Source organism: Camellia sinensis, chromosome 4 (genome assembly GCF_055761805.1).
Source record: "Camellia sinensis isolate YWXY chromosome 4, ASM5576180v1, whole genome shotgun sequence".
NCBI lineage: Eukaryota > Viridiplantae > Streptophyta > Magnoliopsida > Ericales > Theaceae > Camellia > Camellia sinensis.
This window is the reverse complement of record NC_138964.1, coordinates 75,752,198-75,896,376: the sequence shown is the minus strand read 5'-3', so window position 1 is coordinate 75,896,376 and position 144,179 is coordinate 75,752,198. Positions and strand designations below refer to the sequence as shown.

Below are 144,179 nucleotides of genomic sequence, written 5' to 3'. Positions count from 1 at the left end.
ATTTTTAATTCTTTATATATTGTAATTGTTTGATTTCCTTGAAAAAATTTACAACTAACAGACTAAACAAATAAATTAAACTAAATACGTATGCAAAAACATTTAACTATACCACATAGGCCTAAGTTTTTTATTGTCTACTTGATTGGAAATGTCTGTTACAAAATTTTACTGAAAATCACATAGTTCTTCTACCATTTAAAATTTTATTATTTATGAATAAATTTAATATTTTCGAATGCTGCAAGCAATTTTTTACATTTACAATTTATGAATCAGATCTACATAATTTACAAATTTTATACTTTATTAAAACTTTTACCATTACAAAATCAATATTTAAGTGTTGTCAAATATGCCATAAATGTAATTAGCAACCTATTATTGAAAAAAAATTTCTCATTCAAGTTTTTCGCAAATATTTATGTAGGAAAACTATCCACATGTTACTGGTTATTATTAAGCTTATGTAACTGAGACCCTAAAATTATTTTGTAAAAGATTTCTATATTAGTTATAGCATAGATAACGGTATGTTCTGTTGAATTGTTTATCATATTTAATGGCACATAAATTGATAATTTTAGATTTTAGTAGATTGCTTCCATGTTAGTGGCACACAAATTGATAATTTTAAAATAATCGACCACATTTGTTTTTCAAGTCCTCATATATGGAATAATTAGAGTTTAATTGTTATAGTTAAATTACATGCTCACCAATAGAGTTTTTTGAAATAAAAATTAATTACATTTTAGTGAATTGCTTCCATATATGGTGTCACACAAATATAAATTTGTTAATAGTTGAGCATGCTTTTCTTTTACAAATCGTAATGTATGGAATAATTACAGTTTTCCTATTATGATTAAATGAGACTTTTATTGTTATGATCTAGTATTTCACTTGTACAGGCTTCATGGCACATCCACCTAATGAGGTCCCATTTTTCAATCATCCACATCGGGCTGACAGTATATGGGAGGATCCGGTATGCAATAACATTTGTTGGACTTTACGCTTACAATGAAAATACCCTGCATTTTGTTTTATATTACGTGATAAAGCTATAATTTAAACTAGTCATTCTGTTATGCAAGACGAGGCACGCACCGTGTTGACATGCCGGCGGGGAGATTCCGGCCTGTAGGAGCATCCATTGGACCATAGAGTCTGGCAGTATATACTACGCGCCGGATTCTATGGTGTCTATCGTATAGGCCATATTAGTCTGGACCACCCACTCATCACTGCTCTCGTCGAGAGGTGGCGCACAGAGACTCATACATTTCATTTCCCGATTGGGGAGGCCACCGCCACATTGCAGGACGTATCTGTCCTATATGGTCTACGGATTAATGGGCGAGCAGTTACTGGAGTTAACCCATCATTGACGAGGGAGCAGTGGATAGCCTTATGTGCTGAGCTATTGGGAGTAGCACCTACACCTGCTATAGCGATCCCGGGTTTACCCTTGTTGTACAGTGATCCAGACATGTGTCCGTGGATGTTGGTAGTTGTTTATTATCCTGTTTGCATCCTCTTTACTTTGTATATTGAGTTATAGGATGTGTTGGGCAGGTTTGTTACAGGTTGGTTGTGTTTGGGAGCCTAGTGCTGCTGCCCAGATTTTTGGACCTTCACTCGAGCGAGGAGTTGGTCGCTCGAGCGAGAGTTGAGTTTGTGTTTGGTGGATCGAGCCAGAGTGGCTTCGCTCGAGCGAGCGATTGCATCTGGTTCTGGACCTGAGAGTTGCATCTCTTGGCTCGAGCGAGTTTTTCTTGGCTCGAGCGGTCTGGTTTGTTCTTCGCTCGAGCGAGAGGTCTGTCGCTCGAGCGTGCTTCTGGTTGCAGACTTGAGGGTTTGAGTTGTTGGCTCGAGCGAGCATTCTTTCGCTCGAGCGCACTTCTGAGCTTTCGGCTCGAGCGAGAACTTCTTGGCTCGAGCGAGAGTTTTCTGTGTCTGGTCGCTCGAGCGACAAAGGCTTCGCTCGAGCGAGCGTGTTTTATATCAGCGGACAGTAGCGATTTTGAACTTCAGTTTTTCACTTTCTTTTTTGATCAAACCCTAGATCCAAGACTCTCTCTCTCTACACTTACACTCTCTCTAAGATTTGATCTCCCTAGAGTGTGAATCTAGCCTAGGGCCTTTGTTAAAAAGATAGAGGGCGTTGAGAGCTTCGACTTAATCTGAAAAAGTTTGGATTTGGAGCACGTTGATCTTCGAGTCTTCATCTCCTTTTTGGCTCAAACTTCGAGGTAGGGATATCCTACTCCTCTCTATGGGTTTTGTCTTTAAATTTTAGTATTTTGAGATGTTGGGGTTGGTTTGGTAATTTGGTGAAAGTTTGGGGCTTTTGTGTTATTTTACAAAAGTTGGGGTTTTATTCATAATAAACCTAGATGCATGTTTGGCATAGAGAAATGGAATAAATGTTGAATCACTGATGAAAATGGGACCTAAGGGTTGAAATGGTAATTATGGATAACGACTTAATTACATTGTTTGATTAATTGGGATAATTAATTGTGAGAAATGAGGAAATGAAATGTTGATTGAATATCCATTGTGCATTTATTTTCTGTTTAGAGATAACTGCTTTGGGCTATCGGTGGAGGATAGTCGTGATTGTTGTAGACAATGCATGATGATTAGGCAAACGGAAACTAATCAATGGAATGTGTCATGGAATTTGACGGTTGATAGAATACATTAATTATATGTATTGAGTGATTGTATATAGAACCAATGTGTTTGTATACGTTATGTGTAGAGGAGGAGATGGGGGATGTACTCCGCGGTTTAGGGGAAGATGGGGGATGTACCTTTAAACCGGATAGTGTTGGGAGAAGATAGGGGATGAACTCCGTAGATACAGCTCATATGCTTGTCTAGAGAAGTGAAGATAGAGCTTATATGCTTATCTTTGTGAAGTGTGGATATAGCTCATATGCTTATCTGTGAATATGGGATATTGTTGTTATACATATCTGTTGAGAATGTGGGTATAGCTTATATGCTTATCTGTGAATGTGGGATATAGTTTTTATACATATCTGTTGAGAATGTGGATAGAGCTTATATGCCTATCTGTTGAAAAAGGGAAAATGAAAGGTAACTTGGACTCATGAGTCGTATGACATAAATATGTGATTTATGTGAATGTATCAGTGTTGGCCATCTATCAATTGCTAGTCTTTTAGTCATTGTTCATGGTTGGTTTAGTGTATTTCTACTGGGCTATGGCTCACCCTATATGGGAATATCATTTTCAGGTACAGGTAGCATGCCACCTCCAAGGACATAGCTTGGGAGGCTAGAGGCGGACTTACTTTTGTCGTTTTACTTTTGATGTATTACATGTAAATTCAAGCCAAGGGCTTAATGTGTAATGAGTTAGTACTCTTTGTTGTAACCAAGTGTTAACTTGGAAAGCTGTAAGCCCAGAGGGCATTTGCTTTTGTTGTCAACATGTAATACTTATGTAATGGAATTCTGATAAATGGAAGAATGCGGAACTTTTACATATCAATGCATGTCTTATTTGATGGGTTTAATGTTATTATTTTGAGGGCGTTACACCTGCAGACTTACAGGCAGTAGACTGAGGGTGATGTGGCTGGCCGAGCAGTTTGGTCCTCTTCCAGATCAGGCTCCAGATGAGTTAGTACAGCAGCATGCCCGAGCATATATTTTGTGGCTTATTGGAGGGGTACTTCTCCCTGATAAGTCACAGAACTTGCTCAAGCTGATGTACTTGCCACTGTTGAGAGACATTGACGCGATCGGCCAGTACAGTTGGGGTGGCGCGGCTTTGGCATGCTTGTATAGGATGCTATGTCGAGCAACTTAGGTGGGTGCGAAGGAGATCAGAGGACTCCTTGTCTTGCTACAGGTTAGTAAGAATTTTATTACATGTCAATTCGTATTGTATGGCATATATCAGTATTGTATTTGCGTTCAAACTATTGCAGATTTGGGCGTGGGAGAGATTGATTCGCATTGCCCCGTCTAGGCGGCAAATGGTTGCTCCTGGTGAGCTTCCTATCGGCCAGGGAGCCATGCAGTTGCCAGCCGGACCTCGAGGTAGCCGGTGGAGGGTTAACATGGGCCACGAGGTCGTATCGACCCATGTAGTCATTGTGTATAGAGACCAACTTGACGGGATGATAGAGGGCAAGGTATGAAATTTAAATACCTAAATTTTAGTTGTCTTGTTCGTTGTATATGTTCATGAGGGATTTTTAATATACTCATCGTTATTGTAGTTTATCTAGCAGCCTTATGCTGGGGTCCTCAGTACGCTCCCAGACTATTGCTGACTAAGTGAGGAGATATGGATGGCGAGAGTGCTACTCATTTGTTTTGACGTGGTTAAGTGGCATCTCCCTGATCGTGTCCTCTGACAGTTTGGTCGGGTCCAGTCCGTGCCGGAACCGTGCGACAACGAGTGGCGGTTGCATGCGACTAATAGACGTGGCCGAGCCGACTCTGACTGGAGTCTGTTTCATATGCGATATATACAGCTCTGGGATGCCCGTCGCAACAGTATTGTACAGGCTGACTGGAGCGATGAGGTGCTCCCTTCTTCCGGCCCTTACATGTTGTGGTATCGGCGACATACACACCTACTAGTCGGTAATCCAAGCCACCTGTCTGAGTCCGGATATCAGGGAGTTAGGCCTTCTCTTAAGACATTGGTGAGTATGATAGTATGCGTCAGATAATTGTTAAGATCATAATTGATTTACTTTCAGTCAACTATAGCCTAATACGTTTGAATTTTTGTTCTGGTGGTTCGAGCTGGAAGGTCATATCACTTGGCTGAGGACGCCCTTTCCAGACATGATGGACAACATGCCTTGCAGGCCGTTGCAGAGATCCGAGAGTTGTTGTACGAGGGGATCCAGCATGGCCATCGGGTAGATCGTCTGTATTTTGGCCACTGCGGTGTACACAGTGCAGCAACTACTCCAGACACATCAGTCCCATCCACTTCAGTGCCTTCCACTTCAGCACCAGCCACAGTAGGTCCTTGGACTTTAGTCACCCCACCGCATGGTACCCCATACATTTTTCTAGATTCCCTATACGTACATCCTACCAGCATGTTGACCCTGATTGGACACCGCCCCGATACATGCATGACGTTGTTACCCCATCCACCCAGTTACCTCCTGCTTTTGTAGAGACTAGTTTGATCGTGACCATGAGTACACATGATGCAGTACTCACTAACATCTCCCACGTTGAGGATGAGGCCCATATTAAGCCCCCTCAGAGCGTGAGGGAGAGGCCGAGGTTATGGTCGTAGCGGACGTCGCAGCTGAGGTCGGGGTACGGGCAGAGGCAGAGGTTGAGGTCGAGGTCCAGCTGCAGATCGTGATATAGTTGCACCAGATGAGAGAGTTTCACAACTCACAGTAGTATCCGATCTTCTGCCAGAGACAGGATCAGGGGCAGCACATGCAGGAGAGGAGGGGTTACACTCATAGGCTCCACAGGCAGTCAATGGAAGGCCACATGCAGGGGAGGGAGCGCCACTGGATATGCATTTACGATTGGGGGAGCCAGATATTTAGAGAGTCTACCGCAGGAGACCAAGAAGGGAGGTCTACGGTCGGGGTTGTGGGACTGGGGGCAGGTTAGGGCATTAGCGGGTGTGATATAGAGTGTATAGTTTTTTTTTATTTATAGTTTTTGTTATAGTTTTTATAAATCAAACTTGTACAAATGATGTAAATGTGTCATACATATTTATTCGAAAATATAATTTCACAATTTTTTATTCTTACTTATTTTGATGATTTCCAAAATCTCTTTCACATCTCTATCTCTCTCTCATTCTCCATAGTCTCTACATTTTTTCAATTTCAAAAGCCCTAATATATACATATATATATATATATACATACACAGAATATACAGAGAAAAGCTAGACTCAGAGAGAGAGAGAGAGAGAGAGAGATTAGTCTTCATTTGAGAGAGATTAATCTTCATTTAAACAATGACATTGGAAGCGCTCTTGTGCTAAACAAACAACAAGGCAGTGTTTGCTTAGATTTGATGAGCGAAATAAAAATGAAAAGGAAAACAGAAAGAAAAGGATAAGAATTGATAGAATTTTAAGTTATATTTAGGTTTCATTTGTTTGGAAAGAAACCAATGATAGAAAATAAAAATAGTAGGAAGTGAATTGAAAAAAAAGAAAAAGAAATGAATAGATGAAAAAATTTATATAAAAATTATTTGGGAAAAAAATATAAACATTGCATAATGGATAGTTGTGGAGAGAAATATGAGTAAAAAGGAAACAAAATAAATTTGTGAGAAAAAAAAAATTTCATATATATATATATATATATATATTTTTTCCCTTTCTTTCACTTTTGTTGTTCATCTAGCTTACGGATGTATTTCAACTATTTGTTATATGAGCCTGAAGTTTATGAAATCACTACATTTATCAGTACACATGTCAAGATTCGTTACGAATTTCTCTTCCTATTGATAACTCATGTATAAGCATTGCAAAGCCATTATACTGAATGAAAACGTTTGGTCATACATGCTTGTTTAGTTTATTCAGTATCATCATTATATTCTACATCAATAATGTATGAAATTATGAAAGTCTAGTTCAAGTAGCGTTCTTGAAAATAACAATAACGGAGAGAAAGCAAAGATATTTGTTATTTGTAGAATTATAAAAACTATTCAAAAACAATTGAAATATCCCTCTTCATTGATAAGTCATGGATAAGCATTACAAATCCATTACAAGATAAATGGTTTGGTCATTCATCCAAACAATTTCATTCATTATCATCATCATCATCATCTGACATCTCAATATCAGATTCATACATAACATCCATGCTCCAGGCGAAGCACCGGTGTGCATCATTCATTAACCCATCTTCAGCACGCTCATTTGCGGTCTTCATTAGTGAGAACCTTTGCAAACATTGGGTCATGCGATTAACTTCGTCGCGGATATGATGCAATTCCCTTTGCAACAACTGTGGAGTGTCAGTTGGCATACGCATGGTTAACCGGCGAGGAAATTTAATATTAACTTCACAACATAGCTCAACGAGAACGTTTGCTCGAGTTATACGAAATTCCCACTCAGCTCTCATGGTATTGATGGTAGCATGTAAGTAACGCAAATTTGGATTTAATGGGTATTGAAATTTATCTCCATTTGCAACCCAATAGCGACCCATTGTTGAATATAGATCAACCATCGTATATCTCATGATTATATCGCTCGAAATAGCAATAAAGCTTTTGTTATGGTATGATACGATATTTATACTACATATACACATAGTAGTTGTATGTATGAAATTATTGTAAACAACTATGCATCAAAGTTGTCACGTCAACTTTTATGACCTGAACAACTATAATTAATATTTTATAGAAGTTGTCAATTCGACTTTTATTTACTACTCAGTGCATATTTGAAAGTTTTAAGCAAAGTTCAAATCCGCTTAGAAATTTAATTTAATTTTTCCGCTTACAAATATAATTCAATTTATTTTGCCTTGACAATATATTTAATTTCACCTTTTACCTCACATATTTCATTTAATTTAATTGGACAAATTTGACCAATTTAATTTGAAGTTAATTATGTGTTGATTTAAGTTGGTGTTGTTCTTGTCTGCATACTAGGCTAGGTTTTATCTGTAATACTTTCAAGTTCTGTACATCGAAAAACCCATTCATTCTAACTCTACTACAAATTAATCTTCAATACATTCTAACTGTACAATATTTTATCTTCAACGTTTATGAATCTATTTGGGCTGCATAGGGTGGTTTTTTAAACACAAAGGGTCTAATTGTTTTGTTATTTTGTTCTGGCATCCCCTTATCTCATTATGAATTGCAGAATTCACATGGGCACAGTAGGTATGGTACGATAATAAATTCTAGCTCGGCGCAGTCACATGTCCAACATTTCTTAGTGATGCAGTGCAGTGACTTGAACAGACGTAATAATTTGTATGCTTTGTTTTTTCCTCATATGCTATGTGAATTTGCTTAGTGATGTAGTGATGCATGTGATGCATGTGACTTTGTGCAGTGATGCAGTGATGCATGTCACTTTATGCAGTGATGCAGTGATGCATGTGGCTTTTTGACTTTGTAAATTATATACTTTGTGACTTTTTTTTTTACATTACGTGATATATGTGACTTTGTACAGCGTAACTTAGATGCTTTGTTTTTTCCTCACATTTTAGAATTCATCTAAGTCACATTAATACGACTACATGGCAATAGTGTTGATAAACAATTATGTAAAGGACTGAAGGAGTGAAGTGTAATTTACCGAATATAAAAAGAAGCAGAAAATGCAAAGAGGAGAAAAGGGGGTGACTGTGAAGTTCATTAAGTGAAAATAAGATAAAATATAGGCTGCAGTGCCAATCTTGTTTACATATCAGGTGACCATTTTATTATTTTTGTGAAAAAATCAACGATAGTTTTGTAGGTCGAAGTGAGTTGGACGGTTGTGTATTTACTTGCACTCTGTTTCATAGTTGTTTATGAACAATATTACTTTAAAACAAAGAAAATTAAAGCCGCTGTTTCATTTTATGATTTCATTTATAATTTTTTGAAAACACCAATTTGTACTGAAATTGTCAATTCGAAGTGACTACTTATTGTATTAAAAAAGTAAGCATGAAAAAATAGTTTAATGTGGCGATGTGACAACTCACTGCGTTACTAATTATTTGACAACTCAATGTTCGAATATGAAGGGATTGCATTGTGAAAAAGACGGCCTACAATTACGATTTTATTTGACAACCACGTCCGTGACTACATCACAGGTATACAAAGTCAGGGGTACTCAGGATTGCAAGAAATGAATAAGATAAAATAATATCACGGGTATCACTTCTTCCATAGTGCCCCAACTCAATTATCGTCACCAGATCATCTCTAGTTAACCCCCAGTATGATGTCTATAAATAGCGCTACCCCCAGTATGATGTTTGTTCAAGTCATAACAATAGTAATATATCTATAATTACTATTATTATTAATTTTTTATTTTATTTTATGAACAATGTTTTCAAGAGGTGCAGGAAGTTCACGTCGGCAAAGAAATCCGAAAGTGTGGCTGCTACCTCCATTTACTTATGACTACAAGAGCAAAAAGTACTCGAGTCTGAAGGATTATTATGCTGGTATCTGAGTAGAATGGGCGTTCAGGGTAACGGAGCAAGAAGGATTGTTTAATGATCTACGTAACTTTGGGGCATCAGTACCTCATCATCGTTCATTAACCATGGCTAGACAAAATGTGAGTGACTATGAAAAAGCAGTTAGCAGAATTAAGAAGGAGAACAACAGAATATTGATGCGGAGATGTCGACATTTCATGCTTCAGCTAACCACTGAAATGGCAGAAGCAAGCAACAGAGATTTGATAGTGATTGAGCGAAATAATGTCTTAAATAATGAAAAATATCTCTCTGACTACTACATATCAGATGAGGAATGAGAAATCAAACACCTTTATCTTTCATATATGTTTTGTATGTTGTGTCGTATCTTCGTTACTGGAGTGTAAGACAATGTTGTTATTCATCTAACTTACGGATGTATTTCAAGTATTTGTTATATGAACTTGAAGTTTATGAAATAACTACATTTATTAGTTCATGACTTTCTTTATTGAATTGCAATGAGTTAATGAATGTTCTGGATTAATGAATGGATTAATGTATGTTGAATTATGTGAATACATAAGGTTTTTTTTTTTTTTTTTTTCAAACATGATATACAACTCCATTTTTTGTACCCACTTTATAGACTCAGTGATGTGTGAAGAAGATGATTGGTTAATAATCAGATAATATTTAATTATCAATCAATCCTCTTCTTGACATATCAGTAGACTAATAAAGTTTTTGATGTTGTACTTTATTTAGTTTTTTTGATTTTGTTTATGAAATTTTGAAGTATTTCAAAAAAATATTTACATGCTAGATGTTTATGAAAACAATTGAAAAAACTTAAACTTATTTTAAAAATTTGTGTTAATAATTTTTTTTATGATTTTTATGAGAGTATTACTAGGAGTGTCATGAAAATTTAATATCAAAGAGAGAGAGAGAGAGAGAGAGAGAGAGAGAGAGAGAGAAAACAAAATTAAGGTTTGTGCTTTCAAATTTGTAGACACTAGGAGTGTCAAGAAAATTTACCCCCACCAATTATCCCACTAAATGAAATTAAAATAGAAATATAATATCATGAATACAAGTAAACACAAAATCACAACAATGCAGCATTGCATAACAACAATATATTGTACAAGTTCACATTAGAAACATACAAAACTTAATGCACCATCTATTCAAATAGAACATGGAAAATGATAGGGAGAGGAAAACAAATGCATTTTGACAGATAAAACAGAATTTGTTAGTTGGAGAAACAATCTCAAAGCCAAGTGGTTGGTCCAACTAGAGGACTAATAAAGTTATGACAGACGAACTGCCGCCTTCAACAGCACAGAAAACAGAATAGGTAGCTCAGTCAAAAGCTTCCCTTAACTGGGGCTCCTTAAATACTGATCCTCTACGTAAAGAATTTCAATCTCCATTAGGAAAGAAGAAAGAGTCACCTTTTAATTTTTGGAAGTCCAGTCAAAACGATACTCTGGTAAGGAATGGGGGGTTGACAGAAAACTAAACTTGGGGACTGGACAAATAAGCTCAAAGCCAAGTGGTTGGTCTAGTTAGGGGACTAAGTTTAAAACCCAATTGGCTTTTATAGCGATCCCGGTTTTCTCTGGTGTTGTTGAACTATAATCCGGACTTGGTTCCGTAGATCTGTTGTTGTCTTATCCTCATTTCTATCCCTTACTCTTTGTTTTAGAGTTTTGGGTTGTGTTGGGCGTGTTTCGAATAGGTTGGTTGAGCCTTAGTCCCATTCCTTGTCGCCCAGATTTTTGGAGGTACGCTCGAGTAGGGTTTTCACAGTTCTAGTATTTCATGCCTCTGCAAAACTTCTGCAGGTGTGTTTTTCACGCTCGAGCGGGTTTCCTTACGCTCAAGCGGGTCGCGCTTGAGCGGGTTTGTTGGCGCTCGAGCGGGGTGAGCATTGTCGGTGAACATACTGAGAGAGGAGAGTCTACGCTCAAGCGGACTGGGTTTCGCGCTCGAGCGGGTGTGTTTCGTTCTTGTGTCTTGGAGCTCAAGCGGGACTTCTTGCACTCGGGCGGGTTCAGTTTTTGTACTTGACGCTCGAGCGTCCTTTTATCCGCTCGAGCGGGAGAGTCGTATATCAGTTGACAGCTAGGTCATTTTAGATCACTTTTTACATCCTCTCTCTCTCTCTTACTTTTCTAAAACTCCATTGGAGAGCCTCTCTCACTAGAAATCCACCTTCTCTCTAGGGATTGATCTAGTTAGAGTATTCTCCTACCCTTTGGCCTTTACAAAAAGTGTGTTGATCATTGAGGGCTACATTTTGATCCGAGAAATTTGGTATTTGGAGCACTTCAGAGTTTAGCTCTTCTTCTCCTTGGGTTCTACATTTGAGGTAGGGATTTCCTTGTTTTTTTTTTAATACTTTGCCTATAGATAGACATGTGGTAGTTTCGTATTGCATGAAAATCATATCCATGTTGGATTTGTTTGAAATAATGAGAAGGAACCTAGGATTGGTTGTTTGAAAATAGTTATTTTATTATTGATGGTTACTTTGGGCTAATTGGAGTGTAAATTAGCATGTTGTAGTTGAAAGAAGAAAAACCCCTAAATTATATTTTGATTTGGTAAAGTAAAATGGAGGGTAGTTAACTTATGTTATAAATCTCTATTGTTAATGTGAGTTATGGCTTTATTATCAATGGAATTGGTTTTGTAAAACAAAAGGAATGGAATTGGTTTTGTGAAAACAAAAGGAATGGAGTTGGTTTTGTGAAAACAAAAGGAAATGGAATTTGTTTTGTGAAACGAGAAAAGCATCTTTGATATAAGTATGAAAATCGGATTGTTGCTTCTTGAGTGTTAAATACACACACATGGGGGGTTGTATCTTTAACTACCATGTTAATGTTGTTGTTGGGTTTGTGGTCTCATAGTAATTGAGTCTTTGATAGATGTACTAAATATTTGCATCTAGAGGTTTTGTCCTTGGTCATCGGTGGATAATGACACGGTTGTGTTAAATTGTCGTGTTTGCATTATACCATTGTTGATTGAACATCGTATGTGATGAAGTGTCGAGATACATTATATATGTGTACTTGCTCGGGAGGAGGTAGTTATGTGTTCATATACTTTAACACATTGCTTGTATCTTGATGGTTTATGTATATGTGTTATACTTGTTAGTTATGCCCTGTTGTATTTTGGTTGGTGGTGTTATACCTTGCGCTCAAAATCAGAGGTACCGTGACCTTCCAACTAGCGCCTGGAGAACTGACTGCGCTAAAAATCGAAGGCACCATACCCTTCTAGCTAGCGCCTGATAAATTGGCAGGTCGTTGTGTGAGGTGTATCTTTGACTCACTATGCACATAGCTGGTTGAGCAAAGTTTTGTTGTTGTTCCATTGTATCTGAGGATGTCATGAATTTGGTTGATTATATACATGTTAGTGAGTTGTTATCTCCCTTTTTATATAAGGCATGCATGTATAGATTTGATTGTATCGGGAAGAAGCCAAAATGTCATTTTTGTCTTTTGAAAATTGTGAAGGAGAACGGATATTTTAAAGAAATATATGTTTTGAAAAGGCACATCTGTGTATGTTTGGAAAAAGGAAGAGAGTAGTGGGTTTAGTTCCTAAGGAATTGTTAATGTTATGAAAGATTGGGAACGGGGGTTAAAGAAAAGAAAAGAAAATTGAATCGCCTATGGCGTTGATTGAAATGGTTGTTTTCAAGAAAAGTTCATACTTACGTATATTTTGTATAAACTGCCATATTACTATCCTAGTATGAGATTAAGCATTTATGATCATAGCTATCTGTAAGTTGTTATTGTTGAGGGCCATGTTGAGATCCCTACTGGACTATATGTTCATCCCACGTTGTTGAATCTTTTTTTTCAGGCATTGAGCTGAATGTGCTGCAAGATTTGGATCTTCTTATTTGTTGGCCACGGGGCCTTTCTTGTATTGGCGGAATGCCATATGTGTAAAAGGGTTGCACCCTTCTTCTTGATTCATTAACGATGTAAGCCCAAGGGCAATTCATTTATTATACTCATGTTGTGCTTACTTGCATACGAATGAGAGCAATGTTATTCACTTCTATGAGTTGAATATACGAATTTATTTCCACATGTTATCTCTGAAATGGAATTAAGTAATTGAAATTGGTAATACTTCGAGTAATAAAAAGTGGGGCGTGACAGCTTTACTTGATTTGCTTGTCAAAATAACTATTTACAATTAATTATAGCCAAACAGATTGTTTTTTGCACCTCTTTAAAGAAATATTCTCTTAGTATAGAATAGAAATCAACGCAAGGCCAAAAATGTAAGAAATTAGACTTATAACCAGTTCTAATGACGCTGATTTGATATTTTTCGGATTTATACCAAAAGAGAACAACACTTCCGAAATTACTGTTTAACACTAGTTTTCTGGACAGATTTGAATAATATAGATTTTGACTCCCAAAAATTATGAGAAAATTCTTATATGCAATTCAATATGTAATTAATCAACTGTAAAAATTTTAGTTCAAAATTCATCCGTTTGATAAGGTTTCTTCATTTTTAAAGATTGTGGTTATGTGCAGAATTTCATACTCATAGATTGTACCCTCAACTTTATGTACCCATCTGATATTCCTCAAACTACATAAAATGCACATGATATTCACAAACATTGGTGGCCAAGTACTCCTACCTAACCCAGGTTTCACTCACAAGATCCACCATTACAAGCAAAAACACTCATGGAATATAACCCATACCATATAACTATATTCACAGAATATTGGTTTCAACCTTGGAGATGGAGTTATTAAAGCACCAAACTAGTTGTTCAATTTTCACCAAAAGTTACTCCTATCTCCTCTTCATGGCTGCTAGTTGAACAATATGAGAGTTTAGGGTTACCCACACACTTTAAAAAATCTGACTCCCTTATCCTTTTGCTTTTATGTATTTATTTATTTTGTTATTATTAAAATCTTATCTCTAAATTAGAGATTGCCACCATAAATTTATTTTAGGTTTAAAAATTAATTAAAAGACCTTCCAAATATTTAATTTGCACTTTAGGATTGAGCACAAAATATTTGAGATTGTAATATTATTATTATTTAATTATTTACTTAATTTTTATATTCGGGTTCTCACAGAACAGGTAGCTTAGTCAAAATTTTCCCTCAACAAGGGCTCCTCAAATAGTGACTTGTACGTAAAGAATTCCAATCTCCATCAGGAAAGAAGAAAAAGTCACCTTCCAATTCCTGGAAGTCTAGTGAAAATGATGACTTTGGTAAGGAATGGGGGGTTGACAAAAAACTAAACTTGGGGGCAGGACAAACAAACTCAAAGCCAAGTGGTTGGTCCAGTTGGGCGATTAAATAATTTCCAAAAAACTGTTCTTGGAAATTCGAAAACCAAGTAAGTCTTGGATTTAAAATTTATAACAATTATTTTAATATATACATTTTCATTCCAACAATATTTTCATACACTAGTCTTCCAATACTATTGGGTTAAGTGGTTGTCAGTGAGATTTGCAAAATTATTACGAGTGATTTCCAGAAAAATCAAAATAACAATTAATCTTCCATACCTATGGGGTTAAGTGGGCGTGCATGGGATTTACAAATTTGTTACGATTGATCTGCGGATGGGTACGTTACGACCAATGTTCAGTTGATTTTGTAAATGTTTCCCAAAATATTACAAATTGAATATTCAAAAGTTGATTTTAAAATAATTCCAAATGACAACAAAAATTCAAATAGTCATACTTTTCAATGAAATACAAATAGTTGGTTGTAACAATGAATGATGCATAGCTAAGTGAAACACAACATTGCCGACATAAGCTTCCTTTTTTCACATATTGAGTAGTCAAATCGTGGAGAGACTTGTTAGTATATGCAAATGGATTGTCAAGTCATGTGACTTGGTGCACAGGCTATGGTTTTCTCGATTTTTTGATTATAGTGACAACTTATCTCTTATTGATATATGTGGGATTCTTAATTCAGAAAGTCACATGGCAACAGTGAATTCACTGATTTACCTTACAGTAAGCATGCCCTAATTTTGTCGGTATATGCAGATGGATTGTCAAGTCATGTGACTTGGTGCACATGCATTGCTTTTCTCTGTTTTCTAATTACAGTGACAACTCATCTCTTATTGATATATGTGGGATTGTCAATTCAGAAAGTCACATGGCAATAGTGAATTCACTGATTTACCTTATAGTGAGCATGCCCTTATTTTGTCGGAATATGCAAATGGATTGTCAAGTCACGTGACTTGGTACACAGTATTTGCTTTTCTCTGTTTTTTCATTCTAGTGACAACTCATACCTTGTTCATATATGTGGGATTGTCATGTAGAGGCATTTATTTTCTATGGTTTTTCCTTCAATGTCTTTCTAAAGCCATTCATAACCAACTATATAAACGACTAAAGGTGAAGACACAACCTTACAACTCATTTCACCCTACGAAATTATCATTCATTTTTAAAAAAAAAAACTAGCATGGCTACACGATTCATGGGATGGAGTGGGAATCGCAAAGGTGGTAGGAACTTGCAAAGGGGTGACAGTTCACGACGAGGAGGGGGAAGGGGACCGGGTGATGCTGAAGACGAAACAACAATACCTGTTTTAGACTATGCTTGTGTTTATCGTGATAGGTTTGGGAAGCGACATTTTTTGATGCCCAAGTATTATCAAGTTCAAGGAGGTTCATATATGGAGCCATCTGACAATCAAACAAGATATGGTTTATCTGACGCTGCTCGTCTCAAGTGGCCCGCACTATTTATAGAGCAGGTACAGCTGGAAACCTTAAGTTGGGAAAATCAACTTAAGGTGCCAAAAGCACATTCTGTTGAGATCCAAAAGGAAGATTCTAATAATGTTGATCGACTATGTGAAAGACCACAACGTGAGATTTCTCAAATGCGCCGTAGGTTAGCCGGCGATATGCAACTATACATAGTTAAGAAGGATGCCCAAAAGAACAGAACAGAACAGAACCAAATGTTGCGGCTATCAAGGGTATCATGGAGGATCCTGAACTTGTCTCTGACGCTGAGCTTTTGGATTATTCAGACTCTGAGATTGCTGATTTAAGCGCGAACTAGGTGTTTATGTCTATACTTCGGCAATATTAGGTCATGCATTAATATGTAATGTCTGTGTTAGACTAAGTGTTTCCGTAATGAGTTTGTCAAATTGTCTGCCTAATATTTGTCTGTCCAACTGTTATGTTTATGTATTGTGTGTTTAGTTCAGGGTGTCCAGGATGTATGTATTGTGTGTTTAGTTCAGGGTGTCCAGGATGTATGTATTGTGTGTTTAGTTCATGGTGTCTAGAATGTATTTTTGTGGGAGACTTATGTCTGTACTACCTATGTAACTGAAAACTGTTACATTTGCAACTTCAGTTATGTTGTTTTCATGCCTATATGAGTATTTAGTAAATAAGTGACTTCGTATATTACAAAAATGTTGACAAAATTTATTTTAGGGGAAATACACATTCTCTTAACTTGTTCATCTTCTCAATCGTGACAACCCAAAAATGTAACCATTATTCATTGACTATAACAAATAACGTTCTCATTCTTACAAAAAATACACTACCAATTGAATAAAACAAATAACACTTCCATTCATTCATTCACTACATAACATTAGTCTTATGAAATAAGCGAAACCAATTGAATCACAATAACATCAACTCCAACCCAATATTTACATTACATAAGTTCATGTTCGTAATCAGAATTCAAATTACATACAAGTTACATTACATAGCAAAAAATGGAAAAAGTACCATTCGTATGTAAAAAATACATCACCAAAATTTGAGGTCTTTCTCTTCTTCCTTTTTGCTGCAGCTCTCGCGGTGGCCTTCGTCTTCTTGACCTACTCCGTGGTGCTCTTCACGTCTCACCCTTCGTCGTTGTTCGTCGAACTACACAGTGTGTGGGTGTGCTTCAGACTGTAGAGCATGTATATCACCTTCTAACCCAAAACAAAGACGAAAGAAAAAAAAAAATAATGAAACTGGCTAGAAAACGGTTTTACTAAATCGGTTTTCTGAATTACATTATCACCTTCTAATCCAAAACAAAGACAAAAGAAAAAATATATATATTTAAATGAAAACAAGTTTAGTAAAGCCAAAATAAATTTCTGAATAACACCTTCTAACCCAAAATAAAGACAAAAGAAAAAAAAGAAAATTTTACATAAAAACAGCTTTAGTAAAGCCAAAAGAAATTTCTGAATTACATTATCACCTTCTAACCCAAAACAAAGACAAAACAAAAAATAAAAAAAATTTACATGAAAACGGCTTTAGTAAAGCCAATTTTTTTTTTTTTTTGAATTACACCTTCTAACCCAAAACAAAGACAAAAAAAAAAAAATAAATAAAATATTTAACATGAGAACAGCTTTAGTAAAGCCAAAAAAAAATTATGAATTACATTATCACCAAAACAATGACAGCAGAAAAAAAATAAAAATAAAAAATAAAATAAAATAAAATTTAAATGAACAGTGAAAGCGTGATTGTGAATCACGTTTTCTTAAGAAAACAAATATGCACAGTGAAAGCGTGATTGTGAATCACGTTTTCTTAAGAAAACGATATGCATAATGAAAGCGTGGTTTGGAACCACGCTTTCTTCAGAAATCAAAATAAGCACAGTAAAATCATGGTTTGAAACCACGTTTTCAGAAGAAAACAAATTTTCCTTAAAAGCGTGGTTTGTAACCACGCTTTCTTAATTAAAAGTGTGGTTTATAACCATGCTTTTACTATTTCACAAATTTTCTGCCAGAAACAGTGAAAGCGTGGTTTGTAATAACGCTTTAGCCTAGTTTGGGAATTCCGTCCAAACTACTCCTAGTTTTGGAATTAAGTTGCTAATTTGGCTTAATTTAGGAAAAGCCTCTCTTTTCGGTTTTCGTTAGCTTATCAACTGTCTTGTCATATGAACATGTCCATATCAGAAGATGTACATGTGGATTTGGCCTAAAAACATGCACATAAAATGTCATTTAGATCATTTGGACGCATTTCCTTTTGTTTTCGTTTTTCTTGTTTTTGGTTTTTTCAAACGATTAATTTTATTCACTTTAAAAACTTGTTTAAAAGTTTGTAAGAAAAAAAATAAGAATATGACAAACAAATTAAATTTTTTTAACTACTAAAATGTTTTTTTAGTTAACTTTTAAATAAAACTTAACATGAAGGACCCAACAAACTGTTATTCATTTAACAAACTCCACGTGGATGTCTGCCATTTCCATCCGTGGTGTGGTCAGGTTACGATAATATAATTTAAGGTGCAGTGATTGATAGGTCTCATCTATCAAATTTAAAATTTATTTAGCCTTCTTTTCACATGTGAGGTTTTTTTTAGTTTTTTACATATTTTAATTACAAAAGCCAGAATATATTTATTAATCTAATAAGATAAAATATCATATCATATCTAAATCATAATCATTTTATTTTTTCTTTCATAAAAGTTAAAAAAGTCAAAAAACCTATCACAAACGAGACTTTTTAACCCCAGACTAGAATAGCCAAAAAGCCAACTCACATCCCAAACGAACCCGTAGTCTCAAAATAAAATATTTATACAAATTAGCTATGCACACACACACGCACGCTTATTACAACATTGCGCCCTCGCGAAGTAGGGTCCGAATGAATAAGCTAAGCTAGTCTAAGCTATGCTAATCTAACTAATCTAATTAAACTAATTAGATTAATTATTACAAACTAATCGAATAACTAGTAAACTACTTACTAATTATTACAACACTTAACTAATTAGCACACTAATTAATAAAATTACAAAACCAATGTACATAAAACATATAAAGTGCTAACTACACTGCCTCAGCTCTGCTTGGAAATTAGAAGATGCATGCTTCGGTTTTTGCCCCGAAAAGCCTTCCGGTTTGCTCTTGAGAGGCTCTGTTTGTGGGGTTACTCGAAGAACTTTCTGCTCCACCTTACCAACTCACTGCTAAGGAATGCACCAGTGGCCTGCCGGCCATGATTGGTTTCTGCGGGCATTTGCCGGCCAAAGAGAGGCACTGCCGACCAAAGATGAAGCATTGCCGGCCATCAATAATCCACTGCCGACCACTGGTGTGCTGAATCACCACACTGCAACAGAGCACAAATAGAGGAAAAAGAAAGGTTTTCCAAGAACATGTTTATACTGTGCCGCTCCTTATCATCTCAAAACATCAAAGGAGTGGCACTCTTGGATCCAAAACCACCAATCAAGCATTTTCAATGCATGATGGCCAAAGATCCAAGTTGTACACTTTCAATAAATGCACAAAACAAGACTCAAAGGACCACCACCCTATCATGCATGATCAAGGATGATGGAGACAAAGGAGATTGGCTCATTTCATCACTTTGAGTATGAAATGAACTAATTTACCTTGTGTTCAATATAACGTCCGATTGAACACATGCAATGCAAACACAGCATGCTTATCTTGGTCATGTTTTATTTGATCAATTTTATTTACTCATTTTAACATTACCAAGCCATTCTTTAGTCAATTTGTCCAAGGTGATTGTCCTCTAATGAGAGAGGAGTCAATCAAATGATGATTTAAGACATGAGAGAGATCATGCCTTTGGCTAGGAGGAACCCTCAAAAGAGAGTTAAAGCCATTGAGCACAAGCTCTATCCCAAGCTTAAACATAATCATAAGGTTAACCAACCCTCAAAACAAATAGAAAAATGAAGAAATAAGGGAGGTTGCAGACTTTTTTAGTGCTGAAATAGCATGCAAAAGACTCTAAATCATACAAGCAACACATGCAAGACATGCTCAAAAGCCAAAAGCATTAAAGCTAGTGAAGAGCACTATACTAGAGGCATGCAATATCAATCTCAAATGACCAAACCAGCTTAAAACAGAGCTACAACATGCTAAAACAATGGCTAAAACATGCTGAGATGAAAGCGTAAATGGCAAGAAAAACATGCTCACATGTTGGCTCACAAACAAGGCTCAAAGCACAACTCTCAAAAGCAATGAAAGAGTGAAATACGTGAGATCATGATAGAGATATGTGCACTAAAATCACATGTTAAATGATGCTACAACATGCAATCATCTCATGCAAGACATGTTAGAGGCCTTAAAACACAAAGCTAGTGAAGGCATTTGCACTATAGCTATGCAAGATGAAGCTCATATGACCAAGACCACCCAAAACAGATTTAAATCATGGAAAATTAGTAGCTAAAACATGCTGAGATCAAGTCACAAAAGGGTAAAAAAACTTGCTCACATGCTAAGCTAACTACCAATGCAAACAAGACACAAGGAGAGGAGGCGACCCCCTCCTATTTTGGACCTCAAAACATACATTTTACCACTAAAATTCCACTGAAATTCAGTGGTTAAGAGGCCAAAAAAGGTTGACTCAAAAGCTTTGAAAAATGGCACAAAAGGCTTCACAAGCAAAAGAACAAAGAGGGGAGACAACCTGCTAACTCAACAAGACTCAAACCACCATTTTAAAACCTTAAAAATAAAATTTTTTATGGTTGAAAAACCAGGTCAAAGCAGTTTAAAAAGATGGCCAAGCAATCAATTAAAACAAAGCTTAAAAGAAGTAAGGTTATACCTTTGAAGCATAGTAACAAAACAGCTACAACTTTGAGCTAAAATCAACCTTAGGAGCTCAAACAAGGCCTCCAAGAACCTCAACTCCAAGATGAAGGTGTTTGGCTAAGGGTCTTATTGCAAATATGTAGAGAATTCCCACTTTCAAGCACAAAATAGGAAGAGAGAGAGGATTCTGGAGAGAGAGGGAAAAATTTTGCTCACAAAATTTTGTAACCCCGTACATGCAAGAGGATGACTTCTATATATAGAAGATACAAAATCCTCTTGGAAAGATCCAACCATCCATGTGCAAGCAGATGCTTCAATTTGTGGAAACAGTTGGCACCAAAATATCAGTGATGGCTGGCCGGTCATCAGTGATGGCCAGCAGGGGATCATTAATGGCTGGCAGGGCACATCAATGGCCGGCAGGCCAAAGTCTATGGCTGGCAGTGCCCAAAAGTGGTCGGCAGTGCACCAAAAGCAACATGCTGAAAGGACCAAAACATGGTCCAAAAATGAGATAGAATTGATACAGGGTTTGGAAAGCTCAAATCTGTGGCGTTCCGCCGCGAAATTCGAGTGCTCGACGAGCAATCAAATTTGTCACTAGATGTACCTGCAAGAACATCCAAGTCTTGAGGACGGTCAAAAATGGGGTGTCTACAGTTTCTTTTTGAGGTTTAGAATCTCATTGACAACCAGACGATAACTCCACCCCAAGAACCCAATATTACCACCAATCCGCTTCCCATCCACAACCAAGTACTTCCTCTTCACCTTAACCTCATCTATACACTGTCACCTACCTTCAACAGCAGCATATTCATCACCCCAGCCCATCTGCCCAAGCCAAAAGTGTTCATTGTTGAAAGTACTGATTTGTACATGATAGATGCACCTAATTCGGTTCGGGTACGCCAAGAGCGCCAAATGGCCGAACCTATTGCTGCTGAGATGTTGGGAATGATTGAAGGCCTTTAAGAAATGGTAGCAGATTTAACATTTGGGGTTTCGATCCTGTCAAAAAGCTCCCCAACCTTGGGGCGAGCTGCAATTGAAAAGGTCCAACCGCGAAGCTATCTCAAGTCTGGGTGATGATAGATTAACAATAAATGGGCCTCGCTTCGATATAGCTAGCCAATCCCTTGGAGAAACTGAAACAAGTGGCAAGAAGAAGGCCGGGACAAGTATTGATCCTTATGCACATCTTTGGTGGGCTATTGAGACTTTGAAGGTCAAAGGGTTGAACAAGCAGCAAGTGCTCGCAGTTGTTGTGAAGACTGTGGATGACACTTTTATCGCTGAGGTTGAGAGCATTTTGAATCAGAGGGTAAGCCATAAAAAGAGATACTTTACTAGAAACACCCATCCTAATTCCAATCCCAAGCTCAGGAATACCCAATCGACACCCGCCAACCTATTTGCTAATATTTCCAAAACTAGTGCTTCTTGCTCCCAAAACCGAACCTTCACCCATCTCCATATGAGCCTAACCTGTGCATTGAAGGTACTAACAGAGAAAGTGTAATAACCCTCATACTGCTTACTGATTAATGACTGATTGATTACCGATAATCACCGATTACTGTTAAACGGAACTGATAATGACTGATAACTGACTGAGAATTGAACTGATTAAAGTACTGAACTGACTGACCGAAATTGAAACTGAATTGAGTGAATACATCTGTTTGAATTGCATTTTATCTGTGGACTGTTTGTTTGATCTGTTCGTGTTTTATGTTTAAACTATTAATTGAAGGCCTTATCGGCGGCCGAACCGGAAATGGGTTAGTGTATTATGATCGTCATATTTAATATGATTTTATGGTATAATTATCTGAAAACTGATTAGGTATGATTAAATTAGATTAAATATTGATCAATTGCAGAGTTGGCCTTATTTACCGAACTACCCCTAGTGGACCACTATCTCACACACACACTTGAGCCTTATACATTGAATCAAACATTTCTTTAGCCTATTTGTGAGACCATTAGCCGACCATAGAGAGAGAGAGAGAGACTTGAGGAGTTGAGTTCATCTCCATATTGCTTAGAATTTGAAGAGAATTGAAGTGTAGATTGCTAAATTGAGCTCCTAGTCTTCTAATTCAAGACCTAAGGTAGAGTAATTACCCTCTTTCTTATGAATTGAGCTTGTTCTTGCATGATTCATGTCAAATTAAGGAGCTAAGTCTTGTTTTAGTTCATACATGTTGAAATAGAACATAATTCATGCATGCATGTTTGAATTGTTGGATTTTGAGTTGAATTCATGGCAAATTGTCACATGCATGTCCATAATTTTGTAATGGTCCATGTTTTCATCTTGTTGTGAATCAATTGGCTCACTAGAGCATGTTTTGAAGCTTGAAAGTTATTTAAAGATCATGCATGTCATGTTTGAAGATTGTTCTTGAAAATGATTTGAAATTGAGCTTGAATTAAACACCCTTGGGTTTTGATTTCTCAAAATTGAGCTTTGAACCATGCTATACTATGTGTTTATAAATGTTTTCCAGAAAATGGGCCCAAGAGGATTGGTTTTGATGCATTTGAGTGTGAGTTGGAGCTTGGAGGTGCAATCTGGAATTCCCAGATTTTGCACTTACGCTCGAGCGGGGAAAGTGGCGCTCGAGCGTGGAATCCGAGCATCCAGCATCTCTCTGCACTGTTTTGCAGTCCGCTCGAGTGGAGTCATGTCTCACGCTCGAGCGGGCGTCGAGCGGAGATTTCACCCATCCAGTACTTTTACAGTACGCTCGAGAGGGAAAGTTTACGCTCGAGCGTGTACCTTTGTTGTATTACCGCTCGAGCGGGGAAACCTACGCTCGAGCGGAACTCTGTTTTTCTGAAAATGCTTTTAAACGTGCATCTTTGCATCCTCATCTCATTCTAGGCATTCTTAGGCCTAGTTGTAGACATCTTGTTGAGGATATAGATGTAGAACACACCGAGGCATTAGGGGTTAAGTTATTATCTTTCCCAGCTGTGTAGCTTAGTGTGTTCAATCTGTTAATTGTGTAGGGTTGGCGACTGGAGAGGCACGCTCTAGCATACTGTAGCCCGAACTCTGTGAGTAACGAATGTGTAAAGATATGTTCACAAATGATTATTCTCTGAACAACTGAACTGTACTGTTTTCTGAACTGACTACTGTTAACTGAATGAATGTATGTCCTATATTCTGAACTGTATTGTGGCATCCTTGGCACCTACTGCTTACTGTTACTGTGACAGAATTCTCTGTCGGTTCCCTCGTTGGAACCACTACTGTTTACTGACTGATGGCCATCATTACTGTTCGGTCTTTTAAGACCTACTGTTTCTGTTATGCTAATGGATGTACCACATATGACTGTTTACTGTACTGAGCAACTGAAATACTGATTGAAATGAACTGTTTTCATTACTGTAAGGACATTCATTCTAAACCCCTTTACGCTTTATGTTATTCACTGGGCTTTAGCTCACTGCTCATATATATATGTAGGTGTACAGGCACCAGATTGAAGCTAGAGGCGTCAGGGTTACTCCAGTTTTGTCAAGCCAGCCTTTGTGCCTCACTGCGAGGTTCCGAGCCTAACGTGTTAGGGCTTAGGGGTGTTTTACAATTCCCCCTTTTGTACTGTTTCACTGTTTTGTATAGACTGAATGTTTACCGTACTGTTATCTAGGGTTGAGTCCCTAGTCTGAATGATTGTAAATATTGTGCATACCGTTCTGTACTGTTTACGTATAAATGTATGAAAAATCTTTTCATATAGACTGTCGCAGCTCATTGGGCATTGTTTATTTAATGTTTTGGCTTCCGCCAGGCCCTGTACTCTGTTTTATTGTATTACTGTCCTGTAGGCCTTCGGTAATCTCGGATTACTGGCCGGTTACGGTGCTAAACCCATAGGGCCGGGTTTGGGTCGTGACAGAAAGGATATCTCAAACCTTTCATTACTCGACCTCTCCTTAACCCTCTCCCACCTAGACATGACCTTACCCAGTACTATACATTTCATCAATAGTACAGTCACCATACTAACCGTTGCCTTCGCTTTCATTATGAAATTCAAGACTTGATTGACAAAAAGGTCATCACCTCACCTGAAAAACCAAAAGTTGTCAATAAACCTCTCCCTCACTGCAATAGATTGCCACCCCATAACATGAATCCCGTCCATGGTTTGCCAACAACCAATCTTTGACCCTTGCCAACATGGTCAATCAGATGTGCGGGAACAACTGGGGTAATTGTGAGGCTCAATCTATGAGAAATCAGTCCTGTTGGGTGTGGATGTTAGTATTGCTGAATTGAAGGCATGTTTGGACCCTCCTGTGGGCTACTTGAAGTTGTTTTGGAAATCTGCAGATGGACTTGGATAGTGATTTGGTTTTGAGTTGTGTCTTATAAATAGTTGTTGTACGTTTTATTTGCTTTGTGTTTTCTTGTGTCGTTAAGTCAGTTGAGTCTTTTCCTTTGAGTCACTCTTGTGTACCCTCAGGTCTTCATCTTTATAAGAAAGTGGAAGTCAAGTTTTTGATCATTTTGTTGTGCCTACAGTAATGCATGTGTGACCTTTTCAAAATAGAAAACGCTTTGAATTTGTTCTTGAACGAGATTCCTTTAATAAGCTCGAGTGTTAAAAAGGATCCCCCAAATGATTTGAGTGGATTCTAAATTATCGACGCAAAGTCCTTCATGAGTTCAAAATTTTAAGTTGTTTCTTTTGTAAACTTGCGAAGATAGGTTTAGAATTGTGCGTGGTATTCTACATTGTCTTGGGGATTTTCTTCACCTTAGATATCATTTTGGCAAGCACAAGACTTCTTTTAGACCTCACAATCATAGAATTTCTCTCCCTAGTGTTTTCATTATTTTAAAAAGAAAGGGATAAAAGAAACCAAAAGAGAAAGAAAGAAACCAAAAAGAGAAACAGAAAAGAGAAAGAAAAAATAAAAGAAAAAGAAAAGAAAAAAAGAAGAGGAAAAGAAAAGAAAGGAAAAAAAAAAGAGAAAGAAGTCAACCAAGGTAGGGGTATTCATTGGAATGAAATCAAATCAACTGTGAAGAAAGGAATTTTTGTCTGAATTTGGGGAAGCCAATGCGAGGAGGTACCACATTGTAAGAAGAACCAACTCTGAAAATGGAGCGAAAGAAAGGAAGAAGACATGCATAAGAGAATGGAGAACCAAGCTCAAATCAAGGTGAAGCCAGTTCAAGTGTTAGGGCAAGGATGACTATTGATCAAATTCACAGCAAATGTTGTAATGCTATCCTTGAGAGGCTCGCAAGGCCGAAAACCCGAAAGAGCTACCTAGGCAAAAGTTAGAGCATGAAAAATAAGAAATCAAACAAATATAGCTTGCAAGGTTGAAAACCTTGAAGGGGCGACTTTGGCAAAAGTTAGAGCGCAAAAGGAGTGTCAACACCCCAGTGAACCTCAGCCATGAACTGCATTGACCTGATTCTCATCTTGGGATAAGTAGGAAACTTTATCCTAAAGTTCAGTTTCAACCATATCCATCTCATCCATCTCGACTCAATCATCTTGTTCAATTCACATCGACAGCTTCACAGCAATCCATAAGCTACACTGATTGCTGTACATGTAACCTACTAGCGTTAGGTAAGGAAGAACTAGCTTGAATCAACAAGTGGAGCAATTTTCAAAACTTGAACTTATTAGTGGAATCTCTATCTTGAGCCAAAAAAAAAGAAAAAAAAAAGAAAAAATAAATCAAAACTCGGGTTTTGCGAAATTGAGTTCCAAGGGAAACATAGGTAATACTAGAGGCACTATGAATGATCAGTCACCTTGAGTCTTTTTCTGCTTTTAGGTCAGTTGTGAGTTTTGTTGTGTCGTGTCTGGTGTTTGTGTTAGTTTACGATCTTCATCGAGTCACCATAGTGTGTCTGTTGCTAAAAAATGCTCTTCATCGAGTCACCATAGCGTATCTGTCACTCAAGTTCAACAGAGTGGCATGGTTACAATTCCATACATTAGTGTCCACTCCAACCTCAAAAACAAGTCCATGTGTGGAATTCATAAACAAACTGAGAGTGCCCATACAAGGAGCATCGCGTCCATGATCATTGCAAAATATTTGTGAAGAATCCATCACTACTTTGGAGAGGATTGGAGTAAGTTCTTAACATGTTGGGACAGAAGAGAAACATGAGTCTGATTGGTTAGCAGCTATTCCAAGATCTGATGATCCCCATTACATATGCCTGCATAATGTTAAAAAAGGTGACTAGTGACTGGACACTAGGGATAATTTTCAGTACATCAGATTGGGCCATCCATTGAACAAAAGGCATAAACCCAACCGGTGACCAATGACTGGACACTAGGGGCAATTTTTAGTGCATCTGGTCACCAATTGAACAAGCGGCATAGATCCAACCTTTCTCTTATTTCGCTCAAAGCCATCTGTTATGCACTTTTCCCTACATTAGGGTAGTTTACCCCCATGATGATTCTGATATAATTCAGCTTTCGAAAGTTGTCTCTGACCATTTCCAAACTCTCTTGGGATTGCCATCTTTCCTCTGATTAATGCATGTGCTCTGGATTATGCGTGGATGCTCATACACACTGGTTGATTTGAAATGCATGGTTGGTTGCTCTTGTTCTTGACTTTGTCTGTATTTGTAAAAACAGAGTTTCGTTGAGTTACCATCCACATTGTTTTTCAATTACATTTCAATAAACTGTGGCAAGATGCCCTACACTCATTTCATAAGGTACTTGATGCACTGCCATGTGCACTTTTATTGCACTGTTTTGTGTAGTCATTCTGTATAGCACTGTTTTATGCCTATATAGCACTGTCTTGTGCAAGCTTGTATAGCACTATCTTATGCATTACACCGCCCCATATTGCACCGTTTTGTGCATTCACCCCGCATCGCACTGCCTTGTGCAAGCATGTATCGCACTATTTGTGCACCTACATCACGCTGTTTTTGTGCACCTTGCATTGCTCTGTTTTATGCATTGACCTTGTATCGCACTGTTTTGTGCATTCAATCTACACAACACTATTTTGTGTATTCACCTTGTATCGCACTGTCTTATGCACCATGTATCGCACTATTTTGTACATTCACCTTGTATCGCACTATTTTGTGTACCTTGCATTACACTGTTTTGTGCGTCTTGTATCGTACTGTTTTGTGCATTTACCTTGTATCGCACTATTTTGCGCACCTTGTGTCTCACTATTTTGTGCATTCAACCTACACAGCATTGTTTTGTACATTCATCTTGTATCGCATTGTCTTGTGCATCTTGCATCTCACTATTTTGTGCATTCACCTTGCATCGCACTGTTTTTTGCTTTCATTTTTTGTCGCACTGTTTTGTGCATTCACCCTGTATCACACTATTTTGTGCATTCCCCCCTTCGCATTGTCTTGCGCATCCAAATAGCATTGTTTTGTGCATTCACCTCACCCGTACGGTCTTGTGCACTCCCAGGGTGTAAGAGGCCTTAAATCCTCTGAAAGTGTAATTCCTTTGGTGTTTGTCGTGCCCGAATGGCTTCAGGCGGTTTGGTATAGCCACTTGACTGTGTTTGTAGTGAGTTCCTAGGAGATCAATTGAGGCGATGGAAACTACAGTTCGAATAGCTAAGCCCTAGAACGCAAAGGTTCGGAATTTTTGAGACTAAAGTCTGGTTTAAATACCAAGGGTGTATCCTCGACTTGAAATCTGTATGGCAGCCCCATATGTTGAGGTAGCTTGTATACGTCTCAATTCTGGATACTGAACTAACCTAGTCTATCACCCTGTTGGAGAATGGGGAAAGTTGAGAACATAGATAGGGAGAAAAGTAGTACCTATGGTTTGGAAGCACAAGATGCAGGAAGAAGTCTTGAAAGCAATAAGAAGAGGTAAATCCCCAGTAGCATAAGGTAAGTCATTACCAATTGCCCCTGTAAGGTACTTTCACTTCCCAACTGTTGCATCATATCTATTATTATCTAGTACTTTTATCACATTGCATATAACATCTATCGCATGCATCTACTACACTACCCATTGTATCCATTACATCATACCATATTATCGCCTGCATCCTTTCAATGTTAAGCTTAGTCTGGCATAGGTTTATACCTTTCCCTCGTTGAAACATGGTTTTGTCATGTGTAAGTACCCATGCTGTGTTGAGGCCAATATTAAGGGTGTCAACACCTTTTCTATGTTAGACGTGGTTTGTTTTGTGTCTATGCCTTTTCTAGGTAAGATGTAGTTCGGCTTACGCCCTTTATTCACTTCATCCATTGCATCATACTTTTTCTTGTTATATTCAGTATTTAGGATCATTGTCTTTCCCTAGCAGATCATTCCCCACTTATATCATACCACCCAATTACTTGTACGCTTTCTGCGAAAAACATAGTTTTGCATGTACAGGCACCCCTTTCACGTTAAAACATGGTTTTGTTATGTGTAAGCACCCATGCTGCACTGAGGCCAGTATTGAGGGTGTAGGCACTTAGCCTATGTTAGGCGCCGTTTGACTGTGCCCACTTCTTTTCTATATAAAACATAGTTTGATTTTTCATTCCCATTTCTTTATGGTATTTGTGTGTTTTGCACTACTTGTGGTTTGACTATTTTCGTTACATTGTATATAGTTTGCATTGTTTTGTTACATTGTGTATCATTTGCATTTTGCTCCTAAACTATGCCCGTTTGATTCCTTACAAAGGGATACGTAGGTAACCCTCGGGTTCAACCAATTGTATCAAGTCTTACGGCCTTGTAAAAATGGGTTATCTTCAGGTTTTGACATTCAATCACATCATATCATGACTTCAAGCTCTATCAAAGAGGGGCAACTGTAGACGCCCCATTTTTGACCGCCCTTAAGACTTGGGCGACTTAGGTTGGACACTCAATGATGAAAGTTACACTGTACAATTGTTTAAGTTCTTCAGCTAAAGACTTTGATTTTTGAGCTTCTAATCCCAACCTTACACCCCATTTTGATCAAAATTATTTGGCCAAAACTATTTTAGACCTTGAAACCATCTTTTTTCAAAATATTTCTCCAAATGTTTGTACGATGTTCCGAGGCTTGCACTTAGTTTAAAATATTACACTTTTCGGTAAACCGAGTAAGGACAAAGTGGAAATAAATAAAAGGGAGGTGAACTCTTTAAAAAAATATTTAAAAACGTCTTATTTATAGGTTTGGAGTTGGAGGAAACAAGAGGGGTGAGAAGAAAGCCAGTTGGGAAAAAAGTTGGGCATTAATCCTTTAAGATAAAAATGAGCAGCCTTTACTAAATTAGGCATCTCTCTTTGCACACTTAGAATTTAGATGTGAGGCCACACCATTGGAAAGTGGACTTCCAGGGCTTCAATTTATACTTAAGAATCAACTAAAACCAAGTCTGGATGAGGGAGATATGCATGTTTGAAGTCGGGCTTGAAAAAAGATTGTTGTGGCCGACTGGCTACTTTTTGTGGATGGCCGTACAAGACATTGGCTGGCTGGCCAGGTGTCCTGAGAGGCAGATATTTACAGCCAAGTGTCCCTATAGACCAATTTTAGTGGCCAGCCGTCCCCCTAGTGGCCGACTGACCAGTTGTGCTGGTAGAACAGATATTTTGCTACCAGTTGTGCCAGCTATTCCCATAGGTGCATGCACTGCACCAGCTGTCTCTAGACTGATATTTCCGATAAAGGTACATGTCTTTCTATATATAGATGACCACCCCTCTTGAAATTAGTTTAGAAAAAATTCCAAAAGCTCTAATACTTGCATAGCACTCTCTCTCTCTCTATCTTGCAACATACACACTCTCTTTCTACAGTTCCTAAACCAAAAATTTGGCTCTTCTTGTTGAAGTTCTTGAGCTCAAATCTCAACCATTGAGAGTGAATACCTTGTGGTTTGTGAACAAAGGAGTTACTCCTCTTCAAGAGGTATAACTTTGACTATCTTTAGACTACTTCTTCATTCTCTTTTCTTGCTATTTTTAAACAGTTTTTGGACTATTTTTAAGGTTCAAAGAGGGGTTAACCACCATTCTTTGAACCTTGTTCTCTAAGCTTTTGCCCTTGCGCTTCCCATTTCTTTCTTAGATTTTTTCCAACTTTTTACCACTATTTTTCAGAGGTTTTCGGAGACTGAATGCTATTTTGAGGCCCCAAAAATGGAGGGGTTAGCCACCCCTCCTTATGCTTGTTTACTAGCTCAATTTCTATATTGTTTTAGGTAACTTTTTCAAGCTTTTCCATGTGATTGCCAGCACTATTTTTAGCTATTTTAGGACTGTTTTAGGTTGTCTATTTCATTTATGGTTTGCATAGCATGCTTGTAGTGTAGTGGTCCTCATAGGTTTGGTGGTTTAGGCCTTAGCTACCAACCTAATTGAGTTGATAGCATTTATTTCATGCTCTCTATACTTGTGATCATACATAATCATCTATGCAACCTCCCCCATTTCTTGGCTTTTTATTTCTTTGAGAATTGTTTCAACTAAGTGTTGTTTAAGCTTGAGAAATGGACCATTCAATGCTAAATGGTTTAATCTCTTCGGAGGTTTATTACCAGGGCATTACCTCCCTCTCATGCCCAACCCTTTCTTGTTTGATACTCTTCTCCATTTAGTATACTTAACTATCATTTTTGGACTCAAATGACTAAGGAATGGAAAGGTAATTAAAAAAAGCGATAAAATTAGGGCTAAAATGGAGCAAGATAATAAAATAAAGTTGAGTTTAATCGGATGTTAATTGAACGCATTGAGTCTTGAGTCATTTCATACTTGTTAGTGATGATAATGATTCAAGATTTAATGTCAACCACTTCGCTTGATCAATGTCATGATAGGGAGAGAGTTTTGTTGGTCTTTTAGCTTCATTTATTGAGCTGTTGTCCCTTGATCCATAAATCATCACACAATGAGTTTGTGTCGATTGATGGTTTGTAAATCAAGTCTACACCTCCTTTGATCTATTCGATGATAAGAAGAGGCGGGGTGGACAAACATCCCCTAAAAACACTGTGTATGTGCTTTGTTTCTTGTCTGTTGTAGCAGGGCATTAACAAAAACTAGTGGCCGGCTGGCCAACTTACTATACGGCACACCACTTCTTCTGGCCGGCCGGCCACCTCTTTTCAACTAGGCAGTGTCATTTTCCTTGCAAAACAGAGCCGAGACTAAGATAAAAATAGTTCAATTTCCTGACTGTGCAACCGAAGCATTCTGACAGTAGAACAGAGAGCATTTTCGGGTGAAAATCCGCATCCGTGCATGAACCATTCCTTGCTTCTCGGGGGCCATTACAATCATGTTTTAATAGTAGTATATCGTACTTAAAGTACTAAACTTGTAATTACTTAGCTAATTAAATTTGTGTTGTAATTAATTAGTTAGTTCCAATTTGTAAATCATTAGCTAGGCTAGTTAATTTAGTTAATTTGGTTTCTAATAGCTAGTTAATTTGGTAATTAGCTAGGATAGTTATTCAGACCCTCTTATATGAGGGCACACTTGTAATAATGTGTATGTCTTCCAATCCCCATTTCATGCTCCCTTTTATTTACTTGTTTATAATGGATAATGTACAACATCATGTTTCTTTTAGCATTTTTCATGATTTGCATTCATTTGTCTTGCATGCATAAAGGTTCGGTTCATCATTCTAACGGCATTGTCATTTTATACTTTCTTTTATATGTGCGCCACCGCATGCTATCAAAGTGATTCACATGACATATTAGACAACCGAACCTATTAGTTGCATTTTTGTATATGCTGCATTAGTCATTTGCATATTAGAGCATGCATTTTTCTAATTATTTTGTTTCTTTTGGCTTGCCTTGGAGTACTAGGTGAGAACTTATTGCTTTAGCATATCCCATGTGTGTGATCGTTGCCATATCAAGCATATTTTCCATGAGGCTAACTACTTAAGTAATACAGTTGTTTGAATGCCAGTGGGTGAAGGCTAATTGCTCAAATTGGGATGATTTGATTAATGTACATATGAGATTACTTTGTGATACATATTCAAAACAATTTTCAATCAAACTTAAGATCAAAGTGTTCCAACTTTTGCAAATTAGTCTATACTTGTGTGCAACACATAGTAAATTAGCCTAATAATTGGAATAAGAGCATATAATGTAAATAAGAACCACATCATGATTAGCAGAGGCCAATCTTTGATCGGGTGAGTGGAGTGCTCAATTCACGACCTTCCCCTTTCATACCTAAGTTCTTGAGTAGAGAAACTTTGGTGATAACGGATAAGTGGCATTTGGCACGAGTCTTAGGTTTCCTAAATTTTTCAAAAATATTTAGGTGGCAACTTTGTAATCTGGCAAAGTAGTCTATTTTTTGCATTTTGATTCAAAATCGATTTTACAAAAGATTTATCGAATTTGGACTCATTTTGTGTTTATCATATTTAACATTGCACTTCTGAAATCAGATTCAAAACCACGGGAGTCCGAACTGTAGGGCTATTGTATCCAAAAGGAGCACGAAAAACAGGCTACAAGAGGTGGTGAAAAAGGATTTGTTGGGAGTTTTTTCAAAATTTCATGAGTCGGGGGTTGTTAATTTGAGCTCAAATGCCACATTCATTTGTGTAATTCCTAAGAAAGTGAATGCTGTAAGAATTAGAGATTTTAGAACCATCAGTTTGGTCACATCACTTTATACGATTTTGGGGAAGGTTTTATCAAAGAGACTAAGGATTTAATTGGAAGAGACTGTGTCTATGGCAGATGGGGCTTTTGTGAAAGGAAGACAAATCCTAGATGTAGCCTTAGTGGCAAATGAAGTAGTTGAGGAATATAGAAGTCTAGGGAATTATTTTTAAGGTGGACTTCGAGAAGGCATATGACCATGTGGATTGGCAGTTTTTGGATTTTGTAATGGACAAGAAGGGATATGGTGGGCGATGGAGGTTTTGGATTAGCAGATATTCAATATGTCTGTTCTAGTTAATGGTAAACTAGGGGAGTGTGTTAGGGTTTTGTGAGGGTTGCGACAAGGGGACCCACTATCTCATTTTCTTTTTATTTTGGTGGCAGACGTACTGGGATGGATGGTTGATAGAGCTAGAGATGTAGGGCTTTTTACGGGATTGGAGGTGGGGAGGATAGAGTTAGTGTGACACATTTACAGTATGCGGATGATACCATACTTTCTCTACACGGGATGAAAGTCAGATAGTTAATCTTTATTCGATTTTGAGACTTTTCAGGGTAATCTCAAGGCTTAAGGTTAATTTCGTGAAAAGTAGTGTGGTGGGCATTAACATACAACAAGACATGCTTCGGAATAGGGCGACACTTTTAGTATGTGGTATAAAGGCACTTCCGTTTAAGTATTTAGGTCTTCCATTGCCGGGGTAATCCTAGAAGTGAAGCTTTTTGTAATCTAGTTATGGAGAAGATTGGCAAGAGGTTGGAAGGGTGGAGTAAGGCTTTAATCTCATGCGGGGGTAAATACACTTTGGTTAAGACGGTTTTGAGTGGTATTCCTATTTATTTCTTATCTTTGTTCAAGTTACAGGTTAAGGTGGCAAAGGCATTAGAAAATTTGACGAGGGATTTTCTTTGGGAAGGCAAGGACGAGGGGAAGATGGATTACCTAGTGAATTGGGATTTAGTTTTGTTGCCTAAGGAAAAGGGGGGTTTGGCCATTGGTAACATTTGGGCTAGGAACATGGCCCTTCTTAGGAAATGGTCAGGGAGATTTCCACTTGAGAGTGATTCACTATGGCATTTGGTTATTAGAAGCAAGTATGGGACTTAAGACAATGGTAGGGATTCATGGGTGGTTCTGAGGAGTAATTGTCATGCTCCTTGAAAATCAATTTCTCATATCTATACATGTTGGTCTCATCATTTTTCTGTAAGGGTGGGTAACGGGGAACTTGTTCGTTTTTTGAAGGATGTTTGGATGGGTCAATCTTTTTTTTACTTATGATTTTCCATATCTCCATACAGTGGCTCGATCTTATAATTCTTTTATTGCTTCCATGGCCTGTTCACTTTTGGCTCCAATTTCATGGAATTTTGATGTTTCTAGAAATCTTAATGATAGGGAGGCTTCACAGTTCGTGTCTTTGTTGTCCAGAATTGATAATTTCTCTTTGGCTCTTTTTTTGGAGGACAAGAGGGTTTGGGCTCGTCATTCATTTGGGATATTTTCTTGTAAATCTATTTTTGATAAACTCATAGATACTCCTCATGTTCCTCAATTTACTTTTTGAAAAATAATTTGGAAGGCTTGTGTTCCTCTTAAGGTGAAGGTGTTCGTGTGGGCCTTGGTTCATGGAGGCATTTTGACAAACGATACATTGCAGAAATGGAGACCTAATCACTTTTTAAATCCTTAGTGATGCATTATGTGTTGTAAGAATGGAGAATCCTCGGATCATTTATTTCTGTATTGCCCAATTGCATTGAATTTATGACACATTGTTTTTGTTGGGGAATGTTATGTGTGTAGCCCAAAAAGGAAGTGTGCATTCATAACTAAACACACAACCCAAAATTCTATTCAAAGCTCGTAAAAAATTTTAAAAAAATTTCAAAATATTTTTTATTTAAAATACAAAAATTAAAAAAAAATGAAAACACGAACACTGTTCTGGTCAACCGGCCAGACATCCGGGGGGACATCCAAGAAGATGACCAAGTGGACCCAAAATTCAAAAATCCTTTACTTTTCAGAATGGAGAACACGAAAGAGAGAAAGAGTAGCTAAATAGGAAAGAGAAATATGTTTTGAAATGTGTGGTAGAATCACAATTCTAAAACTCCATCCAAACAGAGTTTTGAAAGCTGCACCAAACACAACCTTAATTTCTTTTAGTGGCTTTTTTTTTTTGTTACAGGAAAATCCTTCCACTCTCCTGTAGGTCTAAGGCAGTGCCCCTTGTAGAGATCACCAGAGTGAGCTGTTGTCCGTTTTGAGTTAGGAAACTATAACCTGGGAACTTTCCCCGACCCCCCACGACAAGTTCCGCTTAAATCAAGACTCGCATAGCGCAGGAGCATTAAGCCCACACCAAGTGCGATGAAGCTACTTGTACTGGCTTTTAGATCCAAAAGAAAGTCCCCCCCTTCCCCCCCCCAAAAAAAAAACCAATTAAATAATAACGGTCTACCACTACTTTTAAGAATTTAATGCACAATAAATGCGGATAAGATGAAAAAGCTTTTATAAGAGAACAAAAATGTTAGAGACTTTAAAAATTATACCAAAAGTTTTATTAAATGTCTCATATGAATGTTGGACTCACATAAGACCTACGTTGTGTAGGTCCCACTCCTATGTAAGACATTTAGTAGAAATTTTGATAGAATTTTTAGAATCACTAACATTACTCAAAAGAGATTGAAAGTTTGGGTCCATACATGTGGGACCTATGTAAGACCTACTCTTATTTGAGAGTTTCTGTGCACAGATTTTTTGTGTAAATAATATTTCTCAACGCATAATGAGACACTCTTCTAATGGCAGTAGTAATGAAATTAAATGCAATTTACCATACTAATGTGTGAAAGAGAATGGAGAGACCCACAATTAAACCATATTAATTGAAATTAAATTAAATAGATGAAATGAATAATTTAAAGACGAAATAATTTTAAAAAAAAAATAGTTAGAAATTAAAAGAGAAAAATATAAGAGAAATGTTAAAGACATAATTCAAGTAGATAATTTTGTTTGTAACAAATCAAAAATTAACATGTAATCTGTTATGTCATTTAAGATAAATTAGAAAAGACTTTTTAATAGTATCAATCATTTTCTTATATAAAAATGTTATTTTTTTCATATGTTTTATGTAGAATATTTCATTTTAATAATATAGCGGTATTCGGATGAGCTCTTTGTTATAGGAATAATTATTCATCAGTAATCCTGGAGTATAGACATATGGTATTTCATAGCATTGTGATTGGTGGATAAGATGAGTAAATGGGATATTGTGTTCGATGATTGAGGAACATGAGGGGGCATATCGAATGATGATTGATTAAGGAGTACATACATGTGATATTCGGGAACATTGAATAATTTCCCTTGTTATAGAGCGATAGTCCAACAATTCAGTCGTATCCTGCCGTATAATTTTTTATATTAATTTTTACATTTGTATAGCATTATTCTATAACAATTAGTAAAAAAATATTACAGGACCACAAAATATTAGGATTTATCTCTTTGAAGTATAATTTAATACCACTATCCTATCTAGCCTTTATATAGTACACACATTTAGGGAATAAAGTGTGCATCACATCAAATCCTTTTACATAAGACCATCTCTAACTGTGTATCAAATTTATTATTAAATTTGACTTTGATAAAAAAATGTTTCTTTTTCAACTTCGACGGTTTCATCAAATCGGTATCAAATTCAGGATTTTATTTTTTCTTTCATCAAACTGCTGACCAATATACATTTCATTAAATAACTGTTCATAATCGTTGGATTTTCACTACCAAATGTCGGCCCAGATGTCCTCCCAGATGACCACCTCAAGGTAAAATTTTGTGAAAAAATTATACTGGTCGGTCAACCCTCCGGGTGACCATCACAAGAAGAAAAATTGTGAAAAATTTGTACTTGCCGGTTGACTGGTCAGACATCCGCCCAGTCAATCTGTGGTTTGACGAAGTAGCAAAACCCTCTGTTGGAGCACTTGATATCAAAGAGAGCTTTTCGTCAAATTTTTACTCAAATTTGGTGAAAAAATTGATAGACCGTTGGAAATGCCCTAACTAATAAGAACGTATTCAACGCTTACTCCTTTTTTTTTCTTTCTTTTAATCATATTTAAATTTGATAAAATAAGTACATTTTTTCTGCTCTAACCATGATATCAAACTCATCAAATAAGGAAAAGCTCAAAACTTTCATCAAATTGAGGGAGACTTTGGTGTTTTATCAAATTGTTATAGGTAGCCGTTATTGTTGCAAGTAGCTGATGGGGCATCACAATACACTAGACGACCTGTAGGTTGTCCACCTGGCATGTGCTTGCAAAATTGCCCATCAATTTACACAATTCAGTTGATCACCCAGACATTGTTCCGGTCGTCCTCACGGTCAACTCGCTGTTTGATGAAAATTGAAAAATTAGCATTGAAACGAGTAGTATTAGATGAAATTTTAAACCCAAATCTTTACTCAAATTTGATGGAAAAAATAGACCAAACGCTATAGATGCTCTAATGCGCAAATTATGTTAATAAAAAATATAATGACACCAATACAAAACAAACACATAAATATGTATATAATTTGTGAGCGGGACAAAACGGGTTTAATGCGTTTTTTGAAGTCTAACCCACATTATAAATAGACCTAAAAAAATTCTCAACTTAGTCATATGGATCTAAACTGTTACACCAAATCTTATAAATCATAACAAGTTCAAGCAAGTTTAACGGGCCATCAAGCCCATATCCACCATTTCCATATCTTTCACCCTTTCCAATTTATCTCCATTCACTAACCACAAACCCACCCCACCTCTCTCTCTCTAATGCTATGGTCACTTTATCTAAAATTAAACATGCATTGAGGGTCAAAGGGTAGTGAAATTCCATTGAATCTTCAACCAATTAGCAATGAAATTGAATGTTGTTATTTTGTGAATCAATTCTTTTAATTAATATGTTTTCTTCCATGATTTGCCATGCATGCTTTGGGATGAATTAACTCATTGTTTTTTAATTTTTTGTTGAATTTTAGGTACTAACCTAACCAAAGCAATCAAGTTTTAGTTGTGTGATGAATTAGAGTTCGTTTGGTTGTTGTGAAAGCTAGAGGGCAAAAAAAAAAAAAAATCAATGGAAAATGTAGGCCATGGGAAAATTAGCAAAAGGGTACATAAATTTTGATGCCATTAATTTTTTTTTTCTTTTTTTCGTTTTCAAGATGTGCACATTTAGGCATATCACAATATTAGAGTTATCATGTGCATGCCACATGATTATTTTCATTAATGTAATGAACTTTTTAATAGAAGCTTTACGCCGATATAAATTCATAGTTAGAATGATAAATAGGTACAGTCATACTTTTAAAGGTAAAATGTAATTTTCTCTTACCATAACAATAGGATTGAAGCATCCATATTAATCCTAAGATTGAGCTCATTATTATTATAGGAAAATATAAATTAAACATAATTTTCTAAAGAATTTCATTCAATGGTGTGAAAGTGACATCTTGGAAAGCCATCTTAAATCCATTCTATCTATACAAAGGTAAAATTTTAACTAATAAAGTTATGATTATTATAAATTGCCAAAAATGAATTAATTTAATATTTATTATGGCACTAAGGAATAGTAGATGAAAAATCATCCTTACAATCCATGGACAAACATAATTGAAAAAAGATTTATGTATTGACATTTAAGGCTAGTAAGGTACTAGCCAGCTTGAAACCAACATGAAAATGGACAAGAAAACCTTAAAAAAATCCATGACCATAATAGCCAAAGTTATGGACATTAGGAGTGACTGAAGAAGAAGCATTGATATGAGATGTTTTACTCTCAAAGGGATCAACGATTCCGCTGCCATTTACTAAGAAAAATGGCAAAGGATTTGTGGTGCTCTCAACTTGAATTTTGTTTGCCTGATTGGTTACGTTCTTCTTGAGCTCCACCATTGAACTCCTAAGTTGTTCAAGCTCATGCAAGCCAAGCTTGTCTATTGGAGCTTCCCACCAATATTGTCTTTGACTAGCTTTTCTCATGTGATCAAAGGTTTCACCTTGTCTTTTCATGACTTCCAATTCATTGAGAACTTGAGTAAGTTGTAAGTTGAGCTCGCGCACGCTAGCATTACAATGAGCCTCAATAAGGTGGCGTGTGGTGGTGTTAGGTGGAGGGTTTCGAATCAAGAATTGATCAATGATAGAATCCACGTTAGGGTGGCCGAAAGAATAGACTTTACCAGCTGGAGAGAAAACTATGATAGCAATCTCTACGCCACAAAGCGTGCAAAGTTCGCTTGCCGCCTTGAAAAGCCCGGATCGGCGTTTTGAGAAGGTGGCTTGCAAGCGATTTTTGATCTCTATTTTTGCAATTTTGATCTTTTGGCGCCCCATGCTTGGTTTCTTTGCCATGGCTAAAACTGTTGAAGAACTCTTCTCTTCTCACAAGAGAGGAAACAAAAAAAAGAATTCACATTTACTATGGAGATGTTTGGATGAAACATGAGCAATTTAAAGGGGCTTGGAATTTACCCATAAAGATTGCCAATATAATTGTGATTTGAGGTTTTCATTACTAGTTTATTAATATACTTATTTGGGAGATATAAAATCTTATGCTGTTAATGCATGAGATTTTTTAAAAACTGATGCTCTTAATGCATGAGATTTTTTCATCTATTCAAAAGAAACTTACTAGTATTCATCTTGAAGTCAACTAATTGTTTTATATCTGAAAATTGTTATTGGTTTATACCTAAAAAAAAAAAATAGTGGTTGGCTTGTACTCTACCTACTTATAATGCATAAACTCTAAAAAAAAATTATTTATGTATACAAATTTATTAAAGGGAAAACTAAAGTTTCAAAATCAACAGCTATTGCTACCATTGAAAATTAAAAGATATAATTGAACATTGGGATTATATACAAAATACATGGAAAATTAAAATATGTCAAAATGAATTTGAGCTATAAAAGCAAAATACAATTCACCATTTCAAGAGAGGAAGACAGGAAAAGGGGAAATATAAATAAAAAAATAGGGCAGAAAAGCTCAAGAAACTGCTAAAATATTAGGTAATTATAAGGTTTTGTATTACTTGGAAAATCATAAATTGTTGAATTAGAACTTATATATTATTTGTAACGTTTGTGATTTGATTAATTAACAATAACATTATGACCATGTGCCAATTTATCATTTATTGATTTTCCCATGTAAAGCTTCTATTACTAACTCTGGCCAATATAATTGTGTTTTGAGGTTTTGATTACTAGTTGATACTGATTTGAGAGTTATAAAATCTTATGCTCTTCATACGGGAGATTTTTTAAAAACTTACGCTCTTAATGCATGAGATTTTTTCATCTATTCAAAAGAAACTTACTAGTATTCAGCTTGAAGTCAACTAATTGTTTTATATTTGAAGGTTGGACAACTTGTTATTGGTTTAGGGTTTGGTTATGGTGTGCAACTTACACCTTACACCTTATACCTTACACTTACACCTTACACTTACACCTTTTGTAAAAAATTAAACCTTACACTTACACCTTTTTTGAGGTTGCACACCATGTGCAACCCACTTACACCTTACACCTTACACTTACACCTTATGCTTATACTTACACCTTACATTTACACTTTTTGTGTAAGTGGCACATGGTGTGCACTTGCACACTTAAGAAAACTCCATTGGTTTATTCCCCAAAAGAAATAGTGGTTGGTTTGCACTCTACCTACTTATAATGCATAACGTTACAAATAATATATAAGTTCTAATTCAACAATTTAATGATTTTCCAAGTAATACAAAACCTTTACGTTGCCAACATCGACTTTTATTTATATTTCCCCTTTTCCTGTCTTCCTCTCTTGAAATGGTGGATAGTATTTTTCTTTTATAACTCAAATTCATTTTGACATATTTTAATTTTCCATGTAATTTTGTATATAATCCCAATGTTCAATTGTATCTTTTAATTTTCAATGGTAACAATAGCTGTTGATTTTGAACTTAAGTTTTCCCTTTAATAAATTTGTTAACATAAATATATATATATTTTTTTACTTATGACCATGTCTCAATTTATCATTTATTGATTTTCCCATGTAAAGCTTATATTACTAACTCTGGCCAATATAATTGTGTTTTGAGGTTTTGATTACTGGTTTATTAATGTACTAATTTGAGAGTTATAAAATCTAATGCTCTTAATGCATGAGATTTTTTAGAAACTTATGCTCTTAATGCTTGAGATTTTTTCATTTATTCAAAAGAAACTTACTAGTATTCATCTTGAAGTCAACTAATTGTTTTATATTTGACAATTGTTATTGGTTTATACCTAAAAAAAATAGAGGTTGGTTTGTACTCTACCTACTTATAATGCATAAACTCTATAAAAATATATATATATATATATATATATTATTTATGTATACAAATTTATTAAAGGGAAAACTTAAGTTTCAAAATCAACAGCTATTGCTACCATTGAAAATTAAAAGATATAATTGAACATTGGGATTATATACAAAATTACATGGAAAATTAAAATATGTCAAAATGAATTTGAGCTATAAAAGAAAAATACTATTCACCATTTCAAGAGAGGAAGACAGGAAAAGGGGAAATATAAATAAAAGCCGATGTTGGCAACGTAAATTTGGGCAAAAACGCTGAAGAAACTGCTAAAATATTAGGTAATTATAAGGTTTTGTATTGCTTGGAAAATCATTAAATTGTTGAATTAGAACTTATATATTATTTGTAACGTTTGTGATTTGATTAATTAACAATAACGTTATGACCATGTGCCAATTTATCATTTATTGATTTTCCCATGTAAAGCTAACTCTGGCCAAAATAATTGTGTTTTGAGCGTTTGATTACTAGTTTGTTAATGTACTAATTTGAGAGTTATAAAATCTTATGCTCTTAATGCATTAAATTTTTTCATCTATTCAAAAGAAACTTACTAGAATTCAGTTTGAAGTCAACTAATTGTTTTATATTTGACAATTGTTATTGGTTTATTCCTAAAAAAAATAGTGATTGGTTTGTACTCTACCTACTTATACTGCATAAACTCTATAATTTTTTTTATTTATGTTTACAAATTTAATAAAGGGAAAACTTACGTTTCAAAATCAACAGCTATTGCTACCATTGAAAATTAAAATATATAATTGAACTTTGGGATTATATACAAATTACATGGAAAATGAAAATATGTCAAAAAGAATTTGAGCTGTAACAGCAAAATACTATTTACCATTTCAAGCGAGGAAGACAAGAAAAGGGAAAAATAAAAAGAAACATCAATGTTCGTAACGTAAAATTGGACAGAAAAGCTCAAGAAACTGCTAAAATAACAAGTAATTATAGGGTTTTGTATTACTTGGTAAATCATTAAATTGTTGAATTAGAACTTATATATTATTTGTAACGTTTGTGATTTGATTAATTAACAATAACATTATGACCATGTGCCAATTTATCCATTATTGATTTTCCCATGTAAAGTTCTATTACTAACTCTGTCTTCTAATAAGAATAATGTGGGTAACTTGAACCATCTACCTCTTTTTCTTTTTTCTTTGTTTTTTTTTTAAAATTTATTTACTTATTTTTAATTTGTAGAAAAGTAGTATCACCCATTTTTGAGAATTCTACTCATTGATATACCATTGTCATGGTTACTCTAAAATTTAAAAGTCAAAAAATCAATATCAATTGTCACATCATTTTTTTTTAATTTTTTACACATCTTTTCGTAAAAAATCGAAAAATTACTGTAATAATCTATCCTGAAACAAGGCCTAATCACATAAAAGATATAAGTTGCTTTGAACTTTTAATTTTACTCTTTTTCTTATTGCAAATTTTAACTTTTACTTAAATAAGAAATATAGATAAAAATAAATCTTCAATTCAAGGATTGTGGAAAGCAGAGGTGTTCAAAAATCCGATTTAAACCGACCTGAAAATTAATGAAACGGGCTATTTCGCAGCACCAGCCAGTCGGCTAAGGGCGTAAATTAATAAAATTTTCGAGTAGTAGGTCGATTATTGGGTTTTGCGAGAAATTCACCCATTTGATCCGAACCGAACGAATTGTAATAATTACAAAAATCTTCCCATATAGATGGCAAGGTTTTGTTGCATATATAATATTATATTTTATTTTCATCATGGTTTTTCTGCACTCTTTCTCATTAGATCAAGAATTGATTGCATCAATATCAAGAAAAGTTTAGTCTGTACCATTATGTCTCTACATACTCTCCCTCGTCAAATCAGCATGTGATTATAAATGGATTAACAACAATAATTTATCACACTAAAAATATCATCACTAATAGCACTAATATATTACAAAAGTAAAAAAAAAAAAACATAATTCCAAGACCAAAACATCACATCATTAATGGCGGAACCCACTGCCACCTAATTAGTGCTCCCAAGCATTTTTCATAGATTAAAAACAAAATAAAGACTAATTGCATATGTATCTATGCATTATGACTCTACATTCTCTCTCATAAAATCAAGAACTCTGATTACGTGAATATAGAAATATATATATATATATATATATATATATGTTGATGTCAAAATCAAATCTCTCCTCTATCACTCATCAAGATCACAAATCTTAAGGTGCCTTTGGTAACACTTACGTTTTCAATTTTCTGTTTATATTTACAAAAATTTAAAAAACTCAAATAAAAACTTGTTTGGTAAATTTTTGATTTATAAATCAGTGGTCTCAGTTTATAAATTTAGCAAAAAAATGTAAACTCAAAAAATGTATTTCTGTTTTGAGTTTTGAGTTTTTTTTTTTTTACCACCCAACATTGGCCACCACCTGCCACCATTTTCCACTATCGTCTTTCGTCACCACCAACCACCACTCACCCCCCCACCACCTGCCACCACCACTCACCACCTACCTGCCACCACCAGCCACCAGACACCACCCACCTGCCACTCAGTCGCCGCCACCACCACCACCACCCACCAACCACCTGTTATCCACCCGCCACTACCATCCACCCCCCGCTACCACCACCTACCACCTACACGCCACCACCACTCACCACTCACCTGCCACCACCATCCACCACCCGCCACCACCAGCCACCCACCACCACCAGCCACCTGACACCCACCCGCCACCACCACCACCACCATCACCATCACCCACCACCCACCCGCCATCCACTTGCTACCACCACCCACCACCACCACTATCACCCACCACCGTCACCCACCCACCCACCCATCACCACTACCATCCGCCACCTACCCGCTACAACCACTCACCATCTGGTATCCACCTGCCACCAGCACCCACCACTACCACCAGCACCACCTACCACCCGCCACCGTCACCCGCCCACCCACCATTACCACCCGCCATCCGCCACCCACCACCACCCGCCACCCACCTACCACCACCACCCATCACCCGCCACCACCACCACCCACTCGCTACCACCCACCACCGTCACCCATCACCACCAGCCACCTACTCGCCACAACCACCACCCACCATCCGCCACCCATCTGCCACCACCACCCACCTACCCACCACTGTCACCCACCCACCTGCCACCACCCACCACCACCAGCTACCCACCACCCACCGTCACCACTTTCCACCACCGTCTTCCGCCACCACTTGCCACCATTTGCCATTTCTCACTCTTTTTTGTATTTTAAATTTTTTTAAACATTTTGTTAATTACCAAACGCGTTTGTAATTTATGTTTTTCTAAAAGTAAACAAAAACCAGTTTATAAAATTTTTGTAAATATAAACTGAAAACATAAACGTTACCAAACAGACTCTAACCTTTTTCTTCCTCTCCCTCACTCACTTACTTTGAGCGAATATTTCCTCTCTCCTCGCAAATCAAGTTCACAAACCCTAACCCTTCCTCTACTCTCTCACTCACTTGAACAATGAGCAGTGGAAAAAATGAAGCGGTAGAGTGGGAGAGATTGTGACAGTAGGACACTCGAAAAAATGCCTCTCTATCCTTCATTCGACCCCCCTTGTTACCGATCTCTATTAGTGCACTCATCATCAAGACCCTGAAGCATCACAAGTTTGATCCCATGAAAATTTTGAAGTGTTTTAGTTGATCTCATCCCCGTTTGTCTCAACATTTTTTTCTACTTTATTTTTTTCTCCTCTTTTTACTGTAACAAAGAAAACAGGTCAGAATCACCCAACCGCTACCGACCGCAAGCCAAGTGGGTTGTGTGGTTCGGATTCGAACTAACTTTCAGTCGAAATCGAGTTGACTTTTGTTCAAGCCAAACCTGTCGGTTCGAGTCACGATTCAATGGTGAACTTGATCCCGTGAACAGCCCTAGTGAAAAGAGCTTCGTAATCAACTCATTTAAAACAATTCAAAATTTTAGATGACTGGATAAGTAAACACTTTGCGTGTTGTCTGGCTTCTAAACAACCTTCACTGATAGGAAGAGTGTCCTAGGTATTAGCAGTCTAATTTTTCATATTTTCCCATATGCATCACCTAAATATTTTCATAATAAAATTTCTAGAAGCTTTTGTTAATTGTCTGAGCTAGGATAATTTTCCTGCTTGTCATTTCCCGATGATAATTAATGTCTAAACAACGTTCAATATTTTCGCGACAAATATATTATTTGCTTTGGTCACCTTCACTATTCGAAGGATTTATTTATAACCCGCACATATATAGACTGATTTTGGGTTACAAACTTCAGTATTCAGAGACTGTCACAGTGCTTCATTTTTACAGGGCACGACCTCAATCTTGGACATGGATTGAAGTACGTTATCCAACTTGCTACTGTCATCTGACTCATTAATGTTTTAATCGTGTGTGGAAACCACCAAAAATTTGTCTGGTTTCTCTTATCCTCCATTTTAATTTTTCATGTTCTTTCAAAAAGCTGGTGTGGAGCAGAAAATGAAATGTTGACATTTCTGAGAACGTGAATGGAAATCTATGTAAATAAATTTTGTTCCGAAAATTTTTCTCATACTAGATTGTATACCAAATCTTGAACAATTTGTATTTGAAACATGATTAGACTAGCTCTTTTTATTTCTTTTGATATTTGGGTTTCTTTATTTATATATATATATATATATATAGGTCTATGGAGAATGTCTGCAAGGTGGAAGAGATGTTGGATCTTATTGCGCAACGTTATTGTATTCCTTGTATAGGTGAGGAGGATGTCTTGTGTTGCATTGCATGAGATTGAAGATTTGAAGTGAAATCCTATTAGGGTACAAGTGAGGTGCGGAAAATAGCGCGAATGTAGCTGTGATGTACTAACAAGTACAAGTGAGGTGCGCAAAATAGCGCGAACTTCTCCCAGACCAGTTTTCTCCTCTCCTTTCCTCTCCTCTTCAACTCCAAAACCCTAAACAAAGTGTTTTGAAAGATTTGCCTCTCTTCTAGCCGAAGAAACTGATTCTTTGCCCTACACATCTCTCAACACCAAGCAAATCATCAGTAGTGCCCAAGTCTTAAGGGCGGTTAAAAATGGGGTGTCTACAGTTGAGGCCACCGGCCATGGCTTGAGGCCACCGGCCAGTGTTTTGTTGCCATTGGCCAGATGTTTGGCCGGTCGGCACTCTAGTTGGTCGATCGGCCATTTATTTTGTCAAAATAGTATTTTTGGCTGGCCGATCACTGTGCATCTGCTTTTGCAGATATTTTTATGCCAGCTGTGCTAGCTGGCATACACCTTTTCCCTCCTCCATACACATGTACGGAGGGATTTCACTCTTGCCAAGCTTGTTTTGTAAGCTTTGCAAGAGTGATCTTCTATAAAGAGGAGGCCTCTCCTCCCTCCTCTAGGGTTACAAAAAACCCCAGGGGAGCTCTAGTTCTAGGGTTAGCATAGTGTATCTATTCTATCTCTATTTCTCCATGTCTTTTGCTCTAAGTGTGTGTTTGTCCTTACTATTGCACACGAACACCTACCATTACACCTTACCTTGGTTGTTGAGGCATTGGGGGGTTATCCTTGAAGTTTTTGAGCTAGTTTGGAGCTAAGAAAGCTGCTGGAGTGATCCTTGTGAAGAAGGTCTTCAAGGGTAAGATTCTTGCCCTTTTTTACCCCATCTTTGCATAGTCTTTTTACCTACCTTTCTTTCTGTTTTAGGCTTAGTGTATAACATATAAAAGTCTCATTTTTACCTGCTTAAAGTAGTTGTTTAAGGTTGCTTTGAGCTTTGGGGTTGTTTGACCCCTCTTAGGCCTTGTTAGGCCCTATTTTTTTGCTATTTTGGTGAGCTCCGGGACCACCTTGTTTAGGCCTCCTCACCACTGAAATCTTGAGGGATTTCAGTGGTGAGGATGGTGGTTTAAAGTCCCAAGAAGGAGAGGACCACCCGCTCTCCTTGTTGTCTTCAATATGTGCCATTTAAGCCTCATGTGTGAGCAACATTTTTGAGACCATGTTGGCCATGTTTCAGTAGGTATTTGGTAGTATTTTGCCATGTTTTACCTCTATTTTTACTTGTTTTAGACACACCATGCTTGCCTTGCATACTTGTCTTGTAATGCCATGTTTTAACCTTAACATGCTTTGTGCTTTGAGCCTTGTTCTAGCATGATTTAGGCCTAGCTTTGTGAAGCTTTTACGCATGTGTTAGCATGATAAAGGTCTATTTTCGGTCATTTGGGTCATCCATACTTTGCTTTGTATAGCTACCATGTAATTCCCCTTGTATGCCTTGAGCATTGACCCCTCTAGCATGCCATCCTTGCTTTGTTTCAGTGGTTTGGAACCACTTGTGATGCCATTTCAGTCCATTTAGCATGCTTGTATGCTTGCATTTGGTGTTCCTTCAAAGCCTTAAAGAGTTCATGTTTAATGCTCCATGAATGTGCCATTGCGTATGCCATCATGTGTAGGCCTCTAGGATGCCACGTCGTTGTGTTTTTGGCTTTATTTTAGCATGCTAAAACTCTGATTTTGGCCATTCAATTCATGCCATGTTTGGTTTTGTTAAGGGTAGTACAATACCTCTTTGGTGAGCCTTAGATCTCGGACTTTGCTTGCATGCTTTCATTGCCTTGTTTAGATTGATTTGGCATCATTTCATAACATGATTTCAGAGTTTATAATGCATGCCATATGCCCATGATGTTCTTCTTTTAAGTGTGCTTAAAAGTTGTCTCTATATGCCTAAGTGTTGGACCTTGTATGCATGCATGTTTGTATGTGTTTTGGCCCTCATTTCTATGGCTTTTGGCCACTGTTTTGGGCCTAGTTAAGAGCTGCCCAAATTAGTCTAAGTCCACTCCCACTCTTTACATGTTGTTACATGTCTTACACTTTGCATGCTTTGATTGCATCATGTCTTGCATGTCCATTAACCTTGTATGTTGTTGCATACTTGGCCCATCACATGCTTGTTTGTGTACTTCAACATCCGTATTACATCTTGTATGTTTGTTGGCTAGCATTGATGCTTCATCCCTTGTGTGTTTGTTTGCATTGTCATGTTGCATACTAGCTCACATGCCTAGGTTGCATGGCATTGGCATGCATGCTTTGCCTCTTGAATTGAGTATGATAGAGGTTGAGCTCATTGTTTGTTTGTGTGCATTTCATCCCACATTGAAAATGCATACTTGGTTCTTGGGCCATCACGCATTGAAATGCGCGATTGGTGGTCCGGGAATCGAGTACCATGCCCCTTTGAGTCATGAATATGATAAGGAGTGTGGTTGGTGCAAACATTGCTTGAAATGCATTGCCATGCCTTGTTTTTCCCTCTGCTGCTGTCAAAACAGATTCTGTAGGAAGCTTTGGCCGGTCGACTACACCAAGTGCTGATCGACCATTTATGGATGGCCGATGGCTCCATGGATGGTCGATGACCACCCTTCCATGGCCGGTGACCATTCCCCTTGGCCGGTGGTGTTCCACAATGTCCAGAGAGTGTTCATTGGGAATTGTGCCATTTTCAGAAGAGGAGAGTAGGGAAAACAGAGGCAACTTGTGTATGGTGGCAGATTTCCGAGAGGAACCGAGCGTGCATGCATTGGACGCTCTTCCCGAGGCTAATTTTTACTGCTTAATTAGCTTATAGGTTAATTAAATTGTATTATTCTTTTGGTCCCTCCGAGCGAGGGCGAATTTGTAATAAGTGTGTGTACGTGTGTGCATGTCTTCCAACCCCCACTTCTTTCTCCCTTTTACTTACCTGCTTTGATGGTTAGTGTTAGGGCACGTTTAATTTAGCATACCTTATGCTGTGCATGCGTGCATCATTCATCAATCTTGCATGCACCAGGCTCGGCGCATCATGCTAACTACATAGTATTTCGAATTCCAAACTTGAATACGTGCATCAAAATTGTTGTATTTCACATGTCATCCATAGATTAGCCGAGCCTATTCTAATGACATTTTGCATGCGATGCATTTGCCATTTTTAAACTAGGATCATGCATGATTACTAACTAGTTCATTGTTTTGGTACGGAGTACGATGTAAGTATTTATGCTTTAGCATCTCGCATGAATGTGAATGTTAACATGGCAGCATGCCTACCATGCGGTTATATGCTTACATGATATTACTGCCTGAATGCCTGTGGGTGAAGGTTGGATTGTTTGAGTTGGAACAACTCATTGAAATCTGTGTTTTAGCCTACTCGTGAGTAGCGAATTTCAAATCATTTTCAAATAAACGGATATGCGATGCTTTTTTTCAAATTAGGCGATTTAGTCTATACTTGTTTTGCTGCGCGCATCACATAGTAATTCTAGGCTAATTAACTGGAATAAGAACGCATGTGTTTTCAAAACTAGATATCATGGTTCGTAGAGGCCGATCTTTGGATCGAGCGAGAGGGGTTGCTCATAGCTGACCTTCCCCAATCGTACCCAAGTTCCCAAGCCGAGGCAACTTTGGTGATGACGGACACGTGGCCTTAGGCAAACGAGTCAGGGTTTCCTAAATTCCCCTAAAATAAAATATTTAGGTGGCGACTCTGTATCTGGCAAAGCAGTCCATGTTTAGCACTTCTTTACAAAAATCTGTTTTCCAAAACGATTTGCCAGATTTGGACTCTTTGGTGATTTATCAATCTCACATTGCACATTGTGAGATCAGATTAAGAACCGACACCAATCGAGTCCGAATTGTAGCATGGGGCCCAAGGGCGTATCTACAACACAACAAAAATACCTCTCACAACTGAGGATTCTAGCAACTGCTCTAGCACAGTAACAGCATACACGCGCTCCTGTGGCCCCTGATTGACTTGCTCCCATCTTGGAGCATAGGCCTGTTGTACTGACTAACCTGAAGCGGCTCCCGTATTAACTCGTGAAGCTTGGACTGATTGAGCCTGCTGGTGGCTCTGAGTCTGCCTCGACCCTGATGCGCTAGATGCACCTCCCAACTGTGGTCAAGGTCTCTTCATATGCCCCGGCTGACCACAATGATAACAATTAAACCCTTGACCTTTATTCTGAGATTGAGAGTAACTTTGAGATCGGTTAGGTGGTGGTACTATTAACTGCCCTCCTCCCTTCTATGGGCATGAGAAGGCTTTGTGACCCAGTTGGCCACACTTGAAACACGAGAAGCTACTCGATACACTTTTTCCCGAACCCACACTAGGCAAAGGAAAAGTGGATCTAGACTGCTGTGGTTCGGACTGGGATGGATAGGTGTTCCTGCTTTTCTTGTTCTGCCTATAGTCTCCTTGAGACTCTTGGCCCCTAGACCTCGAACTCCGAAGCCTCTCCTCTTCGGCTTGTATGGAAATTTCTACGTGTGTCGCCTTCTCTACAAGATGGCCATATTCCCAAATCATATTTCTAACAAGCTTGAACATAATTTTTGCTTTCAATTGCTTTTCAAATTCAATTCAACGACGCTCTTCTTTTGCCACCAACTCTGGTGCAAATATGGACAAACTAGAGAAGACCGCCTTAAATTCAGCCATAGGCATGTCGAGTTGTTTGAGGTCTTTAAACTCTTTGCCTCAATCTCTCCCTAGCAATGGGAGGTATGTGCTTATCTTGGAAAGCAACTGCAAAGGCTTCCCATGTCGGCTCCACTCTACCCTTGGGATATTTCCACCATTGACCCGCGTCTCCCTTAAGGTAATAACTCGCTAAAGTCACTCTTAGTTCACTATCTTCGATGTGAAGCATCTCAAATGTCTTCACAGTTTGTTCTAGCCACTCATCCACTTTCTTGGGCTCGGGACCACCATGGAAGTCATCCGGTTAGGCCCGCACGAACTCTCTAGTAAGGAAACTCGTTCTTGACTCTGTGGTGTTCTCTCGGGCTTGATTCTCCACCTTCAACAAGTTTATAGACTCTCTTAAGGCCCTTGCCATTTTTTGAGCTAGGGTCCCCATTGCAGTTTAACCCGCATGTCTCGGGATTCTCGCCTGCCCCATTTCTTCGGCCACATTAGCTTGGTCGGACTCTTCCTCTTGCATCGGAACCTCATGGACCAGTACCTCATGCACACCTCGACAAGCCCTACCACGCCTCCCACCTCTACCACCATGGGTTTGACCTTTTCTTGACATCCTATAAATGACAATAGAATTAATTTAGCACACTAGCCCACACATGCCCGCAACTTGCCTTACACGTTTGATCACAATAATGCTAAATATTCCTCTACCATATAACAATTAAATTTCACCCCACATAAGCACTTAGTGATGTAAACACATACGAATTATACTCTTATGATGAGATTCGTCCACGAAAAACCAAGAATTCTTAGCATAATGAGTATTGATCAAGTACCCTTCTAATATGACCTCAAGGAATTTAACAGGCGCAAACAACATCCCAAAAGTCCAATCCCATACCCATTTAGTCACATAAGCATGTTATTACCGAGTCACAAAATGCATAACACTTCCTAAGCATGCTAAATGAACCCATTGTGGTTAAACAACCACATCCCACGAGCTCCAAGTATTCAAACCCAGTAGTTCTGATACCAAGTTGTAAGGCTCCAAATTTCGAGCCCAAATGATAAGACAACAATCATGGCTCTTTCAAGAAAAATCGAATATAAATCTTCAAACTTACATTACATGATACAATAGTTGTTCATGCAACAATACATTAATCCAACAACAAGTAAATAAACAAATAAATACCACAAAGGGTTTACAAGTTTCTAAGGCTTGAGCCTGGTTACACAAAATGGTTATTCAATCCCACACATACACAGTCCTTGGCTTACACACAAAGTCATAGCAAAATGAGAGCATTATACTCCCAACACACATATTTCCACGCCCCCTAGTTGGGTGGGATCACTACATCTTTTCGTGCACAAAAATCCCGTAGGGTGAGCATAAAGCCGAGTAGGAAATTCTTAACAAAGTATATACATTTATTCAAGTCTCAAGCGATGAAATGCACATGCCATGATATCCCTTTTTGAAGATAAATCACATTTTCATCTTTTGAAAACCATCATGCTCAATGATATCATGCAATTTCAATTGTTCAAAACTTAACAATTTATTTCAACGGTGGTAAATACGACTCTGGTAATCCCTAAGTCGGTGTCTGCAAGTAGACTATACAAGTACTACCAAATTGTCATTTTTACCAGTATTAACCGGAAGGCTCGACACCTATCTGCGTGGGTTTTCGGTCTTTCACCCCGGACTCTTTGGCCAACTTATTCAATATCATCTACACCACCTATCAAGACTTACCAATGTATTTACCCTAAAACCATTCTATGAAAACTTGTTTCTCAACATTTTTTTCTCAATGCAAGTTTTCAAATCAACTTTCAAAGTTTAATGTAATCAAATGAATTGATATGCCAATTTCACAAGATGAATATAAATAATTTTATTCTAATTCATCATCCAAGGGATAACACAATTCCCTCTTCTTATGTATCCTCGACAATTAGTTATTTCAAGACTATTTCAATGTTTTGAACAATACTTTTCAAAATGAACAACAATTCTCATATTCCCTGAAATTCATCATTTATATAAATATAAATAAGAAAATTTCCAAACATCCATTTATTTTGTCACACAAAATAAATATAATAATATCATTTATGGATTTTCAGTCTCCTTGAAAAAAAAAATCCCAAATTCTAGGTTTTCTCACTAAAACTATACAACTCAAATCTTTTGAAAGAAAACTTTCCAAAATCATATTTTCTTCAATCAACGAAGATCAAAACCCATAAGATCATGTTAAAAAAACAAGAGACAAATCCACTTTCAAAATCGCTCAACTTCTTAAATCAACAATCAATTTTCAAAGCTATCGAATGATGATTTCAAAAATCATATAGATCTTGCAAAAATAGATATATAACTCTAAGAAAAATCCTTGCCTCAAGTTTTGAAGAAGAAATGAGATGAAACTCCCAAAATCAACGGTGTCGAAACTTGATCTTCACCGCACACAGCGAAGCCCTCAAGAAGTTAACCAACTTTGTTGAAGAACTTATGGCAGAACTCTAATGGATCTTGAGAAATCAACGTTTTGATCCAATTTGGCGTAGGGAAATGTAGAGAGAAGGACGAGGAAAGGGTTTTTAGAGAGAGAGAGATATATACAAAAGTGATCTGAACTATCAGATTCACGAACTGATATAACATGGTCCGCTAAGCCTCACTCGAGCATCAAATACACTTTCCTAATACTTTTGCTGACAAGTCAAACTTTTGGAACCAAACATTCTCCGCTCGAGCACATAAATAGTCGCTCGAGCAGACAATCAACTTCTAATGCATTTTGCATTTTTGCTTCGAGGGCGCTACCCCTCATCCCCGCTAGGGCGCTGCCCTAGGACCCCCTGGGGGGCGTTGCCCCCTGGTCACCCACGAGCTGACCGGGCAGCTCAATCCCCGCCAGGGCGCTACCCTTGGACCCGCCAAGCGCCGCTACCCCCTGGAACCCCGCGAGCTGACCGGGCAGCTCGATCCCCGACATACTCAACGAAATGGAAAAACTGGGATCGCTACAAATGCTTCCTCAACAAGAGGAGGACTTAGTGTTTATTTATAGCAATGTTCGTCTTCTATCAAAGGAAGAGCTCCCGATACTTGCAAAGAGAGAAAAAAATGTGGGACGTTACGGGAGATGTAACGTCCCAAAAAAAATACGATAAGCCCATCTCATATGCAGAAGTATAATTGAAATGACATGCTTTCATTAGTCAGAGTTTGATGTTCTTCTATTTACATGAGATCTAGTTATATAAGAAAGTGACATATGCAATTATACATTCCTGAACCTATCCCTGAATCTACAGCATATATCACAGCATGAGATAGAAACTGGAAACAAAACAAATAAGAAATGCCCTAAAGGCCTACAACATTCCAAGATAGGTTCTTGGTTACAACAAAAATGGACTTTAGATCCAATACATTTAAAGCCCTTGTCTATACAAAATAAATACAACAGAAAGAGAAGCTCTTGCTTTCAATCCTTCCAAGCTACTGCTGTGGCGAAAGCATATCACTAACACCTGAAATGTTTTTCCCACACAGGGTGAGCCAGAGCCGAGAAGAGATAATCCAGCACAACATATGAAACTTAACAAATATATGAAAGTAATATGCATTTACAATGTCATTGACAAACCGTTTCATAATTCTTTTGTAAACAATGCAGCACCAACTGTATATTTCAATTCACGAAATCAGTTTCATTTCCTTCTAACAACCAAATCGTGAATGCAATTTAATAGTTTTCTAACTAGTACATTTATCACACAACCACTTCTATTTGACATTTTACGGATATTTCGTCTACAGGAATCGGCACCCATGTATACTCGTGGTTTTCGGGACGTTCATCCTAGACACTTAGGCCAACTTAATTCACTGGAGTACATCCCGTTTCTTCTCTCAAACATGGAGTACATCCCATTCCTTCTCCCAACATCATACAATTACAATGTATTAAAGATATAACAGCAGACTATGCAATTGGATGAGAAGATTAGTTTCAATTTACCTAATCCTCATGCAATTTCTACAACAATCATAGCTATCCTCCAACTGTATATTTCAATTCATGAAATCAGTTTCATTTCCTTCTGACAACCAAATCGTTAATGCCATTTAATAGTTTTCTAACCGGTACATTCATCACAAAACCACTTCTATTTGCCATTTTATAGATATTTCGTCTGCGGGAATCAGCACCTATGTATACTCGTTGTTTTCGGGACTTTCATCCTAGACACTCAGGTAAACTTAATTCACTGGAGTACATCCCCTTTCTTCTCCCAAACATGGAGTACATCCCCTTCCTTCTCCTAACATCACACATTTACAACATATTAAAGATGTAACAACACACAATGCAAATGGATGAGAAAGATTAGTTTCAATTTACCTAATCCTCATGCAATGTCTATAATAGTCATAGCTATCTTCTACTGATAACCCAAAACAAATATTTCTAAACAAATATATAATCTCCAAGACAAATAAACTATCCAAATTTCCATAGGTGAGTGATAATACATATCTAACCTCACCCTTTATAAAAACATCCATCCAATTTCATATTTCAAATACCCATTTCATTTATTTACACAAAATAAATATTTGAGACATTCTAGGGAAAAATCTATTTTCTTCCAAAATCTAACCCAAGAGTCAAAATCAACAACTTTGTCATCACTCAACCTCATATTCATTCTTGTAAACATTTTCAATACAAACATTCGTAAACCCGTCTTTCGAATTTAAACCAAAACCCTAAGTTTGTTCAAAAACTTTTAAAAATCACAATATTGTCTATACAAAGCAAAAAACTAAGTTAAAAGTCATATAGGATTGTATAAAATCACTACATTAATCTTAGAAGATCGAGGAAGCAATGGAAAAACTTCAAAGATGCTAAAACCAAGCTTTGTTTGGACCAAAATAAAGCTCTAGGGGAGTTCTACCTTTTTTCCAAAGACACTAAGGTAGAGAAATCCACAAATCTAGGTGTTTTAGAAGAAAAAATGTGGGTTTTAGAGAGAGAAACACTAGATCTAGTGTTTTAGAAAGTTTTAGAGAGGGAGAGAGAGATACGAAAAAGTGAAGTAAAATGACCTTTTATGAACTGATATATGAACAGTCTGCTTGAGCGTAAGATTTGACGCTCGAGCGTCAGACACAAAAATGATTACTGCTCGAGCGCCAAAAGTCACACTCGAGCACCAACACACAATAAAAAAGGGCACCACCGTTTGAGCTCAGGAAGTGATGCTCGAAAGTAAAATACATACTCCTAAAAGTTTTGTAAGCAGAAACCCATCGCTTGAATGCAAAAATAACAGCTCAAATGCACGACTGCTCGAGCGTAGGAAACACCGCTTGAGCATGGAATACACTATCCCAGTAGTTTTGCAGACCTACAAAAGTATTGAGAGTTCACAAAGCCTGCTCGAGCGCTCGAACGGAGGGATAAAATTCTGGGCAACAAAAGTTTGAAAACCAAGCAACCAACCTGTTCCAAACTCAACCACTACAACCCAATAGCCAAACTCAAGGAAGCATAAGGGGAGTGCAGACACCCCATTTTTGACCGTCCTCAAGACTTGGACGTCATCATTTGAACACTCGATGATCATCCATGTTCGTGTTCGTTTCGAGTTCCCGAAGGTCTCGACTGCATGCCTTGCCTTAGGATCTCTCAACTTGTCTGTTTTTGCTTAGTTGTGGACCAAGGACTTGTGGTTTTGCTTCTGAGGGAAGAGGGTGGCTTGTTTGCCATCCCCTGAACCCATCGGCCAAGGTTTGAAGCCATCGGTCTTGTTTTCTTTCCATCGGCCAAAAGTTTTGGCCGATCGACATCTTTTTTTGTCGATTGACACTTATATTGGTCGATTGGCCATATTTTCTAGCCGAGCCCTTTCTATCTACTTTTTGCAGATATTTTGTGCCAGCTGTGAGAGCTGGTATGCACAATTCTGATCCTCCATACAATGGAGGGATTTTCCCCAAGACTCAGGCTTGTTCAACAAGCTTGAGAATTGGATTTATATAAGAAGGGAGCCTCCCCTCCCTTTCCAGAGGGTCAGCAAAATAGATGTAGAGTTCATATATCCCTCTCTCTCTCTATATCTCTCTCTCTATATTTGTGTGTGTGTTGGTGCTTTAAAAGTGTATTTTGTTCATATTTTTGCACTATAGCACCTAGTAGAACACCTTCCTTTGGTTGCTGAGGCACTACGAAGTTGGTTTCAGAGTTCTTGGCTGGTTTTGATATAAGGGAGTGGCTGGAGTTGTGTTCTTGAAGGTGTTCTTCAAGGGTGAGCAACTAACCTTTTGTTTCCCCATTTTGGCTTAAGCTTTTAGACCTATTTGCATATTGTTTTAAGCTTAACTATAAACTGAAAAAATTTCTTTTTTTTGTGTGCTCAAGATGATTGTTTAAGGTCACTTTTTGGTTGGGGGTTGTCTACCCCCTCTTAGGCCTTGTTTGGCCTTGTTTTGAGCCATCTCTTTTGGCCTTTGTTCTTTCCTTTGCATGACCTTTCTATCACTAAAATCCAGAGGATTTTCAGTGGTGGAAAGGTAGTTTTAGAGTCTTGTATAGGAGAGGGACACCCCTCTCTCCTTGTGTCTCATATGCTTGTGTTATTGGCTCATAATGGTAGCATGTTCGCTTTGCATGTTTTGGCTTCATTTCAGCAAGTATTTGGTGCTATTTGGTCATGATATACCTCTGTTCTAGGTTGGTTTAATGGCTTGTTGCATGCACCATATACTTGCCTTGTAATCCCCTCTATTGCCTTAACATGCCTCTAACATTTGGACTATCATACTTCCATATTTTGGCTCAACTCAAAGGAACTTTAGGTCATATTTCAGCATGCTAAAGCTCTATTTGGTGTTGTTTTGATCATATATGCATTGCTTTGTATAGCCACCATACATCCTCGCTTACTAGCTTTGAATGTCCAAGTCATTAGCATGCACTACTTGGACCTTGTTTCATGATTTGGCATCATATAATATGTTATTTCAGTCCATGTTTCATTCTCATATACTTGCATTTGCCATCCTTCCAAAGCTTTGAAGAGTTGGTGTTTTATGCCTCATGAATGGACCATTGTGTATGTCTCCATGCTTAGGTCTATAGGATGCCATCTAAGTGGGTTTTTGGGCTTGTTTTGATATGCCATAACACTATTTTCCATTGTTTAAATCATGCCATGTTTGGTATTGTTAGGTGTAGTGTAACACCCCATTGTAGCCTTGTTTGCCTCATGCCTTTTGGAGTTGTATTCTAACTTGTGTTGGCTGCGTTTGAGCTTGGTTTTGGTCTCATCTTGACCTGCCTTGGGATTGTTTTGGGTCCCCTTGGCCCTTTGGGGCTTGCCTTACATGGCCATGGTTTGAGTCTATTGGCTAGCTTCAATCTTTGAGCCTTCTTGCATGCTTTGTTTGTGTTATATGTGTGATTTGGCATCATTCCTAACATCATTACAGAGCTTATGGTGCTGTCATATATTCATGTTTGCTACTCTTTAAGTGTGCTTAAGAGTTTTCCTCTTTATGCCTTAATGCTTGGGCCAATTGGTATGCATGATTGTCTTGCATTTTCATGTTCTTCATACCATCATTTTAGCACTTATGGCCACTATTTTGGTATGGCTGAGGCCTATCCATTTTCAGTATAAGTCTATGAATCATGCGGTTTGTGTATTGTTGTATGCTTATCGCATTACATGTTGTTGCATACTTATTGTTGGTGTCATTGTTGCATGCCTATCACATTGTGTGTTTGCATATCTAGGTTACATAGTCGTATTGCATACTCATTGTATATCATGTTGTTTACATGTTAGGTTGCATTGCATTGCATTTGTCATGCTCATGTTACATTGCCTTGTATTTCCATGTTGCGTTGTACTTGGTTGCATGCATTGCATTATGTTTGGTTTGGGGTGTCGAACCAAACACAAGGACCGAGGGACGTTCGCATTTGAAGTGACGAAATGTGCCTCAATCCTCAATCGCCGACACTCTTGATCCAACAAGATAGAGTTCTAGGCATTCATGTGTTTTTGTGCATTCATTCCATATTGAACCGCACACTTGGCTTCTTTGGCCATCATGCATCGACATGCGTGATTGATGGCCTGAGGGTCGAGCACTACACTCCCTTGAGCTCATGACATGATAGGGAGGGTGTTTGTGCAGTCATTGCTTTGAAAATGCATTGCCATGCTCTGTTTGTCCTCTGCTGGATCAAAACAATATTTTGTAGGAAGATATGGCTGGCTGGCCATCTTCGGTGCCGATCGACTAAACATTGTTGGCCGAGATCCTCACAAATGGTCGATGACTAATTCCACATGGCCAATGTTCCTATATTTTGGCCGGTGACATCTCACAGTGCTTAGGGAGTGGTTCGGAAGCGTCCTTGGGACTTGTGCAGTTTTCAGAGGTGCAGAACAGTGCAAACTGAGGCAACATGTGGCATGGCAACGGGTTTCCGAGCGAGGCGATCGAGCATGCATCATTCAATCATTCCGAGGCGGAGCTGCGACGGCCTCTTTAGTTTCATAGCTTAGTAAATTTGTTTAAATTAGTTAAGAGTTATTAAATAATTAATTAGCTAGGGTAGTTAATTAATTAGTTGATTTGTATTATTTATTTAGACCCCTCTGTCGAGAAGGCGAATTTTGTAATAAGGGTGCGTGTGTGTGTGCATGTCTTCCAACCCTGTAGACGTCCCCAACGTCTAGGGAGGGAAATCCCGTTCTGTTCATTTGGACTTACTTCAGTTCGGACTCAAAAGTCATGGCCTTGTATCTAATCTCGCAGAGTGTAATGCAAGACCGATGAATCCTCAAAGAGTCCAAATCCGACAAATCGTTTTGAAAAACTGAATTTTAGAAAGAAGTGCCAAACATGGACTACTTTGCCAGAGACAGAGTCGCAACCTAAATATTTTATTTTGGGACAATTTAGGAAACCCTGACTCGTTGCCTAAGGCCACGTGTCTGTCATTACCAAAGTTGCCTCAGCTCGGGAACTTGGGTACGATTGGGGAAGGTCACTTCATGAGCACTCCCGCTCGTCCGATCAAAGATCGGCCTCTACTAACCATGATATCGAGTTTTGAAAACATATGTGTTCTTATTCCGGTTTATTAGCCTAGAATTACTATGTGATGCGCACAGCATACAAGTATAGACTGGGTCACCCGAATTGGAACAAAACATCTCATGTTTGTTTTTGAAAGTGATTTGCTACTCGCAAGTAGGCTAAAATGTGGATTTTGCCACCCTTAAGTAGGCTTAGAAAACATGATTTTGCCACTCTCAAGTGGGCTTAAAACTCGCATTCAATGCATTGTTCCAATTCAAATAACCCAACCTCCATCTACAGGCATTTAGACAGTTATATCACATAAGCAGTTAGCCTTATGGTAAACATGCTATCATGGCAGTCACTCACACACATGCAAGGATGCTAAAGCATAAACACTTACCGAGTACTCCAAGCCAAAGAAAGAAGCTAATTAGAAATCATGCATGAATCCTAACTATGCTGAAATGCCTAATGCAACACATGCAAAAATGCAACTACAATAGGCTCGGCTATTCTAAAATGGCATATGAAATGCATCAATTGATCATGTATTCAACTCAGAATTGAAATACAATGCAGTTAGCATGATGCGCCAAGCCCGGTACATGCAAGACAGATGAATGAATGCAAACATGCAAAGCATAAGGATGCTAATTGAAACATGCCCTAAACTAACCATCATAAGCTGGTAAATAAAAGGAGAAAGACGTGGGGTTGGAAGACATACATCACACATACGCACACTTATTAAAACAATTGGCCCTCTCTCGGAGGGTCTGAATAAATAATACAGTCCGAATGAATAATTAACTACTCTAGCTGATTAAATATTACAAAACCCTAATTAATTAACAAATTAACTAGGAAAGCGAATAAACTAGCATGCAAGCTATAAAATGAACAGCCTCAGCTCTTGTTCTGAATGACGAAAGATGCATGCATACTCAGGTCGCCTTGTTGGGAAATTCCATCGCGACGCCTCGCCTCGCCTCGCCATTGTTTGCAATTGATCTTAGAAACTTGCACAAAGCTCCAGAAGGCTGAAACTCCACATTGGGAAGGCCACCGACCAATTATTAGCATGGGAGACCACCTGCCGACCACCCTTTGTGGTGGAGACCAAAGAGGCTGGTCGGTCTACCAGAAAATCTGGTCGGCCAACCAGTTTCCACCTCTGGTTTCTGGTTTTTCTGCAACAAAGGCAAGAGAGAGAAAAGGCAATGTATTTTTAACAAATGTGTGCATGACCACTCTCCCCGTCCTTGCACAAGCTCAAGGGAGTGTAATCCTCGATCATCGTGCCACCAATCATGCATCTCGATGCATGATGGCCGAGAAGTCAAATTGCACGACTCAATGTGAAATGAATGCACATATAAACACAACAAGGCCTAATCTCCATCATGGATAATCCGGAGTGTCGGCGACCAGAAATTGAGACACGTTTCATCACTTTGAGTACGAAGCGCCCCTCGTTTCCCGTGTTTGAACTAACCCTACTCAAAACACAATGCAATAAGATGGCACACACAATGCGACTAACGTGCAACCCTAAATCCAATGCAACCTAATCATGCTGGCATGCGAGGGATGATATGCACACATACAACCTAGCATACGCAATGCTATGGACTAAAATGGCATACACAATGCACATGAGCTATATGGCATACACAATGCACACATACGAAGATAGACATACACAAAGGCATAATCAAAGCATACACAATGCGATGGCAAACATGCAACAACATGAACCAAATGCCATACACAATGCAAGGTGGACTTAAACCAATATGAGTGGACCTCAGCCACACTCAAATCAGTGGCCATGTGATGAAAATGAGACAACCGAAATACATGCAAACATGCACGGATGCAAAGGACCGAACCTAAGGCATCAAATGCCACTCTACCAAAACATGGCAAGGGATGAAAGATGGCCTACAAACATGCAATTTCCAGCTCTAAAACATGATGCGCAATGGTTCCGAATCATGAAAATATGTCACACAATACAAGCTAGATGGCCCGAATACCGAAACTAGTGAAGTGGATTACACTAGAGGTACATAAAGCAATGCACGAATGGAAAAACCAACCCCAAACAGAATAGGATTGTTCTACACATGCATAATAGACACTTTATATGGCAAAATGGGCTCTGGACAGAGTTCATGCAGACCTTAAAACTCACCAAATAGGGCTTGAAACATGGCTTCAAAACATGCAAAGTGGAGCTCCTTTGTAAGGCCAAAAGGGCCAACAAACAAGGCAAGGAGAGAGGGGGTCACCCCCCTCTGATTTTGGCTCTCAAAATAGTATGCTAGCCACTGAAAATATACTGGATTTCAGTGGCTATAAGGCCAAACAAAGCACAAAACCAAGACCTAGATGCAAAGCTCAAAATAAGATGTAAACAAGCATGCAAGGGGATAAATGACCCCCAACAGAAAAATGACCTTAAACAATCTTTAAGAGGAGCTCAAAATAAGACTTTTTTCAGTTTATGTCAAGGCTCGAAAATGCTTGCAAGTAAGGCTAAGATATGAAGTAAAATAAGTCTTAAAAGAGAGATGGAGCATACAAGGGGGTAGATGACCTCTAACAAAAAAATATCCTTAAACAAACTTCAAGAGGGACTCAAAATAAGACTCTTTTCAGTTTATGTCAAAGCTCGAAAATTCTTTGAAGTATAGCTAAAAGATGGATCAAAATAATGCTCAAAAAGGGGAAAAATGGTTACCCTTGAAGACTAGCAGAAACCAGCAGCCTCTGGACCCAAAAACCCAACCATGAACCTCTGAAGATACCGTCCAAGGACCTTAGGTTGATGATGGAAGTGTTAGGCTATGAGAGGTGGTGCAAAGGGGCCAAGACCCAAGTAATTTAGAGCTCAAAAGAGAGAGATATAAAGAGAGATATATTGTTTAGCCCTAGCAATTTTCGAAACCCTTTCAAGTGAGGGATATGGTTTCTCTTATAGAAAAAAAGTTCTAAAGCTTCTCAAAGAAGCTTCAAACCAAGGGCCAATGCAGCAAATGCCTCCCAGCTGGCACAGCTGGAACACACTCACTGAGACAAACAGGATGGGAGCTGGCTGACCAGTTCAAGTGGCCAGCCGACCACTTGACCTGGTCGGCCGACCAGGTCAAAAGGGTCAAGGTGGTTGGCCATCTCCTATGATGAATCCCCAGAAGTTAGCTTTCTAATGGCATAAACCTTGCATTAAAATTCCATCTGTGCAAAAAGTTATGCCTGTTTTGGTGAAGCCGCGCAGATTCGGTCCAACCGGATTGATACCCTACTTCAACAAACCATATCACCCCGATCTAGACTTGGCTTTAGGAGATTCTTGAATGCAAAATGAAGCCCCAGAAGTCTTATTTCCAACGGTGGTGGCCTCATAGCTTAAATCCAAGTGTATAGACAGATAAGCCTGATTTAGCGAGGACCGCTCGACTCTCTCTTAGCGATTCATGCCCATCCTCTTCCTCAACTAGGTTTCTTCTCTCCACTCTTCTTTTCTTCAACTCCAAACCCCCGAACAAGGTGTTTTGAAAGATTTTTCAAAGATCTCATCTCTCTTTCGCTCATTTCCACTTTGCCCTTGCTCAGTTTACCGAAAAGCGCGACATTTAACAAAATGCGAGTGTCGGAACATCGCAGAACTTTATTTTCAAAACATTTTGAAAGGGAGGGTTTCAAGTCTAAAATCTTTTGATCAAGATTGTTTTGGTCCAAAAAAAGGGGTATGAAGTTGAGATTTGACTCTCTCCTTGCCGAAGAAGCTGAACCTTTGCCCTGCACACCTTTCTCCATCAAGTAAATCATCAATAGTGCCCAAGTCTTAAGGGCAGTCAGAAATGGGGTGTCTACAGTTGCCCCTCTTTGACAGAACTCCAAAGTCAAAAAGTGACGGGAGTGAATGTCAAAGCCCAGAGACGACCCATTTTTGACAAGGCCGAAGACTTGGACAAACAGACAAAGTACGGATAAATAAATGCTTACGCCCGCAGGCTGTCTACGTATCCCTTTGCCAGGAATCAAACCAGCGTAGTTCAGGGACAGGATGCAAAATGTTATGCAGGAAGATTTCGATAATGGGACTTATACGCTACACGAAGCCAGTTTGAAAATTGGACTTATACGCTACGCGAAGCTGGTTTGACAATTGGACTTATACGCTGCTCGAAGCCGGTTTGATAATTCAGGATTTATGCAATGCAATGCAATGTAATAGCTAAAATGCAATGTAATAGCTAGAAAGTGAAGGTACCTTACTGGGGCAATTGGCAATGACGTACCTCATGCTGCTGGGGATCTCTCGCTTCTTCTTAGTTGAACCACAGGTACTACTTTTCTCCCTGACTATGGTCGCAGCTTTTCCTATTCTCCAACAGGGTGATAGACTAGGTTGGTTCAGTATCTAGAATTGAGGTGCATACACATGTTATCTCAACCTATGGGGCTGCCATACAGATTTCAAGCCGAGGATATACCTCTAGGTATTTAAACCAGCCTTTAGTCTTGGAAATCCCGAACCTTTGCATTCTAGGCAAGAGCCATTCGAACTCTAGTTTCCACCGTCTCAGTTGGTCTCCTAGGAACTCACTGCAAACACAGGCAGGTGGCTATACCAGACCATCGGAAGTCGTTCAGGCAAGACAAACACCAAAGGAATTGCACCTTTAGAGGATTTAAGGTCTCCTATACCAGAGGATTTAAGGTCTCCTAGACCAGAAAGTGCGCAAGACAGTGCGAATGATACAAAAATACAATGTGCACAAGACAGTGTGATGCAGAGTGAATACACAAAACAGTTCTAAACAGATGCACAAAATAGTGCGATGCTAAAGGTGTACAAAACAGTACGAGCAGGGTGAATGCACAAAACAGTGCGATACAGATAAGGTGCGCAAGATAGCGCGATGCAATGCACTAACAAGTGTGGAGAGGTGCGCAAAATAGCGCGATGTGATATGCAAAGCACAAGACAGTGCGAATGAGGTACGCAAAATAGCGCGAATGAAAGTAATGCATAGGACAGTGCGATGTGCAAAATAGCGCACATTTAAACTGCACAAAACAGTGCAATTGAGGTACACAAAATAGCGCGAATGATAAACTGCACAGAACAGTGCGATGCGCAAAATAGCGCGAATGTAAACTGCACAAAACAGTGTAATATGCAGAATAGCGCGAATGAAAACTGCACAAAACAGTGCAATTGAGGTGCGCAAAATAGCGCGAATGAATGTAATGCACAGGACAGTGCGATGCGCAAAATAGCACGAATGTAAACTGCACAAAACAGTGTGATGTGCAAAATAGCGCGAATGAAAACTTCACAAAACAGTGTGATTGAGGTGCGCAAAATAGCGCGAATGAATGTAATGCATAGGACAGTGCGATGCGCAAAATAGCGCGAATGTAAACTACACAAAACAGTGCGATGCGCAAGAAAGCACGAGTGCACAAGACAGTGCGATGCGCAAGAAAGCGCGAGTGCACAAGACAGTGCTATACGTAAGAAAGCGCGAGTGCAAAAGACAGTGCGATGCGCAAGAAAGCGCGAGTGATTTGAAATGCACTAAATAGCGCGATACGCTAAACAGCGCGATTGATTTGAAATACACTAAACAGTGCAATACGCTAAACAGTGCGATTGATTTGAAATGCACTAAATAGTGCGATATGCTAAACAGCGCAATTGATTTGAAATGCACTAAACAGTGCGATATGCTAAACAGCGCGATTGATATGCAATGCACAAGATAGTGCGAGTGAGATACAACCACAAGATGCACAAGACAGTGCAAGTGAGATCAAAGTGTAAGTGCACAAGACAGTGCGAGTGAGATAAAATGCACAAGAAAGTGCGATAAAATGCATCTTCTATGCAAGTATGTGGGCATTTTCTATGCAAAAGATACGAGCATTTTCTATGCAAGTATGGAAGCACATTCTATGCAATATTGAAGACGTATTCCGTGCATGAGACAGGCATATTCTATGCAACATTGGAAGCAAAGCATATTCTAAACGGAATCGAAAGCAAGCATATTCTATGCATGAATCATAGCGATGCGCGGCACGCATGTAACGAAAGTGTATATGAAAGTGCACATTCTAGGCAATAGAGGGGCATCAAATATGTACTCTGGGGCCTCCGATTTATCTCTCGGAGGACTTGGCAACACGCTCAGCTCAAAAGGGGACACCCTGTCTATATTGGCGAGAGATAACATCTATTGCTGCTTTAATTGCCATTCTGACTTGGAGCAGGCTTACACTTAGGGTTGAGATACACTCATACTCCAGAGAAACGGCGAGGCCTGAGAAGGTGCACTTGGAATGCAGTCTCGGAATTGCCGAACTTGAAACATGCTAAGATGCTCCAAATTTTTCCTCTTTTCTTTTGTTTTGCAATCTGGAACCTATACAGCTTCAGATAGGTCCTGGTTTTACTGTTTTCACATGACTTGGGTTGAACCCTACGACTTTATGAAAGAACAAATTCTGTTTTGCACAAATGTGGAGAATGGCACAGCATTCTGAGCACAAAACGATTTATTTTTAAAATTGAAATGAGAAAAGGGGTTCTGAACTGGGTATTGAGCCTACAACTGACCACTGCCAAAACGACTCAAAAAAGGAAAACAAAAGGTAAACAACCTAAACACATCGGGAAACACTCGAAACGAATCAAAACAAGAATCGAGATAAACAAAACGACACATACGACACTCAGACGTATTACAAGGATGAGAGACCTCTTAGTTCGCGAGGAGCCAGTTCCTTCAGGTATTGTTCCTCACCGTTTTCTCATTTGTGATTCTCACATCACTCAGCCCTCAGGCTCTGTTTTTCTGAAAAAAAACCCTTTTCCTCACTTTTTCTCTCAGCGCACATCTCTCTATTCTTCAATCTCTCATTTTTTATCCCTCCCCTGGGTAGTTGATGGATGAACAAGAAATTGCAGGCTCTTGTCCCTAGCATGCTGCTAGATTCTCTTTCCTTTGCGCACAGCTAGTGAATTTTCCCAAAGAGGAGTTGCGCTATAACTGGGTGTGTAGCAAATCTGCAGCTGACATCGGTTGACGATGCTCTGGTGGGGAGTTTGGACGTGATCAGATCTATCCAGATGAGGGAGTGGAATATCTTGATCTATTCCAGTTCATGCTTCGCACTTGATTTGATACCTCGTTGCTCGGAGGATGTGAGAGCTTTCAGCCCTTTGTTGTTAGCTTCCGTTGTGCCCTTTCTGGCGAATACGGTGCCCTTTCTGGCAAATGCATTGATAAAGGGGAAAAGACAGAAAACATGACTCAATTGTGCCCCTAGTTCATCATTTTGACCATTTTTTGTTTTGGTTTTCCACTAAAACAATTTTGACCAATATGAGAGGTCGATTAACATGCTTGTTCAACTTTTGGATTTGAAATCATGCAAGTTAGGCTATGAGCACTGAAAATTTTCCTTTTTTGGGTCCAAGGAATGGTCCAGTTTTGGGAAAATGGAATAATTTTTTGAGAAAATTAGTCAACCTCAATAAAAATTCTCAAAAACTATTTTTGCAAATGGCCAATGCTCAACGAGCACGAAACCTACGCTTGAGATGCACAACCTTGGATCCGAAGGAAAATTGCCTCTTGTCTGAAGGACACTGCATGGCAACGGAAAGTTGCCCCTTGTTTGAATAGCACCGCAGCACACTATACGGCAATGGAAAGTTGCCCCTTGTCTGAATGGCACCGCAGCGCATTGTAATCTGTCCTCAAAGTGACGAACACAACCAAACTCTAGGATACAGCGAAGGCAAAGACAATCAAAACCATTACATGGACATAATTGAGCTGGAAGTGTTTGTGGATGGACTTCAGAATGAAGTTGCCTACGTATCCCAAACATGGGAATCAGGCCTTACGTAGTTCCGGTTAAGGTACACTCGTGTATTTAACCTCTCCTTTTGCGCTCTAACTTTTGCCAAGGCCGCCCTTTCTAGGTTTTCAACCTTGCGAGCTTTGTTCTTCTTTTCTTTTCAATTCTTTTCATTTCTTTTCTTCTTTTTTCTTTTTCATCTTTTCTTTTCATTCTTTGCATTTTTCTTTTTTTTGTTTTTTTTCTTCTTTTTCTTGCTCTAACTTTTTCCTGGGTCGCCCTTCCGGGTTTTCGGCCCAGCGAGCCTCTCAAGGGTAAAAGTGTAGCTTTGTCCATGTCAAATGGTTTTGAGATCCTGAAGTCATCTGAATCCAGGAGAATGGCTACTATTTGCTGGCGATGCAGGAGTCCATCCAAAGGGGGGCTGAATCTGTCCCTAGGGTTATGGGTAGGAACTCAGTTATCCTTCAGCAATACTTTCTTCTTTCCTCCCTTCTAGGATTTGGCATTCTTGCTGATCTTTGTTAGCTTGAGAAACATCCCAATTTTTTGACTCTTCGAGCACATCTGACATCTTTGCCCCTAGTTCGAGGGCTTTTGATCTAGCTTCGCAAGCTTCCTTTTGATTATTTCTGACCTCCCTGCCCCTAGTTCATGGGTTGCTTCAAATCTGGCCACACATGCCTCACATTGTAGGTGACCGTTGAACATTTTGAATTTCAAGTTCAAGGTTTGAAAGTGAGGGGTCGAGTCTCGAGGCTGAGAGCGATCCTAAGCTGCACAATCTCAAGAGTGATTCCACACAAGTCTTCGCAGGACTGCGCAAAACATTTTTTGAAATCTTTTAAGAAAGTGACTAATCGCTCGCGCTAAAGATAGTGTGGAACCAATCTGGATCAAGCCAGAGTCCTTCTCAGTACTCACATTAACAAACATGATCTCGTTCATTAAGGGATTAGCGTGCCTCTCTTTTTCTCAATTGATCAAATTTTGCAAAACCCGAGGAATTCCTCCCTCTTCGTTTTCATCACAGTGTTTGAAAAGATTTGGAAACCTTAGGTCAATGCAATGAGTTCGAGGCACAGAAAAGTAGGCAAAAAGTACTGCCGTTTCATTCAAACTTTCTGGCACAACAGGCGCAAGGTAGAAGCAAACACAAGGGTGTGAAAATGACTGTTGTTCATTCAAATCTATTGGCACAATTGGCTCCACGGCAGAAATAGACTCAAGAGAAAGCAAAAAGACAAACACAAAACAAAATGGTGATGCCTAAGGTAACACCCCCGGAATCACCCGACCTTTGTACAACAGGACTGACTCGATACAACAAGACAAACCCTTAATCAAAAAGACTGACTCAAGACAATGAGACAGACTCAAAACAAAACTACAGAACTGACTCAACACCCAAGTCAGAAACTACAAAACTAGCATTCGCAAATGCTCAAAACTGTGCGTGCCACACGCCACATCCGGAGTAAACTGAGCACCGCCCGCAGCTAGTTCATCCCCCGATCACATGGTCACATTATCCCCCAAGTTCACCGATCCAGCGCCGATAGACTTTGCAAGACCTGACGCGACGATGACCCTTTTATTAAACAGATCTTGTATTACATGGTGAAGACGAAGACACATGTCAGTGTCATGGCCAGCTTGTTGATGAAAGACACAGTACTTCACCGGGTTGTGGGAGAGAGGAAGTTTATTCAATAATGGCTGCGGCTCCAGGGGCTTCAAATGCCCATTTTCGATCAGGACCCCCAAGGCCGTTGACAGAGACATATCCCGTGGGTTGAACACCCTCTGGCCCCGAGGTGGGTATTTGGCAGGTTGTGAGCTGGTTGTGTTGGATGTACCAGCGAAAGGGTCGGTAGGTGCTGACGTTTGATGATCTCTTCCAAGTGTAGGATTGGAGCTGAAAGGGGTGTTTCTGGTACAACATCTCTTGTCTCGGCTTGTCCCTTGATTCAGACTACCCCAAACTTGAGTGGCAAAAGTATCATCCATAGTTTTTGCAACCACTGCAAGCACTTGCTGTTTGTTTAGTCCTTCGGCCTTCAAAGCCTCAACAGCCCGTTGAAGGTGTTTATGGGGACCAATTCCTGTCCCTACCCTGTTCTTACCACTCGCCCCCACTTTGCCAAGGGATCGACCTTCTTCAAATGCAGTCCGTCCCAAGATTGGGGAGCCTTTTGTCATGAAATTCCTGGTATGTGATGTGGTCGATGAGGGAGCCAATGTCTCGGAGGCCAGATTTGTCACAGTTCTTTAAAGATCTTCGATCATTCTCTTCAGCTCAGAAGTAGTGGGCTCACGAGTTTGAGATGATTGGGGTCCAGGTGCATCCATCATGCATAAGTCCATGCTTTCTGGAATGAACACCTCAGGCATGGGTAAGTGGGCCGGGGTGATGTATATGCTGGGGTCGAAGGTGGATGGTAGTATATGGATGAGATTGAGGTGGGCAGGAGATGTTTGGTCATTGGGGTTTGAAGGTGGAGCTATCGTCCGGTTGTCGATGAGATTTTGGACCTCATGACGCAGGCGGTAGCAACGGTCGGTGCCATGACCGCGCTGCTGATGGTACACACAGTACTTGGAGAGGTTATGTCTGGCTGGGAGTGGATCAGGCAGAGGTTGAGGATCGAGGGGTTTGAGATACCCTCTTTCCATCAAGATTTTTAGTGCGCTAGTCAGGCTCATATAGAGAGGGGTGAAAGTTCTGCCCTGAGCTCGAGCTGGGCCGGCGGTTTGTAGGCTTGGTTTGGCAAAAGGGTTGGTTGTGGCAACTGTATTGATTTCGGTGGGTTTAGGAATAGCGCTACTACTAGCATTGGTATTCCATGAAATCACCCTCCTTGTCGGTTCACTTGTTCTAGGAATGATCCCACTGTTGAACGCATTCTCGATCTGAACCCTCAGTTCATGTAAACTTTTGAAAGTGAATAGCGGAGCGACTATCAACTTTTGCAACATATCATGCTCGAGGTTTCGCACCATCATCTGCACTTGATCCTTCTCAGAAGGGCGGCGATCTGTCATCTGTGCTACCTTTGCCCTCCACCTCGCAACAAATCCCACAAAAGGCTCTGTTGGGTTCTGGCGGGTTGCTTCAAGCTCTTGGATGGTCATTTCAACTTGGTTATTGTAAGAATATTGATCAACTAAGGCCTCAGCCAATTCTTCCCAGTTTTGCTTCACTGTATTCTCCAACGTGGCGTACCAAGCGGCTGCTACACCCGATAGGGTTCTTCCATACAGAGAGAGTTTCTGTGGCTTAGTCAAACCCATCGGTTTTAGGATATCCAAGAAAAGCCGAATATGTACCATAAGATCTCCAGACCCGTCGAAACGGTCAATATATGGCATTTTGAATCTGTCTGGGAGCCGTACAGCAGCTTCGGTGTACCCATCCTCAATGTCAGGAATAGAGTTAAGGCCCTGTGCCTTTTTGAATTGCTTCTCAAGGTTTGCGATTTTCACCGCGGTCGGGTCGAGGTCACTAGCATCAAGGGGATAAAGCCTCTCATTACGCTGCACCAGAGGTCTAAAAACTCGGGCTTGAGCCAACGCTTCTTGAGGATCTGGACCCTGCAAATCTTCAGCTAGCGGAAGTGGGTCAAAGTTCAGCTGGGGTCCCAAAGCTAGATGTGAGGCAGATGCCCCAGATGGGCGCTGCGTTTCAATACTGGTCTCAGCCTGCATGGTAGTTCCCTGATTTAACGCTGCTATCACGGCCACAAATTCTTCCGAACCCTGTGCCATCACGGTTTGCTGATGATGTGACTGGTGACTGACGGATCAGATGAACCGGTGAGCCTTGACTGGCCCTTCTCTGCCTTGCCTCAGCGAAGGAAAACACTGGCTGCTCTGAACTGAGTCTTTGCCTAGACAAAGTCTATCAGCACTAGTCCAATGTACCCGGGGGATATTGGAACCTTCTAAAGCTATGATTCCAGGACTACCTAGAAAAAGAGAAAACAAGCAGCATCTCAGCAAATTTTTGCCAAAACAAATATGAGCGTAGCTGAATGACCGTGCTCTCTATCAAATTCAGCCCAAAAGTCTGCCTGTAAACTGATACCCTCAGGTAAAACTGATTCCCAAATACTAATGCCCGCAGGCCTGATACCCAGACTTGCAAACTATTACATGCATTCCTGTAGGGAGACACCCTAAAAGCACATAGCAAGCAAGTGAGAGCCAAAACAACCCTATGTTGGGGTAGGATTTCCCTGTCCTATTTTGTCAGGAGCTAGGGTTTCACTACGCACGCAGCGGTTTCAAACAACCTATAATCGGGTAAGCAACCTGTCCTAGCTTTGGAATGGTCACTATAGATTCCGAATATGCACTAGGTCGAATGGTCAAAAAAAGGGTGCCCCGGTAAAACCAGGGTTTGTGTTCCCGTCGTGGCAGAGCCCGTAACTAGTCAGCCTTATGACACGCTTCTCGAAGCGAGCCTCCGGTACGGCAAACACGGTGTCCTAGGTGCACCAATGCAGATGCAATGCAAAGAAACACATAAGTGTAGTCAAAACACGATATCATGAGTTCGAGTCAAGTTCTCTAAGTCCCCAGCAAAGTCGCCAGAAACTGTAGACGTCCCCAAACGTCCCGGGAGGGAAATCCTGTTCTATTCATTTGGACTTACTACAGTTCGGACTCAAAAGTCACGGTCCTATATCTAGTCTCGCAGAGTGCAATGCAAGACCGATGAATCATCAAAGAGTACAAATCCAGCAAATCGTTTTGAAAAATTGATTTTTAGAAAGAAGTGCCAAACATGGACTGCTTTGCCAGATACAGAGTCGCCACCTAAATATTTTATTTTGGGGCAATTTAGGAAACCCTGACTCGTTGCCTAAGGCCACGTGTCCGTCATTACCAAAGTTGCCTCAGCTCGGGAACTTGGGTACGATTGGGGAAGGTCACTTCGTGAGCACCTCCGCTTGCCCGATCAAAGATCGGCCTTTACTAACAATGATATCGAGTTTTGAAAACATATGTGTTCTTATTCCGGTTTATTAGCCTAGAATTACTATGTGATGCGCACAGCATACAAGTATAGACTGGGTCACCTGAATTGGAACAAAAGATCTCATGTTTGTTTTTGAAAGTGATTTGCTACTCGCAAGTAGGCTAAAATGCGGATTTTGCCACCCTCAAGTGGGCTTAGAAAACATGATTTTGCCACTCTCAAGTGGGCTTAAAACTCGCATTCAATGCATTGTTCCAATTCAAATAACCCAACCTCCACCCACAGGCATTCAGGCAATTATATCACATAAGCAGTTAGCCTCATGGTAAACATGCTATCATGGCAGTCACTCACACGTATGCAAGGATGCTAAAGCATAAACACTTACCGAGTACTCCAAGCCAAAGAAAGAAGCTAATTAGAAATCATGCATGAATCCTAACTATGCTGAAATGCCTAATGCAACACATGCAAAAATGCAACTACAATAGGGTCGGCTATTCTAAAATGGCATATGAAATGCAATAATTGATCATGTATTCAACTCGAAATTGAAATACAATGCAGTTAGCATGATGCGCCAAGCCCGGTACATGCAAGACAGATGAATGAATACAAACATGCAAAGCATAAGGATGCTAATTGAAACATGCCCTAAACTAACCATCATAAGCTGGTAAATAAAAGGAGAAAGACGTGGGGTTGGAAGGCATACATCACACACACGCACACTTATTACAACAATTGGCCCTCTCACGGAGGGTCTGAATAAATAATACAGTCCGAATGAATAATTAACTACTCTAGCTAATTAAATATTACAAAACCCTAATTAATTAACAAATTAACTAGGAAAGCGAATAAACTAGCATGCAAGCTATAAAATGGACTGCATTAGCTCTTGTTCCGAATGACGAAAGATGCATGCATACTTGGGTCGCCTTGTTGGGAAATTCCATCGCGACGCCTCGCCTCGCCTTTGTTTGCAATTGATCTCAGAAACTTGCACAAAGCTCCAAAAGGCTGAAACTCCACATTGGGAAGGCCACCGACCAGTTATTAGCATGGGAGACCACCTGCCGACCACCCTTTGTGGTGGAGACCAAAAAGGGTGATCGGCTTGCCAGAAAATCTACTTGGCTGACCAGTTTCCACCTCTGGTTTCTGGTTTTTCTGCAACAAAGGCAAGAGAGAGAAAAGGCAATGTATTTTCAACAAATGTGTGCATGACCACTCTCCCCGTCCTTGCACAAGCTTAAGGGAGTGTAGTCCTCGATCCTCGTACCACCAATCACGCATCTCGATGCATGATGGCCGAGAAGTCAAATTGCACGACTCAATGTGAAATGAATGCACATATAAACACAACAAGGCCTAAACTCCATCATGTGTAATCCGGAGTGTCGGTGACCAGAAATTGAGACACGTTTCGTCACTTTGAGTACGAAACGCCCCTCGTTTCCCGTGTTTGGACTAACCCTACTCCAAACATAATGCAATAAGATGGCACACACAATGCGACTAACGTGCAACCCTAAATGCAATGCAACCTAATCATGCTGGCATGCGAGGGATGATATGCACACATGCAACCTAGCATACGCAATGTTATGGACTAAAATGGCATACACAATGCACATGTGCTATATGGCATACACAATGCACACATACGAAGATGGACATGCACAAAGGCATAATCAAAGCATACACAATGCGATGGTCAAACATGCATACACAATGCAAGGTGGACTTAAACCAATATGAGTGGACCTCTGCCACACTCAAATCAGTGGCCATGTGATGAAAATGAGACAACCGAAATACATGCAAACATGCACGGATGCAAAGGACCGAACCTAAGGCATCAAATGCCACTCTACCAAAACATGGCAAGGGATGAAAGATGGCCTACAAACATGCAATTTCCAGCTCTGAAACACGATGCGCAATGGTTCTGAATCATGAAAATATGTCACACAATGCAAGCTAGATGGCCCGAATACCGAAACTAGTGAAGTGGACTACACTAGAGGTACATAAAGCAATGCACGAATGGAAAAACCAACACCAAATAGACCCTAGGCAGGTCTAAAATAGTGGGGAAATGACCTAAAATGATGGCTCGGAATGCAAAGAAATGGAGCTCATTCAATGGTCGGTAAATGAGGCATACAAGCCCGACTCTCAAACACATTTAAAGAGTATGAAACATGGGAATATGGCATTCACATAAGCTCTGAAATATGATATATAATGGCCCCAAAACAAGAAAATGCCTCAGCATATACATGTAATGGACCTCGAAACTCAAAGCTAGGCAAGTGTATTGAACTACAAGCATGAAAAACAAACATCATTCGACCATGAGACCCAAAAATAGAGCTAGGGCAGTCCAAAATATGCACAAAATCAGTTTAAGGCAAGGCCAAAAAGAGTTAAAATCAAGGGTCAACAAAGCATGCGAAGTAAGCTAGTGAACCATGATTTGTACTACAGCTATATGAAGCACATGAGAGCTCACCAAACCAGCCAAAAATAGAAGTATTCCATGCCAAATAATGCCCAAAAACCCATTGAAACTCAGTCAATGCATGCAAGAATGATGTGCTCCTTTAGAAGGCCATGCAAGGGGTTGTTCCACACATATAAGATAGACATACAAAATGGCAAAATTACCTCTGGACAGAGGTTATGACGACCCTAAAACTCACCAAAAAGGTCCTGAAATTAGTCTAGGAAGCATGCAAGTGAATGCCCCTTTGAAAGGCCTTGAATAGAATTGCTCTACACATGCATAATAGACACTTTATATGGCAAAATGGGCTCCAGATAGAGTTCATGCAGATCTTAAAACTCACCAAATAGGGCGTGACACATGGCTTCAAAACATGCAAAGTGGAGCTCCTTTGTAAGGCCAAAAGGGCCAACAAACAAGGCATGGAGAGAGGGGGTCACCCCCCTCTGATTTTGGCTCTCAAAATAGTATGCTAGCCACTGAAAATCCACTAGATTTCAGTGGCTAGAAAGCCAAACAAAGCACAAAACCAAGGCCTAGATGCAAGGCTCAAAATAAGATGCAAACAAGCATGCAAGGGGGTAGATGACCCCCAAAATAAAAATGACCTTAAACAATCTTCAAGAGGAGCTTAAAATAAGACTTTTTTCAGTTTATGTCAAGGCTCGAAAATGCTTGCAAGTAAGGCTAAGATATGAAGTAAAATAGGCCTTAAAAGAGGGATGGAGCATACAAGGGGGTAGATGACCTCTAACAGAAAAATGTCCTTAAACAAACTTCAAGAGGGACTCAAAATAAGACTCTTTTCAGTTTATGTCAAAGCTCGAAAATTCTTTCAAGTATAGCTAAAAGATGGATCAAAATAATGCTCAAAAAAGGGAAAAATGGTTACCCTTGAAGAGCAGCGGAAACCAGCAGTCTCTGGACCCAAAAACCCAACCTTGAACCTCTGAAGATACCCTCCAAGTACCTTAGGTTGATGATGGAAGTGTTAGGCTACGAGAGGTGGTGCAAAGGGGTCAAGAACCAAGTAATTTAGAGCTAAAAAGAGAGAGATATAAAGAGAGATATATTGTTTAGCCCTAGCAATTTTCTGAACCCTTTCAAGTGAGGGATATGGTTTCTCCTATAGAACAAAAGGTCTAAAGCTTCTCAAAGAAGCTTCAAACCAAGGGCCAAGATCCTCCATACACGTGTATGGAGGATGCAGCAAATGCCTCCCAGCTGGCACAGCTGGAACACACTCACTGAGACAAACAGGATGGGAGCTGTCCGACCAGGTCGAAAGGGTCAAGGTGGTCGGCCACCTCCTACGATGAAGCCCCAGAAGTTAGCTTTCCAAGGGCACAACCTTGCAATAAAATTCCCTCTGTGCAAAAAGTTATGCCTGTTTTGGTGAAGCCGCACAGATTCGGTCCAACCGGATTGATGCCCTACTTCAACTAACCATATCTCCCCTATCCAGACTTGGCTTTAGGAGATTCTTGAGTGCAAAATAAAGCCCCAGAAGTCTTATTTCCAATGATGGTGGCCTCATAGCTTAAATCCAAGTGTATAGACAGATAAGCCTGATTTAGCGAGGACCGCTCGACTCTCTCTTAGCGATTCATGCCCATCCTCTTCCTCAACTAGGTTTCTTCTCTCCACTCTTACTTTCTTCAACTCCAAACCCCCGAACAAGGTGTTTTGAAAGATTTTTCAAAGATCTCATATCTCTTTCATTCATTTCCACTTTGCCCTTGCTCGGTTTATCGAAAAGCACGACATTTAACAAAATGCGAGTGTCGGAACATCGCAGAACTTTATTTTCAAAACATTTTGAAAGAGAGGGTTTCAAGTCTAAAATATTTTGATCAAGATTGCTTTGGTCCAAAAAAAGGGGTATGAAGTTGAGATTTGACTCTCTTCTTGCCGAAGAAACTGAACCTTTGCCCTGCACACCTTTCTTCATCAAGTAAATCATCAATAGTGCCCAAGTCTTAAGGGCGGTCAAAAATGGAGTGTCTACAAACCCCCATTTCTTTCTCCCTTTTACTTAACCGCTTTCGATGGCTAGTTTTAGGGCATTTTCAATTAGCATACCTTATGCTTTGCATGCGTGCATCATTCATCTGTCTTGCATGCACTGGGCTCAGCGCATCATGCTAACTGCATTATATTTCAGTTCCAATTTGAATACATGTATCCAGTGTAGCATTCGCATGCCATTTTAGAATAACCGAGCCTATTTCTAGTTGCATTTTGCATGTGTTGCATTAGCCATCTTGACATTGCTAGGATCATGCATTGATTACTAACTAGCTATTGTTTTGGCTCGGAGTACTAGGTAAGCTTTTATGCTTTAGCATCTTGCATGAGTTTGAATGTTAACATGACTGCATGCTTGCCATGAGGCTAACTGCTTATATGATATAACTACTTGAATGCCTGTAGGTGAAGGTTAGATTACTTAAATTGGAACAATTCATTGAAATACGAGTTTTAAGCCCACTTGATTGTGGCAAAATCATGTTTTCTAAGCCCACTCGAGGGTGGCTAAATTCACGTCTTAGCCTACTTGCGAGTAGCACCTTCAAACCATTTTCAAACAAACAAGCATGAGATGATTTGTTCCAACTTAGGCGATCTAGTCTATACTTGTGTGTTGTGCGCATCACATAGTAATTCTAGGCTAATAACCAGAATAAGAACGCATGTGTTTTCAAAAATAAGATATCTTGTTAGTAAAGGCCGATCTTTGATCGGGCGAGCGGGGGTGCTCATTGCATGACCTTCCCTTCTCGTACCCAAGTTCCCGAGCCGAGGAAACTTTGGTGATGACCGACACATGGCCTTAGCCATGAGTCAGGGTTTCCTAAATTTCCCACAAAACAAAATATTTAGGTGGCGACTTTGTATCTGGAAAAGCAGTCCATGTTTGGCACTTCTTTACAAAAATCAGTTTTCCAAAACAATTTGCTTGATTTGGACTCTTTGGTGATTTATCAATCTCACATTGCACATTGTGAGATCAGATTAAGAACCGTGACATTTGAGTCGAACTATAGCACAGCATAAATCCTTCGAGGCGCGTCTACAATTTCTGGCGACTCTGCTGGTGATTTACAGAGCTTGACTCGAACTCATGATATCTTGTTTTGATTACACTTATGTGTTTCTTTGCATTGCATGTGCATTGGTGCGCCTAGGACACCGCGTTTGCCGTATACTATTCCTGAACGGTTTGTCGGAGGCCCGCTTTGAGAAGTGTGCAATAAGGCTGACCGGTTGCGGGCTCTGCCACGACGGGAACACAAACCCCAGTTTTTTTTACCGGGGCACCCTTTTTTTGACCATTCGACCTAGTGCTTATTCGGAATCCACAGTGGCTATTCCAAACTAGGACAGGTTGCTTACCCGAATATAGGTTGTTTGAAATCGCTGTGTGCGTAGTGAAACCCTAGCTCCTGACAAAATAGGACAGGGAAACCCTACCCCAACATAGGGGTGTTTTGGCTCTCATTTGCTTGCTATGTGCTTTTAGAGTGTGCCTCTACAGGGAATACACGTATCAGTTTGCAAGTCTGAGTATCAGGCCTGCGGGCATCAGTATTTTGAGAATCAGTTATATCTGTGGGTATCAGATTCAGTTTTGGGGCAGTAATTTAGGGAACAGTGATCGGTCGTCGAATACAGTTATTCAGCTATGCTTATGTCTGTTCTGGTGAAATTGGGCTGAGATGCTACCTGTTTTCTCTTTCAGTTCAGAGATTTGGTTCAGTGCAACCAGTGTTCTCCTTCACTGAAGCAAGGCAGAAAAGGGCTAGTCAAGGCTCACCGGTTCATCAAATCCGTCAGCCACCAGTCACATCACCTCTGTTCAGTTCAACAGACTCATGATGACACAGAATTCAGAAGAAATTGTGGTCATGGCAGTGGCACTAAACCAAGGAATCACCATACAGGGTGAGATCGATGTTGAGATGCAGCATCCGCCCAGGTCACCTGCCGCACATCCAATCTGGGAACCTCAATTATTTCAAACCCGTGAGCCCACCACTTTTGAGCTTATGGGAATGATCGGCGATCTTCAGAGAATTGTAATCGAACTCACTCAACCTAAAGCCATCCCAAGTTTCGGCAATGACATGTCGACAACAACAGGACTTCGCACTGATATAGCAACCCAAACCTTCGACCAAGCTGAGGCACGCGGTAAGAACAAGATGGAGGTGGACACTGATCCCTATGAATAACTTTTGCAGGCTGTTGAGGCTTTGAAAGCCGAGGGACTGAACAAACAGCAAGTGCTCGCAGTTGCTACAAAAGCTGTGGATGACACTTTCGTCACTCAGAACGATGGTAGTTCAAGCCAAGGGAAAAATCGGGAGAAAGACCATCGTGCCAGAGCTGTTCCTCCTAACCCTAATTCTGTATCTGGGAAAGATCAGAAAACCAAATCAGCGGCTGCCGACCCCTTTGCTAGTGTGTCCAGCAAAAGTCCTTAAGCCTCGAAGTATCCACCCCGAGGTCACAGGGTCTTCCATGCCCTCTACATACCTTTGTCCAAGGCTCTTCAAATCCTTGTTGAAAAAGGACATCTCAAACCCCTCGAGCCGCAGCCTCTCCCTAGTCATCTTCCATCAAGTCATGACGCTACTCAGTACTATGCGTACCATCAGCAAACTGGTCATAGCACCGACAATTGCTTCTGTCTTCGCCACGAGGTACAGGACTTGATTGACAACGAGGTCATTCTCCCACCAAGCTCAGCAAAGTCCATTGTCACTAGATCAGTGAACCTAGAGGATAATATGATGTGATCAGGGGATGAACGACCTGCGGGCGGCACTCAGTTTACTTCAGATGTGGCGTATGGCACGCACTATTTTGAGCATTTGCGAATGTTAGTTTTTGTACTTTCTGACTTGGGTTTTCGGTCAGTTTTGTTGTTTTGTATATAGTTAGTCTTTTTTATACTATGTCAGTTGGGTCTGTCTTGTTGTATCGAGTCAGTCCTGTTGCATAGGAGTCGAGTGATTCTGGGGGCGTTACCTCGAATATCACTATTTTGTTTTGTGTTTGTCTTTTCGCTTTCTTTTGAACCTGTTTCTACCGTGGAGCCAGTTACACCAGAAGATCTAAATGAAACAGCTGTGGTTTTCATGCTTCTGTGCTTGTTTCTGCTTTGAGCCTGTTGTGCCAGCAAACTTGAATGAAACGGCAGGGCATTTTCACCTACTTCTTCTATGCCTTTAAGTCATCGCATTGACCCAAGTTTTTTAAAACTTTTTGAACATTGTGATGAAAACGAAGAGGAAGGAATTCCTCGGGATTTGTAAAATTTGATCAATTGAGAGAAAGAGAGGCACGCTAAGCCCTTAATGAATGAAATCATGTTTGTTAATGTGAGTACTGAGAAGGATCCTGATTGGTTCCATATTGTCTTTAGCGTGAGCGATTTGTCGCTTTCTTAAAAGATTTCAAAAATTGTTTTGAGCCGTCCTGTGAAGACCTGTGTGGAATCGCTCTTGAGATTGTGCAGCCTAAGGATCGCTCTCAGCCCCGAGACTCGACCTCTGGCTTTCAAACCTTGAACTTAGATTCAGAAAGTTCAACCATCAACCACAATGTGAGGCCTGTGTGGCCCGGTTTGAACCAAATCCCTGAACCAGGGGCAAGTAGATCAAATGTGATCAAAAGAAGCTTGCGAAGCTAGATCAGGAACACCCCTCGAACTAGGGGCAAAAGATGTCAGATTATGCTCGAAGAGCCAAAAATAGATCAGTCCGCAAATCAACGTAGATCGAAAAGAATGCCAAATCCCAGAAGGGAGGAAAGAAGAAAGTATTGCTGAAGGACAACCGAGTTCCTATCCACAATGCCAGGGGCAAATTCAACCCCCATAGGATGGACTCCAACATCGTCAGTGAACAACAGCCACTCTCCTGGATTCAGATGGCTTCGAGATCCTAAAACCATTTGACATGGACAAAGCTACACTTTTACCCTTGAGAGGCTCGCTGGGCCGAAAACCCGGAAGGGCGGCCCAGGCAAAAGTTAGAGCAAGAAAAAAAAAAGCAAAAAGAAAAAAAGAAGAAAAATGCAAAGAAAGAAAAATTCTGAACAAAGAAAAGAAATGAAAAGAAAAGAAAAACTGAGCTCGCCAGGTTGAAAACTTGAAAGGGCGGCCTTGGCAAAAGTTAGAGCGCAAAAGGAGAGGTTAAATACCCGAGTGTGCCTTAACCCAGAACTACGTCAGGCTTGATTCCCATCTTTGGGATACGTAGGCAACTTCATTCTGAAGTTCAACCATAAACACTTCCAAATCGACAGTGTCCATGTGATTGTTCTGCTCATCTTTGTCATTTATGTATCCAAGAGTTCGGTTGTGATCTTCACTATTCAAACAAGGGGCAACTTTCCGTTGCCATACAGTGCGCTGTGGTGCTATTCAAACAAGGGGCAACTTTTCGTTGCCATATAGTGCGCTGTGGTGCCATTCAAACAAGGGGCAACTTTTCGTCGCCATAGAGTGCCGTTCAGACAAGGGGCAATTTTCCATTTATATGGATCTGAGGTCGTGCATCTCAAGAGTAGGTTCCGTGCTTGTTGAGCAGTGGCCATTTGTAAAAACAGTTTTTGAGAATTTTTACTAAGGTTGACTAATTTTCTCGAAAACTATTCTACCTTTTCCAAAACTGGACCATATCTTGGACCCAAAAAGGAAAATTTTCAGTGCTCATAACCTAACTTGCATGATTTTAAATCAGAAAATCGAACAAGTGTGTTAATCTAACTCTCATATTGGTCAAAATTGTTTTAGTACACAACAAAATCAAAAAATGGTCAAAAGGATGAGCTAGGGGCACAGTTGAGTCAGGTGTTCTGTCTTTTCCCCATTGCCAACATACTTGCCAGAAAAGGCACTCTACTTGCCAGAAAAGGCACTGTGCTTGCCAGAAAGGGCACGACTGAAGCTAAAAACAAAGGGCTGAAAACTCTCAGTATCCTCCAAGCAACGTGGTATCAAGCCAAGTGCAAAGCACGAACTGGAATGGATCGAGATACTCCACTCCCTTATCTGGGGCATCGACTAGATGTCACCGGAGGAAATATTCGCAAGTTGAAAATGATTGGGTATAAACCCACAACTTCCTGTTTATCCATCAACCGCCCAAGGGAGGGATAAAAATGAGAGATTGAAGAATAGAGAGATGTGCGTTGAGAGAAAAGGTGAGGAAAAGGGCTTTTTCAGAAAAACAGAGCCTGAGGGCCGAGTGATGTGAGAATCACAAATGAGAAAGGATGGAAACCAATACCCGAAGAAACTGGCTCCTCGCGAACTGAGAGGTCTCTCGCCTTTGTAATACGTCTGAGTGTCGTGTTTGTTGTTTTGTTTATCTCGATTCTTGTTTTGAGTCGTTTCAAGTGTTACTCCATGTGTATAGGTTGTTTACCTTTTGTTTGTCTTTGTTGAGTCATTTTGACTGTGGTCAGCTGTAGGCTCAACACCCGGTTGAGAACCCTTCTCTCATTTCAATCTCAAAAAATCGTTTGGTGCTCGGAATGCTGTGCCATTCTCCACATTTGTACAAAACAGGATTTGTTCTTCTGTAAAACTGCAGGGTTTAACCCAGGTCATGTCAGAACAGTAAAACCAGGACCTATTTGAAGCTATATGGGTTCCGGACTACAAAGCAAAAGAAAAGATGGAAAATTCAGAGCATCTGAGTTTGTTTCGACTTCTGCAAGTTCCCTCTTTACATCCCGTGTGTTCAAAATGAACAGAGTACTGTATTATGGGCTGTGTGTTCAAAATGAGCAGCATTCAGAATGGGCTGTGTGTTCAGAGAAACAGAGTATCATATTATGGGCTGTGTGTTCAGAGTGAGCAGTGTTCAGAATGGGCTGTGTGTTCAGAGAAACAGAGTGTTGTGTTATGAGTTGTGTGTTCAAAATGAGCAGTACGCAATACGAATTGTGTGTTCAAGGTCAATAGAATACTATGCTGACTATTTTCGTATCAGAATGGAAATCAGAAGTGCTCTCCTGGAGTACCAATCCCTGCCAGAGGCGTCTTGGTTGTATTTGCAGTGAGTTCCTAGGAGATCAATTGCGATGGTGGAAACTAGAGTTCGAATGGTTGTTGCCTAGAATACAAAGGTTTGGAATTTCCGAGACTAAAGTCTGGTTTAAATACCCAGGGGTGTATCCTCGGCTTGAAATCTGTATGGAAGCCACATAGGTTGAGGTAGCAGGTACGCGCCTCAATTCTAGATATTGAACCAACCTAGTCTATCACCCCGTTGAAGAATAGGGAAAGTTGTGAGTATGATCAAGAGAAAAAGCGGCATTCGTGGTTTCCCCAGCAGATGTTTCTCCTTGCCAGCAATTCAGAACCTTTGAACTGTGAGTTGAGGGTTGGTGTTCGGGGAACACATGGAGGATCCTAATCGGAGTAGAGCGGTTCACCACCACTCACCTCGTGAGGTGTTTTCTAAAGTGCCGCTTAGTCTGTTTATTGCATTCCTTTAACGTCACGCATTGTATGGCATCGTTATACCTATCTTGTTTCTTTCTCATTTATGCACGGTATTGTATGTACTGTTCATTTAGAGAAGTTCCGGTTCAGTTTTGACTGTTACCTTTCTCCTCTCGCATTTCGGCATGTGTTTGGACCTACCCTTCTTCTCTCGCATTTGATACGCATTTGGATGATCGCGCCTTCTTGCACAGTCTTTTCCTCTCTCGCGTTTGATACGTTGAGAGGTTTTCCCTTTCGTCTCTCGCGTGTGATATGTTAAGAGGTTTACCTTTCTTCTCTTGCGTGTGGTACGCTGAGAAATTGCCACTTTCCTCTCTCGCGTGTGATACGCTAAGAGTTGTGCATTGTTTTGCACTTTCTTTCTTTCTGAAAACACGGGGATATGTCCCTATGTTTCTCTTTCCTTCTTTTTCCGAAACAGCGGGGATATGTCCTTATGTTTCTCCTTCTTTTCGGAACACGGGGATATGTCCCTATGTTTCTCCTTTTCTGGTTTAGAGCATTTGGAATACGTTCCAATACTCATACCATTTCGAAACACTCGGATATGTCCCTGTGTTTCTTCTTCTTTGGTTAAGAGCACTTGGAATACGTTCCAGTGTTTGTACCACACCTTTCTCTCTCTTGCGTGTGATACGCTAAGAGATGTCCCCTTCCTTACACGATTTCAGCGTGTTTGGAATTTATCTCAGGACGCGTGACGCGCGGGCCTGGGCGGGTTTTATCTCAGGTTGTGTTTGGTACACACCTGGGCGGGTTGTTTTTGGACCTCCTCTCACGATTTCAGCGTGGTTTAAGTGTCCCGTTCCTTATGCAATTTCAGCGTGTTTGGAATTTATCTCAGGACGCGTGAAGTGTGGGCTTGGGCGGGTTTTATCTTAGGTTGCATTGTATACGCGGGCCTGGGCGGGTTGTTTTGGATCTCCTCTCACGATTTCAGCATAGTTTGAGTGTCCCCATTCCTTACACGTTTTCGGCGTGTTTGGGATTTGTTTTTCCTCCTCTCATAATTCCAGCATGATTGGAGTTTGTCACCCTTAGCATCTACTCTATCATTTCATCGCACTGTTTTGTGCACCTTACTTGCATTAGGCATTGCATTCGCGCTATTTTGCGCATCGCGCTATCTTGCGCACCCCATATGCACCTGTTAGTGCATTGCATTGCATTCCCGCTATTTTGCGCATCGCGCTATCTTGCGCACATCATATGCACCTGTTAGTGCATTGCATTTCACTCGCGCTATCTTGCGCATCGCACTGTTTTGTGCATTGCATTAGGCTATCTTGCGCACCTTACCAGCATTTGTTAGTGCATCAAATTGTCATGAACACTTCACTTGCATTGTTATGCTTGTTTTCACCGCATTGTTATGCGTCACACTTAGGTTGCATTGCCTTGCATCCCTTTCGCATTGTTATGCGTCACACTTAGGTTGCAATGTCTTGCACCCCCCTTCCACATTGTTATGCGTCACACTTAGGTTGCATTGTCTTGCATCCCTTCCGCATTGTTATGCGTCACACTTAGGTTGCATTGTCTTGCATCCCTTCCGCATTGTTATGCGTCACACTTAGGTTGCATTGTCTTGCATCCCCTTTCCGTATTGTTATGCGTCACAGTTAGGTTGCATTCTCTTGCATCTCTTCCGCATTGTTATGCGTCACACTTAGGTTGCATTGTCTTGCATCCCTTCTGCATTGTTATGCGTCACACTTAGGTTGCATTGTCATGCACCCCTCCACTTGCGTTATCACGCACTTTTCATTTGCATTACTATGCATGTTTCTAATGATATTGTACCTGTTAAGTTTCTTTCTTTTGTAGGCACGATATTGTATGTACAGTTCATTTGAGGATGGCGCGACCAGACGAACAGGACAAGTATTGTACATTCTTCGCGTGAGACGTAGCGAGAATTGTATAATTCTCTTGTATCCTTTCTGCATGTAATGTAGTTAGATTCGTGTTCGCTTGTTTAAAACTGTTGCATGTTTTGCTTCGTTACAACTCCTTTTGCATGATCATAAGTTATGTTCGGCACCGTGCATGTCCTTTGCATTTTGCCCCTGCCTTCGGGCACATATCTTGCTATCTTGTATGCTTGTCTGAGTCTTCGGCCTTGTCAAAAAATGGGTCGTCTCTGGGCTTTGACATTCACTCCCGTCATCTTATGACTTTCGAGTTCTGTCAAAGAGGGGCAACTATAGACACCTCATTTTTTACCGTCCTCAAGACTTGGACGTCATTGTTTGAACACTCGATGATCATTCATGTTCGTGTTCGTTTTGAGTTCCCGAAGGTCTCGATGCGCCTTGCCTTAGGATCTCTCAACTTGTCTGTTTTGTGCTTGGTTGTGGACCAAGGACTTGTGGTTTTGCTTCTGAGGAAAGAGGGTGGCTTGTTTGCCATCCCCTAAACCCATCAGCCTTGTTTTCTTTCCATCGGCCAAAAGTTTTGGCTGATCGGCACCTTTCTTGGTCTATCGACACTTATATTGGTCGATCAGCCATATTTTCTAGCCGAGCCCTTTCTACCTGCTTTTTGCAGATATTTTGTGCCAACTGTGATGCATAATTATGATCCTCCATATATGGAGGGATTTGCCCGAAGACTCAAGCTTGTTCAACAAGCTTGAGAATTGATTTTCTATAAGAAGGGAGCCTCCCCTCCCTTTCCAGAGGGTCAGCAAAATAGATATAGAGTTCATATATCCCCCACTCTCTATATCTTTTTCTCTCTATATTTGTGTGTGTGTTGGTTCCTTAAAAGTGTATTTTGTTTATACTTTTGCACTATAGCACCTAGTAGAACACCTTCCTTTGGTTGCTGAGGCACTACGAAGTTGGTTTCAGAGTTCTTGGCTGGTTTTGATCCAACGGAGTGGCTGGAGTTGTGTTCTTGAAGGTATTCTTCAAGGGTGAGCAACTAACCTTTTGTTTCCCCATTTTGGCTTAAGCTTTTAGACCTATTTGCATATTGTTTTAAGATTAACTATAAACTGAAAAAAGTTCTATTTTTGTGTGCTCAAGATGATTGTTTAAGGTCACTTTTTGGTTGGGGGTTGTCTACCCCCTCTTAGGCCTTGTTTGGCCTTGTTTTGAGCCATCTCTTTTGGCCTTTGTTCTTGCCTTTGCATGACCTTTCTACCACTAAAATCCAGAGGATTTTCAGTGGTGGAAAGGTAGTTTTAGAGTCTTGTATAGGAGAGGGACACCCCTCTCTCCTTGTGTCTCACATGCTTGTGTTATTGGCTCATAATGGTAGCATGTTTACTTAGCATGTTTTGGCTTCATTTCAGCAAGTATTTGGTGTCATTTGATCATGATATACCTCTGTTCTAGGTTGGTTTAATGGCTTGTTGCATGCACCATATACTTGCCTTGTAATCCCCTCTATTGCCTTAACATGCATCTAACATTTGGACTATCATACTTGCATATTTTGGCTCAATTCAAGGGAACTTTAGGTCATATTTCAACATGCTAAAGCTTTGTGTAGTGTTGTTTTGATCATATATGCATTGCTTTGTATAGCCACCATACATCCTCGCTTACTAGCTTTGAATGTCCAAGTCATTAGCATGCACTACTTGGACCCTTTTTTCATGATTTGGGATCATCTAATATGTTATTTCAGTCCATGTTTCATTCTCATATACTTGCATTTTCCATCCTTCCAAAGCTTTGAAGAGTTGGTGTTTTATGCCTCATGAATGGACCATTGTGTATGTCTCCATGCTTACGTCTATGGGATGCCATCTAAGTGGGTTTTTGGGCTTGTTTTGATATGCCATAACTCTGTTTTCCATTGTTTAAATCATGCCATGTTTGGTATTGTTAGGTGTAGTGTAGCATCCCATTGTAGCCTTGTTTGCCTCATGCCTTTTGGAGTTGTATTCTAGCTTGTGTTAGCTAGGTTTGAGCTTGGTTTTGGTCTCATCTTGACCTGCCTTGGGATTGTTTTGTGTCCCCTTGGCCCTTTGGGGCTTGCCTTTCATGGTCATGGTTTGAGTCTATTGGCTAGCTTTAAGCTTTGAGCCTTCTTGCATGCTTTGTTTGTGCTATATGTGTGATTTGGCATCATTCCTAACATCATTACAGAGCTTATGGTGCTGTCATATATTCATGTTTGCTACTCTTTAAGTGTGCTTAAGAGTTGTCCTCTTTATGCCTTAATGCTTGGGCCAATTGGTATGCATGATTGTCTTGCATTTTCATGTTCTTCTTACCATCATTTTAGCACTTATGGCCACTGTTTTGGTATGGCTGAGGCCTATACATTTTCAGTATAAGTCCATGGATCATGAGGTTTGTGTATTGTTGTATGCTTATCGCATTACATGTTGTTGCATACTTATTGTTGGTGTCATTGTTGCATGCCTATCACATTGTATGTTTGCATATCTTGGTTGCATAGTCGTATTGCATACTCATTGTATATCATGTTGTTTACATGTTAGGTTGCATTGCATTGCATTTTTCATGCTCATGTTACATTGCCTTGCATTTCCATGTTGCATTGTACTTGGTTGCATGCATTGCATTATGTTTGGTTTGGGGTGTCGAACCAAACACGAGGACCGAGGGACGTTCGTACTTGAAGTGACGAAACGTGCCTCAATCCTCGGTCGCCGACACTCTTGATCCAACATGATAGAGTTCTAGGCATTCGTGTATTTTTGTACATTCATTCCATATTGAATTGCACACTTGGCTCCTTTGGCCATCATGCATCGACATGCGTGATTGATGGCTCGACGGTCAAGCACTACACTCCCTTGAGCTCATGACATGATAGGGAGGGTGTTTGTGCACACATTGCCTTGAAAATGCATTGCCATGCTTTGTTTGTCCTCTGCTACAGCAAAACAGTATTCTGCAAGAAGATATGGCCGGCCGGCCATCTTCAGTGCCGATCGACTAAACATTGTTGGCCGAGATCCTCACAAATGGTCGATGACCAATTCCACATGGCCGATGTTCCTATATTTTGGCCGATGACATCTCACAGTGCTCAGGGAGTGGTTCGGAAACATCCTTGGGACTTGTGCAGTTTTCAGAGGTGCAGAACAGTGCAAACAGAGGCAAAATGTGGCATGGCAACGGGTTTCTGAGCGAGGCGATCGAGCATGCATCATTCAATCATTCCGAGGTGGAGCTACGACGGCCTCTTTAGTTTCATAGTTTAGTTAATTTGTTTAAATTAGGTAAGAGTTATGTGATAATTAATTAGTTAGGGTAGTTAATTAATTAGTTGATTTGTATTATTTATTCGGACCCTCCGTCGAGAGGGCGAATTTTGTAATAAGGGTGCGTGTGTGTGTGCATGTCTTCCAACCCCCATTTCTTTCTCCCTTTTACTTAACCGCTTTCGATGGTTAGTTTTAGGGCATTTTCAATTAGCATACCTTATGCTTTGCATGCGTGCATCATTCATCTGTCTTGCATGCACCGGGCTCGGCGCATAATGCTAACTGCATTGTATTTCAGTTCCAATTTGAATACATGTATCAAGTGTAGCATTCACATGCCATTTTAGAATAGCCGAGCCTTTTTCTAGTTGCATTTGCATGTGTTGCATTAGCCATCTTAACTTAGGTAGGATCATGCATTGATTACTAACTAGCTATTGTTTTGGCTCGGAGTACTAGGTAAGCTTTTATGCTTTAGCATCTTGCATGAGTGTGAATGTTAACATGACCGCATGCTTGCCATGAGGCTAACTGCTGATATGATATAACTGCCTGAATGCCTGTGGGTGAAGGCTAGATTACTTGAATTGGAACAATTCATTGAAATGCGAGTTTTAAGCCCACTTGATTGTGGCAAAATCATGTTTTCTAAGCCTACTCGAGGGTGGCAAAATTCACGTCTTAGCCTACTTGCGAGTAGCACCTTCAAACCTTTCTCAAACAAACAAACGTGAGATGATTTGTTCCAACTTAGGCGATCTAGTCTATACTTGTGTGTTGTGCGCATCACATAGTAATTCTAGGCTAATAACCAGAATAAGAACGCATGTGTTTTCAAAAACAAGATATCATGTTAGTAAAGGCCGATCTTTGATCGGGCAAGCGGGGGTGCTCATTGCGTGACCTTCCCCTCTCGTACCCAAGTTCCCAAGCCGAGGCAACTTTGGTGATGACCAACATGTGGCCTTAGGTACGAGTCAGGGTTTCCTAAATTTCTCCCAAAATAAAATATTTAGGTGGTGACTCTGTATCTAGCAAAGCAGTCCATGTTTGGCACTTCTTTACAAAAATCAGTTTTCCAAAACGATTTGCTAGATTTGGATTCTTTGGTGATTTATCAATCTCACATTGCACATTGTGAGATCAGATTAAGAACTGTGACATTTGAGTCTGAACTGTAGCACAGCATAAAGCCCTTGGGGCGCGTCTACAGGAAGTAAGACATGAACAACAATACGAAACAACGAAGCTTGTATCCAGAATAACAATCGGGTCTGGTATAAACCAGAGTCACTATAGGAGATAACTTCGACTCGCTTGATGATATTGGAATGTTTGGGATAGCTAACCTCTCACTTCTTGAACCAGCCTTAGCTATGGAGGCAGTCCTATTTACAAAAGATGGAGACGATGGAGAAGATGTATGTGATATTGAAGATGTTGTAAAAGTTGCCTGTAGTTAAAGATTGGATATGTTTACATTTTGTGGTTTTTATGGATTTTGTAATAGATGATGGTTAATACATTGGATAGGTTCATATTTTGTGATTTTCATGGATTTTGTAATTGATGATGGTTGGTACATTGGAATGGTATATGTGATGTAATGATGAAATGCAATTGTTATGCATTTGTGAATGATATTTGATATTGAAGCAGTGAAATGTATTTTTTTTTTTAATTTTTGTTAGTGTTATTTTGTATTTTTAATTACCTTCCAATGATTTTTTTTTATTTTAAAATTTTAGACATATAATCATATATATATATATATATATATTATTGAGCGTGTCCCCAACGTGTCATATCACCCTTTTTTCGAAAATTTGTCATTTCTGGTCCCTTGTCCGTGCGTCATGATATATATATATATATATATATATATATATATGTTTTTGTAGACATTAGCTACATCAGCCAGTAAAACTTTTGGATGATTAATTATTTTTAGTAGAACTAGATTGATATAGAGTGCAAACAAAATTCCTACAAAAACATAGAGTACAAAGTGGACTAACTCCCTTAGACTAGCATGATTTTCTAGGCTGTTAAGACTTCTGGACCATTTAGTAAGAATATTAGGTTCACAAGGGAGAAAGATGTTAGAAAGGTAGGAGCGAACAGTAAAAAAGAGGTAATGGAACTTTGGAATTTAGCAACTTCAGTCAATTATGAGAGGCACCGAGAGGTGTTTAGGGGTGAGCATGTTTCCCAATGAAGATTATTAGTTGGAATATGAGGGGGTTGGGTGTTCGAAGAAAGAGGGGTGTTATTAAGGATTTTCTAAGGAGTTATGAACCAGACATAGTTGTTTTTCAGGAATCTAAAGTAGAAGCGTATGATAAGAGGTTCATGAAGAGTCTTTGGGAAGTTAGACATAGGAATTGGGCTTGTTTGCCTTCAGTTGGTAGATTAAGGGGCATTTTGGTGATATGGGATGAGAGAGGTGTTTTTGAGTGTGAAACTATAGTGGAGGAGTTTTCACTATCAATCTGGGGTTTATGGTCCTAACAAACCTTCTAGGAGAAAGGATTTTTGGGAGGAGCTACATGGGTTATCTGGGTTGTGTTCCCAAAATTGGTGTTTAGGGGGAGATTTTCATGTGGTTAAGAAGAGCTCAAAAGAGCTCAATGGGATTAGAAATACTACGAGCATAAGAGACTTTGATTTGTTTATAAGAGATTATGATTTGGTGGATCATCGTTTGTGTAATACTAGATTTACATGGTCTAATTTGTAAGAAAATTTGGTGTGTTGTAGACTGGATAGATTTTTGTACTCCTTGGGGTAAGAAGGGTAGTTTCCCAATTTAAGGCAAGAATCACTATAGAGATTAACGTTAGATCATTGTTCTATTCTGATAGAAAGTTGTCCATTAAAGTGGGGTTCGAACCCTTTTAGATTTGAAAACATGTGGTTAGAACATCCATTTTTTAAACGAAATTTTGAGAAATGGTGGGCCAATGCTAGTTGTTGTGGATGGGAAGGATTTAAGTTTATGAAAAAGTTAAAGATGGTCAAGGAGAATGTGAAGTGTTGGAATATGGAGGTTTTTTGGAATTTGGAGCTTTCAAAGAAGGACGTGATGAGCAGAATCAAAGAGTTAAATTTATTGGAGATGCAAGGGGGTTTAGCTAAGTCCTTTAGGAGGGAGCGATCTCAGTTGAGATTGAAATTGGAAAAGTTAGTTTTTAGGGAGCAAATTTCTTGGGCTCAAAAAGAAAAGGTTAAATGGTTAAAGGAGGGGGATGTGAATTCAAAAAATGTTCACAGGGTGGCAGATGGGAAAAGCAAGAAGAAGTTCATCAAGAGATTAGAAGTAAGCCCACGGGGTAGTAGTGGAACGGGAGAATCAAATTGTCACTGGAATTTATAACTTTTATTCTAAGCTTTATTCGAAGGAGGAGGTGAATAGACCAGGGATTGAAGGACTTAAATGGGGACCTATTGATCAGACAGTTCCAACATAGCTTGAAAGGCCATTTGATGAAACAAAAATTCGGGAGGCAGTTTTCGATTGTGAGAGAGACAAAGCTCCAGGTCCGGACGGTTTTTCCATGGCCGTCTTTTAGGACCGTTGGGAGGTGGTGAAAAGGATTTGTTGGGAGTTTTTTCAGAATTTCATGAGTCGGGGGTTATTAATTTGAGCTCAAATGCCACATTCGATTGTTTAATTCCTAAGAAAGTAAATGCTATAAGAATTGGAGATTTTAGGCCCATCAGTTTGTCACATCACTTTACAAGATTTTTGGGAAGGTTTTTATCAAAGATACTAAGGATTCATTGTGGGAGACTGTGTCTATGGCACTAGGGGCTTTTGTGAAAGGAAGACAAATCCTAGATGTAGCCTTTGTGGCAAATGAAGTAATGGAGGAATATAGAAGTCTAGGGAAAGAGGGAATTATTTTTAAGGTGAACTTCGAGAAAACATATGACCATGTGGATTGGCAGTTTTCGGATTTTGTAATGGACAAGAAAGGTTATGGTGGGCGGTGGAGGTTTTGGATTAGGGGATGTTTGTCGACGTGAAATATGTCTATTCTAGTTAATGGTAAACCAAGGGAGTGTTTCAGGGCTTTGCGAGGGTTACGACAAGGGGACCCACTATCGCCTTCTCTTTTTATTTTGGTGGCAGACGTACTGGGAAGGATGGTTGATAGAGCTAGAGAAGTAGATCTTTTTGCGAGATTGGTGGTTGGGGGGGGGGAGATAGAGTTAGTGTGACACATTTACAGTATGCGGATGATACCATATTTTTCTCTACAGGGGATGAAAGTCAGATAGTTAATCTTTATTCAATTTTGAGACTTTTTGGGGTAGTCTCAGGGCTTAAGGTTAATTTGGTGAAAAGTAGTGTGGTGGGCATTAATATAGAGCAAGACTTGCTTCGGAATAGGGCGGCACTTTTAGGATGTGGTATGAAGGTACTTCCGTTTAAGAATTTAGGTCTTCCAATAGGAGGTAATTCTAGAAGTGAAGCCTTTTGGAATCCAGTTGTGGAGAAGATTGGTAAGAGGTTGAAAGGGTGGAGTAAGGCTTTACTCTCTTGCAGGGGTAGATACACTTTGGTTAAGACAGTTTTGAGTTGTATTTCTATTTATTTCTTATCTTTGTTCAAGATACCGGTTAAGGTGGCAAGGGCATTTGAAAAGTTGATGAGGGATTTCTTTGGGAGGGCAAGGATGAGGGGAAGAAGGATCACCTGGTGAATTAGGATTTAGTTTCCTTGCCTAAGGGAAAGGGGGGTTTGGCCATTAGTAACATTTTGGCTAGGAACGTGGCCCTTCTTAGCAAATGGTTATGGAGATTTCCACTTAAGAGTGATTCACTATGGCATTTGGTTATTAGAAGCAAGTATGGGACTCAAGACAATGGTAGGGATTCACGGGTGGTTCTGAGGGGTAATTGTCGTGATCCTTGGAAATCAATTTTTCATATCTATACATGTTGGTCTCGTCATCTTTTTGTTAGGGTGGGCAATGGGAAACTTGTTCGTTTTGGGGAGGATGTTTGGATGGACCAATCTTATTTTGTCATGCCCCAAATTTTATTACTCTGATAACATTACTAGTATTCATTAATTAAGTTCATTTACAAATGACAATTTATCATTTGATGAAATGATAAATAATTAGATATACATGTTCCCTCTCGTGATACAATAAGGACATTTACATGCAAATAAAAGAAATGCCCTGAGGCTTACAATAAAAGAGAGGACACTACTCTTTGCAAAAAATAGTACTCAGCTAAACAAACAAATGAAGTAGTACAATCCATCACTACGTTACACTTATGAAATGGTAAAACCCATTGTTTGATCTTCAAATTCGAAAAGCATTCCCTGTGCGCATGTACGACAGGGGGTGAACAACTACTAGCTCACCAAACAATCTCATATTAAAACATTAGAAGATATGCGGACACCAAAATAGTCATACATATACATGAAATCATATCATGTCAAAATCATATGATTCTATTACATAATCTCTTAAATTTAATTTATTTTAATTAACCACAACTAGTTAACTTAAATAAATAAACATGTTTCAATAGCAACATGGCATCCTTTTCAATTCGTTCAATTACGCATTTGTCAATTGAATCAAATAGTTAAACAATTCATAATGACATTTAACAAAGTATCAAATACATTTTATACAGTCTTATGAGATGAATGCGTATGCCATGTCATTCTCAAATTATTTTTCTCGTCTTTTGAAAGTCTTATGTACAATGCCAATTTGAAAACACATTAATCCAACAATTTCAATAAAATTTCAAAGTGGTAAATATGACTCAGGTAATCTCTAGTCAGGTGTCTGCAAGTAAGCATATTGAGCACTACCAAATCCCCACTTTACCGGTCTCTCACCGAAAGGGCAGTGGTACCTTTTCTACGCATGTTTTCGGTCTTTCACCCTGGACACTCAGGCCAACTTAACCAACATTAAACTACACCCCCTATCTAGACTTACCAACGTATTTACCCAAAACAAATCAAATGATCATGTTTCACCAAAAACAATTCTTTTCTCAAAACAATAGTTTTCAATTGCAATTCAAAATCCATGATAACAATGAAATGGAATGGAAATGCAATATGTAACAATGCATTAAGATTGTTCCAATTTCAATTCCACCACAAAATGCTCTATTGTGATCAATTTCCATATCTCTATCAATGTAATATCGTGATATAATCCCAAGAGATAATATAATAATGTCAATGTTCATGTATTTACCACATGGAAATCAACAACTTCTAACTTAGTCTTTTCAAGACAATTCAACAATATTCTTTATACACAACAAACTTCCAAAATCAAACATTTTCTTATCTTTCCAAGAATCTCATTTAAATACCAACATGGAGATCCTCTACCGGTTACCAAAATCAAAACTTTTAAACAATAAGTTCATCATTAGCAATAACATATAACACCAAGGCGGGTTCAGGGTTTCATCAATTTCTAATTCACATACTTTATTAATAAAATGTAATTACAATCTTTCCAAAACCCATCCCTATCCCAAACATTAAATTAAATCAAATTCCTATTTTCTCATGCAAGTGAAATCTCGAGATCTTCAAGTTCAATCATAATTCTCAATAAGCATATGTGAATATCCCAACACTTAAATCAATTATACCAAAATCTTCTCTTGACTATAATTATAAAATATAACACGAGTGTTCGCTTTCCAATTATCAACATCCACCCCATCGAATCAAACCATAAAAAAAATAATAAATAAATAAAAGTTTGGTAACTCATTTTTTTTTAATCCAATTCATCCTTTTACTCCAAGCAAGCTAAAATCACATTCTATTATTTTCTTGTCACAAACCACCAAACAATTCAAATATCTCATAAAAATTTTGAAGTATGAAATTATTGTTATAACATTACTCAACTAGTAAAACTAGGAACCCAATACCATACAACATCAACTTAATCTCGCTTATTTCTCTAAATCTCAAACTTGGTCAACTTCGTCACTTTTAATCTCATAATATTAAAGTTATGAATTAAAATAAATAAAAAAACAATAACACTCCTTTAATTACAAAAGATTTAAAATATTAACCAAACTAATTTAATTCATCAAATTAGTAAGTTCACTAAATTCACCATCTTCCAAATTAATTACACCAACTTAACCTCACATGCCTCATCCCTCAAACATAACCATTTTTCCTTCCAACTTAAAGAGGTAATATTTTTTCAAAATTCTCTACCAATAACAATTTCACCACTTTTTCTAAAATTACCTAACCAACATAATATTTACAACAAAAATTATGAAATATGCCCAAGGGTAACATTTTCAAAGTTCTGACTTCAAAAGTCCACATTTCACATTTTTCATTTTCACAAAAAAATGAACACAACTTAATCATCAACATGTCAGCTTCCATAAAGTTTCATGAATATAATACTTTTAAAGTTTTTAATCCCGAAACAACTCCATAATCCCAACTTAACAATCCACACGATATTCCTCAATATCAATTTATTTTTCTCAAAAATAAATTCCAAATCAAAGATACAAAAAATATTTCATCTTTATATTTCTCAAAATAAATCATCTAATCATAATATGATGTAGATACAATCCATACATCTTTTAAATTTTATTTTTTGATTTGTTTTGCAAAATTATCAACACAAAATGATTTTCTCAAATCAATCTCAAAATGCCAACATTCTTAACATTTCAACATAATTTTTCTTCCAAAAATTACCAAACAAAAATTTGAAAAACAAAATATATATATATATATATATATATGCAATACCTCTTAAAATGACATATTTTCTCAAAATAACCCTAACATAGATTTAATGTAATGATATGAAGAAAAGAAAATCCGAAAATGCAAACATCACCCGATCATGGATCCGAGACCACCATTGCAAAGATCACGGCGAGTTCTCTGACTTTCATTTACAACACTTTTACAAAATCTCACTCTAAAGACTCTCACTCTAAGCTCAAAGCTTAAGCAACAATAGAGGAAGAAAAAAAAAATAGAGAGAGAGAGAGAGAGAGAGAGAGAGAGAGAGAGAGAGAGAGAGAGAGAGAGAGAGAGAGAGAGAGGGACGCACAGGGGAGGGGGAGCCTTTGCCAACCAAACAAAAGAAATGAAAAGAAAATAAAGAGAAAAGAAAGAAAGGACAAGGAAAAAGGGAGAGGACAGCCCCACGTGGGTTGCCTTTCCAAGAATAGGCTTTTCAAAAAAATTATTTTTTGTAATAATATTATAAAATGATATAATTTTTCTCACCACAAAATATAACATTTTTGTACACCACAAAATATAATATTTTGCTCACTACGAAATATACACTCATTTTATTCACTATGAAAATATATAATTTTTCACCATATGGTACCCACCATAAATTCAACTTTCAAATATTTATTATAATTCCATATAATAAATAATAATAACTTACTAATCACATAATTAAAAGGGACCAAATAATTAAACATGAATCATAAACAAATTCAAATTAAATTGAATCTAAATCATGGGTCTCACTCACAAGTTAAACAATGTCCAATTATACACCAAAATAGACCCAACTAATTTATCTCAAATCATGGTCCAAACACTCAAAACTCAATTCTAAATTCCGCTATAAATTAAATTAAACACCAATCAGTTTGCAAATTTTTTTATAAAATAAATACTCATCAATTAATTTTTTGAAATTTTATCCAACGTTCTAGACTCATATGGGAACAATAAAAAAAAAATCATAATTTCATAGATTCAAAATTATATTTTTTTTAAAAAAAAATTATTACAAAATTGAATCATTTTCACACATAACTTTACACAACACTCCAATCCAAATATTACTCAATTAATTTATGCACTAACTATTTAAAATAAAATATTTTGGGACATTACATATTTTGTTTTTGATTTTCCACATCTCTATAGAATGGCTCGATCTCATAATTCTTCTATTGCTTTCATGGCATGTTCACTTTTGGCTCCAATTTCCTGAAATTTTGATTTTTTTGAGAAATCTTAATGATAGGGATGCTTCACAGTTGCCGTCTTTGTTGTCCAAAATTGATAATTTCTCTTTGGCTTCTCTTTTGGAGGACAAGAGGGTTTGGGCTCTTCGTTCATCTGGGATATTTTCTTGTAAGTCTTTTTTTGATAAACTCATTGATACTCCTCATGTTCCTCAATTACCTTTTTGCAAAAGAATTTGAAAGGCTTGTGTTCCTCTTAAGGTGAAGGTGTTCATGTGGACCTTGGTTCATGGAGGCATTTTGACAAATGATACATTGCAGAAACAGAGACTTAATCGCTTTCTAAATCCTCAGTGGTGCATTATGTGTTGTGAGAATGGAGAATCCTTGGATCATTTATTTCTGCATTGCCCAATTGCTATGAATTTATGGCACAAATTATTTTTGTTGGGGAATGTTATGTGGGTAGCCCCAAAAGGGAGTGCGCATTCATAACCAAACACACAATCCAAAATTCTATTCAAAGCTTATAAAAAATTTTAAAAAAAATTCCAAAATATTTTTATTTAAAATATAAAAATAACAGGTGCCAAATAAAACAAAAAAAAAAAGAAAAAAAAAAGAAAAAAAAAACAAACAAACAAACAAACACGAATACTGTTTCGATCAACCGGCCGAACATTCGAGGGGACGTCCAGCAGGATGACCAAGTAGACCTAAAATTCAAAAATCCTCTACTTTTCATAATGGAAAACACGAAAGAGAGAGAGAGAGAGAGAGAGAGAGAGAGAGAGAGAGAGAGAGTAGCCTAACGGGAAAGAGAAATATGTTTTGAAATGTGTGGTGGAATCACAATTCTAAAACTCCATCCAAACAATGCATGCAAATGGAGGGGTGGAATTAAGTTTTCAAAGCCGCACCAAACATAGCCTTAATTTCTTATAATGGCTTTTTTTTTAAAAAAAATCCTCCCACTCGGCCGCAAGTCCATGGCAATGCTGCTTGCAAAGATCACCAGGGTGACCTGTTGTCCGTTTTGAGTTAGGGAACTATAACCTGGGAACTTGTCCCGAACTCCCAAGACAAGCTCCGCTTCAGTCAGGACTTGCAGAGCGGGGGAGCATTTAGCCCACACCAAGTGCGATGAAGCCGCTTGTAGTGGCTTTTAGATCCAAAAGAAAGTCTAAAAAATAAAAATAAAATAAAAAGAAAAAAACCAATTAAATAACTAATGTCTACTACTACTTTTAAGAATTTAATGCACAATAAATACGAATAAGATGAAAAAGATTTTATAAGAGAACAAAAATGTTAGAGACTCTAAAAATTCTGCCAAAATTTTTATTAAATGTCACATGAGACCCACATTGTGTAGTAGAAATTTTGATGGAATTTTTAGAATCACTAATATTACTCATAAGAGATTGAAAGTTTGGGTTCACACATGTGGGACCTATGTAAGACCTACTCTTATTTGAGAGTTTTTGTGTAAATAATATTTCTCAATGCATAATGAGACACTCTTCTAATGGAAGTACTAATGAAATTAAATGCAATTTACCTTACTAATGTGTGAAAGAGAATGGAGAGACCCACAATTAAACCATATTAATTGAAATTAAATTAAATAGATGAAATGAATAATTTAAAGATGAAATAATTTTAGAAAAAAATAGTTTAGAAATTAAAAGTAAAAAATAGGAGAGAAATGTTAAAGACAAAATTCAACTATATAATTTAGTTTGTAACAAATCAAAACTTAACATGTAATCTGCTATGTCATTTAAGATAAATTAGAGAAGATTTTTAATAGTATCAATTGATAAAATAAGTGCAGTTTTTCTACTCTAACCGTGATATCAAACTCATATCAAATGAGGAAAAACTCAAAACTTTCATCAAATTGAGGGAGACTTTAGTGTTTTATCAAATTGTGTTAGGTAGTCGTTATTGTCACAGGTAGCCGTTGGGGCATCACAATACACTGGACTACCAGCTGGTTATCTGGCTGGCATATAGCGATCCAGGTCTTTGACCCGTTCTTGTGGTGTTCTGGACTCGGATTTCATTGTTAGAAAGTATTATCTACGTCTTTTCTTCCCTCCACTCTTTGAGTTTGAGTTTTGGGATGTCTTGGGAGTGTTTGGAACTAGTTAGTTGTATGTTGTTCAAACTTTTGTCGTCCAGAATTTTGGCTCTTCGCTCGAGCGAGGCTTCTTGCGCTCGAGCGAGCTTTGTGAGCTCCTAATACTTTTACAAAAAAGAGTCCTTTGCTCGAACGAAGCTTCTTGCGCTTGAGCGAGGAGTGCGTCTGAAAACTTCTGAAGCTTAGTATTTTACGCTCGAGTGAGGCGACCTTTTTGTGGTAGGTAGCTTGAGCGAGAACTCCTTCGCTCGAGTGAGCCCGGCGTATATCAGTCACCAGCAGTGCTGTTTTGCTTCACTTTGATTTCCTTTTCACTCAAAAACCCTAAATCTGCAGCTTCTCTCTCTAGAAGTCACCTTCTCTTTTTGATTTCTCCAAATCCATTGGGATTTAGGCCTAAGTTCTTCATCAAAGTTGGTTATCATTTCGAGGGCTTCATTGTGTGCGGTGGAGATCGAGTTTAGGCATCCTTGATTTTGGGGTTTTATCTTAATTTTTCTTCAAAACTTGAGGTAGGGATTTTCTTTGAGTTATATATATGTTTTTGCAAGATCTAGATGATTTTCGAAATCATCTTTTGATTAATTTTGGAAAACAGGTTGTTGATTCAAGAAAACGAGTGATTTTGAAAGTGGGTCTACTTTCTATTTTATATATATATATATAAGAATTGAGGGTTTTGAACTATGTTGCAAAAAGAAAGATGTTTTTGGTGAGATCTTCTTAAATATTTGAAAATGGATGGTTTTGGTGAGAGAACCTAGAAATTGGGGATTTTTTTTTAAAGATGTTGAAAATCTTTGGGGGATGTTGTTATATTTATTTTGTGTGCTAAAATAAATGATGTTTTGAAAAATTATTTATTTATTTACATTTAAATGATGTCTTTCATGGAATATGATGATTGTAGAAGTTTTGGAAATTGTTGTTTAAAAGTGTTGATATAATCTTGAGATGACTAAATTGTTGAGATTGTTTGAAAGATGGAAATTTTGCTATCCCTTGGATGAATTGAACTAAAAGTATTTATTCATCATGTGAAATTGCATTTGAATGGAGAAATGGAGATTTTTTATCACAATGGAAATATTGTGTGAAAATATTGAAAGTGGAAGAAATATTGCATTGTATTATTAATCATTGCATTGGCATATCAATCCATTTGTTAATGAAGAGCTTTGAAATTTGATTTAAAAACTTGCATTGAGAAAAGAACGTTGAGAAACAAGTTTTCATGAATTGGCTTTGGGGAAAATACGGTGGTAAGTCTTAACAGGTGGTGTAGATGAAATTGAATAGGTGTTAAGCCTTCCAGTTAATACTGGTAAAAATGACAGATTATAGGTGTCGAGCCTTCCAATTAATGCTGGTAAAAATGACAAATTGGTAGTACTTGTATAGACTACTTGCAGACACAGACCTAGGGATTACCAGAGTAGTATTTACTGCCCCTTGAATAAAATTGATAAGAGTTGAATTGTTGAAATTGCATGGCATCATTGAGCATGATGGTTTTCAAAAGATGAAGATGTGTTTTATTTTCAAAAGGGCATGGCATAGTACATGCATTCATCTCTTAGGACTTGTATAAAATGTATTTACTTTGTTAAGGATTTCCTATTAGGCTTTATGCTTAACCTATGGGATTTTTGTGCAGGAAATGACGTGGTGAATCCGCCCAACTGTGGGCGTTGAAGTGTGTGTGTTAGGAGCACAATGCTCTCATTATGCGTGACTCTGTTTGTAAGCCAAGGGCTTTATTTGTGTGGGTTTGAATAACAGATTTGTGTAACCGGGCTTAAGCCTTGGAAACTTGTAAACCCATGAGGGTATTTATTTGTTTATGATATTTGATTTGGATCATGTAATGCAAGTGTGAGGATTTATATCCAATTTTTATCTTAAAGAGCCATGAATATTGTGTTATCATTTGGGCATGAAAATTGGGACGTTACAACTTGGTATCAGAGCTACCGAGTTCGAATACTTGGAGCCACCAGCAGGCTCATTGAGCTCAGGGTTAAGGCAGACTTAGAGCCCACAGTTGGGAGGCACATTTAGCGCATCAGGGTTAAGGCAAACTTAGACCCACCAGCAGGCTCATTGAGCTCAGACCTCACGAGTAAACCAGGGAGCCACCTCGGCTCAGTCCGTACACCAGGCTTATGCTCCGAGAGAGGAGCAAGTTTATCAGGGGCCACGGGGGCGTGTGTATGCTATCACCGTGCCAGAGCAATTTCCAGGACCCTCAGTTGTGAGAGTTATTTTTGTTGTGTGCAATACTTTGGCTAATGTATTGATAGACATGGGTGTGTCTCATTCATTTATATCTGCTGCATTTGTTTCTGCATTGGGGTTGGAGGTGGCACAGTTAGCGACTCCGCTCAGAGTAGAGTCACATGTTGGGGGTGTGACTAATTTAGACCAGGGGTGTCATGATTGTGAGATAGAATTCGACGGGCGTCGACTTCCATTTGCTTTTATTTTGTTAGACATGTCAAGTTTCAATGTCATCTTAGGCATGGACTAGTTGTGTTCGTACCGAGCCGTGATTGATTGTTACCGTCAGAGAGTTACAGTTTGCACCTTGAGTGGTGACTGTTTTTACTTTCTAAGAAATCGAGTTGATAGGGTTTTGTCGCCAGTCTTTGACCATCGTAGTAGGAGCAAGCTTAGTGGCCTTCTTGCAACTCTCTTGAATAGTGAGAGTGACGAGGCACGTGTTGAATTGCCAATGGTAGTTTGTGAGTACTCGAATGTCTTTCCCAATGATCTTACTAGTTTGCCACCCCACCGAGAGATAGAGTTCTCCATTGACCTAGTGCCTGGCACGGCATCGATTTCCATGGCACCGTATAGATTTGCACCAGCCGAATTGCATGAGTTGAAGATTCAACTCCAAGAACGTTTCATGCCAGGTATTGCAGACAATTAGTCATCCAAAGGCGAAGCTAAAGCATTTGAAGATATATGGCTTCCCTAGAAGAATTAAAAACTAATTTTGCTAAGTCCCATTTTGTAATCCTATTTGGAATTATAATGTTAAACTCTTGATGTAATTAACACTTTATCTCTTGTAATTATTATTTTACTTATGTATCTATATATATATCATTTTCCTTCAGTCAACTTATCTAAACTTAGTGTTAATACCTTGTTGTTGCATTTGGTAGAGTTTTGTAAATATGATTTGAGAGTATGAGTTGTATTTTAAGTTTGTGAGTTGTGGAATTATGATTTGAGTATAGAAAATTTGTTTGGTTATGGTTTTTGAAGAGAGTGTTGAATTGAGTTTTGAATTGAGTATGGAATTGAGTTTTGAAAGTTTGATTTGACATGTGAAGTAAGAAAATTTGTTTGGTTATGAGTTTTGAAAAGAGTTTTCAAAACTTAATTCAAATTGTTTTAACTGATAACAAAACACATTACTTTCACACTATTGAAAATTCTGATGAACACTGATAACCAAACTCTTTTTAAAATTCAATTAAAAAAATTATTATTAATAGAAAATAACATTAATCAATTTTTAAATTGAAAATACTACAAAGGAAATAATTTTTTTTTCAAAATAAATATTCAAAAAATTTAAATAATAAATATTCAAAAAATTTAAATAATAAATATTTAAATAATTTAAATAATATAAAAAATTTAATAAGTGAAAAATTAAAATAAATATTCAAAAAAATTAAATAATTTAAAATGTTAATATTTTAAATTTAAAAATAACTCTACACTCAAATCATAACCAATTACATAAAACAAAACTCAATTAAGAAATTATTTTTAAAACTCATAACCAAACACATAACTCGAAACTCCATATTACTTTCACAACTCTACACTCAAATCGTAACCAAATACATAACAAAAAAATAAAATATTTAAAAATATTTTTATAAAATTGAGTTTGAATTTATTCTTATAAAATATTTTAAAAATTAAAAATTAAAATTGTAATATTTTGAAATTAAAATATTTAAAAATATTCAAAAAATTGTAACATATTTAAATATTAAAATATTTAAAATCTTAACAAAATTAAAATATTGATTTGAATTAAGTTTTGAAAAAAGTTTTGAATTATGTGTTTGCTTATGAGTTTTGAAAAGTAATGATTATGTTTTGAATTGAGTTTTGAGAAGTGGGTGTAGAATTATAATTTCAAAGTTCAAAACAAGCAATACACTCAAATCAATGGGTGAAACTATAATTTGAAACCCTAACCAAACGGAGCAGTTTTGCTATCTAACGAGATTGGACTTTGAAGGAGGCTATATTGATTCCTTTGATCTTTCTTGGGATCTCACTTGGTTATTGACCAAAGTACTCATTAGTGACGTTTCCTAGACTTATAATATTAGAAAAACCCTATATTTATTGTTAGTATATTCCCTGATGTTCTCAATTTTGGGGAATGACAACTTCGTATCAGAGCTTAGGTTCAACCCTTATCTACACGTTATGATCTGTGATTAGAGACAACCTTTCCCTGACTACATAATATTATTATAACATTATCTATTCTATTAACTAAAAGACATTGAAAAAATTGAAATTTTCTTCACTACCTTAGGACGTTTCTTCATATTCCAGGCACAACAACATCGACTCATGAGAATAAGTTTCACATTCTGAATCGTCGCGTGTTTCGGCTCCAAACGATTTGATGATCACCTACGAAGGGAAATGGTTTTAACTCTAAATAGGGCATCATGTTGCACATTAGATACAATATAGAAGTAAGGGTACTATTATTTTCATGAGTCTTCTATCGATCGTCATATCCTCGCCTCTTATGTAAAATCTCTACTTGATGTCAATCATCTTCAAGATTAAGTCATTACCATTTAGTCTCATTTAAACAACTTTGAGCCTTAATGAGGATTCTTATAAACAGTTCAATCGTTCTTTCCTCGGCAAAGAATCTTGGATGTTCAGTTTCAAATGCGGTTAGCCAATGTAGTTTCAAGTTAAATATCTAGTTTAGTCATTACCTCTATAACCTTGATCACATTAAAGTCTGATATCATGTCATATCGTTCATCCGTATTTCAATTGATCCTAATGTTATTACTATAACCATTTCATATCCTTTCATCTCTACATTTTTTCCTTCCATTAATTTAATTTTGAAACTCTTGTAGTTATTATTTTGCCTATATATATGAAGTTGGGCTGTGTGTTTTCCTAAATTAGTTGTTTACTACTTGATCTTATTGCTTCACACAACATAGGAAAATTAAACTTTAAGATTACTTGATTATTCCTTAGAAACTGACTCTATAGTTAGAGCCCGAGTTATGCCTCACCCCATACTAAGAACAAAAAAATGGTGGACCACACTCGAGCCAATGACTATACCAAAACAAGCAATAACACATGAGCTCGCAAGCAACAACACAACAGGAATGCATTCCCGGGAATTTGAAACTCGAAGAACGAACTAGTTCCCGCAACCAAAATCGCGAACCCTATCAGGAATCAAACTCTAGAGGAGTTGGGACATTTAAGAATAAACTGACAGAACTTGCCTCTTCTCAAAGTTTAGGAAGTAGAGACCTCCCAAATTTACAAGAGTGTCAGACCCGAAGGTGCCAGAGAATTGGATCCGACAGATTGAAAGGATGCTCAATACGATGGGAATAGTCGAGCACACTTACCAATTGTTAGGGGAAACAGAGCATTAATGGAGCCTAATCAAACCTAGGGACATCACAATAATGATGTAGGTGCAACTTAGAAATCTTTTTTTAATAAAATACTTCCCAAACACGATCAGATAGGAAAGGGTCCAAGAATCTCCATGATGATGATGACCCAATATGTGGCAAAGTTCGAAGAGTTGGCCCGATATGCAACCCTATGTGTGGCAGATGACGAGCAGAAGGTGCAAAAGTTTGAGTAGGGTTTAGACCCTACAATTAGTGGAAAATTTTTTCCATGACTTCCCACTTTTGCGAATGTAGTTAACACATCATTGGATTCAAAACAAGATGAGGCAAATTCCGAAAGGATTTGGAGCCTGAGGAAAGAGACTCAACTTCATGAGGAACTAGAAAGGAGCAACGTGAGGCCTCTGAAAATTTTATTTTCTTAAAAGCCCCTTACTTTTGGAATATTGTAATGAAGACCATTGATTTCCTAAATAATTTCAACATCAACTCTAGAGGTGAAAAAGCACAAACCCTAATCGATTTTAGTAACTTAGGAATCATTTCTAATACCCTAATATGGATTAAATGACTCCCTAAATATCGATTTACCACTTCAAACCCTAGATTTTTTTTCCAGTTTTCATCATGTTTGTCAATTGATAGCCTTTTTATTCAAAACAAGAAATCTAAAACGAATTGGGTTCTCTGACCCTAATTTAGTTAAATTCTACACTTAAATAAATGTTCCAATTTATAAATTAAAGCCAAAGCCCTCACATTTTGATTAAATTACAAATTGACCCCAAGTTAGTACTATTATATATATATATATATATATATACATATACTTGTACCTTTAAACCTATTCAAATAATTTATACACTATATTTTGAAATTTCCATCAAACTGTACACACACACCCACACAAAAATTCTTCCCAAATCATCATCTTGGCCGGCCACCCAAAGGAAAGAAAATCCATAGACTTTTTTTCAAACAAATCCATGAATTCATGGAAAAGTACCCTAGTACACCCCAAAACATGGAACCTTGTTTCCACCTCAAGCTCCATCCTAACTAAAGCCTAACTAGATCATAATTAATTGCATAATTAAGGCCTCTAATCATCCACTATTCCATTAAGTTCAAACTAAATCCAAAATATCCAATCCATTTCTAACCAATGGGCAAATTGGACCTTTTGCACCAATTTTATTATAAATAAAACCTCTCCCTTGGCATTTTGCACACAAGAACACACACTCAAACATACCACATGGTTGAAAGAAGAAGAAAGGGAAAGAGAGTGAGCTTGGTGGAGGAAAGGAGAGAAGGAGAAGGTTTTATTAGCAATTCAACCAAGCCTCAAGTAAGTCACATCACCATCCCTCCTTTTATTTCATTTTTCATATACATGTTATCATAATTTTAAAATCATATTTTCAGATGTGTTGTAATGGTGTTCATCTGTTCAAAGTTGATGAGTCGAGCTTTGATCCCTCTTCTACTCATATTTTCTCTTAATAGATGCAAAACTACCTTTTTCTTCCCATATCTCACATTATTTCCAAGGGCACACCATCACTCAACAAAATCTGAGTTATTAATACATTATTTAGTATGTCTACATCACAAAAGATGTAATAGATTTACCTTGGTTGGCCTCATTCCTCACCAATCTTCTTATTTTGAGTATTATGCATGAAAAACTCATTTTTACAGCCAACTTTCAAAACTTCTAGAAAAATGAGGAAAATCTTATGGACCTCAATTTTATGTCAAAAATTTCCTTAAGGAGTTAGATTTCAATGCAAATTGGTTTCATTGAAAAAGAGTGAGCGGTTTGAAAGAAAATCTGATTTTCGTAACGGCGATGAATTTAGACTGCGCTGGAGTGTTTCTCAAATAACTAAAAATCTAGAAAAGTTATTCCATTTTTGAAAATTATTTTGAAAACTAGATAAAATTCTATACGAACCATAGGAAGGCCAAGCTTGAAAAATATCTGAAGTAGTCCTTTTGATTTTAATCTTTAAATGGTGTTGAATTTGGAAATTCAATTCGCAATGGTGTTCTATGCTCTTGTCTTCATGGATATGCTTATTAAAGTAAGATCATGTCTTGGTGTGATATTGCATGTGTTATGGTAATGTACTTTTTATTTTAGTCCTTTGATGATGTTTATAGTTATGAAAATTTTATTTCAATTGCTTGTGCTAACAAACTTAAAACATTAATCTAAACAGAAAACTTGATGGGGTGGCTAATAGGCTTTTGATCACAAGAGTATTGTTATGAGATAAGGTTATGTTTAAATTCAATTTTTTAGAAAGACGTGTTCCCTTTTGAAAGATAAAGTCTTGCGCAAGTGGTTGTTTGGAACTCTTGAATAGAGCTGTTGTATTCGGACCCTAGATGGTTTTGCAGTGAGGAGCGAATGGGCAAAGCCCTTATTTTACCTTGTCTTTTGAGGTCCTCGGTTGGCGTTACGTGGTATGTAACCGTTAGTAGGAATCCAAGGTAAGGTGTGCAAAGCAGCAAAAGAGAGGGCATACCAAATAGTCCTTGTCTGATTTTTGTGGTTGGGAGGATGAAATCTCTTTGGAGGATTTCTAGACTACTAACAACTAACCTTGTAACCCTTGTTATTTACTTGAATATCATGTTTCTTTCCCTTATTGTTGTAATTGGTATTGAGTATTAGATTGTGGAAAAAAGAGCAGGGTGTGTGCGCATTTACTGGGCATTCAAAGCTCATGGTGTTTCATGCCAGGTACCGAAGAGGATTTTGCAGCAAAAAATGACGAGCCGGAAACTTTCAAAGACTATTGGTTGTCCTAGAGATGATAGAATTTTTTTGGTTTTGTAAAGTCCATATGAAATTTTATTTTTGGGATGTAATATCAATGGAACTTTCTTTTGTAACTAAGGATATTTTGTATTTATTCTCTTATTATTATATGCTTTTTTTTTAAAAACCAATATAGTTCCCCACCTTACTTATGAGACCTTGCGTCATTGCCTCTTAAGATCTGTCAAAAGGGTAGTTTTATTACCTAAGAAAGTTGGAGTTAGATAGGAGGCTAATTTGACTCCTCCGACGATCTAGGATCTTACTTAGTCATTGACCATAGGACTCATTAGTGACTTTCTCTTGACTGCAACCCTTATTGTAGATTTTGAGGCATCACAACTTGGTATAAGAGGATAGGGTCAACCCTTAGCCCGTGCAACCTGATACGCAGTTCTAGAATCCCTTACCCCTCATTGTACACTAGTGTATTTTTAGAATCACACTATTATATCTATTTAGAAGAGACTAACAATTAAAAACTTTTCCCTCCACCGTAGGATGTCATTGAAAAGCCATGAAACAATTGACATTAGTTTCAACACATGGGAAGCCTTTCACATGCAAGGTAGGAGGACCCTGTCAGTCAATACCTACTATAGCTGCTGACAATGTGAATTTTCCATTAAAGAGATGATCATCAAGGAGATACGGAAAGTGGGGACGAACTACTCTTACTATAAGGAGGAGCAAAAGAGATCTCTGGTTCGACGTCGCTCACAGTACGTGAGTCCTACAGAAAAGAGCACAATCTATAAGGAATAGGATAACCGAAAGATGGACACCCTGATACGCCGAGCCTTGGAAGATGAAGCACCACACCGACACTTGGTGCAAGCTAAAAATAGCGAATCCCACTACCATAGGCAAGACAATAATCAGCTAATGCAGGTGGAACAACAACCGGTGTAGTCAGGAACAACCCTAGCAGTTTCAATCAAAGTGTCATCTGAGCACGTTCCCCCTTCATCGATGTATATACCCTGCTCTCCTGGCTAGGCAACCAACTCGGCAGATAAGGATCCTGAAGAAGATTTTGACTGGTCTAGAAATGAGATTAATCTAAGGGTAGTAAGCTAGGCTTTTGAAATATCCACTTATAGTAAAGATCCTTAAGATATATGTTGTGACTTTGTGACTATAATGTGTATAGTACCTTCTGAATGAAACTTTAATATGGAAACCTTTTGTACTACCGTGTATTATACATATATGAAGTGATGATTTGATCTATATCTGTTGATTGTTACTTGCTTTAATATTTTGCCACACCCTAAGAAAACAAAACCTTAATTACAAGTCTAGTAAAAAGATTACCTCCAGCTAGAAATCTAGAAACCAACTTATCCCGTACCATGAATAGAATGGTGGATACATGATCTAATGACTACTTAGAGACTAGCAACAATGCTCGAAACTGTTACAGAGATCAACATGGACCCATACCTATGGAAGCCAATATCCCTAATAATCTTGGGCATCAAATTCTGGAAGAACTAGGACAACTAAGGAGAAATCGGCAAAATGAGAGGTCTCAACTCTTTTTAGAGTTCAGAAAACAAAGGCCCTCAAAGTTCATAGGAGTACCCGACTCGAGAGTGGTTGAAATTAGCTTTGGCAAATAGAGAAAATGCTAGACATTGTGGGAATAACTGAAGATGCCTATAGAATAGCCTTTGTAGGATTTAAGCTAGATGATGAGGCCGATCATTGGTAGGAACTAATCAAAAAACTACTCGTGACATTACAAACCTGTCATGGAACCAGTTTAAGGAATTGTTTCTAAAGAAATATTTTCCAAGTACAGTTCATCAAGAACAAGTTAGGGAATTCCAAAACCTGGAGTAGGGGAATTTGAAGAATTAGCTAGCAACGCAACTAGGTATGTAGCAAATGATGAAGAGAAAGCAAGGATGTTCAAATCGGGGTTGGATTTTACAATCAAGGGGAGAGTTCTACCGCAATGGCTCCACTTATATGCCGAGGTATTGGAGACAACATTAGAATCTAAAAGGGAAGTAGCTGATGCTAGGAGAATTTGAAAGAAGAGAAAAGGGGGTCAGACATCTGTAGGACCTTAGAGGAGCCAGAAGGGAAATACGGCCCTGAAGCCCTACTCAAGGCCACAACCACAATAGCAACAACAACAACCACAACAACATATTCAGAAAGGAGGTTATCAACCAAGACCGGTAGGACAAATCCAGTGCTTTCATTATCAGCAGTTGGGGAACAAAAGGAGCAAATGCCTCCAACTTCCTCCATCAGGATACCAGGAAAGAGGTTTTAGAGCAAATGCCCAGGCAGTAAGTGGACAGAAGCCCTAGTTAAACAAGACAAGATCTACCAGCTAGTAATACCAGAAGAGTGGAGGAACTCAGAATGCTAGGACTAGTGGCAACCAAAAGGCAACAGGTAGAATCTTTGCCTTTTAACAAGAGGAGGGGGACACGTCTATAATTGAGGTAATTTAATACTATATAATTCTTGTGTGCATGTTTTATTTGATATTGGTTCATCGCATTCTTTTATATCCTCTACTTGTGTTAAGTCATTAGAACTTGTATGTGAACCCTTAGAAACTGCCTTAAGTGTAATATCACCTATGAGATGGTGTGTTCGGATATGGTTGATCTGTAAGGATTGTGAGATAGAAGCCTCGAACCTACGCCTAAATTGCAACCTTCGTGTCATAGAGATGTCAGACATTGATATCATTTTGGGCATGGACTGGTTGCCCACCCATCGAGCGATGATCGATTGCCGTCAAAATAAGGTAGTGGCTCACGCGCTTGACAGAGCACGCTTCCAGTTTAAGGAGGATAGGAAAGATTCCATGACTTCAACAAAACATAGGACATGGTGGCACGATCAACTTATATGAAGGGTAGCAAGTTTGATTTTAAATGAGGAGGGCTAAGTAGAAATAGAACACCCGCGAGTAGTATACGAATATGCAGATGTATTTCTTAAGGAATTAACGGGATTACAACCAACCTGGGAGGTAGGCTTTAGTATTGAGCTACAACCTGGAACTATTCCAATATCTATGGCCCCATATCATTTGCTAAAAGGAAGGATGGGTCGTTGAGACTATGCATCGATTTCCATCAACTCAACCGAGTCACGATCAAGAACCGACACCTGCTCCCAAGGATTGATGATCTTTTTGATCAACTTAGAGGCTCAAAGTATTATTCAAAGATCGATCTCAGGTTGGGTTACCATCAACTACGAGTCAAGGATGAGGATATACCAAAGACTACCTTTTGAACCAGATATGGTCACTACGAGTTGGTAGTAATGCCCTTCAGACTAACCAACACGCTGGTAGTATTTATGAGCCTAATAAACAAAATTTTCACACCATATCTTGACTAGTTTATAGTGGTGTTCATTGATGATATTTTGGTATATTCAAGGTCTGAGAAAGAGCATGAGCAACATTTCAGGATTGTTCTTCAAGTTCTTAGAGACAATTAGCTGTATGCCAAGGCAAGTAAATGTGAATTCTGGTTAAAAGAAGTGAAATTCTTAGGACATGTAGTGTCTAAGTATAGGATTGCGGTAGATCCAACCAAGGTAGAAGCTGTCTTAGATTGGAGACAACCGAAAACTGTGTTAGAAATTTGCAGTTTCTTGGGATTAGCTGGTTACTACCAAAGGTTCATTCAATATTTCTCCAAACTAGCCAGACCAATGACTCGTTTGATGCAGAAAGGAGTAAACTATGAATGGGACAAAGCTTGTGAAAAATCCTTCCAAGAGCTAAAGACAAGATTAACTAGTGCACCAATTTTGATCATCCAGGAATGAGAAGTAGGGTGCATTGTGTATTGCGATGCATCTAAGGAAGGGTTAGATTGCGCGCTCATGCAAAATGGAAAGGTAGTAGCATATGGTTCCAGGCAATTGAAACCACATGAGCAAAACTATCCAACGCATGACTTGGAATTGGCGGCCACAGTTTTTGCTCTAAAGCAATGGCAACATTACCTGTATAGGGAACAATTTGAGATTTTCACAAACCATAAGAGCTTGAAGTATCTATTTACACAAAAGGACCTTAACTTGAGACAGAGACGGTGGATGGAGTATTTTGAGGATTTCTAAGTCACTCTCTCATATCATCCTAGTGAGGCTAATGTAGTAGCAGACGCGCTGAGTCGTACGAGTAGGGGAATGATAGCTAAATTAGCCATAAAGGAATAGGATATGGTTAAAACACTCAATGAATTTGGAATTTAGGTAAAGACTCAAGACACAAAGGTATACCTTGGTGCACAGAATATGATGCCTAAGTTAATAAGTGAGATCATGGAAGCCGAGAGGCATAATCGAGAAGTAGCCTATGTTAAGGCACATCTGGAATCAGGAGAACCAATGCTCGATTGGGCAATTCACTCCAATGGGAGTTTTAGATATCAAGGTAGATTGTTTGTGCCAAATGACGAGTTTCTTAGAGAAAAAGTACTTAAGGAATGTCATCACTCTGTATTTGTGGTACATCCAGGAGGGACTAGAATGTACCAAGATTTGAAAATGCAGTATTGGTGGAGCGGAATGAAGAAAGATGTGGCTAAATTTGTAGCAAGATGTCTAACGTGCCACCAAGTAAAGGAAACATCAAAAACCAAGAGGAACGTTGCAGTCCTTGCCAATAGCTGAATGGAAATGGGGGCACGTGACAGTAGACTTTGTGACCGGGTTGCCCAGGACACCCAAAGGGCATAATGCTATATGGGTAATAGTGGATCACCCCACAAAGTCAACAGATTTCTTACCCTATAAGATAACTTACACTTTAGAGTCCATAGGCAAGCTCTACATTAGAGAAATCATTCGATTACACGGAATTCTGGTTTCCATTGTATCGGATCGCGATCCACGATTCACCTCTCATTTTTTGGGAAGTCTGCAAGAAGTTTTGGGTATCGAGTTATGTTTTAGCACCACTTTTCATCCACAAACAAATGGATAATCTGAGCGCACCATTCAAACACTCGAAGATATACTGAGAGCTTGTGTAATGGATTTTCAAGAATGTTGAAAGCGACACCTACCTTTAATTCAATTCTCTTATAACAATAGTTTTCAAGCCAGCATTGGTCAAGACCTTCAAAAGAATTACGCGGATAGGAAAAGAAGACCACTGATGTTCGAAGTAGGTGACCATGTGTTCCTAAAGGTGTAACCTAGGTGCATGATCATATGTTTTGGAAGGAAAGAGAAGCTATCACCACGGTATATCAGGCCATTCAAAATACTGGAGAGGGTTGGTGAAGTTGCATATCAACTAGCTCTACCCCCATAGTGAGCAAGGATACACAATGTCTTTCATGTATTTATGTTGTGGAATTACCTCGCCGATCCATTGCACGTCATCAACTGGGATGGAATCAGTCTCGACAAGGATGTTACCTTTGAAGAAGGACCTGTAGCAATACAAGATAGTCGAGAGAAGAATCTTAGGGGAAAGACAGTTCATTTAGTAAAAGTGCTTTGGTGTCATCAAGGGATTGAAGAGTCCATTTGGGAACACAAAGATTTAATGAAGGCAAACTACCTCTAACTATTTGAAAGCAGTAGTTAAATCTAGAGGACAAAATTGTTTTAAGGAGGACAGGTTGTAAGGCCCCTGGAAATTTTATTTTCTTAAAAGTCCCTCACTTTTGGAATATTGTAAAGAATACCCTCAATTTCCTAAATAATTTCAACTTTAACCCTAGAGGCAAAAACTCGCTAACCCTAATCAATTTTGGTAACTTAGGAATCATTTCTAATACCCTAATACTGATTAAATAACTCCCTAAATATGGATTTACCACTTGAAATCGTAGATTTTTTCCAGTTTTCATCATATTCGTTGATTGATAGCCTTTTTATTTGAAACAAGAAATCTAAACTAAATTAGGTTCTCTAACACAAATTTAATTAAATTCTACACTTAAATAAATGTTCCAATTTATAAATTAAATCCAAAGCCCTCACATTTTGAATAAATTATAAATTGACCCCAAGTTAGTACTATTATATATATATATATATATATATACATATACTTGTTCCTTTAAACCTATTCAAATAAATTATACACTATATTTTGAAATTTCCATCAAATTGTACACAAAAAAAAATAAATAAATGAATAAATTAAATAAATTAAATAATCTTCCCAAATCATCATCTTGGCCAGCACCCTAGGGAAAGAAAATGCATACACTTTTTTTAAACAAATCCATGAAATCATGGAAAAGTACCCTGGTACACCCCAAAACATGGAACCTTGTTTCCACCTCAAGCTCCATCCTAACTAAAGCCTAACTAGATCATGATTAACTGCATAATTAAGGCCCCTAATCATTCACTATTCCATTAAGTTTGAACTAAATCCAAACTATCTAATCCATTTTTAACCAATGGGAAAACCAGACCTTTTGCACCAATTTTATTATAAATATAACCTCTCCCTTGGCATTTTTCACATAGGAACACACACTCAAACATACCATACAACTAACAGAAAAAGAAAGGGAAAGACAGTGAGCTTGGTGGAGGAAAGAAGAGAAAGAGAAGGTTTTGTTAGCAATTCAACCAAGCCTCAAGTAAGCCACATCACCATCTCTCCTTCTATTTCCTTTTTGAAATACATGTTATTAGAAGTTTAAAATCATATTTTCAGATGTGTTGTAATGGTGTTCACATGTTTAGAGTTGATGAGTCGAGCTTTGATCCCTCTTGTACTCATATTTTCTCTTAATAGATGCAAAACTACATTTTTCTTCCCATATCTCACATTATTTCCAAAGGCACACAATCACTTTAAAAAATCTGAGCTATTGATACATTATTTAGTATGCCTTAATCACAAAAGAAGTGAAAGATTTCCCTTGGTTGGCCTTTTTCCTCACCAGCATTCTTATTTTGAGTATTATGTATGAAAAATCGAAAATTCTAGAAAATTTTAGGAAAATCTCCTGGACCTCAATTTAATGCCAAAACCTTCCTTAAAGAGTTAGATTTCAATGAAAATTGGTTTCATTGAAAAAGATTGAGCGGTTTGAAAGAAAATCCAATTTTCGTAACGGTTAACAAATTTGGACAGTGCTGGATTGTTTCTTAAATAACTAAAAATCTGGAAAAGCTATTCCATTTTCAAAAAAGTTCTAAAAACTAGATAAAATTCTCTGCGAACCATATGAAGGCCAGGCTCGAGAAAAATGTAAAATGGTCCTTTTGATTTTAATCTTTAAATGGTACTGAATTTGGAAATTTAGTTTTGCATTGGTATTCTATGTTGTTGTCTTCATGAGTATGCTTATTAGTATGTGATCATGACTTGGTGTGATATTTCATGTGTTATGGTAATATACCTTTTATTTTAGTCCTTTGATGATGTTTATATTTATGAAAATTTTATTTTAATTGCTTGCGCTAAGTAACTTAAAAAATTAATCTAAACTAAAAACCTGATGGAGTGGCTAATGGGGTTTTGATCACAAGAATATTGTTATAAGATATGGTTATGTTTAAATTGAATTTGTTAGCCGGACGTGTTCCCTTTTGAAAGCTAAAGTCTTGTGCAAGTGGTTGTTTCGAAACCCTTGAACAGAGCGGTTGTATTTGGACCCTAGGTGGTTTTGTTGTGAGAAGGGAATGGGCAAGGCCCTTATTTTACCGTCTCTTTTGTGGTCCTCGGTTGGCGCTACGCGATATGTAACCGTTGGTAGGCATTCAGGGTAGGGTTTGCAAAGCAGCAAAAGAGGGGGCATACCAAATAATCCGTATTCGATTCTTGTGGTTGGGAGGATGAAATCTCTATGGTGGATTTCTACACTACTAACAACTAACCTTGTTACCCTTGTTATTTACTTGAATATCATGTTTCTTTCCCCTATTGTTGTAATTGCTATTGTATATTAGATTGGGAAAAAGGAATGGGGTGTGTGCACGTTTATTGGGCTTTCAGAGCTCATGGTGTTTCATGCCAGGTATCGAAGAGGATTTTGCAGCAGAAAATGATGAGTCGAAAACTTTCAAAGACTGTTGGTTGTCCTGAAAAAGATAGACTCTTTTTTTTTTTGTAAAGTACATATGAAATTTTATTTTTGAGATGTAGTATCGATGGAACTATCTTTTGTAACTAAGGATATTTTGTATTTATTCTCTTATTATTATATGCTTTTTTTTTTGAAAGCCAATATAGTTCCCCACGTTGCTTGTGAGACCTTACGTCAATGCCTTTTAAGATCTCTCAAAAAGGTAGCTTTGCTACTTAAGAAAGCTGGACTTAGAAGGGAAGCTAATTTGACTCATCTGGGGATTTGGGATTTTACTTGGTCATTGACCATAGGACTCATCAGTGACTTTTCCTTGACTACAACCGTTAGTGCAGATTTTGGGGCATTACAAGCAATCAAAGGAATACAACACAAAAACTAGCCTCCAGGACCTTGATTATGGAAAAAAAAAATAAAAAGATACGAAAAGAAGATAAGTCCAACAACCCAAGGATGACTATCTAAGGGGAGAAGAACCGAAGAACGCTAGGACCCGAGCCACGTTAGTTCCTTATGTGAAAGGAACATAACAACAACAGAGGCGTAGGCAAGAATAAAGGTATATGATTAATAAATAGCAAAATGTTATGAGTGTGGCCAACCAAGACATTTTAAGATTGCATGTCCTTAGGCCGCTCAACCATGACATCAAAGAGAAGAAATTGGCGTAAATGCACAAGGGATTGGATGGCAGAAGCCACGGATGAACAAGCCAGGACAAGCCGATCAACAACACTAAAGGAAATAAGACAACACGAGGCTTGGACACGACACTAATCAAAGGCCAATCGGCAGAGTTTTGGCCCTACAAGGAAAAGAAAACAAAGACCTCACTAGGAAATGTCCTAAGACTAAGCAGTATGCTGCGTACGAGTCCAAGGAACTGTAGTACGAGCCATGGTTAACATAGGAAAGATGTGACTCTTTTGGAATAGCCTTTTGTAAAGCCTTTTGTAAACCAAGAATGGATGATGTAAATTCTCTTTTATTAATCAAATCTCGATATCTTAACACTCGTATTTCACAATCCTTGAACAAGTGTTTTATAAATCGCATTCCTTGCATCTGCATTATGTTGGGTCATTAGAATCTGTATGCGAACCCCTAAGAATTGTTTATTCTCAATCCCCCAAGCATGAAGATATGCAACATCAATCTCATTTTAGAAATAGACTTGTTATTTGTACATTAAGTTGTTATCTATGGTCACCAATAGAAGGAGATGACTTACCTATCCAATGGAACGCTTTTATTATTTAAGGGAGATAGGCTGGTTTCCATAAATCGATAAACACAATGACATCAGCAGCCTACCAAAGGGTTAATAAGATTAATCCTTAACAAACATGCAGACCATCACATCCAAAAATTGGTAGCATGGGTCTTCACGCTAGATTAGTGACATCATACGATGAGTAGTTCAAAATTTTTGAACCATAAAAGATTGACACACCCCTTTACGTCATAAATTGGGGAAGAACATTGATTCAAAACGCTACTGTTAAAATGAGACTAGTGGTGGCTCTAAATAGAAGGGACAAAACTTAAGGGGCAAGACAATCACACTAGTAAGAATGCTCTGGCATCATCATGGGATTGAAGAATCGACTTGGGAGCGCGAAGATGTGATAAGGATGAATTATCCACAACTTTAGAAAACATAGAATAGTTTAAATTTCTTGGATGAAATTTATTTAATGGGGGATAGTTTGTGAGCCCCCTGACTTTTGAAAATTCTATTAAGGCCCTTACTTTTGGATTATTATAACCAAAACCCTCAGTTCCTCATTTATTCTCAATTTAGCCCTAGAATCAAAAACACATCCCGATCGGAACCGTGCAAATTCTAATCAACCCCGGTAACTTAAAGATCATTTCTAATACTCTAAGATTAATTAATTAAGTCCCTAATTATAGGTTGATTTCGTAAAACCCTACTTTCTAGTTTTTTTTCATTTTCATTCGGTTATGTGTCTATTAATTAAAAGCAAGATAATTTGATCAAATTAATTTCCTTAGGGAGCTGTTAAGATGTGCACCTCATTAAATAGTGTACATTATGTACACATTTATTTTAAACCCTCAAATATTTACAAATTAATCTCAACCATTAAATAATTTGATTAGAAATATTGAATACATCTTCCACCGGTTACATTTTTCTTTACCGATTGTTCTCTTTCCACAAACCCTCTTTACATTGTTTTCCCAAAACCTTCTTTTTTTCATACATGACTCAGACGATCTTCTTCTCCCTCGAAGGCCATCCCTCGAAAACTATCCCAGCGAACACAACTCTGGCCTTGACTTTGCCTCATCTCTTTGTGTGTGCGTGTGTGTGTGTGTCTCGTTTTGCAACTTGTTTCTCTCCCTTTCTCCATCTCCATTCTATGAAACCCTAGACCGAAATCCCTTTTTGTTAACCCTATTTCCTTTTCTGATTCTTGTTTCCCCTGCTTTGAAACTGCCCTTTCACCTTTGTGAACTCACTGGGTTGGTTTATAAAATTAGGAAAAGATGATATAAATAGGTTTAGGTTTTTTTATGTTTGTTTGCTTTGGTAGTTGTTTTGATTCCATATATATATATATATATATATATATATATATATACTTGAAATTTGGCTTGAGTGTGTGAAATCTGATGTGTAGATAATTGAATTTCGGACTCATGTAACTGATGTGAGACTGTAACTTCTTATTTTTTTTTTTTTATTGAAATCTATTTATGTTTCTAACAATTACTCTTGTGGTGGCTTGACTTTCCTATGAGAAAGAAAATTAAAGTGGTTTGGGATGAATTACCTTTAACAATTTTCTGGGAACTATGAAAAATTAGAAGCGGATGGATATTTTAATGTTGTAGTATAAACCCATTAAGGTTTTATAGTTCACAAGTTCATAGACAAACAATTGAATATTTTAAGTTCATCAAGATGCATTCAGAGAAGTTGATGCAATTCGATTTGGAATGGTTAATATTTGTTCTTGTAGAGTCAACTTATTTCACGGAACTAATTGATTTATTTAAAAATCCAAGAAGACACAAGAATTGTTATATCATAAGATACTTTTAGCAATTTTCTAGGAATTGTGGAAGGTGAGAAACGAATGGTTGTGTAATGATGTCCATCCAGATTGGATCAAGGTTCAGGAAATAATTATTTCAAAAGTGCCTACATGATTTAAATCTAATAAAAACATTTGAAAATCTTCTTTGTGAATGAATTTATGATCATATTATCAGAGTATTAAGGATCGTGCACCTAATTCAATGTGCATATCCTGTACACCTTGCTTTTAAACCATTAGATATCTATAAATTAATCTGGACTATTAAATAATTTAATTAAAAAAAGTAAATACCTTCTCAACCGGTTACTTTTTTTTTTCCCCTTTTTACTGATTGTGCTTCCCCCCTCCCTGCAAAGGCTCATGTTGTTTTACCAAAACCCTCATGTTATTTGGTCTGAAACCCTCCCGTTTTCAGACACAACTCCGACAATCTTCTTCGCCTTAGAAGACCATCCCTCGAAGTGTGTCTTTTTTTAACTGATTGTTCCATATCTATTCTCTGCATGTGAAAACTTTGCCTAAAGGTATGAATCTCTCACTATGTCTCTATATGCAACTCGTTTCTCTCCTCCCCTTTCTTCAGCTCTATTCTATGAAACCCTAGACCAGAATCCCTTTTTGTTAACCCTATTTCTTTTCCCGATTCTTATTTCCCCTACTTCAAAACTACCTCACCTGGAGTGGTTGGTTTCTAAATTTAGAAAATATGATATGAATAACTTTTGGTTTTCATGTTTGTTTGATTTGGTATTTGTTTTTATTCCATATATATATACTTCAAATTTGGCTTGGGTTTGTGAAATTTGATGGGTGGTTAATTGAATTTTGTACTCATGTAACGGATATGAGACTGCAATTTCTTATTTATTTCTTCAAATTTGTTTATGTTTATAATTTTTTGTTTCTTCTTATGTTATATTTCTAGTATTGGTGCTTTTGGGTTATGGTCGAATGCAATATTCCCCTTCTGGATTAATAGTGCATATTTTACCTCTGCATTTGCAGATTTTTATTTGATTGATATACAATTCTTCTCATGATTGGATGTTGTTGGTGCATTATCTATGCACATATTATTTTAATATTAATTTTATATTTGTTTGGAATTCCATCAGATTGAGCAGAGGTCTGCTTAACATTCAACCCAATGTAATACATAATGAATCGGAAAACCAATGAGTTTCTATATAAAATTTAGAAAATAACATTCTTTATCATACCAACACGTGCAACACACCCAGTGTATAATATTAAAAAATCTAATGGCTTTCTGTTGTCCTAGATGAAGAGTAAGAGATGAAGAACTTATAAAACAATGATAAAATGTAAATCACATTACCGAAGAAGAGAAAATTGAATAGATAACAACAAAAAAGAGTTTCAAAATTTATTTTGCAAAATATTAGAATTTAACAATTTTATTAGCTATCATTATTAGCATCGTCAATGATCTTCGTAATAAAATTCCAGAATTTTATAAGAATATGATTTCTATGATGCTCAAATCAAAACATCCGATTTTCAAAAAGGCTTTATGAGATCAGAAAACCCAATAACAACTATAGCAATACAGGCTTAGACCGAACCCATTTATTGCTTTTGAATCCAGGAAACCATATCCGTAGTGGTCACCCTTCCCTCTCTTCTTGTTGGGTTTTGGCTTTGATGGTCGACACCATCCTTGTTGGTGTCGATACTGCCTTCTTTTTTTGTTTTGTTTTGCTCCTAGGTCGACACCACCTTGTTGTTGTACTCTTGGTGTGGTCACTGAAATTTGGGTTAGACACTAGTCTTGGTGGTGTTGACATTTGTCCTATTATTGGCCTCTAGGGTCGACACCAGTCTAGGTAGTGTCGACACTATCTTGATGCTCAATCATAGAAATTGCTATTGAAAAATATGGGTTTCTAGGGTCGACCCTTCCCTTGTTGTTTTGTTCTAGGTTGTCCACTAAAAAATAGGGTCGACACCACGGTTTCGTAGGGTTGACCCCACGGTTTCCTAGGGACGACCGTTGTATGAATTCAACATTTGTGTCTCTGCATTTTCTTCTTGAGGGTCGACACCATTGTCTCAATGGTCGATCCCTATAAGTCCTTTTCAGATTTTTGTTCGGTTTGGGCCCTACTTTTTGGGGATTTTTTACTTGTTCTTTTCATTTAACTTTGGAGCTATTATTCTATTAATACCTAGCCACTATAAATGGGTTCCAAAACACTTTCCTCTTATTATTTTCCTTCTCCTTTTCCTCTCAAATCATGATTTCCTCTCTTCTCTCTTTAAACTTAACTTTTCCCACATAGATCCTTAGATCTACTCACCTGAAGGTATCCTTTCACCTTGATCCTTTGAGATAGATTGTGGATCGTGTCAAGGGCTTCCTTTTGATCCGAGTGGTTCATGATTTCATTGACGGTGAGTTTTTCCAAGTTCTTCTCTTCTACCTTCTAAGCTTGAGGTAGGGATTGTTTTTGTAAAATAACATTGTGAAAAAGCAAATTTTTGAACAAATCTTGGGTTTTGGTTCAAAATCAAAAAGAAGGCTTTTCAAATTGTTTACTGGGAATGGTTGTGGATAGATATTTAATAATGAAATATGATGAAATGATGGGTTTTTACTTTGGGAAATGATTTATAAGGGAAAGAGGGTTTTGCCCAAGAAATCTCAAATGTTGATTTTGCATTGATAAATGGAATTGATATTGAAATAGTGAAATTGAGTTGTTATGGATGAGGATAGTGTAGTTGCATATGTATTATCACTCACATCTTGAAATTTTGAAAGTTTATCTTTATTGAAATTATGTAATTGTTTACAGATATCTATTTTGGGCCATCAGTCGAGGATAGCTATGATTGTTGTAGAAATTTAATGAGGATTAGGGAAATTGAAACTACTTTCCCATCCATTTGCATTGGCATTTTAACACATTTAATACATGGGAAATGTATATTGTCTTGAGAAAAATGGATGCATCTGGGAGAAAGTTGTTGTTACATCAAATAAGTTGGCATGTGTGTCCATGGTGAAAGTCCTAAAAACTGCGCATATACATGGATGTCAGTAGTGCTTGTATAGCCTACATTTACATGGGTGCCGGTTTACGATTTTCCGCAGACAAAATTTTCATGAAATGTGATACTTGTCTAGAGATTCCCAGAGTTGAGATTCATTACCCTATTTTCTAATGTAAGGGAAATGATTCTTGAAATTGTGGCCTGAACCGGGAATTTGCTTTGTTTTGAAAAGGGATATAAAATGTTTTATCATGAGTATTGCATATGCATTTCACCCTTATATCTTTGTTAAGATTCATATATTGTGTTGGATTATTTCTACTGGACTTTGGCTCACCTTATGTGGGAATACCATTTTCAGGTGCTAATGATATACCTCTGTGAAGGCAATAGCTTTTGAGTACTTGGAAGCAAGGGCTTCATTTTATTTATTTTGTTGTATTTACTTGTAGAAGCTTAGGGATTTAACTGTATTGGATATAAATCCATTTTATTATAACCAAGCACTGTCTAGGAAAACTGTATGCCCTTTGGGCATTTCTTATTCGCTTGATGTTCATTCTATTATGTAACATATGCTATAGATTCAGGGATAGGCTTATAAATGTATATCTGCATATATTACTCTTTTGTAAAACTTAATTGGAAACTAATGAAAGGTTGTTACTTTATTATTGTTGTTATTTATTAATGTTAAGGATAGGTTATTGTATAAATTTTGGGGCATTATAACTTGGTATCAAAGCATACTGGGTTTGAATACTTTGGGTACATGGGAAGTGGTTCTTACCACAATGGGTTTATCTCACTTGATAGAGATAGTTATATGTATGGTGTGTTATGTGATAACATGTTTATGTGATTAAATGGGTATGAAATTTAATTTCTAAGATGTTGATTGGGTCTATCGGTTTCTAGGAGTCTTGTTAGAAGAGCACTTGATCATTGCTATTTCTAATTGGAACTCTAGTAGCGCCGCGGGATAATCATTGTCTAAAAAGGAAGTTGGTATGTGTTTATGTGCTTATGTGCTTACGTAGAATGAATTATCTATTGTCCACTCCATTAGGACACGGGTGAGTAAGCGTTGGCACATTTGTAAAGGGTTAATCTCTGGTGTTACCTATATTAGGATGCCAGGACGTAGGCATGGTGGCAGTAGGTGTAGCAGGCCTAGATGGCAGGAGGGGCCGTTACCAGGTGAAATTTCGATAAAGGAAGAAGGAGTTGGTCAGGCCAATGTGGTAGAACCAGTGGGTCAACATGACATGGGCGCTTTGGCTCGAAAAATGTTCAACGCCTTGCGGCAATCCATGGACATTCTCAGGGCTAAGAATCAAGTCCAGGCCCAAGTAGCGAAGAGAGGGCCATCTTTTCTAAAGAGCGATTTCTTTCGGTCGAATCCAGATGAGTTTTTGGGAGATCCGAATGAGCCACTGAAGGTGGATGAGTGGTTGGAGCAAATGGTAAAGGCGTTTGAGATGCTTGGCATTGAGGACGATCGGTTGAAAGTGACCTCGGCATCCTTCCAATTGAAGAGATATGCGGGTCAATGGTGGATGTTTGTGCGACGGCTCATCAGGGTAACTTGAGAGACTTTTGTCAACGTCTTCCAAGACAAGTTCTTGCCTTCCACTATTAGGGAGAAGTTGAGAGAGCATTTCTTGAAGCTCAAGCAGCTTAACACCGAGTTTGAGGCTACCTTTACCAGTTTATCAAGGTTTGCACCTGAGCTTGTGGCGATGGAGGAACGTTGTTGCTTGGAGTTTGAGAAGAGATTGAGGACCATACGACTTTTCAAGGTTGTCACGTCCATGATTAGGGATTACGATCGCCTTGTGAAGGCGGCGGCTCACTTAGAGACCGTGATTCAGATGAAGGAGTAGCAGATGAGGGGCTCTAGGCAGAAGTCCCCGGATGTTCAGGGGAGCACTAGGGATAACAAGAGGCATAAGGGTTCCACCTCACAGCAATCCCAAGTGGCACAGTCTAGATCCACCTTGTCTATACCGAGTTCGGGTTTAGGGAGAGGTAGTTAGGGAGGTTTCACTTGTTTTAAGTGTGGCCAGTTATGTTACGAATCTCCAGCATGCCCGCAACGAGGAGGAGGGCAGCAGTCTGTATCATCTGTGGCTCGTTCCTAGAGCCAGAGTCAGAGGAGAGTGTAATCTCCTACCTGTTATCAGTGTGGCCAGTCGGGGCACTTGAGGAGGTTTTCTGTAACAACCCCAACCTATGATTAGCCGATAATCCATGATTAAGTATGCCTAATACGTAATTAAAAAGAAATTTCAGGGTAATTACATGTGCATTGCATTATTTATGTTTATATCTGTCTGTTATAGGAATATCTATTTGTGTTTCTGTTTTGTTTTGCGAATTGAAGGCCTTATCGGCATCCGATCACGGAATTGACTTGAATTATGTGTTAGTTGAAATTTTTAGAACATTATGGTAGGTTCAATTGAAATTTGATTCGGAACGAATTAATTAGAGTAATTAAAGCTTAATTAACTATCACTAATCAAGCCTATATAAGGCCATTATAAGTCTTGAAATCTCATATACACACTTCATCTCCATTCTTGACATCAAAAACGTGGAGAGAGAGAGAGGGAGAGAGAGAGGGGGAGAAGTTTGAGCCCACTTCGAAGAATTGATAGAAATTGTTAGAGAATTAAAGAGAAGTTAGAAGTTTAGTCATCTACACTTGTGAATTCAAGGTTTAAGGTAAGAAATTAAGCCTTTGGTCTTACTTTTGAGTTGGTGAGTTCATGAATTTTAGAGAATTTAGTGGAATACATGAGAATTGAGCTAAAATGAAGAAATATAGATCATATCATGCATGCATGCACATTGTCTTGCATTTTGAGTTTACTTGCTAAGAATTCTCACATGCATGGCTCAATTCTCCTTTAGTTTTGAAATTTTATCATGTTTTCTATCTATTGACCTCTTTTGATAGTGATTTTGGAAGCTTTGAAGTCAAGAGATTATATAAAAGATTTGTTTTCATCATTTCAAGCTTGAATTTGCATAATTAGCATGTTATTGGGCCTTGATTTTTGCAAAATGATATTCACTTCTTGATATTCTACAAGTTTCTAAATGTTTTTTTGAGTTTTGTCCCAAAATGATGAGTTTTAAAGTGTTTGATTCGAGTTTTGATCCGGCGAGTGCAATTTGGAAATTTTAAATTTTGTCTCCCCGCTTGAGCGACATAACCTGCGCTCGAGCGACCACTCTATGTTATGCACTCCCACTCGAGCGACCACAAGTTGGCTCAATCTTAAAATGCATGCTCCTAAAATTTTATCATTTTATAGACTGCTCGAGCGACAAGAGTTGCGCTAGAGGGAGGACCTCAGTCCCACGCACGAGCGATCGTCAAGCAACCGTCGAGCAGAGAATTCACACAACCAGTACTTTTGCAGAGTTTACAGACCGCTCGAGCGACCAAAGTTGTGCTCGAGTGACCACTCACATGTTTGAGCCTCTGTTTGAGCGACGGAAGTTGCAATCGAGCGAAGGCCCTGTTTTCAACAAATTTTGTTAAGTGTTTCAAAGTGCATTTTTGCATCCTCATCTTATCCTCTTAGGCCATGATTAAGACATAATAAGGAGATAAAGACTTAGAAACACACTCAGAATGAAACAAAATACGTTAAGTACTATCCGGGTATGTATTTCAAGTACGTATCTGTTATGTTTGTGTAGGTCACGCGCCGTAATCCCTTTGATTTGTCTACTCTGTCTGTCTACCTCTGGAGCTACCTGTGAGTAATAACTTAGTAAAGCTATGCTCAACTTAATTTATTTTTTGTATGAAGAATTGAGATATGTTTTACGAAATGTTATATTTTGTACAATGAATGATTGTCCAAGTTCTAAAATATATTCATGGCATCCTTAGCACAAGGCCCTTGCTCGGGGGTAGCAATACCGTGGTTTATGAGCACAAGGCCCCTACTCGGGGGTAATAATACCGTGGTCTCATGGCCCTTGCCCGAAAGTAACAATACCGTGGCTTAAGTACGTTATCTATTCCTGGTACTAGAGGTTCCTCTATGGAATTGGCAACTATGACTCTTAATGCTCTGTATTCAATCTGTTAGAGCTGATGGATGTACCATGTATGATCAAGCATGAACTCTAATTTTGGTATATGATTTGAACAAGAATATGAATAAGAATTTGTTTCTGATATGAAGTTTGTTTTCTGAATTTGATATAGGACATCATTCAGTTAAACCCTTTACTCTATTACTATTCACGGGCTTCCGCTCACTCTATTATTTATGTATGTAGGTGACCAAGCCAGTGACCAGGCTCAAAGTTGAGGACTTAGAGCTTGTGTTTTGTCAGCCAGCCCTTCTGCCTCCTAGAGAGGTTCCCATTGGTAGAAGTCAAGTTTGTGACCCATGTAAAAGATGTTCTTGTTTTGTTTTTGTCTATCTACACATAGGGCTAAGTCCTTTATGACGCTATTTGTATGGTGATGCATGACATATGGAAGTTTGACATCATATATATATTAGTTTTAAATTTTATGTCCATGTATGTCTACACAGCTCTATGGACATTGTATTTTATATATTTGCTTCCGCAGCCCCTTATATTTTGTGATTTTGTTCAGAGGTCTTTGGTAATCTAAGGATTTGTGGTCGATTACGATGCTAAACCTATAGAGGTAGCTTTGGGTCGTGACATTTTTCCCTTAGTTGAATGGCACATCTAGTGAGTCTGGACAGAGGCAGACATAGAGTCTTTAGCCTGAATAGTCAGCTCAGACTTTGAGGGCCAATCAAGGAGCCGCTTCAGCTCAATCTGTACATCAGAATTATGCTCTGTGGGGTGAGCAGGTAGGGTAGAGACCTACAGGGCATGTGTATGCTGTTACCACGCTAGATTTAATGCCAGCGCTTTCGGCAGTGAAAAGTAACTTCTTATTGTGTAATTCGATTGCCAATGTGTTGATTGATACGAGTGCATCCCATTCTTTTATCTCATCTGCATTTGCATCGGCATTGGGGTTAGAAGTGGCTCAGTTAGCATTTCCACTCAGGGTAGAGTCACCAGTTGGTGGTGAGGTTGTATTGGACCAGGGGTGTCGGGTTGTGAGATAGAGGTTTTCGGTCGCCGACTTCCTTTTGCATTTGTGTTGATTGATATATTGAGTTTTGATGTTATCTTGGGTATGGATTGGTTGTCATCTTATCGGGCTGTTATAGACTGTTACCATCAGAGGGTTACTGTATGTACCTCGAGTTGTGATTGATTTTATTTCTTGGGGGATAGATTTGATAGAACCTTATGGCCAATGTATGATCCACGTGGTTGGGGCGAGTTTAGTCTCCTACCTGCTACATTCTTGGATATTGAGAGTGATACGTTTCTAGTTGAGTTGCCGAGAATAGTTTGTGAATACTGGATGTTTTCCCTGAGGATCTCACTAGTTTACCACCTTACCGTGAGATTAAGTTCTCTATCGACTTAGTGCCTGGCACGGCACCGATTTCCATGGAATCGTATAGATTTGCACCCGCCGAGTTGAGTGAGTTGAAGATTCAACTCCAAGAATTGTTAAATAAGAGCTTTATCCGCCCTAATACATCGCCTTAGGGAGCACCGACTCTGTTTGCCAAGAAGAAGGATGGCACATTGCGACTTTGTATTGATTACCGGAAGTTGAACCGAGTAACTGTTTAGAACAAGTACCCACTACCCTACATAGATGACTTGTTTGACCAGTTGAAAGGGTCATGTTGCTTTTGTAAGATAGACTTGAGGTCGGGTTATCACCAATTGAGAGTGAAGGAGGAAGACATCCAGAAAACGGCATTCTGTACGCGGTATGGCCAGTACGAGTTCCTAGTGATGCCTTTTGGGTTTACCAATGCACCGGCCCTGTTTTATGGATTTGATGAATTGAATCTTCTATGAGTTTCTAGACCGCTTTTTGGTTGTCTTCGTCAACGACATTTTGATTTACTCACCCTCTGAACACTTGCGAGTTGTGCTTGAGTTTCTTAGAGCCCACAAGTATATGCTATGTTCGGGAAGTGTGAATTCTGGATAAAAGAAGTGAAGTTATTAGGCCATGTGGTATCCGGGTAAGGAGTGACAATAGATTCTTCCGAAATAGAAGCAGTACAAGATTGGGAACAACCTAAGAATACCTTTGAGATTCATTGTTTCTTGGGGTTGGCCGGATTTTACTGCTGCTTTGTTAAGGATTTCTCTAAATTAGCCTTACCATTGACTAGACTTACAAAGAAGGGAATTAAATTTGTGTAGAGTGAGATTTGTGAAACGTCATTCCATGATCTTAAGGTTAGACTTACCACTACTCCGATTTTGATTATTCTGGAGAGGGGTTTGGGTTATTTAGTTTATTATGATGAATCTCGAGAAGGTTTGGGTTGTGTGTTGATGCAAGAGGGAAATGTAGTAGGTTATGGTTCGCGACAGTTGAAAACACACGAGAGAAATTATCCCACTCATGACCTAGAGTTAGCAGCAATGATCTTGGTCTTGAAGATTTGGAGACGTTACTTGTATGGTGAGAAGTTTGAGGTATTCTCCATCACAAGAGTTTGAAGTATCTGTTTTCACAAAAAGATATGAATCTGAGGTAGAGAAGGTGGATGGAGTTTATGGAGAATTATCACTTTGAATTGCACTATCATCCGGGGAAGGCCAATGTAGTGGTCGATGCCTTGAGTAGAAAATCCTTTAGGAGTATAGCTAGCATTGCCATTCGGGAATGGGAGATGTTGGGTGCCATTGGTGAATTTTACTTGTATCTTGGCGAGTCCGTCGAGTCAGCTGCTTCGTTTACTGTTGTTGCACAACCTACACTTGTGAGCCGAGTTATAGAAGCCCAATGGGGTGATATTGAGGTAGAAACCCTCCGGGAGAAGATATCTAGCAGAAAGGTAGAAAAGGACTTGAACATATATTTTGACTTGAGTGTTAGATACCTTGACCATCTTTTCGTGCTGGAGTCTTGTCAAGAGGAGGTACTCCCTTCCCCATTCATGCCTTACAGTACATCCGAGAGACACAAAGATGTATCGCGATCTTAGCCGCCAATTTTGGTAGAGGGGAATGAAGAAGGACATGCCCGTGTTTGTATCGATGTGCCTTACTTATCAACAAGTAAAGGCCGAACAGCAGAGACCAACAGGTTTGTTGCAACCCTGGCCTATAGCCAAGTGGAAGTGAGAGCATGTTGCGATGGACTTTGTTGTGGGTCTTCTAAGGACTCAACGGGGTAATAATGCCATTTGGGTGATAGTTGATCAGTTGACTAAGTCAGCACACTTTACACCCATACGCATGAGTGACTCGGTAGATTATCTTGCCGACCATTATATTAGAGATATCGTTCGACTTCATGGGGTCCGTATGACTATTGTTCTAGATAGAGATCCGTGTTTTACGGCTCGCTTGTGGCAAACTTTACAGAATGCCTTGGGCACTAAGTTGACTTTTAGTACCACTTATCACACTCAGACTGACAGGCAGTCAGAGCGTACCATCCAGATCTTAGACGACAAGCTTCAGGGTTGTGTTCTTGACTTTAAAGGGCCGTGGGAGAGACACTTGCCTTTTGTGGAGTTTGCCTATAACAATAGCTTTCAGGTGAGCATTGGCATGGCACCTTTTGAGGTCGTGTATGGCCGACCGTGTAGATCTCCTGTGTGTTGGACCGAGGTAGGTGATGTATCTATGATAGGTCCTCAGTTAGTTCGGGAAACGATGGAGAAGGTTACATTTATTCGTAAAAGGTTGGTTACGTCTTAGAGTTATCAAAAGAGCTATGCCGACCATAGGAGGAGACCATTATCCTTTGAGGTAGGAGATCATGTCTTCTTGAAGACATCACCTAGACGAGGTTTGATAAGGTTTGGAAAGAGTGGGAAGTTGTCTTCTAGGTTTATTGGGCCTTTTGAGAACCTAGAGCTGATTGGGGAGGTAGCTTACCGTTTGGCCTTGCTGCCACAGTTTTCTGAGATTCATGACGTGTTTTATATTTGTATGCTCCGAAAGTATGAGCCGAATCCATCATGCATGTTGGATTGGACCGAGCTAAAGGTAGATGAGAACGCCTCATATGAGAAAAGACCGGTTAAAGTCTTAGATACTCGAGACCAAGTCTTGCGTGGCAAGAAAATTCCTTTGGTAAAGGTGTTATAGAGACATCGCGGACTTGAGGAAGCAACTTGGGAACGTGAGGCAAAAGTCCACAAGAAGTATCTAGACCTATTTGTTGATGGTTGAACTTGTATTAAAAATCTTGGCCTGTTAATGTAACATAAACATTGTATATGTTTTGGAAATGTGAATTGTATATTCAGTAATGAGAACGTGTTTATCATGGTGATGAGAATGAATGACCGGTGAATAGGTCATGGTGATAAAATTGAATTGTTATCAATGTTGTAATTGGTTGAAATATGGGTTTATTGTTGATTTAAAAATTTTGAGGATGAAATTCCTTAAGGGGGGGAGGGGGGAGGTTATAGCGATCTAGGCCTAGACCTAACCCATTTATTGCTTTTGAATCAGGGAAATCATATCCATAGCGGTCGCCCTTCCTACTCTTGTTGGGTTTTGGCTTCGAGGGCCGACATCATCCTTGATCGTGTCGATACTTCCATCTTTTCTTTCTTTTGTTCTTCCTCTGGGGTCGACACCAGTCTTGGTGGTGTCGACACCACCTTGTTGTTGTGCTCTTGGTGTGGTTACTGAAATTTGGGGTTGACACCAGTCTTGGTGGTGTCGACACTTGTCCTGTTGTTGGCCTCTGGGGTCGACACCAGTTTGGGTGGTGTCGACACTATCTTGCTACTTAATCCTGGAAATTGCTACCGAAAAGTAGAGTTGACACCATGGATTCCTAGGGTCGACCCTTCCCCTGTTGTTTTTTTCTGGGTTGTCTACTGAAAAATAGGGTCGACCCTTGTCTGCAGTCAACATTTGTGTCTCAGCATTTTCTTCTTGAGGGTTGACACCACTATCTCGAGGGTCGACCCTTGTGATTCTTTTTCAGATTTTTGTTCAGCTTGAGCCCTACTTTTTGGAGATTTTTGACTTGTTCTTTTCATTTGACTTTGAAGTTATTATTCTATTAATACCTAGCCACTATAATGGGTTCCTAAACACTTTCCTCTTACTATTTTCCTTCTTCTTTTCCTCTCAAATCGTGATTTCTTGTCTTCTCTCTCTAAACTTAACTTTTTCCCACTTAGATCCTTAGATCTACCCACTTGGAGGTATCCTTTTACCTTGATCCTTTGAGATAGATTGTAGATCGTATCAAGGGTTTCCTTTTGATTTGAGTGGTTTGTGATATGTATTATCACTCACACATTATTGAAATTATCTAATTATTTAGAGATATCTATTTTGGGCTATCGGTGGAGGATAACTATGATTGTTGTAGTAATTGAATGAGGATTAGGCAAATTGAACCTACTTTCCCATCCATTTGCATTGGCATTATTACACATTTAATACATGGGAAATGTATATAGTCTCAAGAAAAAGGAATGAATCTGGGAGAAGTTTGTCATTGCATTAAATAATGTGTCTATGGTGAAAGTCCTAAAAACCGCGCATATAAGTGGGTTCCGATTCGGCAGATGAAATATCCATAAAATCGCAATGGTAGTGCTTGTATAGCCTATGTTTACATAGGTGCCGGTTTATAGTTTCCCGCGGATGAAATTTTCGTGAAATGTGATACTTGTCTAGAGATTCCTGGAGTTGTGATTCACTACCCTATTTTCTAATGTAAAAAAATTGATTCTTGAATTGTGGCATGAACCTGGAATTTGCATGGTTTTGAAAAGGGATATAAAATGTTTTGACATGAGCATTGCATATGCATTTCACTCTTATATCTTTGTTAAGATTCATATATTATGTTGAATTATTTCTATTGGGCTTTGACTCACCCTATGTAGGAAAACCATTTTCAGGTGTTGATGATATGCCTCCACCAAGGCAATAGCTTGGAAGGACTTGGAAGCAAGGGCTTCATTTTATTTATTTTGTTATATTTACTTGTACAAGCCTAGGGCTTTAACTGTATTGGATTTATATCCATTTTGTTGTAACCAAGTACTGTCTTGGAAAACTGTAAGCCCTTAGGACATTTCTCATTCGCTTGATGTCCATTTTATTATATAACATATGCTATAGATTCAGAGATAGGCTTGTGAATGTATATCTGCATATGTTACTCTTTCGTAAAACTTAATTGGAAACTAATGAAAGATATTTACTTTATTATTGTTGTTATTTATTAATGTTGTGGATAGGTTATTGTATAAATTTTAGGGTATTACAACAACAATCAAATAGTCAACCTAATTAAAAGCAACTCATCTTCCTCTTTGACATAGAAAACTACTAGAAATGAAACTAAATTATGCTTTTTAAGTAAACAACAATTTTGCATAATCAGAAAAAAAATACTTAGAAAAATGTACAAAATTTTAAATGGGTGGAACAAATTGATATAGGGTGTGGTCCACATCATATCAAGTTAAATCTATACCATACATTCAAATTCTAGGAACTTTTCTACATACATATCATTTATGTTAAGCAAGAATTATAACCAAAGCCATAGTTGCTGTCATTTATAGTTACTCACTTTATGATATACAACTTCATGTAACTATGATACATGGACTGATGTTGACTCAAATACACTCCCACAATCATTTGGAAAATACACTCCCATAGTTATATTTTATTTTATTTTTTTTTTGGAAAATAATAAACTAGCACAAAAGAAGAAGAAATTATGTGAATGTGCTTTGCTTTATATGATGCTGAAACCATCATATTTCCATAATGTGATGTTTGGATCATGGATTTAGTTAGGGATTTGAAAAGGGAAAGAGAAAGGGAAAAGGTGTGTCAAATGTAATTATATTTCATTGACATTTCACCAACATTTTTCCATTTCCTTTTCAAATCTCTACTCAAATCCATGATCCAAACACAACATAAAGGTTCTATCAAGATCAAAAAATCCTATAACAATAATCCAAATCCAATAGTCCAATAGTTCAATAGGCCGGATACCGAGTTTTCAAAAAAATAATCCAATAGTCCATCCAATTAGAAGCTATTCAGTTTAACCTTTGACACAGGAAACTACTAAGAAATTAACCAAGTTGTGATATGTCAAATAATCCAATAGTTCATCCAATCAAATAAATTTTTTTTGTAGATATTTTTATTTTATTTTTTTAAGTGGTCAAACAGTTGGTTTTGGTACATTTGTATGTTTATTTATGTAATGGTTATTGATACTTTGAACAAAGGTAGTAGAATTTCATCTCTATTATTGCTCATGCAGTTTGTTAATGTCAAAACATGTGCAAAATAATATTTTTCATACATAGATCCTTTATTTTCTCCCCATAATCATAAATTTCCTTAAGTATTGTCTTCTTTACTCACTCTGTTTCGATATTCTGTTTTTGTTGGTCATAGGTCCTCAATTTCTCCATCTTAACGTAGAAGTAAAGCTATACCTCCTCCATCCCTTCGTCCCTATCAGTTGCATTAGCAAGTGTGCTTTTTTATTTATTTGCTTCTAATTAATAGTAGGGCACTGGTGGATGTGCTTTTTTTTTTTTTTTTTGAATTAAGCGTAGGGCATTGGCGGTGTTCTTATTTACTCATTTGCTTTTAACAATTGATATTTGATAGCAAAGTACTAGTGGGTGTGCTTTTTTTTATTTATTTATTTGTTTCATTTTAATTGATAGTAGGCCATGTCCTCACTACATAATGTAAAATTTGAAGAGTTAAACTTATTGTTTATAGAGAGGAACATACAAACTCAATAAAATTACCTGCTTTCCAAATCCTAATTGAAACAATAAGCCTTCAAAATTGGCTCCTCAATAGATAAAGGACATGGCCTCACGATTCGTACAGTGGATGACTTGTGAATATAACCAAATACATAAATAAGAAATTGTCAAACTTCATAGATTACATTAAAATAAGGGGATTGGAGGTCAAGAACAATAACGAAATGAGTAGTAACCTCAACGGCAGTAGCAGATGCATCAAAATTGACGCCAAGTAGTTTTCCAAGTAAGTTCAAACTCTAAAACAAATTACAATGAACAATAAATAAAGAAAAATCCTAAAATATATTTACACAAAGAGCAACATTGTATAACACATATATTATGTACATGACTTACTTGATCAAACTTATCCTCCTTTGTATCGAGAGACGAATCTACTTCATCTAAATCAAGCTTTGTCTTAGTTAGTCCTTTCTGATTGGCTTTCCTCTTCTTACTATCAACGACTGTAAAAGGTGATTGTATGTCCACCTCGTCATCCAAACGTCAAATGCAAGGACCGCCATATGGACCAATGGATGAACTAGATTCATCAATAAGTTGGAGTTTTGAGATTTTCTTTCTTCACTAGTTGTTCAATCTTACCTTGATTTTGGTTCACTTATTATTCCTCCCTTTTAGTTAATGTGTAATGGGAGCACTATTTGTATAAATAAAAAATAAATAATAAAAAAACATCAATTGCATCAAAAATGGTGCATTTCGTACTCGTTTTCGAACCTGTGTGGTTTGAACATCAAGATGGGAATCCAATTTCAGGATTGATGGTGCGAACAAAATTCTATTTTTCTCTGTGTTTTTCGATGCTACCATAACATTAGGTTTTGGAAATAGTATATGGAAGACATGTTCAAATGTAGGTACAACCATAGATTCTGCCACAACATTAGGTTTTGGCATGAGCACATGGATGACATGTTCAACTATAGGTACAATTGTAGATTCTACCACAACTCCAAGTACAACTATGCCAGCGTTACATTTACAATGGTCGTGCTCCACTTCCCGTTGTTTTAACATTTGTAGTGGCTCACATTTTTCCATGACTTTGGGAGTGGAATAATTAGCTATTCCACTTTCAACAATAACAAATAATTCTTGCAAAATACTTTTCATGTCACAAACATTCGTATTAATTTTTGAAATCCGAATATCATTGATATTTTTCATTCCTTAGCTTTGTACTCATGGTTGCATTTGCTCTTCAACAACAAAATTAACATCAACCTATTTACAGACACATCATAAACAATTTAGTTTTTCATTTCTACACGAAAAAGAACAAACAAAACCAAACCTAAAAGAAAGGAACAAAGGATGACCTCCTCACTCTGGTAACCTCCTGAATCTTGGAGTAGTTTCAATGTCTCCTTTATTTCTGCATCACCCCAATCAGCTAAGCAAAGGACCGAGTGAGCACGAACAATATGACAACAACTAGGAGCAACACAATCAAAGTAAAACAACTGCAATACAAAAATGTATGAATTTAACATGTACTATGTAATGAAAAAGGCGTTGAAATCAAGTATTTCTAACAAAACAATTTTTAATTGCTAGAAGTATGCCATTATAAGAAATATGCATCCATTTGGCTGTGAGTGACTTTTTGAATTGTACTTGTGTAAACCACGAACAAAGAATTGAAAAAGTGAACTTCGCCCAATTATAATCCTTCATGCCACCCACATTTCGAACGAGGTGAATGATGAATTGTTTAACAACATCCTTTGTGGTTGGGCATAAGAAGGCACCTAATATGTATAGGGAAAATATCATTCAATTTGATAGCTCCTTGGACAACTCCAAGTTCTTCAAATAGCTTGGAAAATTCTTGTGAAGATTTTTTTTTTTTTTTTTATGGTTTTTCCTTCAGCAGGAATGCCCAATAACTTGTGAACGCCTAGTTCAGCAATGAGGAGTTGTCGCCCATGAACATTCAAGGAACAAGTTTGCGAATCAAATTTCCGAACCAACCATTCGTAGAGGTCATGATCAAGCTTTGTACATCTGAGATTCAAGAGGCCCCCTAACCCACTACTAGTAACTGCTTCACGTTGTTCCATGCTCAATCTTTTTATTATTTTAACAATTGATCTCAAGGAAATTCGCGTTTGGAAATGCCACTCAAAAAACAATAATGTATGAATCAATTTATGTGATAATATGCAAATTCAAACATGTTATTAACATGTGCGAAATATGTCATATTAAAACAATAAATTTATGCTCTCTTTGTATTTCACCTTTCTTGGTTTTATGGGAAAGGGACCTTTTAACTTGGCTTGCTTATCAACACTCCACCTTTCCATCTCTTTGTTCTCATCCTTATCATCCATCCATCGGGTCTCCATTGATGTTCTATGTCCTTATTTATCTACATTGCCTCAAAAGTAAATATAAGTGATGGAACTAGAACATAACAGATAAAGAAAACATAAAATATGAAAACAATATGTGGTAGGTAGGCAATGCGCAAATCGTGTTGGTAACTTTTATTTGTGCTTCCTGTATGATTTTGTTTTCATCTTGGTTACAGGTTCAACCAAATGGATAATAAGGACTAATATTTAAACCCAACATAAAACATGTAATTAAAATAATACATTGAATAGTGTGAAGAAATAATACTTGTAGAAGAAGAATGGTGGTGTAAATTGTTTATGTATGCAAGGTTTGGTGCTTCCTTCGCTCATTGTATATTGTTATATATTATCTACATAAGCAAAGGTGAAATAGTCATATGAGACAAAATTAAATCAAGTTAGTCAGTGCAAGAAAAGTATACACACCAAAAGGAAAATAATAATAAACACAAGCCGTTCACCTAAACATTGATTATAAAAAAAAAAGAAAATTTAAAATGAGGCAAACAAATAAAATCAAAACAAGATATCATGAGTTCGAGTCAAGTTCTCTAACTCTCCAGCAGAGTCGCCAGAAACTGTAGACGCGCCCGAACGTCCCAGGAAAATCCTGTTTTGTTCATTGGGCTCACTACAGTTCGGACTCAAATGTCACGGTTCTGAATCTAATCTCGCAAAGTGCCATGCAAGACCGATAAATCACCAAAGAGTCCAAATCTGGCAAATCATTTTGAAAAACTAATTTTTAGAAAGAAGTGCCAAACATGGACTACTTCGCCAGATACAGAGTCGCCATCTAAATGTTTTATTTTGGAGAATTTAGGAAACCCTGACTCGTGCCTACGGCCATGTGTCCGTCATCACCATGGCACAGAAACTTAGGTACAATTGGGGAAGGTCATGCGATGAGCACCCCCGCTCGCCCGATCAAAGATCGGCCTGTACTAAGCATGATATCTTGTTTTTTAAAAACACATGCGTTCTTATTCCGGTTATTAGCTAGAATTACTATGTGATGCGCACAACACACAAGTATAGACTAGACCGCCTAATTTGGAACAAAGCATCGCATATCCGTTTATTTTGGAAATGATTTGAAGTTTGCTACTCGCAAGTAGGCTAAAACACGGATTTCAATGAATCGTTCCAGTTCAAGTAATACAACCTTCACCCACAGGCATTCAGGCAGTTATATATCACATAAGCAGTTAGCCTCATGGTAAGCATGCTATCATGCCAGTCACTCACACACATGCAAGGATGCTAAAGCATAAAAACTTACCGAATACTCCAAGCCAAAACAAAAGCTATGTTAGAAATCAATGCATGATCCTAGCTATGTCAAGAATGCCTAATGCAACACATGCAAAATGCAACTAAGATAGGCTCAGCTATTCTAAAATGTCATGTGAAATGCAATTTGATACATGTATTCAAATAGGAATTGAAATACAATGCAGTTAGTATGATGCGCCGAGCCTGGTGCATGCAAGATAGATGCATGGATGCAAACATGCGAGCATAAGGATGCTAATTGAAACATGCCCTAAAACTAACCATCGTAAGCTAGTAAATAAAAGGGAGAAAGAAATGGGGGTTGGAAGACATGCATCACACACACGCACACTTATTACAAAATTTGCCCTCTCGATGGAGGGTCCGAATAAATAATATAGAACCAGCTAGCTAATCTAAGCTAATCTAATTAAACTAGTTACTACACGACAAAAGGAATAACAAGTTACAACTACTTATTACACAACATTAACTAAGTAAGCAATCTAAATGAGCATGTAAACTAAATGAATGTGGGCTGCCCCAGCTCTGCTTTGAATGACAAAGGATGCGTGCATGCTTGAATTGCCTTGTTCCGAATTCCCTCGCGACGCCCCGACTTGTCTCTGTTTGCAATTGACCTCAGAACACTGCACAAAGCTCCAGAAGGCTGAAACTTCACCCTGGGAATCTGTAGGAAGGCTGCCGACCAGCTATTGGCCTTGGAGACCACCTGCCGACCACTTTTTGTGGTGAAAAACCAGAAAAAGTGGTCGGCGAGCCACTAAATCTGGTTGGCCGACCAGTTTCTGTCCCTGGTTTCTGGTTTTCTGCAACAGAAGGCAAGACACAGAGATGGCAAAGTATTCGCAACACATGTGTGCACGACCACTCTCCCCATCATTGCATAAGCTTAAGGGAGTATAGTCCTTGACCCTCGGGCCACCAATCACGCATCTCGATGCATGATGGTCGAGGAGTCGAATTGCACGATTCAATGTGCAATGAATGCACATACAAGCACCTAAAGCCAACAACTCCGTCATGGGTAGTCAAGAGTGTCGGCGACCGGGAATCAAGGCACGTTTCATCATTTCAAGCATGAAACGTCCCTCATTCCCCGTGTTTGGACTAACCCCTATTCCAAACACAATGCAACAAACAAGGCATGCACCAATGCAACTCTAGCATGCAATCTTAATGCAATGCAACTAAGTCATGCAAACATGCAAGGGATAACATGCAAACATGCAACTAGCATACACAATGCTATGAACTAACAATGGCATACTCAATGCACATGACACTTAGCATACACAATGCACACAGAAACTAACATACACAATGAGATGAACAAGGCATGCACAATGCAATGATCAATCATGCGACAACATGGCATACTCAATGCTATGAACTACAATGGCATACTCAATGCAAAATGGACTTAAACCAAAATGGATGGGCCTCAGCCACACCCAAATCAATAGCCAATAGATGATGGAAATAAGGCATCAAAACACATACGATCATGCACAATGCAACGACCCCAAGTCTAAGGCACAAAACACAACTTTCCAAACGCATTGAAAGGATGAAATATGGAATGCAATGACACATGTTTCAACTCTAAAATGGCATACAAAATGACTTCGAATTATGCAAACAACTCATATAATGCAAGTTGAATGGCTCAAGCATCAAAACTAGTGAAGTGTATTACACTATAGGCACGCAAGGCAATGCTCAAATGGCCAAACCAACTCCAAGCAGGCCCTATGCAGGCCCAAAACAGTAACAAAATGAGTTGGGATAATGGCTTGAAAGGCACAAAAATGAAGCTCATGCAATGGCTCACAAAATAGGGTATAAAAGCACAACTCTCAAGGGCACTTAAAGAGTGAAAAACATGGAAGTATGACAGCCCTATATGCTCTGAAATATCATGCTTAATGATGCCAAAACATGAAAATACCTCAAGTTAAGCATGCAAGGGACTTCAAAACTCGAAGCTAGTCAAGGCTATTACACTACAAGCATGCATGGCAAGCATCTTTTGACCAAGAGGCCTCAAAACAAAGCTAAGGAAGCCCAAAATATGAACAAAACTAGGTTGGAGCATGGCCAAAATACGCTAGAATAGAGGGCCAAAACATCATGCATTCTAAGCTAGTAAACATGATTTACACTACAAGCATATGAAGCATATGAGAGGCTACCAAACCAGCCAAAAATAGAGTCATGACATGCCAAATGATGACCAAAAACCCACTGAAATATGACCAATACATGCAAGAATGACATGCTACTTTGATAAGCCACAAAAGGGACTACTCTACACCTGCAAGAGGAAAACCCAAGGTGACCAAACCAGCCATAGACAAAGTCTAGGCAGGCCCTAAAAGTCACTAAAAAGTGCCTGAACCAAGCCTTGAAAGTATGAAAACAAATGCTCCTTTGATAGGCCAAAAATGCAAGCAAACAAGACCAAAAGAGAGAGGATCACCCCTCTCTGATTTAGGGCCTCAAAACCACTTGCCAACCACTGAAAATCCATTGGATTTCAGTGGCTAAAATGCCATGCAAGGGTTAACTCAAAGGCCTTATGGCATGGCACAAAACAAGGCCAAATAGGGCATGCAAGAGGGAAGATGACTCTCAGCACCAAAAGGGCCTTAAACAAACATGAAAAACACTTAAATATGGAGCTTTTTTCAGTTGACAACAAAGCTCAAATAAGCATGCAAGTATGGCTAAGAGAGTGATCAAGACAAAGCTTAAAAAGAGAGAAAAGAGATTATCCTTCAAGCTCAACAAAACCAACAAGTTCCTCAGCCAAAAACCACCCTTTTAACCTCCAAAAATAACCTCTAAGAACCTCAGTTCAATGGTAAGGATGTATGGCTAAGAGTTGGGGTGTTAAAGGTCAAGAACCATACACACTTTTGGCTCAAAATATAGAGATGTAGAGAGAGATATGTGTTTGTGCCTTAGGAAATTTTCTGAACATGGTTCAAGGAGAGGGAGAGCCTCTCTTATAAAAGAAACAAAGAGTTTAAGCTTCTTGGAGAAGCTAAACTTGGATGCAATCCCTCCATACACGTGTATGGATGATACAGTCAGTGCCCTCCAACTGGCACAGTTGGCATCTAATCAGTCAAACAAAACAGGAGGAAACCTACCGACCAGAAAAGGTGGTCGGCATGCTACTTTTAGTGGTCGGCCGACCACCCAAAGTGGTTTCCCAAAAAAAAGTGGTCGGCCAGGGTAATTGGTGGTCTCCACACTGAAAGTAAGTTAATGGTGGGGTGGGAAACCAGAAAATGTGGCCCAAAGACCAAGAAAACCAGTTTCCCGACCAGAAAACCGACTGCCGGGGAGAAAAGTGCTTTCTAAGGAGAAAGCTAGTCTCCCACCCTTGTACCACCTTCCAAACAAGGAAAACAAGGTTCGTGCCAAGAACGAACCAACACGGATGCAAAACGAGAGTTCGGGAGGCAAGATGCGCGGCCGGGGGCCTCGAAAACTGGCTGTTGAGCACAAGAAGTGGCGTACGACCACAGAAGTGGTCTCCCGGTCCACAGTGTCCCTCTTGACAGAGGAAACAAGGTGTGTTCCAAAAACTATGCCAAACGGAGAATGTTAAGCGGTCCCGAGCTGAGGCGCACGACCGACGACTCCGAAAATCAGAAACTAATCTCCAAATGGGAACAGTGGTCTACGACCACAAAAAGTAACCTACGACTACTAAGAGATGGTCTACAAGACCTCTCCCTCCCTTCAGGAAGAGAAAACAAGACCTAGTCCACGGACCGAGTCAAAGTACAAAGAGTCCCGAGGTCCGGAGGTGAGGCTCTCAGCCAAGAACCCCAAAACCCCAAAATGAGCATAACATGCGCAATCACCGAGCGCTCAATCGATGACGTCTAAGTCTTAAAGTCAGTCAAAAATGGGGTGTCTACACCAACCTTGAACTCTCTTGGGTTGACCTTCTTGTTATAAGCCCTAGCAAGTTATTGCTGGTATGCCCCCAGCTGAATTGATACTCTCTTCCTTCTTTCTTCCAATAGATCCAGATCTCGTGCTAAGAATGCCTCGTTGGTCCCTTCTTCCACTCCCTGGGTTCTAATTCCAAGGATGCCGACTTCTAGTGGGTAACTACTTCAGTGCCATAAGCCATGACAAAAGGAGACTCCCCAGTTGATCTTCTCGACGTAGTCCGATATATCTAGAGCACATTGGGCAACTCTTCCACCCACTTCCCTTTTGCTGCTTCCAGTCTCTTCTTGATCCCATCTAAGATAGTCTTATTGGATGCTTCTGCCAAACCATTGCTCTGAGGGAAACTTGGAGTAGAGCAGTAATTCTTAATCTTGTACTTGGCACAAAAGCTCTTGATCAACTTACTGTCAAACTAAGTGCCATTGTCTGCTATAATGGCCCTCGGGATCCCGAATCTGGTTATTATATTCTTCCAGATGAAGTTCTTCACATCGATATCTCAAATTTTTGCAAGGGATTCAGCCTCTATCCATTTTGTAAAGTAGTATGTGGCTACTAGCAAGAACTTTCTTTGTCCGGTTGCTTGTGGCAGTGGTCCCACTAGGTCCATGCCCTACTGGGCAAACAAGCAAGGGCTAGACACTAGGTTAAGATTCGCTGCTGGTTAATGTATCAAAGGTGCAAACCTTTGACACTTTTCACACTTCCTAATATAGGCTTCAGCATCCTTTTGCATGTATGGCCACCAGTATCCCTGGGATGTGGCTCTATGGGCAAGTGACCTGCCCCCAGCATGGCTTCCACATACTCCTTCATGTATTTCATACAAGAAATCCTCAACCTGGGATAGATGCACACATCTTGGAAGGGGCCCAATGAACGATCTTCTGTCGAGATGGCCATCTGCGGACAAGTACAACCTGGCCAACTTCAATCTGGTCTTATGCGCCTCTTTGCGATCATCTGGCAGCTTGCCATCCCTTAGGAACATTACT

General features: G+C 38.4%; 1 pseudogene; it reads right to left on the bottom strand.

Annotated features, from left to right (window-relative positions):
* Nucleotides 1-39,349: 39,349 nt before the first annotated feature.
* On the bottom strand, nt 39,350-40,010 carry LOC114323219 (agamous-like MADS-box protein AGL62 pseudogene; annotated as a pseudogene).
* Nucleotides 40,011-144,179: the final 104,169 nt, after the last annotated feature.